Below are 132215 nucleotides of genomic sequence, written 5' to 3' on the forward strand. Positions count from 1 at the left end.
TCAGATAGTCGTTTATTTCCTTGACATCTTGTGGGAGGACGTTCCACAGGGCGGGCACCACTACCAAGAAGGCCCTCTGCCTGGTTTCCTGTAACCTCACTTCTCGCAGCGAGGGAACCACCAGAAGGCCCCCGGAGCTGGACCTGAATGTCCGGGCTGAATGATGGGGGTGGAGACGCTCCTTCAGGAAGACAGGTGCATGCAGCAGTTTGGCAGTGATGTGCTCTGGATTTTCCAGAATAAAAGAGACATGAGTCCTGTTCAGTTATTTGGTATGCATGAGTACTAAATGTGTCAAGGAGCTTCTGAGAATGCTCCTGGCTTGACCCAGCCCTAGATACGGACATGCATTCACTCACATTCCTGGATAGTACATGACTAGTGTTGGCCTGAAAAGTGAACATGAAGCTCCCTCCAAGGAGTTGCAAACAAGGGTTGACTACAGTTTGCATCCCTGCAAAGGGACCGTATCTAGCCCCCTACCCTACCCATGTCCTGAGAAAAATACTGTATGCCACTGAAAGGAAGGCGTTTTATGCTGCAGTTCTCCCAGATCACCACACGAGGCAGCTGAACATAACACTTGTTCATAAGCAACTCCTGGGCGGGATTCACTCACTTAATGCGACAGATGTTGGCTCACATGAGTACCAAAAAAGACCCTGAACACAGAGCGGAAAGGCTCTAATGTACTCTTCTCCCTGACTGGTAGGCTAGTTTTCTAAGTGTATGGATTTTATTTTACTCTTAATTCCATCATGCAAACTCCCACTTGCAGTCAAAAGAGAAGCAGCTCAGACACAAGTTTATCCCCTCACCTGCTGTTTAAGAGCAAGGCCTAATAGGTGAGAGGGGTTTCCAGTGAAATTAAGGGACTTGCATAGCTCTAGCTCAGGTGTCGGCAAAGTTTACCGGCCATGGGCCGGATCATTCTCACGGAGATCATCCGTGGGCCGTACTGGTGCAGCGCGATGCCGGAAATTGCATCTACACATGTCCGCAGCGCTGGAAATCGCTTCTGTGCATGCCCAGATGCTGAAAATCGTGCCTGCACAGAAACAATTTTTGGCATCTGGACACGCACAGATGTGATTTCTGGTATCTGCGCGTGCACAGATGCCATTTGTGGCGCCACTCGGTGAGTGCCCGCACCACGCTGGTTTAGTGCAGCATGCGGGCAGCTCAGTTTCGTGGGCCGGTACGATGGTCTTCGTGGGCTGCATCCGGCCCATGGGCTGCATGTAGCCGATCCCTGCTCTAGCTTAACAGTCTTGGAATTTGAATGGTCTTCCAGTGTGCACATCCTAGAATACAGGTGTTCAGGTGCTCTTTGCGACTCAACCCTCTGTAATGGATTTTTTTCAAAAATATTCTGTACTAGCTGCATGTTTCAGAGGTTCCAACCTGAAGGTGTTAAGAGAATATTAGGAAAGATACCTGTGCTTGTGTCACACCATAAGCAACATAGCTTTGTGGCACATTAAAGGCAGATTTATTAAGGCATAAGATTTCATGGTTTTGTTTCAGCTGGAAGAAGAGCATTCTAGTTCACAAAAGCTTATGTCATAGTAAGTCTGCTATTCTTTAAGGTGCCACAAGATTCTTGGTTGTTCTTATCAATCAAAGCTCTAAATTGGTCTGCTGCTTGTCAGAGCTTGCACAGCTGAAGTTTCTGAACTGTTTTCAGAGGCAGCCCCACATATAACCCATTGCAGTAATCTTACCCTAAGACTCAGCTATAGAGCTGCAAATATGTTTTAAGTGCATTATACAAGTGTGACACTAGATGGCGATGGTGAGCTCATGGCAAATTCAATATATATTTCAAAACGCTAAAAAATAAATTCGCAGCGTTTTTGTGTGTGTCTAGAATAGATCATGGGTAGGCAAACTAAGGCCCGGGGGCCGGATCTGGCTCAATTGCCTTCTAAATCTGGCCTGCAGATGGTCCGGAAATCAGCTTGTTTTTACATGAGTAGAATGTGTCCTTTTATTTAAAACGCATCTCTGGGGTATTTGTGGGGCATAGGAATTCGTTCACCCCCGCAGAAAAAAAAATATAGTCCGCCCCCCCGCCCCCCAAGGTCTGAGGGACAGTAGACCAGCCCCCTGCTGAAAAAAGTTTGCTGACCCCTGGTCTAGATTCTTTTTAAGGCTGGGAAAACATGCTTTAAATATTATAACTAAAACATTCAAGTTTGCTTAGCACAAAACACAAGAGACCAAAGGCTCGACTAGTCTAGCATCCTGTCCCGCACTTGCCAAGTCTTTGCTCCGTTTTGCAAGTTTTTTTGTTGCCTATAACTTTGGCCCAGTGCAGTCAAGAGGCAGAGATAACCCAAGTGCTGGCGGGATCTTTTTCGGCATTTTTTTCACATGCGTCCTCTTCCGCAGCTGCTATTCCGAGCCTTTCACGAGGCCTCTACGCAACCCAGACGCTTCGCCCCTCTGTTATAGATTGGCGTCCGGTGTCAACAACCCGAAGGCGGACACGTGAGGGGAAACCAAGTCGGGCGGTCGGAGAGGGCGGGTTGCAAGAGCTCGTATTACAGCCGAGGGGAGGAAAGGCTTCTTTCCCGCGAAGCCAGGGGCTTGGGGCGGAGCAGGTGGGCCCGTCGTGACAGGAACCCGGGAAGCGAGAGGAGCCGCAGCCCAGCCGGGAGAGGCGCCTTTCAGGCCCGAGGGGAGCTCGGCCGCGCCCCGGACCCGCCTGGCCATGGACCCCGAGCGCGGTGAGTCACGTCGAAACCCTCCGCGGCGAGCTGCCTTCCCCTCTCCCCGCCCGACGTGCGCGCACCCCAGGCCTGAGCTGCTTTCAGGCTGCAGTCCTAGCGAGGGCGCACCGCTGAAGACCGGGGAGCTTGCTTGGGAGAGGAAACGAGTTCCATCGCAAGGGTTACTGTCTGCATTGTCTCATGCTACATGGGAATCTGCCTCCGTGTTTCATCCTCACTGTTAAAATTAGGTGGCGCAGGTGTTGCTGGATTGCAGCGCCCAGCGCCCCTGAGCACTGGCTAGGTTGGAGGGGAGTTGCAGTCCAATTGGAACTGCAGAACCACAGGTTCCCCGCTTCCTAAAATGTGATCTCCCCACTGTCCTTTTCTCTTTCCCCAGTTCTCTTCCCCTTCCTTAACTCACCTGCATAAGAGCATCTTCATAAAATCATAGGATTATATGGTTGGAAGGGGCCAGCAGGGTCATCGAGTTCTTCTTCTTTGGTGATCACTCGTAGCCGAGTAAGATTGTCTTCCATGAACCCGGTCTTAACAGTTACAGATAGGTAGCCGTGTTGATCTGCCATAGTCAAAACAAAAAAAATTGCTTCCAGTAGCACCTTAAAGACCAACTAAGTTAGTTCTTGGTATGAGCTTTCGTGTGCATGCACACTTCTTCGGTCTTAACAGTGAGTCCATAAGTGACTGTGGAGGCCAGTTCTAGATCCACATTGTCTTCAACAGTGGGGACATAGGTTTCTGGGTGGGAGTTGGTCGTGGTGAGGGTTTGCCAAACGTGCCTTTCTCTTAGCATGTTTATCCCTTTCTTCCTGAGTTCGAGTGTCTTCAAAGCCCATGACACCTTTGGTAAAGGCTGTTCCCCAGTTGGAGCCCTCACAGGTTCCCCAGTTGTCTGTGTTTATACTACATTTTTTAAGATTTGCCTAGGGAGAGTCTTTAAACTTCATTTGTTGACCAGCAGCATTACTTTCCATTTTTAAGTTTGGAATAGAGTAGTTGCTCTGGTAGACAATAATCAGGCATCCGAACAACATGACCAGTCCAACGAAGTTGATGTTGAAGAGTCATTGCTTTGGCACTGGAGATCTTTGTTTTTTCAAGTACACTGGCATTAGTTCACCTATCTTCCCAAGTAATATGTAATTTTTTTGGAGACACCATTGATGGAATATTTTGAGGAGCTGGAGATGGTGTTTATAAGTGGTCCATGTTTCACAAGCATACAGTAAGGTTGGTAGTACAATAGCTTTGTAAACAAGCATTTTGGTGTCCCTGAGAATGTCCCGGTCCTCAAACACTCTGAACTTCAATTGGGAGAAAGCTGCACTCGCAGAACTCGTGCGATGCTGGATGTTGGCATCAGTGTCGGCCCTTGTGGAAAGATAACTTCCCAGGTAGGAGAAGTGATCGATATTTTCCAACATTACACCATTGAGTTGGATTTGTGGTGCTGCAGAGGGGTTGTTTTGTGCTTGTTAGTGCAGCACTTGTGTTTTTTGGATGTTGAACAATAGGCCAAGCTTTCTGTAAGCTTCTGTGAAGATATTTAGGATGGTTTGGTCATCCTCTGAGTGTGCACACACTACGTCGTCATCGGCAGACTGAAGCTTTGACGGAAGTTATGGTAACCTTGCTCGTTGCTTTCAGCCTACTCAAGTTAAAGAGCTTTCCATCTGTTTGATAATTATTTCTACTCCAGTGGGGAGTTTCCCTTCAACAAAGTGTAGGATCATGGTGATGAAAATAATAGATTTGGGGTGATAACAAAACCCTGTTTAACACCTGATGCCACTGTGAATGGTTCATCTTGAGAGCCACTGTTATTTGCAATTCTTGCTGCCATGTTATGGAGGAGCTGAAAGATGTTCACAAATTTATCTGGGCAGCCGATTTTCAGAAGGACAGTCCACAGGGCATTATGATTTAATGTCAAAGGCCTTAGTCAGGTCAATACAGGGGTTGGTTTTGCTCTCTGCATTTTTCTTGAAGCTGTCGAGCGGTGAAAATCATGTCCACTGTCCCCCTAGAAGGTCGAAAACCATTTTGGGAGTCAGGAACAATAGCCTCAGATATTGTTAGGAGATGGTTTGCTAAGATCCTTGCAAGAATTTTGACAGCCGCAGCTAATAGAGATGCCTTAAAAGTTTTTGCAATTCATTCTATCACCTTTTTTTTAAAGAGTGGTAATTTTGGCATCCCTAAAGTCTGCTGGGATCTCCACTCTCGCTGAGATTTTTTGATGAGCTTGTGAAGTTGTTGTGTAAGTTCAATTCTGCCTACTTTGAAGACCTCGGCAGGTATCCCATCAGGTCCACTGATGATATAGTTTATTGCAAATGATATAGTTTATTGTGTGTAACCTTTAAGATTTAAGCCATTAAAAAACACCCTGCACTAAAAGATGTAACATGTAAATATGAAATTGTCTTGGCAGTTACACAGATATCCTAACCCAGTGGTTCCCAGACCTTTCACCCACACAGCGACTTCTTGAAAATTGCATAACAAATTTTCTGCCTGCTGTTGCAACTGTATTGCTCTGTACTAGATGTTGTCTGGTTTCTGATTGTATTTTTATTGCTTCTTTTGTTTCAGTTATTTGTATTTTATCATATTACCATTTGGATTCAACAGAATACGATACAAAATACAACAATAATAAAGATGCAATGTAAGGAATAAAAGAAGCAATAAAAACAGTTAAAATCAATATGAACATCTAATGCTCTGTGCCCACTGTTCTTCACAGACCACCTGAATAAATGGTGGTCTGTGCACCATAGTTTGGAAACTCCTATCCTAACCCTTTTGGTGGTACTCTTTCAATTGATTGCAGCAGGACTGGGAAACATGCGCCTCTCTAGATATCACTGGACCACAATGCTCAGCATCCTTGGCCATTGACCATGCTGCCTGGGGATGAGGGAAGTCCAGCAACTGGAAAGGCCAGAGTCTTCCTACCCTGTGTTAAGTTACAGCCACACACATGAGGCATGGGGGCATATCAGAAGTGTGCATGGCATGGTTCTCCTGTTACAGCAGCCTAACCTGGGACCCTGCAGTTGCTTTGGGTTGCAATTCACAGCAGCAGCAATCGACCTGCAGTGTCACAGCAGTTGTTGTTTGTGGGTGCAATGAATCCATGTAGAAATATGGGGGTCATCCACACATGTGTGCCACAGCAGTGCATCAGGGGCTGCTACTGGAACCGAAAGGTCAACCTCTCCCAAAGTGCATGCAGGCGGATTTTGCATGCCTGCAGATGCCTCTCTTGACCCAGTTCCCAGCCTGTGCAGAGTAGTGAGATAATTTGGAACAAGCAGCTGACAGATGATGGTTGTTTGGAAGCCACCTTTGATATCAGCAGATGTGTGCGAAGCCTCAAGCAGGCACAAGTATTGGGATGTCAGATGCACATCCATAAAACAAGTACCTTTTTATGTGCCGAGGCTCTGAATGAGCCACTGGGCCTCCGGCTCCATTGGTTTCCTGCATTCCATTAGCTGTCCAAAGTCATTTTGCCCCACAGCAGGTTGAGGCGGAGACTAGTGGAAGTACATGATCTGCGTACACCCCATACATTCAAAGCACATGTAAAGCCCATGACTTCCCCCAAAGAATCTTGGGGACTATAGTTTGCCCTCCTTACAGAACTGCAATTCCCAGCACCCTTAACAAACTACCGTTCCTGGGATTCTTTGTGGAACTCGTGTGCTTTAAATGCATGGGGTGCATGCAGCCCTTATTTAAGTGGTGAAATATTTTGCTTCGGAATATAATACAGACATAGACTAGAGCATGACTTAGGCATTAATGTGTGTGCATTTATATTTGGTAGGTGGAACTGCTTGGTGCTGATAGACCATTCTGCTGAGGTCCTGGGAGAAGCACAGTTTTGAAAGAGGCTGTACATGGGGCTAACTCTTCAGGTAAGAGCATGCATCAGGCTACTTCAGGTGGTGGCTTGTGTGTCCTCCATTAAAGGGAGGCAGGCTTTGAAAAAACACTTCAATAGAATCTCGTAGAATTGTAGAGTTGGAAGGGACCCCCGGGGTCATCTAGTCCAACCCCCTGCAATGCAGGAATCTCCACTAAAGCCTCTATGACAGGTGGCCATGCTAGGTCTACAGAGCTTGCCTGGCCTGAGAGTCAGCCCTCGTCTGCCCCCTTCCGAGGCAGCCATGGAGGGTTTCAACACAAGAACAGACTCCTCAGGGGTGACTCCCCACTTGCGGAATGCTCTCCCCAGGGAGGCATGCCGGGCAAAAGCATTTTTATTCGCTCAAGCCTTTTGGACCTTAATTTTCTGCTTCTCTTTTAATGGGGTGGTGTTGAATTGGATCTGCTCTTTTATGCGTATAATTGGTGAGCATTTTAGGCTTGGCTTTTGCCGGGTAATCTCATTTATATTAGGTCTTATTTGATACAAATGAACTCTCATCTCCTCATCAACACAAAGAAGCCTTTCTCTTTCCTGATTTTTCCTCTTGGACACGGTTGAGAATCCTTGTTCACCACACCATGTTGTGGAGAGCTGTAGAAGAGTAGTTCATGCTCTTGAAGAGAGGCATGGATACTGTTTCTGCTTTTATATATAAAAACTATTTTGATACTATCTTTTACTACACTGAAATGTTTAAATGTTTCTTTAATTGTCCCTGAATCTTCCTGCCACACTTGCCATCCTCTCCTGCCACCCCAGTGTGGCTCACCACACCCTTTGAGAACCACTGGCTCAGAGGAACAATCTCATTTTTCTCCCTCTCTTCCCCCACCCTCAGGAAACCAGGCACACTCATTCAGACCAATCCTGTGTGAGCTTATTAGGAAGCAAGCCCCTCTGTGTTCAGGGGGGTGTGAAGGTAAAGGTAAAGGGACCCCTGACAGTTAAGTCCAGTCGCACATGACTCTGGGGCTGCAGTGCTCATCTTGCTTTACAGGCTGAGGGAGCCAGCGTTTGTCCACAGACAGTTTTTCCAGGTCATGTGGCTAACATGACTAAGCCGCTTCTGGCGCAATGGAACACCAAAACCAGAGCAGCGCACGGAAATGCCATTTACCTTCCCGCCGTAGCGGTACATATTTATCTGCTTGCACTTTTTGGCATGCTTTTGAACTGTTGGGTTGGCAGGAGCAGGGACTGAGCAACGGGAGCTCACCCTGTCGTGGGGATTCAAACTGCTGACCTTCTGATTGACAAGCCCAAGAGGCTCAGTGATTTAGACCACAGTGCCACCTCAGCAGGGCTTACTACCCAGTAAATGTGCATAGAATTCTAGCCTCAATATATTTGGGACAGGAGGGACAAAAACTTCCAAACAGACTTTAGCTCAGTTGTGGAATTTCCTTTTCTTAAAATCAGCTGTTTCAGGCGACAGATATGCAAATAAATTTGTTGGGCTACTGCTATGTTCTTTTTTTGTTCCCTCATGTAGTCCCCCCCCCCCCAGTTTTTGAGTGATTATTGGTGCTGGAGGAAGAAGAAATGGCTAAGGTGTTGCAGTTACTGTTCCTTCTCACCACCCACTAGCATCCGCTGCCTGAGGCAGATGCCTCATATTGCCTAACAGTAGAGCCAGTCCTGTGCGCAGAAGATGATAGCCTTTTTCTCCATGTTGTGAAAACCTTCACCCATTGACTTCTGCAGCTGAAGCCGCTGTGGAAGGCACAAAACTAGCCAATTATTTTTCTGGCCTACACTGCATTCCCATGAGGAACAATCCAAAGGCATTGCATCATTTCACCTCTGCCCCTTCTCATGTGTTTGCAGACAGAACGAGGCAGAAATGGAGTTGCACGCTCCTCTAAAAAACAACATTAAGTCTTGCGTCACCTTAAAGACAACAGATTTATTAGTTGTTATGGTGTCACGATACGCTTTGCCTCCTGCAACAGGCGGAAACACCTCTAGAAGTAGTTACACTGGGATTCCTGAATACTCTCTGTGAGGATGTCTGCCACTCCTTTGCTCCTCCTTCATATGAACTCTGCCAAAAATGAAGTGCGCCCAACCTTATTTTAGTATTAGCAAAACCAAACTGATTTGAGCATGAGTGCTGGCTTAAACAAATGGTGGGGTTCCACTGTCTGAAATTCCAACCTGTTCCCTGGCTTGGCCTGGCTCCTCATTTGTTCACCTCATGCCAGTATAGCTATTTGGAGTAGAAGCACCAGTGTACTCCATCAGCAAAAACACAGCAGAAATGGAGGGTTCTGTTCACAGGTCCACCTGGGAGCTGCTCCTGTCATTGCTTCAAAAGGTCTGGCTGCGAGGACAGGACATTCCCCCAGAACTGACCTGCTTAGGAAGCAAGCGAGCGAATCCGGTCGCGTGCGGTGGGAGCAAATCAAACCCTAGCCCAGCTGACTCGTGCGGGACTTGCATCCCGAGCAATGCCGCCTCCCCCTTCGCAATCCCTTTAAAGCAATTTCGACTATTTTCCCAACATCATTTAAGTTTCTAAAGTATTTTTGTTTTCTTTCTTAAGCAAACCATCTACCATATGTTCCACCCTGAAAGGAGTAATTGTTGACAGATAATTAAGACACTGCAGTTCGCACTCAGGGATTCCTTGCCTCAGCCAGGCACACATTATCCTGCCTTGCTTTCAATGTTGCTTTGAGGACTCTGCCACCCCCTCCCACTGAGAAGGAAGTTAGAAAAGCAATGAAAGAGCTTCTAAAATGACCTCTTCACAACTCTCCCTCTTTCTTTCCATTTATTCTCGCCAACACCCAACAACAATCGTGACTTGGTCCTGGCCTGCTGTTCTCTTCTGTTGCTTCAGATGGGGCGGCGGGGGGTGGGGGGAGAGAAGGGACAGGAAAGAGGAAGAGCAGGGACATTGCAGTTTTTCAGATGACTTGAATGGTAAGGGCCCATTCAGACATTACGTTTCAGAGGGTTTCACACGCCTAAAAAGCGTAATGTGACAACATCATGTTTGCAAACCTCTGCAATCATGTGGATATACTTGTCAGGGCGGAGGATTGGCCACAACTCTTTGATAAGTAAGCCCTTGCTGGCAAAGCTGGGTTTGCTTCTGTGTAATGTGTGAAAGAGTCGTAAGATGGGGTGAGGGCTAATTGGTGCTGATGTTGGGGAATGATGAGATGAGGACGTGCCCCACTAGAAGTTTGCTGAGCTGAAATGCAGCCCAATACCTGGACAATTTGTCTTGGGAAATTTAATAATTCTAAGGGGGCATTAGACACTGGGACACCTGGAAACTGGGACTCCAAGGTGCCAGATACTACACTACTTGTGATCCATTGCTTTCTAGCTTCATTAGAATCCCTAAATCATACTGGACTATTCTGGTGGTGGTGATGATGGACTTTTTTGGCTATATTTGATGTTTGGTAGGCAATACGAGTAAACTTTTCTAGGTTGCCCAAAGTCCAGAGACTGAAAATTAATATATGTATGCTGAAAAAGGGGAAGTTGAAACATTTGAAGGGAAACTGAGCACACCCATAAGAGATTCTGCATTTTTCTTAAATCATGATTAGAACATGCGTTGAAAATCAGAAGATGACAGACTATGGCTGCATACACGCTATCGTACGTTTAAAGCACCTAACTGCAACAAGAATCCTGCAAACTGTAGTTACCCCTTCACAGAGCTATGATTCCCAGCACCTATAAGAAACTACAGTTCCTGTAATTCGGGGGGGGGATGCATGCACTTTAAAGGCATGTTGTGTAAGCAGCTTATTTGACAGTGCAGTAGATGGCAGCAGTTTCCCAGGGTCTTGAGCAGAGTGTTTTTCACCCAACCTGCTGTTTGAGCCATCCCTGAGGACTGGAGAAGCCTGGGATTGAGCAGGGAACCTTTTGCAAGCAAATCATGCTCTCTGCCGCCGAGAAATGGCTCCTTTCTGATTTGCAAGGAGCTTCTATGAAGGCTCAATATACACATGTACATTTATTTATAGCATTTGTAAACCATTTAATTTTTATTTTAGATCTCAAAACAGATTTAAAACATGAAAACAGTCTTCGCTATTATTGAAACGAAAGGTAAAAGCAGTAAAGCCGTAGTATGCAAGCAGGAATTCAGGAAATCCATAAAATCAAAAGGTTAGGGCATTCCATCACATAGGGGCAATAAGAGAAGGTGCCCATTGCAGGATCACCCTTGTACGGTATTCTGTAGGGTGCAATACCATGAATAGTATTTCCCAAGATGATGTCAGCAACCCTGGCAACCTCCAGATGTTTAGAACCACAACTTTCATCATCCCTGACTATTGGCAGCGCTGGCTGATAGGAGACAGCAGGTTCTCAGAGGCTGATCCAAGTGATCTTAGAGTAGTGCAGGGGCAGGTGGTCTTTCAGGTAACATTTGCGAGCACTGAGCCATTCACGAGACAGCTTCTACACATTCAGAGCGCTGAATAAAGTCTGCCTTTGAAAGAAGTGGACATTTGTGGTCACTCTGCGAACTACGAGTTGTGCTAGTTAGGAAGCGGTTAAACCTCTGGGGAAAGCAGCTGCACAGAGTAATTGAAGAAGCAGGATCCGGGTGACAGCTGAAACTAATTAATGCGGGCTCAAAGAAAGGTGTCTTCCCTCCCCCCCCCCCAAAAAAAGTTGCACTAGAAGGCTTAATGAGAAAAAATAGTCAAAGGGAAAAGTAGCAACAGAGGCTTGAAAAGGCACCCAAGACTCTCTGCACCCACAGTCAAGTCAGCCTGCGGAAGAGACAGTCACTCCAGGCACACCTCTGTCCAAGTCAGAAACTGGTAGCCAGCAGAGTGTAGTGGCAAGAATGTTAGATTTGGGGCCCTGGAAAACCAGGGTTCAAATCCCCACTTGGCCATGACACTCGCTGGGAGATCTTGGGCAAGTTAGTCTCTCAGCCTAACTACAGGGTTGTGGTAAAGGTAAAGTGGAAGGGTGGGGTGGGGAATCCATTCATGCCACCTTAGAGGAGTGGGATGTACAGAAGAAAGAAAAAAGTAACCCTGCAGGGGAAATCGAGTGGGAGGACTCCTCCCTAATCTCCATCCCTGGTGGAATAAGACATTGTTCTGGGTCTGATCAGAACCCCTTAATGTAGCTCCCCACTCCCCATGTGCCACAGTTCCAATGAAAATGGGGGCCACTATTGATTTTTCTTTTTCAACTGAAGTAGAATAGAATGGAGTCTCCTGGACATGACTGGCTGGCTTGGAATTTGAGAATGTGGGAGCACTTAGTCACTGCAGCATTTTGCCGCAGCTCCCACTTAGGCCTTCCGTTACTCATCCCCTCAAGAGAAGGAGAATTGCTTTGCTAGAAAGTGGTAGGTGTAGATTTGTGCTGGTTTGCTGTCTTTTCTCCCCTGCCATGGTGGTAAGAAATGGCAACTTCTGCTGCTGCTTTTCACCTGTTGAATTTATACACGTGGGCGCCCACATCTCTGACGCCTGGCCTGGCCAGGTTTCTCAGACTTGTACACACAGGTGTTTAAACACTGCTTGCAGACTGGACAGATTTGCTGCAAAAGACACCAACGTCCCGTCCCCCATTGTTATGACTGCATGTGAGTTTCACGCCAGTTCACAGCTAAGTCAACTTAGGGCAAAGCAAGCCATGGTGTTCATGGTGCAGCGATGGGTAAACTGTGGTTCTCCAAGTGTTGCTGGAAACTCCAGCTTCCATTGGCCATGCTAGTAAGTGCTCCAACCCTGCTTTAGAGTTTTGTAAGTGTAAAGAAAAAAATGAATCTCTGCTTACTGTCCTGGAGGAGTGGGAAAGGCAAAAGCTAGAGGGGAAGAAGAGAACAGAGAAGTAAGGAACAAACATGAACAAACATGTTTGAGCTTGCCTCTAGCTGGGAATAATGATGGGAGAAGGTCCCTCCCTCTGTGGAGGGACACGGAGTTCCCTTCCTTCCATTCAGATACCTTGTTTTCCCACTGTGACACCTTTGTGCTAACCCTCCCTTCTCCTAGGCTGGAGGGGGAAGCACATGGCCTCCAAAATCACAAGTATTTTATTTGGATGGTAGAATACCAGCTTCCAAGCTTTGGTACCTTAGGGTTTGAAATTCAGAAAACTATTCATAAATGTATTCTCCTCCTGCTCCGACTATGTAAGATGCTTTTCTCCAAAGCTGACTGCTGATTTGAAAAGTTTCCTGTAGAATGGTAATTTTGAGCAAACACTGCCACCTGCTGTCCAAGTATAATAATGGCATACCTTCGTTTTCTTCCAGTGATTTAGGGCTAAGGTAAAGGTAAAGGTACCCCTGCCCGTACGGGCCAGTCTTGACAGACTCTGGGGTTGTGCGCCCATCTCACTTAAGAGGCCAGGGGCCAGCGCTGTCCGAGTCACGTGGCCGGGTCACGTGGCCAGCGTGACATCGCTGCTCTGGCGAGCCAGAGCCGCACACGGAAACGCCGTTTACCTTCCCGCTGGTAAGCGGTCCCTATTTATCTACTTGCACCCGGAGGTGCTTTCGAACTGCTAGGTTGGCAGGCGCTGGGACCGAGCAGCGGGGGCGCACCCCACCGCAGGGATTCGAACCGCCGACCTTTCAATCGGCAAGTCCTAGGCGCTGAGGCTTTAACCCACAGCGCCACCTGCGTCCCGATTTAGGGCTACTGACCCTTTTTTTTTTTTTAAAGGGGGGGTTTAGGGCTACTGACCCTTTAAAAAAAAAAAAACTTCCTGGGCAGTAAGCTGCATTGAACATGTTGAGAACTGAGTAAAATGCCTAATATTGTGTTGCAAGGCACCTTGGCTCAGGAAATGAAACATCCAAATTTGAACGGGAAGTTCAAATCCCAAGTCTAATTTTTTATTTATTCCCAACTGTTACCGGAAAAATCCGAGGGCTCCCTTGGACAAAAAGTAAAGACACCAACCAGAGTAAATTGGAGCAAATCAGCAGCCTGTAGGCTTGGCCTTTATTGAACTGTTGCAACAGGGTGCTCCCCTCACTTGCAGGAGAGAGGAAAGGACACAGAAAAATGGTGTGCAAGGCCTTATAAAAACTTTTGAAATTCCCACCCTGTAGATCAAGACCACCCCCAGAAACATCATACATACATCACAGAAAGGAGGGGTTGAGGGAGGAGTTGTGGTGGTAACCTGAGTGTCCTGTCACCTTCTTCCCCTCCCCATGAGTCATTTTCAGAAGACAAAAGGTAGTTGCAGTTTCCTGCCCCCTGAGGGGGAATCCAATCATTGTTCTTTTGTTATAGTCCATGTTGAATCCACTCGTGTATGCAGTCTGTTGTGTTGTTGATGGTCTTCTGTCTGAGACCATCAGGGTTGGCATAGCAACTGGGCAGGGCTCCTGTGTATGTACTGGTATGCTCAAGGATTATGGCTGCCCTGTATCAAACCTTCCCCATTTTGTAGTCCTTCCTTCATGGAGTAAAATAAAAGTGGAACAGTGCAAATCCGATGTATGGTTGATTTTCTATGAATTTATAACAGAAGCGTAGTGTATGTAGTGTGTGAGTGTGAGTGAAGTTTGTACAAACTGAATGATTGGGGGGGGGGGTTCCTGCTACACCACTGAAACCCAAAGTCTTAGTTGCTTCCTATTTCCTGAATCTGCTGTGATATTAAAGGCACTGTTTTGTAATTCTTATAGGATTTTTGATTTGAGTTTCTACTTATTGCTGTCATTTTAATGTACCGTTATTTTAACCCAATATTTTGTTTTTTATTAGTTGTTAGCTGCTTCGAGTATTTTATCAAGTTGCAACTTGAAAAAGTATTGGAAAAGAAAAATAAGGAATTAAAGTTCAACAATAGAGCATCTCATTGCAGATGGCCACTCAAAAATCTTTAATGCAGGAGTTGGGAACCTGCATAATAACTTTTTTAAAGACCCTTCATGAAAATCCACCAACACTTGAGTGCATTTTTTTCCTAATGCACACATTTCTGCAAAGTAATTTTTCATAACGATGCATTTTTATATGTTCACTAACACGTGTACTTTTAGGTCCGTTGCCCCCTAATATATGTGTTATTTGATCAGAGAAGTGCATTGTAAAATTTGAGGAAGTGTGAGCTCTAGGGGATAGCTGTGTTTGCATTCATATAGTGTTTGGGGAGGTGTGAATTACGTAGGTTTTCATTTGGACAGAGGCTGAAATGAATTTCTCCTAAACTCCTAATGTACACAGAGATCTTGGGCTCATCTTGCTGGCTGTCATTAGAGCCATACTCATGTTGAATGTTTCACATGAAAGGGAAAAGTGAGTTGGGAGTCACTCCACAGGTGATTTTTGCTCCAGGACCACATCTTCTGTGATACCTGCAGCGGAAAGATCCAGCATTCCATGTAGATTCCCCCATCGTTGCTGTTTTTTTAAAAAAACAGCAACATGTCAAAGAGTAAACGTTTCTGCATGACTCACTTCCTGATGTCATTTCACTATTTGCATAATGATAGCCACACTTCAGGAAAGCGACCTGCAGATGTCTAATAGCCATGAAATTCGAAAGTACACCTCTAGCGCTCAGGTATAGTGCAAATCTAGGTCCCAGATGCAAAGGACTCGGAACAGGAAGTGGATCTGCTGCCTTCATACCCTAGCCAAGAGGTAGACTGCTGAGTTGTATGGCTCATTGATCAGCTATGGCATGTTCTATTATTGTTCCTTTATGAATGTACGTTTCCTCAAGGGGCAACGGAGATCTATTTTATCCGGAGCTTTATTTCCAGCCGGAACTCAGTTCTGGCACCTCTCAGGTGGGTGCCAGCACCATTACGAGAGAACAAGGAAGACGTTCATGGTGAGTTCCAGCGCCTCCTTTTCTAGGAAAAATAGCACTGGATCATTATTCATAAAACTCTGCTTGCACAAGGCTTGACTGAGAAGGACTTTGTCTGAATTATGACTTTCGAGCCTGTGTAATAGATAAAAGTAAGATTGCTTTTGAGATAGCAAAGGTGGATGAGCTGAGGCAAAGCGAGACAGAGTGAAAAGAGTAAAGCATTGCATGTCCTGTTCCCTTCAGGTGACTGACTAAAAGGGAAGCCTTTGTGTCTTCTCCCACCATTCTGGCGCGAAGGGGCTGCCTGGAATGGAGCTTGCAAATATTCAGGATGCTGTTACTCAGCTGAATGTCCATGGCCCAACATTGGCTTTCCAGAACATTAGTTACCTGGTCACCACATGCTGGACTTTACCTTTCAAAGGAAAAGAAGAAAAGGAAGTTCTCAGGGATGTCAGGTAAGCCAGTTGCCATTTCAAACGGCAATTACATATGTACTTGGACACTGGGGTTAGATCTGGACTAAATTGGTTCCATTCAGTTCCTTCGGAAATCAATGGGAACTGCTTTGCCAGCCTCGGTGCCACATCTGCAATATGGGGATAGCACTGGCCTACCTTGAAGAGTTGTTTTAAGATGGACTGAGATAAGGGGGAGGGGGCTACCCGTGAGGCTGGTCTGGAAGCTGCAGCTGGTGTCTCCTGACTTGAGCAGCCTATCACCGGCATAGAGCCCTGTGGCTAGGGGGAAAAAATGCATTGGCTGCCAGCATGCTACAAGACCAGGTTTAAGGCCCTTGGGAATTGTAACTCTAATTAGAACGAGGTCGGCCTATTTGAAGAGCCACTGCCAGGTCCCTGAAGTCCACAGGAGAGGCGCTTTTGACCCTGCTCCAACGCTCACTCCATGACCACCCGGAGCGGAGCTTTTAGCATTGCTTCATGTATTTTGGACATCCAACAAGTGGAGCTACACAGGGGGAGAGAGCCTGTGACCCTCCAGACATTGCTGAATCGAAGTCTCATCCTCCTTGACCATTGGCCATGCTGTCTAGGGCTGATGGGAGATGGAGTCCAGAAACATTTGAAGGACCAGAGGTTCCCCATCATTGCTCTAAGCATAACACTGTACATATTTTTTGGGTGTCCTGTTCTGGGTCGTCATGGTGCTTAGATACTGAGTTAAAACTTTGTTATCCACACAGGCTTTCCCTGTAGTGTGACCCAGTCATGTTGTCGATACTACTGAAGATGCTTTACTGTTTATCCTTATATATTCTTTTCAAGTTTTAAAATGCACACCCCTCTGGTATTTTATATCTTGAGTTGTTTATAACTTCTTACAAGGAAGACATAAATGAATAAAGTTATGTGGGATGCTTTTAACACTCTAAAGCCCTACATAAATGCTGAATATTCATAGAATTGTAGAGGTAGAAGGGACCCTGAGAGGCATCTAGTCCAACCCCCTGCAATGCAGGAATCTCAATTAAAGCACCCATGACAGATGACCATCCAACCTCTGCTGAAAATCCCCCAAGAATGGAGACTCTACCACAAGCATCCCCAACCTGCGGCCCTCCAGATGTTTTGGCCTACAACTCCCATGATCCCTAGCTAACAGGACCAGTGGTCAGGGACGATGGGACTTGTAGTCCAAAACATCTGGAGGGCCGAAGGTTGGGGATGCCTGGTCTACCACCTTCCAAGGAAGACTGTTCCACTGTCAAACAGCTCTTACTTGTCAGAAAGTTCTTCCTGGTGTTTAGTCGGAATCTCCTTTCTTGTATCTTGAATCCATTGCTTCAGGTCCTAGTCTCCAGAGCAGGAGAAGACAAGCTGGCTCCATCCTCTATGGGATAGCTCTTTAGATATTTGAATAGGGTTATCATATCTCCTCTTAGTCTGCTCTTATCCATGCTAAACATCCACAGCTCCCTCGACTGTTCCTCATAGGCTTGGCTTATTGGGAATCTGAGTGAAATATAAAAGGGCACTTATCCACAATCAAAATATTGTGGGTGTACCACAGATTGGATGCTGCACCTTTCCCATGCAGGCGGGACTGGTTGTTGGGTTTCTGTTTATTTCTTTCCCCTCTTCACCACTGTTTCGTGAGCATGCAATAGCACAACTCTTGTCAGCAGTCTGATAAAATGATAGTAAAAGTTGTTTGCAGGATGGGGCCGGAGACCGGGCCTCAAGCCAGTCAAAGAAGTGAAGCAGGCAACTGGAGACAGAAATTCAATAAGCAAATTTGTACCAGCAAATTAATCTCGTACCACTTTGTTACAGTGCAATGTATCGACAAACGTTTTTGCACATACAATAAGCAAAATTGGCTTCTGGGATGTTTCTTTTTCGAATAACATTATGCACTTTTCTTAATAACAAAGACAAGAAAACGGACTGATGTTTTTCACTTGCTGCAGAAGATAATGTAGCCTCCTCAAGAGAGCACAAATCACATGCTGCTTTGCTGTGCTAGAAATCATGCAACTATGCAGACATAATTTGCCAACAGCAAACAAAGATGACCTTTGGTAGTGACAAACTGTCCGTTTCACAAATGATTAGGCTGCACATCCACCATACATTTAAAGCACACACACACCAAAGAATTTTGGAAGTTGTAGTTTAAGGTTGCTTGCAATTGTACGGGTTAAACTACATTCCCAGGATTCTTTGGAAGGAGGGATGAATTTTAAATATATGGGGTACACGCAGCCTCAGTGACATTGGGTGATATCCAGTATTAAAGAGCAGACTCATTAAAATCAGCGATCCATTAGTTTCAATGGGTTTACTCCATGGAATCATAGATCATAGAATCATAGATCTGTAGAGTTGGAAGGGACCCTGAGGATCATCTAGTCCAACCCCCTGCAAGGCAGGAATATGCAACTGTCCCATACAGAAATCGAACCTGGAACCTTGGTGTTATCAGCACCATGCTCTAATCAACTGAGCTGCCCGGCCATGTATGACTTTGTCGGATATCGCCCACTGTTTCTATCTAATTCAAGTTAAGATCCTTTCCACATTTACCTGGGAGTAAGTGCCATTGGACTCAGCGAGACGATGCATGTCTGCTCAGAAAGAATTGTGCTATTGCTGGCCTATTGCAAGGATGGGGAAAGTGTGGCCTGCCAGATGTTGTTGGACTGCAACCCCCACCCCAGTCCCTGGCCACTCTGATCAGGGCTGAAGGGAATTATAGTCCAGCGTCATCTGGCGTTCCACAGGTCTCCCAGCACTGGGCTATTAGATGCATTTGGTGGCGACTGGGAGTTAGTGGGAGCGGGCAAACTAGTGCCCAAATCATCCTTGCTGATTTATCTTTCCAGCCACTAATTGTAAGATGAAATCGGTTGTGTGTATATCACAAAAGCTGGAAGGATAGGTCTTCTGAGGAGAAAGGTAATATTGGCATGGCAGTAAAATAAAAACTGCCACACCAACATGGTATTTTTCACACTGTTGCTGACGCATGGCAGATCTTCAGCGCTTAAAAAAAATATCCCATGGCATTTTGTAACTTTAGAAAATAATAATAATAATAATAATAATAATAATAATAATAATAATAATATTTATTTATACCCCGTCCATCTGGCTGGGTTTCCCCAGCCACTCTGGGAGGCTTCCAACAAAGGATTAAAAATACATTAAAACATCAGTCATTAAAACTTCCCTAAACATGGCTGCCTTCAGATGTCTTCTAAACATCAAATTTATTCTCTTGACATCTGATGGGAGGGCGTTCCACAGGGTGGGCACCACTACTGAGAAGGCCCTCTCCCTGGTTCCCTGTAACTTTGCTTCTTGCAGTGAGGGAACCAGCAGAAGGACCTTGACGCTGGACCTCAGTGTATGGACTGAACAATGGGGGTGGAGACGCTCCTTCCATGCAAAATACAGTTCAGAAATGTCTGGTCTGGGAACTGGCACCAACCCATTTCTATTTCTGCAGTGGTATTATGAAGCCTGGGATGAATGCCATCTTGGGGCCAACCGGAAGTGGGAAAACTTCGTAAGTTTTGTCCTTCATACCTGTGTTTTGCATGTCCTGGGGGTGACTCATTCCCCAGTTGCACTTTTCCCTCTGTATGCAATAGTTTCCTGCCTCCAGCCCACCTACTCTTCTCTCTTGGCAGCTCTTCCACCCACAGACAATGGCGCTTGCACATTCCCAGTGGAAGGTGCTCAGACATCCACTTCTGCAACCAGCCACAGTTCTTGTTGGTCGCTGTTTGCATTTGGATGCAGCCGATGCGTTTTCTGCAGCTGGGTGGGACACTTATTAAAATGGAGGCTCCGCACTGCAGGATCATCTGTGTTGAGTGCAGTTCCCCATGGCCAAGATCCTTCTGTGCCCCCAGGGAAGTGGGTATAGGGTTGCAACCAGGCTGCAATTCTGTAGTCACTTCCTGAGAGTAAGGTCCATTGAACTCAGTGGGACTTACATCTCAGTATAGACATGGCACTAGACCACTGTAGTCTCTTAATTCCATTGTCTTTCTTTCCTTGGATGTTATAATAATGGGACGTTTGAATATTAATTCTGGGGAAGGGGTTGTAAGAGAAAGCAGCCAGATAAGCAGAACATGGATAAACAAGTCCTTCAAATTTTACTCTTCTCTGTGATTCGTCTTGTTTTTCCTTTGCTCTTTCTATATATATTTTTAAACATTTATTCACGTCATGCTCTGCTCTTCCTCCTTTTATTTCCATTTCAGTTCTTCAATCAGGATTGTAATACCTTTACTTGGCATCATTTTTCTACAGTATCTTTCCCCTTATCTCCTCTACAATTCTTTTTTTGGGGGGGGTCTTTTTATTTTTAGACCCAAACCCCTCTTTTTCCCTTGTCTTCCTTTATTCTTGGCTTTTTCCATTCAAAATCATCTTCCCTGTTTCTTCCTTCTCCTCCTTTATTTTGTAGGCTTTTCACATCCTCCCTTTCTTTTTTCTTCTCCTTCCTCTTTATTCCAAGAGCCCCTGGGAGCAGAGGGATGAGCTGCCCATGACTTGTTTCCTTCCCCTCCACCCCATCTCTAGGCTCCTCGATGTCCTAGCAGGATGGAAAGACCCCAAAGGGCTTACAGGTGGGCAGATATTTATGGATGGAAAGTTGGTAGACTCCAATTTTCATCAGTGTTCTGCCTATGTAGTCCAGGTAAGCCCTTCTTTATGTGCAACTTTTTTGGTATTTGTTCACATATTTTATAGTTAATTGAAGTTAACCAATAATCTGAACAAGTGTACCCTGGATATGGATATACTAACCCCTTGGATTTACTGGAACATAATTTCAGGAAACTGAAAAAGAAATGAGTTACAGCCTCATGAAATCACAGTGGTATTATTGCCCACCTCAGGCGTTCCCTTTATATACAGAAATGTCTTTAAGAAGTTTGCATGGAAACACCATGCAGAAGAAGCTAGACACTCACTTTCTTCTGACCAGCCACTTTTCCATTAGAAATCTCTGCTTTCAGAGTAGAGAAATAAAGGTCAAGGAAGAGTCCATTCCCTTGTTATTCCTTCCCTAGAGCAAGCCCCACCCCCACCCCGCTCCTTCTTTGGAGGGGGGAGAAGAAAGGGAGATGGTGTCAGGGCCATGTTATTTGTATGTAATGCCCAGTTAACATCTCAATGATGGTCAGGGACAGAATTTATATTCGAGATGCATCCTGATCTTGGTACAGTAAAAATGCCTCTAAGGATACTGGCCCAATTCACACTAAACCATATGGGGATAAGCCACAGGAAGATTCAGGCTCACGCACTTCTTCTCCCTTCCTAATGCATGTCTGCAAGGCAGATTTTAGAAGCTTTTATTGCATAGGCATAATGCTAAACCATGGATGAATGGAAATTGAATTTCCTGCGCAGCTGTATCAAAGGAAAGAGGGGGCAGAGGAAGCAGACAACATTGGTTATTGTAGCTCGTTGGTTATTTTATTTTCCAATTGGTTATTGTAATCGAATTACAGTGGTGCCCCGCAAGACGAATGCCCCGCAAGACGAAAAACCCGCAAGACGAAAGGGTTTTCCGTTTTTTAAGTCGTTCCGCAAGACGAATTTCCCTATGGACTTGCTTCGCAAGAAGAAAGCCCATAGGGAAATCTCCGGGGACCTCTTTTAAATGCTGGCGGTGGGGAGCAAAGCCTTTCCCCCCCTCCGGCCTTCAGAAGAGGTCCAGGAAGGCCGGCAGGGGCCGAAAGGCTTTGCTCCCCACCGCCAGCATTTTAAAAGCAGTCCGGGATAGCAGGGAAGTGCTTCCCACTATCCCAGACGGCTTTTGAAGGCAGGCGGGGGGCGAAAGTCTTTGCTCCCCCCCTGCCTGCCTTCCCGGGAGAGCGGAGAAACGCAGCGTGTTTCTCCGCTGTCCCGGACGACTTTTGAAGGCAGGCGGAGGGGAGCAAAGACTTTCGCCCCCCGCCGGCCTTCAGAAAACCTCTTCTGGACCTCTTCTGAAGGCCGGCGGGGGGCAAAAGTCTTTGTCCCCCCTGCCTGCCTTCCCGGGGGCTTTTAAATCGCCCCGGGACAGCGGAGAAGTCCTCCGCTGTCCCGGGGTTTTTTAAAATGTTGGGGGTGGGAAGAAAAGCCCTTGTTTCCCCCCCCCCCAGCCTTCAGAAGAGGTCGGGGGACAGACTGTCCCCGGACCTGGTCTGAAGACGGTTTCCATAGGAACGCATTGATTGATTTTCAATGCATTCCTATGGGAAACCGTGCTTCGCAAGACGAAAAACTCGCAAGAAGAAAAAACTTGCGGAACAAATTAATTTTGTCTTGCGAGGCACCACTGTAAATATTAATCAATTTGCATATATTATGTTGCATTTCAGTGTATAGTAATGTGAACACTGCTTACAGGTGTTATGGTTCAGAATTTATCTGGTTAAATTCCCCTGGTGTGTGTCACCTGCTAACGTCAGCTTACAGAAGCTGGGCGGAGACAGAAGCTTTTAGAAGCTAAGAAGGAGGAGTTTTTCCCTGTACTTTCACTTCTCTCTGTATCTGTGAGAGAAAGACGTGCCTTTGGACATGGCTGAAAGAAGCCCCGGACTTTGATGCTGTAATGTTTTAATAAAGAGCTGTAAATAGACGAACCTGTCTGTGTATGCTTGCATCGAAGCAAGACTGCTTTACACGCTGTTCAACTCTGCTAAGCCGTGACCTGAAGGAAGCAACAGTGGCGCAGCTGTGAAGAAGTGTGCCGGACCCGTTATAAACTGCTGATTGGGATCGTAAACCTGTCCCCGGTCGCGGCCCCATCGATCAAGGGAAGATCGATATCTCTCCACAGGTTATGGGGTCAGAAAACGCTCGTAAAGCAGTCGGTGTGAGCCTCAGGAATGCTTTGAAGTCAGCGGTCTGCGGCTGAGGAGCGCAACGGGAGCTGACTGGGTGCCGGAGAGCAGATGATTAATTGCCTGCTTCCGAGAGGCAGTGAGAGCCTCTGATACACAGAGAGCTGGAGCTGTAAAAGCAGCTAAAAGCTGGAAGCTGAGACGCAGCTGAAATATCGTTTCTCCATGGAAGGGAAGGCCGAAGGAAGCTGGTACGGAGTAAGTACAGCTTGGGGCACCTTGGGAGAACGGGAGAAGATGGCTGAAAGCCAGGATATACCGCTGGAAAAGCTCACTCTAAAGAGTTGGGCAACGTGGTCCAGACAAATAAGGGGATGGTTCTTGGTTGAAGGCGTCTGGGAAGCAAGCCAATGGGAGCCAAAATCACCACCCCTTGGCCGGCCAGCAGCTGGAGCAGGTGAAGCAAGCTGTGGGGCTGTGTTGGCTGAAGATAGCCAGAGGCTGCAAGAGCTAGAGATGCTCAGAGCATGCGTTGATGCATCACTGAGGCCTCATTTGGAGGGCGTAACGACAGCGTGGGCTGCCTGGAATGTGCTGAAGGGCTTGTGTGAGGCGTCAGCGAAAGGCCAGAGTCCTGGAGGAAGCCCTGGAGAGGCTGAAGGGTGCCCAGAAAGCCCAATGGGGGCTGAGACAGTGTTGGGGAGCTGTTGCAATGCTTCTACACGTCTGTGTGATGGACTGGGTCCTGGAGAGGCTGGACTGGCAGGCCCTGTTCCCGATGTCTTGGCCTCTAGGAGCGCTAGTGAGCAGATCGGGGGGGCAAAGAGTTCCAAAGGCAAGTTTAAACAACTTTCGCTTTGTGCTGAAGCAGAGAGGAGCTTCAGGGGGGGCCAGTCTGGTGGGAGGAGCCGTTCCAGAAGGAGGAAGGCCAGGCCAGCTGGCAGGAGCCCCGGGCAGTGTTTTTCCACTGGAGTTCAACGTCGGCGTGGCAGTTGCCCCCACCGGAGCAGAGAGCCGATGCAGGATGTTTTCAAGGACTTTTCCCATGGGAATCAGGCAGGTTTCCATGGCAACAGGCCTGGGAAGACAGGCAGGCGTGGAACTGAGCCAGGTGGTCGTGGTAAACAACAGGAAGAGTCTTCGCAAGTTTCTGCGAGTATGGCAGTGTTTGAAGACGGCGGAGTGGAAAATTCCCAGCTCAGCCTTGTAATTGACTCTGCAGCCAGGTGAGAGGGTGCAGTTACCCAAAGGTGGAACGTGTGGCCACTAAACCTTTTGAGGTGGTACACATAGATTCGGCCGGTCCTGTCAAGGAACCAAGTCTAGGGGGGGCCAGGTTTCTCCTAACTTTTTTGGATAATTTCTCGCAGAGTTCCTGGGCTCACGGTCTCAAATCCAGGGAGGATGCAGCACAGCTGATCAAGAGCTGGATTGAGGGGGTGGAACAGAGGTTCTCCACCAGGGTTCAAGCGATCATCAGTGACAGAAATGCTGAGTACACTGGTTTGGCGTTGCAGAAGTTCTTGCAGAAGAGAGGGATACGCCACACAGTTACTTCACCCCAGCAAGGGGGGGTGGCAGAGCTGAGGAGTGGAGCTCTGGTTAAGGCTGCACAGGTGATGCTGAAAGAAGCCAGGTTACCTCCTGAGTTTTGGGTGGAGGCTACTAGGGCTGTGTCATTCACCTGGAATCGTGTCTACAACTCACTGGTAGGTGACACACCGTTCTCTTTGTTAAATGGCCGCAAACCCCAGGTTCACTTTCTGCGGACTTTTGGGACTCCTGCGCTTGTCGCTTTGCCTAAGGCTTTGCAAGGGCCAGATGGAGCCAAAGTCCAGAAAATGATCTTCTGTGGGTATGAGCCGGATGCCCGTGCATGGCGTTTTGCTTACCCATCAGGTGATCAGAGTAAGGTGCTGATCAGTAAACACGCTGAGTTCTTAGAGGAGGAGGTAAAGTCAAAGACTCCTGTCAGGCGTGATGTTCTCTCAGATTGTCTCTCTGACCCAGAAGACAGTTCTGATGAGGCGGAAGAAGGGGCTGAGGCTGCTGATGACGACCAGGTCACTGACCAGGGTCAAGAGCAGGGTGTGGCATGTCCACAAGCTGTTAAGGGACTGCCCAAAAGTGAGCCTAGTTCTCCTGTGAGTGTGATGGAGAGGATTCGAAGACGCTTTAAGTCAGAGAGTGAATCCCATGATGCAGAGGATACACCTGCTGATCAAAGTGAGTCAGAGGAAACACCTGAGTTTGTGCCTAGGAGGTCCAGTCGCACAACTAAAGGTATCCCACCAGAAAGGTACCAGGCCACAGGTGCGTGGGTAAGTTTCGCACAGTGCGATTCTGAGAGTTGTGAGGTGGTTCCACAAATGCCAAATAGGTTTGCCAAGGGAGGGCACAAGGCATTGGGGAAGGGATCGATCTCACAAGGTGTTACTGAAGATGTTGCACAGGTATCACGCAGGGACACAAGGGGGGGTGTTATGGTTCAGAATTTATCTGGTTAAATTCCCCTGGTGTGTGTCACCTGCTAACGTCAGCTTACAGAAGCTGGGCGGAGACAGAAGCTTTTAGAAGCTAAGAAGGAGGAGTTTTTCCCTGTACTTTCACTTCTCTCTGTATCTGTGAGAGAAAGACGTGCCTTTGGACATGGCTGAAAGAAGCCCCGGACTTTGATGCTGTAATGTTTTAATAAAGAGCTGTAAATAGACGAACCTGTCTGTGTATGCTTGCATCGAAGCAAGACTGCTTTACACGCTGTTCAACTCTGCTAAGCCGTGACCTGAAGGAAGCAACAGTGGCGCAGCTGTGAAGAAGTGTGCCGGACCCGTTATAAACTGCTGATTGGGATCGTAAACCTGTCCCCGGTCGCGGCCCCATCGATCAAGGGAAGATCGATATCTCTCCACAACAGGTACCGTATATCCCAACTTATTGCACAGTATGGTTCACAGTCTTTGCTCCCTCATGTCAAAAAGCTGAAATGAAGAGGCTCTGCTTGAATCTATTGGCCAGTGGTTGTAAGCATGTTAGAACGGTGGGACTTTGGTGCCTTGGTTCTGTTACACTGAAGAGATCCAGCATGCAAACGAAGGCATTGGATGTGTAATCCTGCCTGATACCCAGCAAGTGCTTGCCCCAAGAAAAGCTGCTGTGGCTCAGCCTGGTGTCAGTGCTCTTATCCAATGTGTCCTCCTTCCCCTGTGGGAATCCTTTCGCTTCCTAAGGCATCTAAATTTCCCTGGCCTGCAGGAGGACATTCTGACAGGAACCCTCAGCGTCCGGGAGAACCTCCAGTTCTCCGCCAACCTGCGGCTGCCACAGAACAGGAACAGCAACACAGAGAAGAAGGTCAAGGTTGATGCTGTGATACAGGAGCTGGGCCTACAGGACTGCGCAGACACCAAGGTAAGCCACAGAGCAACGTGTGGCCCTCCAGATCTGGTAGGAGTTCAGTTTCCATCAGCCACAGCCATCATGGTCCTTGTTCGGGGATTACGGGACGTCTGGAGTTGTACATCTTAGAGAAGGCCCAGTTCTTACAAACATTCAGGAAAGCCTGTTTGGGGGCTCCAAGATGCAGGTGGGAATTTGCATGATAAAACACTCTCCTGTATATGGAAGACTGGCTCGTTGGAGAGAAGGGTCCCAGCCTATTCTTCTTGCTAACTTGCTAGATTTCTTTCTGCCGGAGTCTCCCTCTTTGGAGGCTATTCAGCCCCATGAGCCCCTGCTCCACACTTACCTTGTGAAGAGGAGACTCTACATATTCCCTGACACAGGTGGACTTCCTCCTCTGCTCTTGCATGAGGGCTGTGCTTGTATGAGGACCCTTTACATAGGAAGGTAATAGAAGAAGCCCATCCCCTTGTCTTGTCCCTCATTTCCATAGAGAACCAAGCTTCTTAGCATCTGCTTTAGAATGGTGAATGTTAATGAAACAGGAAATGGTAGAATAGCTGGGTTACGGTTTGTCTTTGGTGGAAGGTAAATTCAAAGGATTTTTTTAAAGCCTTTGTATCCTTTTATCTTCCCATGCTCCCTGCTTCTTTCCGTGGCGTCAGATTGGGACTGAATTCCTGCGTGGCGTTTCAGGGGGTGAGAAGAAACGCTGCAGCATTGGCATGGAACTGATCACTTCACCTTCCCTGATCTTTCTGGATGAGCCAACCACAGGGCTGGATGCCAACACAGCTAATGCCATTATGCAGCTCTTGCACCAGTGAGTTTCTGTGTGTTCTGTCTCTGCTAAAAATAAAAACGCCTTAACCCAAATAGGTCTTCAGAGAACTCTCACACACTCACTCAACCCCCCCCCAAAAAAAATGCTAATGAGGCAACGGAGTGATACGCATGAATGGGAAACTAGTGTTCATACAGCCAGAGCTTAACATGCAGCTTCTACTGCAGTAGTCCCCATTGCTAAAGAGACAAGCCACCATCCAGTTTAAGAAGCAGCTTGCCTCTATGGCAGAGAAATCTGCTGCAGGTGAAGCAACATCTGCATACGATTTTTTCTTATTTGCGTTTAATACACCACCAGAAATAATACCTATCTGCATAGTAGCAGTCGCACATCGTCCTTGGAACACACTGCCAGGGCTAGAACTCAGCAATTGCTGAGCGCTTTCTGGTGGCAGCCATGCGCTAAGGACCTCTTTCACTCCAACATCTAAGCATTATCTGCTTTGCAGACTTTCCAGGAAAGGGAGAACGGTGATCTTCTCAATTCATCAGCCGCGCTACTCCATCTTCAGGCTGTTTGACCATCTGACCTTGATGAGCAAGGGAGAAATAATATTTGCAGGAGCAGCAGATGAAGCCACAACTTATTTCAATAGCATTGGTAAGGAAGAAAAGAGTCTCTCCCAGAAAAGAAACAAAAAGCACCTATGACTTCTGGAGGAGCTCTAGAAAGACAGGATGGAACTTTTAAAGCCAGCATGTAAAAATATTCTGATTTCTTCTCAGAGTGTCCAGTAAATCATCATGAGCTGTGGCAGGAAATGCCCTGAACTGAATCTGTTAGGCCTGTCCTTGTGTGTGTGTGTCTCTCTCTCACACATGAATTTCAATTTCAGGCTATCAGTGTGAGCAGTTTAACAATCCCTTGGACTTCTTTCTGGATGTAATCAGTGGGGAGGTGATACAGTCCCAGCCTCAACAAGACTTGGGTGAGTGTTTTTCCCCCTCCAGTAATTGATTTAGTTTGAGAAACTGAGTCGGGGGGGTAATCTTCCCAAACTATAATGGTTGTAGTTGTGGTTATGGAAGCCTGACTTTCAGACAGCAGGGCCTGCCTTCCCAAGGACAGAGACCATCCATTAGATATGGCAACATTTAAATTCTCACAAGTACCTCTGCTGCTCTACCTTTGCTTCAAGGTAAGCCTGAGAACAACGGTAGGAGAGGGGCTGAAAGAGTAAGCTGTGAATCTGATTCAAATCAAATCTCCCCTCATTTTGAAAGGTACTTGTTGGCTGCAGACTAGTCACATGCTCTTGGCCTCAGGCCTCCATCTGCAATATGGATATATTAATACTGACCTGCCATACAGGAGTGGTGTAACAATTAATGAGATAAATGACACTATTTGAGCACCCTTGTTGAGAATTATAATTATCCCACCATTAACAGAATGGTGGGATTAGGAGACTCTACATATTATCAGGGACAAGAACAGAAAACGCCCATCGATGAGCCCAGGAACCAGCCACCCAACAGTGCCAAATTATCATCAGCTCCCATCCCTTCTGTGTACTCTGTCCTGTGCCTTTTATGCTCAGCCTTTAATAAATGGAGATGGAAGCAATGCAGCCCACAGTGAAACTAATGTGTCTGCATCAGGCTTGAAGTAGGAGATGGCATACAGCCATTCGGGAAATTTAATTTTCCACTAACACCATAATAGCACTGAGATCAGCCTTTGCTGGTCTCCCGCAAGCCGGAACTATACAGGCTCATGAAAACGAGCCATAATGAGAGCTTTGTACACTGAAATGATGGGTAATTTTGAAGATCGTTGGATACTCCTTCCCAGTGTATAATGAAGATTAGACTAGCCCTATACAATGTTATTTTTAGGGCACCCTGGTCAAATTGCCCTGAGTCTGGCTGCAGTCATGTCTTGTCAAAAGCAAAAAGCTTCGGGCAGAAGCAATTGTAATTTGCCACTGCCGCCGCTGAGGTTCTGAAGAGCAGTGGATTTTCTGCCACACCTGCAGTCCAGCTAGCCACAGTGGCACCCGTGAAAAGTGGTGGGTCAGAAGCAAATTTGGCCCAATCCCTGTGTCCGTTTCAGGCTGATGCAGCATTTGGGCCTGACTCAGACCCTTTGCCAGCCAGCGCTGACTTAAGAATAGCTTGGGATCCAGACCTGCTTTGCCCTTGGAACAATTGGAAGCCTTCTGCAAGGTTCCGCCAAGAGACGTCCTGCTGGTGAACCTGCCACCTGCATGCTTGGCGGGTGGGTGAGGGGGGGTCTGCACTGGCAGAGTGTTGCAAGTGTCGCTCTGTTGGTAGCTGGCAAGGGTGGCTGATGCGTCCAAACGGATTGCGACCTGATGCCAGGATAGCTAACAGAAATCACATTCATTTTTAGCTGGGATCGATCAGGGAAAGTGCCACCATTAGACAAATTGAGATGGCCACCTCAAACAGCAGATAACTGGGGCTGGGTGAGGAGGAAGCAGTCTGCTAGAAATGTCCCTTACTAAGCGAGCAGGCCGGAGGTGGGGGTTATCCCACCTGGCCACGCCCTCCAGCAGGCATTACACATGCGCTTATGTTGCTCAGCTCATGGGATGCATGCTGGCACCATGGCTGACTAGGTGCCAAGTAGGCTGGTGTGCAAGTGGTGGCAAGGTATCGAAGGGCAGAAAGATGTGGCCTGGTCTGCACTCCACCCCCAGGGCCTTGTACACATGGGTGCAGTGGGGTGCTGCCCCATCCCTGTTGTTGCAGGAAGATTCCACTGCCAGTCCAGTCTTTTTTTTGCATGTAGAATGTGGAGCTGCCATCTTGTCCTTCGCCTCAGGTAACATATAATGCCTTGGGCTGGTAGGAACTGGGTCATACCGCTTGTATCTTAAGATGAATCAATTGCCTATTTAAAAAAAAATCTATCTTTTGTTTGAAGCAGGCAACAAGAAGGATGGCCTTTTCTCCAGCAATTGTTCCCTTGACAAGAACGCGCTTTCCAGTTATTACCATCAGTCCTCCTACTATGAGCAGCTGCAAGAAGATCTGAAAAACCTACAGTCATTCCAGAACCAAGGCTGTGATGCTACCACATCAAAAGCCACTTATGCCACCTCATTCGCCCAACAGGTGAAGGGGGAAAGGGCTGGGAACAGGGGCAGGAACAGAGAAAGGGTGACGGATCCGCAAATAAGCACAACATTTGCCTTGATCCATTCAAATAAGCCTGTAATAAAACTGGGCTACAATCTGCATAGATCAGTTTTGTTTTCTCTACCTATTTAACCAAATGTGGGGACATTAAAAATCTTTCTTCTTCTTCTTAAGATGGCCATTTCTCTGTTGAGATTCCTGCACTGCAGGGGGTTGGACTGCAGGACCCTTCCCACTCCGCGATTCTGTACAATAATCTCCATACAACTACCAAGGAAGGGCTATCCTCCTTTTCCTAAATCATTGACCAAAACACCCCCAACTCTCATTAGCTGGAGCTCTGCGTCCAATATTGTATTTAGAACTCACATCGGCATCAACAGCTACTATAGTTTTGCCTTCTGCTGCTTGCAACCAACTCTGTGACTGTACGTATTGCCATATGGGCAGCGGCAGTGCTTCTGATTTGCGTTCTACTGCTAAGAGTGATGTCTGCCACTTTGAATGAAGAATGTGATACATCATTAAGCTCGTTGTAGATGGTGACACGCCTGCCCTGAGCAACGATGCTGTGTGTGCAGCACAATCACAGGATGGTACCTGACAAAGTCCTCCTTGGGGCAGACCCATAACAATTAATGGACTGAACTAACTAATGTCTGTCCATTTCAGTGGATCTAGTATGTTTATGACTTAAAAGGTTTCTTTTTGTTTTGGTTTGGTTTTTCCAGATAATTGTCCCAAACATGGGACACCACTTTGCTGGGAAGGTGGACATTTTCACAGATAGCAACATCTTTAGAGGGGGAATTGTCAAGAAGTAGGGAGAGAGATCCCTCATGTCAAGCTATTAATGCCACACTGTTCTCTAGTTGTATGTTGTGAGCTGCCGTAATGTGAAGCATCTGCTGAGGAATCCTCAGACCTCCATTGGCCAGATCCTTTTGGGCATGGTCTTCTCCTTGTTGGTGGGGCTCATTTACTACCAAATCCCAGACACTCTGCCGGAAGCCCTACAGAACAGGTAAGGTGCTCATTCCTACTCAGGTGGCCCTCGAGCACAGCATTTCACCATCTTTCTTTCTCCCATGTTCCCATGTTCTAGCATGTCCAATGGGAATGTTTTTGAGCATCCTGATGGGCCTCCTCAGCAATTGTAGCTTGGGTGAGTCCAGAAGCTATTTATGGTTCCAGACTGACTCCTGGCAGGTTCCTCTGGATGCAATCCTCTGAGAATAGTGTATCTCATCAGGATTAGAGATGGGGGCAAAATCAGGGTCAGTTTGCATTTTGATGTACAACTGCATAGTTTGCACTTCTCGGAACAATTTGCAAACCAAAACACAGCTATCCTTTGACATTCACACCTGCAGTGATGTGTACATAAATGTGTGTATATTGGGGGACAGTTGTACGTAAAAATGCAAATATTAGTGAAAATAACATGCAAGATGTATTATAATAAAGAAAATGCATGCAAAAATGTTGGAAGAATGTGAATTTAAATGCTGACAAATTCTTATGAGCATTTGAGTGAGGGGTGGGGAGGAATCACAAACTGATGTGGAAATGTGCAGGATTGCAGACTGGAAAAATGAGATACAGAGAGAACCCAAAGTAGACATCCCCTAATTGATATAAAATCCATACAGTATGTGAGTGCAGTAAATGAAGGGAGGGAATTGAAATAAAATGGCACAATTTTTCTTAATGAAGAATTATGCTGTTACTGCTAATTTGCACAGTTGCAGTTTTAACTTGACCTGTGGAAAGGGACCCTTCTAACCACTGGACGTCTTACTCAACTGCCTCTCTGACATTTCCAGTATCAGTAGGCATTTCTCATGCATTTTCAAGCTGTTACTTTCATACTGGCTAGAAACCTGCCCTTTTAAAAATAAAGTGGGTGGGTGGCTGGCAGTGGAATTCTGCACTAAATACCGCAGTCTGCACTCCTGCATAATTGCAGCATGCACAGAGTTATATGTAATTCCTCTTTCATACATCTGTTCTTTTTTTGCTGCAGGCTAGGAGCTTTCTTTTTCATGGTTCTCACTCAGATCTTTGGGAACTTGTCAGCTGTGGAGCTCTTCATCTACGACAGAAAGCTCTTCATGTGAGCAGCAGTCCTGCTTCCGAGAAAATCCATTCTGTAATAGACATGCCCAGTGCCATGGCCTTTCCAGAAAACTGTGCCTGCAGAGTCTCAAATTTAATTAGATGTGTAATGGTGTAATTATGGCATCAAGGAGCTAGCCAATGCAGGTTTTCCTCTCGAAATTTTGCTTGCAGGAATAGAAGGGGGAGCAAGGTTGAAATCATCAGCTGTAAAAACAACAACTCCCCCTCTTTGTTCCTTCCATGCCCCAGCCTTCCACCTTGAGATAGGATTGTAGAACGGGAAAGGCCATCGGTCCAACCACTGACCCCGAGAGTATTTTGACCCTGAATATGTATGTCTCCAAGAGAGATGATTCCACTCTCTTGCTTCAAGGGGAACTTTGGTTCCATTGTGACACTGTTCTTTATAGGCGGGAATGGAAATCCACCCAGTGGTGGATTTGGGGCTCTCAAATTTCAGCACCTCTCCCATTCCATTCTTCAGCAATGTTTTGGCACCCCCTGCAGCATGTCGCATTACCCTAAAATAGTCTCTGATCCACCTTCCTAAAAACCTTGTTCACCTGTTGAATCCCGTGTTGGTGGCAGTTTTTTAAATACATTAATGTAGAGTTGTTGCATCTTTGTGTCCCTCTGCTGATCGAAGGCTCTGATGGGTTCCAGGAAAGTGGATGGTATTGAAAAATATTATCCATTTTTTTTACCTCTTGCGGCCCTCCCTCCCTGCATTTCTCCTCCCATGCTGTCCTAGAGGGTTCTCTGCAGATTTTTCATGCAGCTGCATGAAAGAGGGAAGGGGGAATAGACTATAATAGCCTCTCCCTGCTTTCAATGTCAACTGGACCAAAGAGCTTTCTGTTGGTATGGAGACACAACCGGATCCAACCCTGAGTTTCCTCCTTTTCCTTTTCCTAGCCATGAGAGTGCCAGAGGTTACTATAGGACATCTGCATACTTTCTAGCCAAAGTGTTTGCTGATCTCGTTCCCAATCGAATCCTGCCTGTCCTGCTGTTCTCTTCCATTTCCTATTTCATGATGGGTGAGTAAAGTGTTATGTTGTTTGATCTGAACCATCAACTGGTGGGGGCAGTGGTGACATAAGGGGTGGGGAGTGTGACATTTCTTCCAGTCCAAATCTTTTTTTGGCGGGGGGAAATAAGACACAAATGAAGGATTTTTAAACGCACAATTCAAAAGGTCAGCAAAGACATCAAGGACAGTATGAGCAGAGAGTAGGCCATGTTTCACTGTTAGACCAATTTCCAACAGATCATCTAGGAGTGGACCGTGATCTGCTGGTTGCTGGGATTCTTGCAGAGAATGATGGACTGCATGAATCCAGCTGGCTACTGTTCTCTTTCTTCCTTTGTGAGCCTTTTGTTCTTTGCCAAACATGAACAAAGCTTGGAAATCTCTCTTCAGCAGGAGTCTTTGGACACAAATATGCCTCTGATCTGTTCCCCACCCCCTCACAACCTTGAATAGCCCATCATCAGCTATGCTTTTTTGTTCTCTTGGGAGTGTCAGCCCTGCAGTCAGTAACACATAAATATTTGCCCAAAGTAAGACACAAATCCATTTCCTCAAGCAGGAAACTCATGAAGGGAAACAACCAACCAAAGGCCACTTAGGAGAGCCCAAATGGATGCAGGGATAGAAGCACTAAATGAGCTAGGACAGTGATGGGGAACTTGTGGTCCACCCAATGCTCTTGGACTCCCAACTCCCATCAACCCTAGCCAAAGTGACCAGGAATGATGGGAGCTAGAGTCCCAGCAGTTTCTGGAGGACCAAAGGTTCCCCATCCCTAAACTAAGGGTTTGAAGGATGCCATGCAACTTTTTCTCTTTCTGCCCACCTCCAGGTCTCAAATATGATGCAGAATCTTTCTTCCTGCACGTTTTGTCTCTTAGCCTGACTAACCTTGCAGCAGTGAGCATGGCTTTCCTAGTGAGCGCCAGTGTCAATGCATTTGCCATTGCCAACCTCTTGATTGCCCTTCCATATGTCTTCATGATGGTAAGCTGTTCTGTTTTTCAGTTCTTCAAAACATTAATATGGATGGTGCACCCTTTTTTAATAACGTGCATGGCTACTTACAAAACAGTTTCTGCCGGAGTTTAAGCTCTGCGTATGAAATTTCTAGGGTATAGTTAGACGTTACAGCAAAAGACAAAACTAAGATACTGAAATCAGATACAAACAGTAGCCCCAAAAGCACCAAGTATTTGTCCCTCATTGCGTTGCTCGCTTCTGTGACTTCGAGCCAAACTATAGAATGGCTAGATCGAAATGTCACATCAAACTATGGTTAAGCGAGATGTGAATGAGCCCAGTCCCCTAAAGAGCTCTTTTGCTCCCCACTCCCTCCTAAGGAGGAGTTTGGAAGCCTTAGCTTACACTAATTGTAGCATACCTTACAGTCTGGAACTGTGGTTAATGTTGGTCATGGTTAGTCAAGCCAATTTCAGAAACCGTGGTTTGAAGTTCGGCTTGTTGAAAATTAATCCATTTGTTACTCCTAATGTCACCACAATTGGTGGTTAACCAAAAGCGAAAGCTAATGCTTCCAAACTTGGAGGATGACTCAAAGTGCCTGTCACTGTTTAATGAACCCCTTGGGACTTGTTAAGTTCTTACTGTGGTCTTTAATTATTTGCTTGTTTGTTTGGGCATCTTATATCCTGCAGGTCTTTGGTGGGTTTCTTGTAAACCTCAATTCCATGTTGAGCTGGCTGTCCTGGATCAAATGGATTAGTATCTACAGATATGGCATGAATGTGAGTCACAGGGACTGACTTTTTTCCAACTGCAGCTCCCTCCCCAAGATGTTTTTAAGGTTATTTCCCCAACTGCCCTACAGGTCTGGAAAGAAGTCTGCTGGGAAGGGGTTGGTGAGAGTCTCCCAGGAGGAGAATCAGTGGGTAGGTAAATGATTAAATCAGTGTTTAACAAACTTGGGTTTTCAGCTGTTGTTGAACCAAAGTATCATCATCACTACCTAGCAGGACCACTGGTCAGGGACGATGGAGTCCAACAACAGCTGGAGACCCAAGTTTGAGAAACACTGGGTTAAATGCTCAGACACTTCCCATCTGACAACACGGCTTTGTACACCTAGCTCCAGTTATCTTTTCTTTCCCTTTTGCAAACAATATCAATGACAAAAATGCACCTGGGGAGAAAAGTGTCACAAATGGGTGATTCTGGAACTGGTTCTGATGCTCATGCAAGTTTATTGTAACATCCACTCTAGCCTGAGCTGTGGCATCAGCATCAAAATGTCTAACCCACCCCAATTTAATCCAGATTTACTTTCTGCAGAAAAACCACCCAAGTTGTTTAAAAAAAAAAAAAACATAATGCAAACAAACAGATACCTGAACTGGTTTGCAATATGAAAGCACCCAGAAACTGGGTGACCTGACAGTCAGAAATGTCTCCCCGTTTCAATTTCAGGCTCTGACCATCAATGAACTTAAAGGAAGAGTCTTCTACTTGAACTCTACCAGGTAAAAACCATCCTGTTGGGGAGAGTAATCTAATGGGGGATGGGAAGCAGAGAAAAGCTGGCAAATCCAGAGCTCTGCTGGTCTCACACCAGCCAGGACCAAAAGTTGGGGCTGGGAGCAGCTGGATGGGAAAGTAAGTGTTTACCTCCAGGGCTTGCATTTTCCCTCCCTTGTCAGTGGTGTGTTGGAGAAACATGAGGCCATGGGATAATGTGGAGCCCAAGGGGCTTTCCACCCACCTCTGCATTCCCTCCTCTGTTCTGCCATTGGAAGGGTAGAGAAGGAGGGATAGCTCCAAGAGAAATCCAATGGCCCTGGCCACATCCATTGCACTCATGAAGAACCACAAGCACCCCATGGCTGAGAACAAGAAATGGTGAATCAAAACTGATACCAACCTCTCTTCCTGCGGTTGAGTGGGAAGGTGAATTCTGCCTCTGAAGTTGCACTTATCACAGCTGATAGGTCTCATTACAAGCTATTTTCCATGAATTTAATTTTTATAAAAAGACAATTCAGTGGGGGGGGTTTGGGGGGGGTTGAAAAATGAATGCAGGTTGGCAAAGTAAGAGTTATATTCTGGAATGTTTTCTCAAGAATGTTTGCCTGCTTGTTAGCTATGGGGGTACTGTGCAATTCCCAGAAGGTCTGGGTTCACTGGGCTTTTACCAGCAGCCTACTTCCCATATTCTTCCTTCAGGGTCCCTGGAGAGCATTACATGAAGGACCAAGAGATTGACTACAGCACCTGGGGTTTCTGGGAGAATGAGCTGGCCCTCTTCTGCTTGACATGCATCTTCCTCTTTTTTGCTTACATGCAGCTCTTGAGAGTAAACCGTTGGAAATAGACTACCGCATTAATGAGCCATTAAGAGAACAGCTACCCTGCTGGAGTCTCTCCTCTATCTTATGAAATTAGGACTTGTTTTTTTTTTTAAATTGGTGATAGCCTGCCAAATTAAGATGTTTTTACGCTCCTCTTGGAGTAAGAGAGCAGGAATGTACCTCCTCTTTGTACATTTTTTTTTAAATAAAATTTTTAAAGTGCCATGCTGCTGTCAATGTGACCTGTTGATTGAAAAACCATTCAGTGGTACTAAAAAATGCATGTCTTGGTTTGCATTTGGTTCCTCACCTTAGCAGCAATGATTATGAAAATAACTTACTTTGTTCAGTTATGAAAGGAAAGTTTTCCTTTTTCTTTTTCTACAAAATCATTAAATTTATTTTCTATATAAAGAATTGCATCTCTGTACACACCAGAATTCCAGTCAATAGGCAGGAAAAATACAGTACATCACAATACATACAGGATTCAAATTAATCAGGGATACCAAATATCATACAAAAATATATAAATTAGGAAATTAAAATGGCATCAAAGCAAGATGCCATTATCTGTCTTAATCCAGATAGTGGTTTATAGTAGAAAGGCACAAAAGATTAATCAAGGCCTCCAGAGTGCTTTCCCATACCCATAAGAAGCAGCATCAAAACATGATTGCACAGTATTTTAAAAGGACACAATTTGGACAGGTAAGTATTACTTACACAGGCTTCCACCCAAAACTGAACATGCCCACAAAAATAGTATGATCTGCAGTTGCCATGAATAAATCTGCCTAGTGGTAGGACCCAAGTCTTTAAAAGAACCTATACAAAACTTTCACGTTTTTAAAAAGCCTGAATTCAGTCAGCTAATAAAAAAACAAAGTAGCAAATATCCTTTGGAAAAAAATTAGGAAATGTCTACTTCAAGCTAACCATCGTTCTGAGGTGGGAAAGTCACCAAAAGATCCTTTTAGAGTGAACTTGAGATTGTGCCCCCTGCATTGGTAATCTTACCATGTTCTGAAAATGACTAGAAAAATAGAAAGAAGGAAAGATGATTTTATGTTGTTAGCGACATCCTTGCATAGGGAACGTGGACAGCCCTTGTACATAGTCAGTTTGGCTACAATAATTATTGTATTAATTTTCACAACCATTTCCCTCCCAGATTAGCTATACTGTTTACCGTAAAGCAGGAAACTGGCTAGATTTTTAGATGCCACAAGAGACAACACATTTCAAGCTCAAAGCCAGTGAAACTGTAAAGAACGCTCAGAGCAGAAAATTAATTAATCAAGGTCTGGAAAGAATTGGGAGGTTTGTTTCCTAAGGACTATTGTTTGCAAATCACATTAAGTTCTGACTACAGTCAAGGCACAATGCAAAGGGATGTTAGTCATTTGTCTTTCTTAAAGGAATACCTGGGGATCACTCAGGATAACACATACAGCACCCAGCGCTAGTAAATTCAATGTCCGCCTTCCGTCTCCCTCCATCAAGCAGAGTCTCGTTAAGCTTGTGTTCTGCAATTATATCTTCTACTCGGGTGATGTAAAGCAAAGACAGCAAAACCCCAAGGAACTGCAAAATAAAGTGACGAGGATGATCAGAATAGCACCATTCACTAACAGTTTACAATTCCTGCTCATTTGGGGGAAACAATTCTCATTTTAAAGTTTGTACTCCGATAGATATCAAAGGACACAAGTTGAGATTCCTGCACTGCAGGACTAGATGGCCCTCAAGGTCCCTTCCGATTCTATAACAACTATGCTTCTATAACGTGCACCTAGCAACAAGTGTGGATAACCTAGGCATACTAAAATTTGGCCCTTGTCCCCTTAAAAATCTTCAGAAAAGGCAGGTGTGGACCCATAACTCTAAATGTGCTGAAATTTGCACTTTGGTGCACTTCACACATGATTTGCACAGTGCCCAAAGTACTAAAAACATGAGAAATGGATCTCAGACCATTGCTGCTTGAGCTAAGGAATTTCACACAGAAAAACAAAGTGTTTTCGGAAAAGCAAGACTTGACAGCAATGAATCGCTACACCATCCAAAGGATGGATGCTTGAATATAATCCCCCAGGAAGTCAGTCACTGAGATTCTTGACAAAGGTTAGACAAGAGCAAGCCTTCCCCAAACCAAAATGGAACAACTTTGAAGGAAGCCAAGGCATTTCCCAAAAGGTGAAAAACAGCCTGACATTTTCCAAGCTACTTTGAGAAATCTCCCTCCCTCCTAGCCACTCCGATCCTCAAAACATTATTGGTGCCAGGATCACAATCCTCCTAAGCCCTCCTCCCCTCCTCTTTAATTTAGACTTCTTCGATGGCACAGAGGAAGTGGGAGTGGTACTCCAAATGCCACGAGAAGAGAAAGCAGAGAGATTGGGGTTGCTTCCAGAAGACATTATGCCAAAGCAAGCATTACTCTATACTTCCCAGTGCATCTTCTCATCACTTTAAAAGTCTGGTTCTGGGGGAAGCGAGTTTGTTGCACAAAACCTCCCAATCAACTGCAGTTGTACAACCCAAATTACTCGTTTGAGTATTTTCAGGTGGGATTCAATCGCAGTCTGGAATCACCCTAGATTTCTCCCTTCCCTCTCTGGTATGCTGCAAGCATGCTATGGGGAAAACCCCCGAAATCTCATGGGAGTTATACTTTCTCAGAGGACATATGCAATAGCATTTTAATAAGGAAGGAGAAGAAAACAGAAGGGCTTATAAACCCTTTCCTTCCCGATTTGTTAAATGAGGTAATGTTTGTGTAACATATATAGTTTGATGTGCAATGTTTGCCATTTCTACAAATATTTTATTCAGAAAAGCTAATTCAACATGACATGATCACCCTTGCCAACTGCACTCTTTCAACATATCGTACCATTTATATTAGTTATCCTTGCCAGGGCTACTTATTTCCAAGACCAGCAGCAACGGAATCATCCAGGCAGTCATCAGAATCATTAACACCAAGGCTGGTCAACAGATAGCCTGATTGCCCAATCTGGTTCATGAAGCAATTTAGTCAGTTGTAAAAATGTTTTCCATTGTATCATTCATAAAGGATTTTCAAAAGTTGTAATATATATATATTTCTTTTAAATAAATGCCCAAGCACTTAAGCTTTACAGGTCTTGCGGCCTGTCTTTACGGACCACACTGTAAAGGGGTCCAGCTCTAACGCAAACTGACCGATGAATAACAGAGAGGTTTGCCACCTTCTCTGACAGCCCAAAACACATATAGGAAACAAGTGACCCCATGCCACGCATCAAAGCTGCAAACTGTGGCTCACAAACCAACAAGGAAGGAAGGAGCCAAGGCCTTGTCCTGAATATTTCCTTTTAGAGTCTTGCCAGCCTTACCTGTGGCAGCAATATACCAAGCAGAATGCCAGCCATGATGGCATAGTTGTCCAAAAACCAAATCAGTACAGCGCTTGTGCATCCTCTCACATATATCACGTGTTGAACACTCAGGCGCTGTAAAGTAACAACAGAGACTTTTAAGTACACAGCCTGATTTGTCTTACTGAAACAATATGTGCCCTGTATTCAATGCTAACAGCCCCACTGAAATTCACACAAAGAGTTTACTGCTGGGATCTCAGTGGGTTTTACGTGGCAGGTTGAAAATGTCTACTCCATATACTGCGCCTCCCCAGATACTAGGACTGAGATCATCTGAGTGGGTGTTGCTTCCAATTCCCTCTTTGTCAAAGTCCAGACTAATGCCAAAGAGCAGGGGTTTTTCTGCAGCGCCTCCCAAAAGAGACTGACCCCCCCCCCCCCCAGCCAGGGCAGTTTACTGCCGATGATTTGTTTATAAGATGACACTGGTTGCGTTATGATTTAATTGGATTTTTAAAATGATTTTTTATATAACGTTAGGTGCCCTGAGAGATCCCTAGAGCCTTGTTTGAAAGAGTACATATTTTTTAATAAATTACTTTTGAGTTCAAGCTGCCATTTCCAGTTCCATTGGTTACATCTTATCCCAATCTTAAGCTGCAAAGGGATGGGAGAGATGGCAAGCAATTCATTCCTATTTTCAGGCCAACATTACCAGACCAACAACCTGAGACATAGGTCTGTATTTAAGTCAGTTGTTGGCACTAGTGGGAGCCAACACAACTAGTCTCCCTAGCCCAATGGCACCGTCCCCCGAGTGACCCCTACCTCAGATTTGCTTGGGTCAGGAGAACCCCCAAAACAGGGGAGGAAAGGGGGGGAATGGTTTCATCTGGCAAGCAGAAATGCACACTGCAAATGCAACAGCCGCCTTAGCAGAACATTTAATTCCGCCTAAAATGCTTTCTTGCATTGCAAGAAACTTCAACAACAGACTGGTATTTCTGTGCCAGCTGTTACTCACATGCTAGGTCTAAAGAACAGCCCATTCATCTTGCTCCCCGCATCCATGTTTTGCTCCATTGAAGTCAGCAGTAACCTCACTGCAGAATTACCCACAATCACAGAAAATGTGTTTAATAAAAAAAAAACACACAACCCTGTTGCTTGGGCATTTACTCAGAAGTAGATCTGTTTACCTCAGCCTTAAACAGCAGATTGTGGTGTGCCCACAAACAGATCTATTTGTGATGAAGATAACTGGTGCCTTACAAATCATACACATGCTCTTCTTGGCATGTGTGGGTTGCAAAGGCATAAAAAACAGCACAGGAACAAATGAGAAATGGAGAGTTTTCCTTTTCTGGGTCTGCAACAGAAATGCTTGATGGTGCAGACACAAGACTGCAAGTTGTACCCTCAAACAGTAGATCATTTCAAATGGCTTAAAGCTAACTGTATATGGGGGGGAAATATATGTTCCTACCTCTTCGTTCATAGTTTTATATCCACACATGGTATTGATAACTGCTGTCTGGGGGGAAAACATATTTCACAATATGAGTATAGTGCAACATGAATATAATTATATAGCTTATTTTCAATTTTTGGATAATGCAAACTATGAAATAATCAGTATATATTTGGATGTCTTCATTTTACCAGGCCAGAAACAGTACAGTGAGTAAACTGGAAAACAACAGTGAATGTAAGCATTAAAAGCCCCTGCTACGCTTCTTGTGGAAAGTATTTTCAATGCTATTTGGAAGGTACTTTCACATAAAAGTGTGAAGTTGGCACAAATGAGTTGCCTACCGCCACAATTACTACTACAATCTCCCAAATTTCAAAAGCTCAAAGACTTACAACAAGCTTCACAATTCAGTTTGCAGTTACACAGCCCTTGACAATATCCCAATTTATTCAGTGTTCACGTTTCACAAGGCCACAGTTTCTCTTGTGAACAAGAATGGCCAACCTTGAGGGCTGTTAAGGCACTTGAGCCTTGAATCTTGCCCATGAATGCCACTTATGAATCATAACTCTCCTTACTATGAAACCAGGCATGAACAAGGATATCCACACAATACTGCTGCTACTGTTGACCAAGTCCACTGGGAACATCTCTTGCACAAATGAAGAAATCACTTAAGAACAAATTTGTGCCGCTGCTGCTTTTTTTAAAAAAAATTATTGAGTTTTATAAACAAGGATCATTTGGGTATTTAATGATACAAATAAATAAGCCAAGTCTTCTCATGTCAAAAAAATAGCACAATAATTTTGCAGCAATATCTGCAATATATGCTTCAATATATCAGTTCTTGTTTTGTGAATTGGTTTAAACCAAAATACAAAGGGGAAACAGAATAGAACATAACAAATCTGTGCTTCTGTTCAATTAATTTCCAGTCATCTCTGCTGAACAACATCCTATATTCTCCTATAGAAGTTTTATGTGCACAGCAATTGTACTTTCCAAGTGCCTATACTTGCAACGAAACGTGTGTGCAGTTGTCAAGTTTAGCTCTCTAAACACAGTTTGCATGGAATTCACTTCTTCCATTGAAAAGGTGGTATCGGAATAGAAATTAGTGTGGCTTACAGAGAAGTTCCCAGCACCTTGTGCCCTTAGTTACTATTCACAATACGTAACACATAAATGCACTGACTACTTGTGAGGTGTGTCAAGGGATGCTCCAGAAACCTGCAAAGGGTCAATAAGCAAGATGAAGGACCTCCGATAAAGAGAGAAAGTCATCGGAAGCTATGACAGGAATTGTTAAATTGTTTTTCTATCATCTAAACCAACTGGCAATGCCAAAGTTGAAAACCTTTGAATAAAACTAGTCATGATTTAAGTTATAGGTAGTTTTATTTTTTTTAAAGATCTCCAGCTTTGCCAAGCCACTTCAGAGTGCAAACAGTTACATTTGCATGTTACTGAGCATAGTGGAAGAAAAAGCACCTTTTGTTTTATAGGTAGCAAATATGAGGTGCATTTTAAGGGCAACAAAATAGGCTGCCTCAGATGCTTCCTTGATGGCAGGAGTGGCAGTGGAGAAAGTGCTTTCTCAGCAACAAAGATGGCAGCTCAGTGATGGAGTTTGTGCTTTGTCCCAGAAGGTCCCAGCCTTAATCCCCAAGATCTTCAGGAAGTGCGAGGAAAGACTCCTGTCAGAAACCCTGAAAACATTGCCAGGCAGCATTTAGCTAGATGAAGATATATATATGGCCTGACTCAGTAGAAGGTGGCTTCCTAGGTACTATGTCCTAACACTGGGAATGATGCCGCATACAGGCTTCCTTCAGCAGTGACTCTTGGTGGCTGTCATCTTTCTGAAGATGGTGCTGCCCTAGGGACACTGCTCTAAAGCATCCTCCAGGCGTGAGACTGAGCGTCGTGACAGATGTTCCACGCAAACAGAAGTGTCTGTTCTTCAACTGCAGCTGAGCCCAGCTCATGCCCAGCCAGTACAATTTCCACAAGTACTGCAAATGTACACAGAACACAGCTGAATACTGTGTACCACCAATTCTTGTCTTTCCCATCATGAGTCAAGTGGGTTGCCACCCATTTGGGGTTTGTTCAAAGTGGCAACACACAAACACACACACACGTATAAAGTATATTTAACTTGCCTCCTAAAGCAAAAATACTAATAATCACAAATTTCAAAGGAAGCCATAAAACTGCTCTAGAGTTTGGACATCAAAGCTGCCAGCCAGCTAGGATCTTCCACAGGCAGATCTCCTCCTTTCAGGATCTACCACACTGAACACCTGCAGAACTAGGCAAGAGGGTTGGAGGGAAAGTTATGCCTGTTCATTTGCAGGGCAGCAAAACAGCCTCCGCCATTCTGGCAATGGTAAGACCGTGTGCTCTTTAATCAGGATCAGTCCGTCTGCAGAATCACTCTAAGCAATTACAGGATATGGGAGTAGCACATAGGGCTGCCAACTTTTCATTTTAAGATCCTTGGCTCTGTTCTGCTAAGATGTGGGAGGAGGCCACTGGACTGAGTCAGGTCATTCCTAATCCTGCCTTCCCATCAGGTGGGAGTTAGTCCTGTCAAGCTCTGATAGCCTGTGGAAGGAGAAATTGAGCAGACTGTGCCCAGGCATCCCCTCCTAGGCTCTATGAGCAGTGCCATGCCAGAAATGGCAGAACATAAACACGCTTGGACCCAAAAAAGTTCCTTGGCAAGCAAATTTGTGGGCTGCCCCTAAGCTTGGCTGTGATAGGAAGCTGCTTACACCTAGGTATCAGTATCTGAATCTTATGTACTGCATGAAATTTGTCCAAAGATAGAGACGCTGCCCTCACATATTAACAGTACTTTTCCATGACCAGAGAGTAAATGACTAATTACTGCTCACATCTGTACGTTTCCAGTGCAAAAGCCAAGTTGGTTTTGGAAACATGTCAAGCGGCTAAGATTTATTCATCTTGATTTATTTTTTAAAGACTGCCGGTGTGGCATCCTCCAGACAAATGAGTGTTAACAAGACAGTGCTGCAAGATTTCAAGGACTGTTCTGTGATATATGTGGTAACATGTTCTCTTATAACCTAAAAAGGGCAATACTATTTATAGCAACATTACTGGTTTCATTTGGTAATAACGACAAAAGAGATGCAAAAATATTTTGCTAAACAACGTTCTATTATCACCCTCTCTGTCACAAAATCTCAATGGAGCGTCCATTTTTAATTCATCCAAATGTGGTTGAGCTTTTTATTCTATCATACTGATATGATGTTATTACTAGGCTTTCTTTGGAAACATTTCTTAATGGTTATTTTTAATTGGTCAGGAAAAGGTGACATGGTATAATTAATCTTTAATTCCACGAACAGCCTAGAAGAAAACGGATATAATTCTTCATTTGCTTCAAAAAATATTAGGGGGGGAGGGGAATCCAGTACTTAAAATATCTGTAGAAAACCAACACAAATAAACCAATTTATTTTAAAAAAGGGTTCCTAGAACTTTTCCTTTTGGGAAATTGTACTGAAAGAGCCTGTTATCCTTACCAAGGTTGTTTCTGGGTGATCTGCTTTTGTGTGGAAAATGTACACTTGCTTACCATTTGTTACACATAGTCTAAGTGTGCACAGATCATATCAAGCAAGATGAATCACATAACGGACCCTTCCGTGTACAGATCTCCATTCTTGGTGGCAATCTTAGCTTGCCAGACTGATTTTCTTTCATGGGGGAAAAAATCATTTGGTGAGATGTGAGGAACCAACAGGTAACTGCAAAATTAATCCAGAATAATAAATAACTTTTACCTTGTTTGTGACACAACAAGAGTAAGGAACTCCACAAGCTAGTGGTCCTGGGGCACTGCAGTCATGGTACTGGTTTTCTGACCAGTCTTTAAAATCTTCACCACCACAGCACTTGAACTTGGAAGAGGGGAGGGGAAAGGTGTTACACAAAGACAAATCCTTGCTGCAGAAATTTAGAACCTTATTATCAGTAAGAAAAAAAAACCTCGTGATTATTATAGAGGCTTCATGTCCTAATTTTTTCTTCTTCTTCTTCTTCTTCTTCTTCTTATTATTATTATTATTATTATTATTATTATTATTATTATTATTATTATTGGCATGTGTGGAGGTGCCTAACATTATTTACAAATCACCAATTTAAACATATGGAACACAAAACCACCAAAATGTATATTGTTTGCAGCTCTATTCTGGGGTAGGAAGAGCCTGTAAAGAACTCTGTGAGGAAGTCTCAAGGCCTGATCCTACCAGATTCCAAAGCAATCCCAGATTCCAAAGCAATCCCTATTCACTTTAGAACCCCAAATTATAGGTATAAGGGAGCCTTCCCCAACCTGGTGTCCTGGCTGGACCTGATGTAAGTTACGTCCAAAACATCCAGATGTAAGTCCAAAACATCCAGAAGACACCAAGTTGGGAAAGGCTGACCAATATGTTGCTTTAAATTTATGCTATATGATGTCTAGTCTGACTGCAAAAAAGGAAAGAAAAACACTAAAGCAAGGAATGTGTAGGGTTGAAATAGGAACAAAAAGGGCAGGAGCTATCTAGCCAAAGTTCTGAATACTGTGTACTTTATTTGTGTGTGTGTGTTTAATTTAATGGCTAAAATATCATGAAATCCCCATACATTTTGAACGTAGCATCTTCCTTCAGGCAAAACAGCCACAGCCAAAAGTGGAGATCTGCTGATGACTACACTCCTGAAGGTCAAACTCAAAAAACATTTGGATTGTGATGCGCTATTTACAATAAGCATCATAAAATGATTGATTAAACTTTCCTTTGCATCATTTGTGACCTTCAGCTTCTATTTGCCGCATCAAAATTTCCTCAGCTTTGACTACGCACCACAGAATCATCCCAGATTTTATGAGTATCATTACAGAGTAAAAGAGAATAGCTAATGTAATTTCATTTATAAAACAAGAACTAGAAAACTAAACACTGTTAATCAATCATTAACGCATTAACTAAACATCTCATTGGCAGGGACCTAAACAAGGATAAACCAGATACTTACGAGAACTCTAAAACTTTGTGTATACATTTAACGAAAGGGCGACTTGGAAAGCTATGAATTAGTACACGCCTAAAACAATTTGTTCCTGACCTTTTTTTAAAAGAAGGCTGTCCCCTTTAAAAAATATCTTATAAGGAACACAATTCACCACGATGGTCTTCTGAGCAAGCCTCATTGAAATGAGCATTTATGTTTATGCACACCTCCCTTCATTTCAATTTAGTTTGCCCAAAAGAACCTCTCTTCTGGCTTGAGTCCAAAATCTTCACCATAAAGTCAAAGTTGTCTTTTAAATGTTGGGAGTTTTCATCTATATATCTATACACATGCTCTTCTTTTCCGTTTCATTTAACATCTCTGTAGCTCAAGGCAAAAGCAACCCAGTAAGTATTTCAACACAAACCAATGAGTCAATTAAGCATGCTATGGCATAAGACACAGTCGTGGTTTCAAAACAATTTCTAACTCTCAATGGCCTATTTCCATCAGCAAGGGTTTCAAGTTCCGACAAACACCTTAGTGCCTGGCAATGTATGTATGGAAACTAAATCATAAAAATTGTAAGCAATTAACAGAGCCATCCAAACCCCCAGCTCACCATGCTGGAGGGTCTGAATGGAGGAGAGATGCCCCTGCCCAGCTCTGCCAGCCTCTACCAGTGGGGGGGGGGGGGTCCACTGTCAGCAAGGAAGCCACCCCAGCGCTGAGCATCCCAACACATCCACCTGAACAGTAATAGCTGGAAGCTACTGCTATATTGCAGCACATGGGATCAATGAATAGCCTACTACTGTTTGATTAATTTGACATCCAAAAACCAACCTCCTTTTGAACAAAATCCATTATGTTTTTGAAGTCCAAGTCATCGTAGTAATTCACAATCCCTCTTCGGATGTTCTCATTTACAAAGTCAATTGTCTAAAGGGGGAAAAAAAACTAAGTAAGATCAAGCACACATAATTTGAAAAGAAAAAAGTATAAGCATGTGCTCATACCATCCATAACGGACAACACGTTTTAACCAGTCTATTCAGCGGTGGGGCTGAGAATGATTGTAATGTTTTTTAGACTCTTAGTTCTGATAAGCTGCTACAAAATGAAATGAAAGAGAAAAATTTAACATGCTGTAAGTTCTCACACTTCCTTTGGTATCTTAGAAAGATGATGATGATATCTACAATTTAATGTAAGAATCAAAGGCAGATTATGGGTCAAGAATGTGGAACTGATTGACAGCCCTAAAAATAAGCAATATGCAAGAACTAGTCTGGTATTAGGCCCTGTCAATATATAAAATTGTAGGAAAACAAGAACCTACTCCTGCAAATGTTTGCTTATGGTTTAATAGTTGTTTTCATGCAATAAATGTGAAACATCTTACTTAGACCACTATGTAGGATCCACAGAATTAACTTAATGAAAAAGTGGCTTTGTTACAATATTTTTGCATTTTCCCAGCATACCAACTGGAGTGTTTTGCCAATGGGAAAATGTGATTTTCCCTCTCATTCACATTGCTGCGTGGAATATGGTTAACTGTTGAACAATGCCTGCGATGTATCATAAGTGACAAATAATACATCCTTCCAATGTCCATTTTGTAGCATTTGGGTTTTTTTCTTTATTTTTACTGCTTTAGAAGATAAAAACTCTCCCACTATACCATTCCAATCTGGAGATTGTAATCTCTCCCTTCAACAAATGGTGGGTACCAGCAAGCTCTCCTCTCCTCCAATTTGTCCACACACAGAAAATTATTTGAAGATTGAATACGCCCCTACCATAGGCACTATCTCCCCGGGGCCCTGCGTGCCCAAGCACCCAGATAATTTCCCATATAGGGGCTGGGCACCAGCAAAATGCAGGAGCTGGAACGCAGGCTCCACACCGCATGGAAAGAGCACCGAGTTCAGGCGGGGAGGTGGGAGAGAGAGTGTGGAGTTAGGGGGTGAAAGAGTGTAGAGTTGGGGTGGAAGAGAGCACAGAGTGTGGGCGGGGTGGGAGAAAGAGCAAGGAGATCAAGCATGGGGTGGAAGAGAGAGCGTGGAACTGGAGAGAGAGAGAGAGAGAGAGAGAGAGAGAGAGAGAGAGAGAGAGAGCGCGCTGGAGGGAGGAGTCCTGTCACTGTGCTGCTGGAGCTTGTGTCCCGCCCCACGCTATGACATCATAACAGCACAGCATGCATCATGTCATGGCATGTGCATGATAATGTCACAGTGTGGGCAGGGGGCAAGTCGTGCTGGGCACCCACAGTGTGGGGTCCAAATCAGCACCGTTGTCCCCAACATCAAATGCTGGAGTATAAAATGGTTCTTTAAAACAAACAAACCAACCAGAAATTACCTATCTCCCACATGAGTATCATTCTAATAGCAGGATACACCCCGTAATGGCTAAGTTCTTCAAAAAAAAAATCAACTTGCGAGGCCCAAGATCTCTATCTGCTCAGGCCGAATCCTGTCTCCATTGGTGCACCATTCCTTTTCACATAGATACAATATTCAGTTTGAATGGTGGGAAAATGCAACATTCACACTACAGAAATACTACTTTGAGGAAAGGCATCTGAAGGTACAACATCATAACTGAAAATTTATTATGTGTGTGAAGGGGTCCCTATTATCTCAAACTTTTATTCACTTCACTATTATTAGCAAGCAATCAGTTTCCCCGAGTTAGACATTCAAGGTAGACAAGCGTTTGCAAATCAGAGGACTTGTACGTCAACTTTTAGAGACAAAACAGGCTTGTCAGGCCAGCTCGTGCTGCAAGAGGAAACACCAAGCTCCAAGCTTCTCCAAAACACTAATGGCTCAGAATTGCTTACTAGCTCTTGGAACAGGCTGACCGAAACCTACCTGTAAAATGAGAAGCTTGGGGGAAGGAAGTAATTTACATCTCCACCCTTTGGGCCTAGCCAGAATGAGTGTATGCCTCATTATTACAAGTTAAGAAGGGACATTACAGTGCTGCAGGTAGGAATTTCTATGCCTGGGCAGGCTCTCAAGTCTTTATCCATGCCTTGTGGAACTGATGCTCAGGCAAGTTAAAAATAGTTGTGGACTTTTAAGGATGCTGCTGCTGAAATTCCAAGTTCTCACTACGCAGAATGAATCGCTCTTGCTCTTTGCAAAAAACCTGCTGTCCAATTAACAAGTTTGCTCTATCCCTCTCACTTTGGAAGAGACTCGAGTTGGGTTCTCCTGCGTGGTCAAGCAGTTTCTCTTGATTTGGGGGGGGGAGCTATATTCCACACCCCAGAATCAGTTATGATATTCCTGCCCCTCACTGGGTCAATGGGGTCCATCTGCCAGTGCTGAGAGCTATTTTCAAGCTGTTGTGTGCGAGTGGGTGGATGCAAACAAGCAAGAAAACGATCGCCTCTGAAGCATTCTGTGCAGGCTGATGAAGGAAATTAAAACAACAGTTGACTGGTACCATGAGGCATTTTTAGGCAGGGAACAACCACAAGTTATCATCCAAATCAAGAAGCTTTAGGGGTGCTGCTGAGTGTTCCCTGGACTAGAGCTGCATGCCTGGATGAAAGCTTCTGAACACTGGGGCTTGAGGCACATCTACAGCTCATGATTCACCTAGCAAGGAGGGATGTTTATTCCAATCTTTAGCTGGGGGGGCACAGAATGTGAGAAGGGAGGTTGCCCTCCAACACCTGAGCTAACTTCCTCTGCTCACATTTGTTTGATTTGGCTATTATTCCACAGTTCTTCTGATTGTTATATTTTAACATATACAACCTTTTCACCAACTTACTGTGTTTCAAGTCTTTTCCCAAGGCATGGGAACAATGTGATACATGTCTTCTAAGAAGAAAAAAGGCCCTCTTGACTTCAATGGGACTTACTCCCAGGTGAGTGTGTGCAGGATTACAGCCTAAATGTCCTGTATCGTGTTAGGCCACAGGCAGAGAGCCAGTGTGAAGCTGCAGTGGTACCACGATGCCTGATTTGAAAATCTCCGAACAAGGTAATCTGACATCTTGAAAATGTTAATGCATTTCTCCATACTGAAAAGAAACTTCACATAACATAATCTAAGCAATAATGTATTGAGTGATATTTGATGCCTATATATTGTGCTCGTATCCAGGCTGCACAGAGGCAAGTTGTCTTGTTCTATCGTATTTATGCTACTGCACACATGCAAGGCCAGCAGGCAGGTTGGAAGCTTCAGAGGGGTAGCGGACTGCCAAAGACAACTTGCCGATCCTTATCTTCCTAAAGCACTATGAAGTTATATTCTGGCAACACTCAAAGCTATTCCCAGTTTATGACAAAATGTTAGAACAGTTACAACCAACCAGTTACAGAATCTTTAGTTTATTAGCTACCAGGCTTTTAGCCTCAGTTAATGTTCATTTTGCCAATACTCAATTATGGGTGTCTTTTGAAAATACTGAAGGAAGTGCAAGGCATCATATACGTATTTCCTTCTTTTTGGAAATAAAGACCATCTTTCTTTCTTTCTCTCTTTCTTTCATTTCCTACTGCAGTAACACACAAGATTCTTTAAAGCCTGAAAAATCCAACAAATTGGCCCTTAACAGGAACTTCCCTTTTGCTGCTGTCAAAGTCTCCTCTGGAAGACAGAAAGGGGAGCCCATTGTGAACCATCTAGCCTGGTGATGAGCAGCCCCCAACCCCCTCTGAAATGTATTTAGACTAGTGTGGGCTCTTGGAGTGCTGTAAGAGCAGCACTTGAAGTGTGTTATTAGCTTCATTCATACATATTGTTTAAGTCTAACTGTTGAAGTCTAATTGTTTCTTTGTAATACTGAATTTATCCTATTCTGGTTGAAAAGTTTTTGCCTTACTTGAATTCACTGACATTGATATTTGGTTACAAACTGAATTTTCCCCAAATGTTGTATTTTTGATAACTTAATGAGTTGCTTTGGGCACAGCTGACTACGGAAAAACAACATACATACAAATAAACTAAACTCACAGCCTACTGAACATATAGTGTGGTATTAGGCACTGAATCTAACTTCCTAAGAATCTCATATTTCATTTTTTAAAATGGTAATAGTTTTAGCCTTTAAGGTAAAAACATACACTTTGAACTGCTGAAAAGCCAGAAGGATAAAAAGAGTTTCTATGAACATTGCAGAATAAATTACACAAAGTAAGAAATTATGAAAATTTGCTTGATTTCTGTAAGTTACGTAGTTGTTTAGGGCACAGAATCAGGAGTGCCAGAATGCAATTTTATTTTTACAGTAGTGTTTGCAAGCCCTAATTTTCTTGCAATCTTGCTACTCAAATACATGATCTTCTGTGACTCTTCCATAATAATCAGTAATTTTGCTTTGAGATAAGTGAGTACTGGTTCCATTTTTCCATAACAGATAGGGAGAAGTTTTTTTAAAGGTACCTTTTCTTGAATATTTCAGTTTTCTTACCTGATTCCTGAACATTAAGGCCATAACTCCACCAATTAATTCAATGAGCAAACAAATTCCCAAGATGTACATGAACTGCAAAAGAATTTCAAAAATATTACGTAAACATACAAAATCTAAAATCTTCAGCGCTGAAATCATGACTCACGACGTCCAGAGAAATTAAGCAACTTTTAGAACTGCTATGATTAGGCAGTGCCACTGGAGCACTTGCCACTGCTACTCTGCAAAGACCCATGTGCCTCGGGGGGTGATCTTGCCTCTCAACTACTGCGGATGAGCAGCAGGCGGCAGCAGCAGCACAGCACAGGAGATGAAGGCAGACCTGTGGCACCACAGTCAGGCCCCCAAGCCGCCTTCATCCTCCTCTCTTGAGTTCTGTGCAGCGTTCATGTTTTAGACTCTATTACGCAATGGACCGAAGACCTTAATGCCCTTGCTACATTCGAACATGCTTTTTACAAACAAAATCCATTTTGTTTGGATCCCTGTTCAGACATTTGAATATAGTGAAGTTTACTGAGTGGTTAATGTGAGAGGTGTTCTTTTTCTTCCTTCCCCCTTTTTTCTTTATAAATTTACAAGGCTTTGAAATCGAAACATGCAGCACTGGCTGGTGAGGGCAACTCACTAGAAGGGAAACACAAATCATCGCAATCTGGCAAACGGAAAGGGGAGGGGCCTTCTCCCTGTTACATTTGGTCATCAAGGAGACACTTGTGGCATGGGGGCGCTGCAGCCAGCACGATGCAAGCACATATAGTGGTACCTCGGGTTACATATGCTTCAGGTTACAGACTCCACTAACCAAGAAATATTACCTTGGGTTAAGAACTTTGCTTCAGGATGAAAACAGAAAGGTTAAGAACAGTTTCAGGTTAAGAACAGACCTCCAGAACGAATTAAGTATGTAACCAGAGATACCACTGTAGTTGCTAGGTGCCAAAGTACAGAACAGCTATTTGATTTGCCCATCTTAATGTTTCACTTCAAAACTTAGTTCCCTTTAGTTAGGCAGATGCTTTCTGTATGACCTCTCAGAGGTCAAAAGGGTCTCTCATCAGTTCTTTTTCTGTCATTTTAGCAGAAGATTGCACACAATATATTCACTTACAAAACAGTTTCCCAACTGATCTTCAGAGAACTTTCCGAGTTTCTTCCTTGAGGGGATCAATACGTTTATTATTAAGCAGGTGGCAAGACTTCCGAATGTTGTAATGTCTCATAGGCCTACTATGATTCTTAGTTCTGAGCTTGTCATTTTAAAATCATTGGCTTCATGGAGGCTGTGGTTTTGTATTTTATACTTTGCATTTCGTCTCCTTAGTCAGCTTACTCTAATAAACATCTGAGTGCTGCAGAGCGAGTGGGCTGCTCTAATATTGTAATCATCAATTCACGTATATACATGAGATTGGCAGTGGAACACCCCACCTCCACTACTGACTCCTGGTTCTTAAAGGGAACAGTAAGAAGGCTTCCCTCCCCTTTCCTCACATCCAGCAGTTTTGCCTAGCTAATCACCAAAGAGACCAAACCAAAGGGGAATAAGTCCTCAGCAACTTTTCCTCCTGTGGAATTATTTGTACTACTAAGGATCTTCTCGTTTACTGTTTTCTTTAATGCATTCCGCAGGTCTTTATAAATGCCCTGCTTTGCATGGCACTAAATTTCTTTGTTACTAAAATTAATCTGGCTCCTTGATATATGCCAAACACCATTGTGTTCACCACACCACTCTCCTTTTCTCTCACTTGCTTGCTCAGTCTCTCATTTCACAAGCAGCACAGCTCAGGATAGAATGCTAATGAGTATCTACAGGAACCCCTAAAGAATATCATGGTTTTGCGTATCCTGAAGGTGGGGTGGGAGCTCATTTGTTGTAGGTTATTATATTGGCAATGAGATGGCAGTATTTTTAAGCAATTAAGAAAAAAACAGGCCCCTCTGGACACATCAACACCATTCATTCAAAGTAAGCCTATTTGGGAATGTCACAATTTGGCAAATACACACAGGTTAAGAACAAACCTCCAGAACGAATTAAGTTCTTAACCCGAGGTACCACTGTAGTGTTAATTAATTATTGTTGTTTACTTTTCATTCTCAACATTTCTCTATATTTAATTTGCATATTGATTGTTTTATGCATATTGATTGTTTTACTGTTGATGTGAAAGTGTCAATCACTGGTTCTACCCCAAAAGGAATCATGGTGCTACTTTAGATCAAAGGGCTCTTTTCATTAATAAATACGTTATATAAAAATATGACACTTTTTTTAAAAAAACATATAGATGGATAAAGTTCAATCATACATGCTGTGAAAGAAACCTGCTCTGCTAACCTGGAGGCAGTAAATCAATGGATTTCAGTTTAAATAATAAGTAAATACATTTTGTGAATGAAAATATTTTATCCTGACCGCTTTTAACATCAAGTTATGTAAACACATGTTAAATATTTGTTAAATTTAAAAACATTTTGTATGCCTGAATTTACATTGCATTTTTCTTACATAAATCTTACTTTTGTTTAAGAAGGCTCTTTCAGCTGTACCCACATTTTCTCTAAAACCATGATTAAGTGCCACTAAAGTAAAGCATTTGCCTTTGACAACTTCGTTTACACTGGTTAAATTAGAATCCATCTTGCACTTTCCTTTCTCTCTGCTATTTATCCAAAGAAGGAAGTTATTAGCTAAGCTGGCTTAAAGCTGTTTACAGAATAGAGATCAAAATAAGTTTTATAAACATCAAGTTCAGGTTACAAGTAGACTCCTACTTATATAAAAGTACTTACAGCTTGAAGAAGGCATAAGTTGTCCCTTAAGGAAGCCAACACACCCACGAAGGAAACGAGGAACATTATAATACCTAGGAGTATTAGAAGAATGGCTGGAGCTAAAAAGGCACTTTCAAGGGTTTTATATTTCTGTCTTTCAACTTCTGCATAAATGCCAACGGCTAAGACAAACGCTCCTAGCAACTGTAACAGAAAGAAAGAGAAAGTGTTTGTTATTGTTGTTTTCCAAACAAAACCAATGGCTGTATTTTAAACTGACTTATTAAAAAGAGAAAATCAAATTACTGCTTATTTCACAAAAGTACAAACCAGCAGGAATCTTGAAGGTGGAACTTAAAAAAAACAAAACAAAAAACCCTTAAACCAGGTTCAGCAAACTGGAAGCATCAAGCACACAGCATTATTTTGTCTGGTCCCTAAATCAGGGGCAGATTGTATTTCCAACAGGCCATGTCACAACCAAAACATTATTGAACTGTTCTGTAGCCGAACTGGAAATGTATCGGTGGCAAGTCCACTTCAGCCAAGAGTCTTGTGCCACTTTCATAAAAGGTTCATACTAATAAAACAATATCATTTTGTTAAAAGGATAATTGTGTTAATCTTTAAAGTGCCACAATACTCAATGTTTGTTTTTATTGATAATAGTGGTGCACGAGGTAGCCTTACACTCTGGTCTTAATGGCCTTATAGGGACACCCAAGCATACAGTAAGGTTGGTAGGACAATAGCTTTGTAAACAAGCATTTTGGTTTCCCTGTGAATGTCCCAGTCCTCAAGAACTCTGCGCTCCAATCGGGACAGGTGAACTAATGCCAGTGTCCTGGAAGAAGCAAAGATTCTAAGCCAGTGTCTAAGCAATGATTCTTCAACATCAACTTCGTTGGACTGGTCATGGATGATTATTGTCTTCCAAAGCAACTACTCTATTCTGAACTTAAAAATGGAAAGTGTAATGCTGCTGGTCAACAAAAGAGGTTTAAAGACTATTTAGATGCAGTGGTTTGGTCCAGGGTGATATTTCTTCTGTTCTTGTTCTACCTGAATCAAACTAATGAAAATAATGTTTAAAACTGTTTGTCTACTTATTTTCAGCAGCCTTCTTATCCAACATTTTAGAAGAGAGAAAATCAGTTTATCCTGCTACATGATCATCTAATGCAAATTGAATATGATTTAATAAATATTAATACAGTATCTAAATTTGTCAGGACTGCAGCACATGGGGATGTTTAAGCTTTCCCTCCCCTCAACCATGATCCTGGTGGAAATATTCCCCACAGTGCTATTAGCTCTGGGGTGAAAGGTCCTGTCTCCATATGGCCCGAGTGACCAATCCTGAATTGTATTTTTAGAGCTCCCATACCTCAACACACTCACAGCTTCAAAATTTCTCCCATCAATAACCAAGAGAGCCGGGGAACTAAGGGGAAATCCTTTTTTTATATATATATAAAAGCAGTGCCAAAATACACTTCTAAGAAATATAAACCATTGCATTTATCAAAGTTAAAAATAAGCATAGCTTTAAAAAGGTCTCTTTTCCCTCAATAAAAATTCCTCTGAGGAAGAAAAACTGCCAAAGAAGGCAGTTTAAAATAAACTGAGAAAGGAGTGATCCTCTCACCAATCTTTTATGACAAAAGTGTATTGGCTGGGAGGGGCCTCTCCATTTGAGGTTCTTAAGTGGCTCCATTCTAGAAAAGTCTGACTTTTGGTTGAAGCCTTCATCCATAAATAGGAATGTGTGCATCATTATACAAAGAAGTGCCAGCCTTCCTAGGCATATTGGTGCTGGTTAGAACATAAGACTTGACACTGTGACACTGAATGACCAGGGTGGAATCGTGTGTTGGGCAAAAGCAAAGCTTTTGACCAGAGAGAATAAGGAGGCACGTTTGTGCATTTCTCAGAATATGCAAACGCTGTATCTGTGTATGGGAGGCGGGGTACACAAACAAGCCCCGCTTCAAAAGCCTCATGCATGTCATCCTGAGAAGCATCAAGGGTTCAAACATTTGTCCCTGCCCCCATCCACACTTAGGTATTTGCACGTTCAGGGAAATGCCCCTACATGTCTCTGCTGTATCTTGAAGGAAACAGCCTCCCAGTCATGGAGATGTAAGGTATGTAAAGGTAAAGGTAAAGGTACCCCTGCCCGTACAGGCCAGTCGTGACCGACTCTAGGGTTGCGCGCTCATCTCACTCAAGAGGCCGGGAGCCGGCGCCGTCCGAAGACACTTCCGGGTCACGTGGCCAGCGTGACGAAGCTGCAACTGGCGAGCCAGCACCAGTGCCGCACACTGAAACACCGTTTACCTTCCCGCTATAAAGCGGTACCTATTTATCTACTTGCACTTAGGGGTGCTTTTGAACTGCTAGGTGGGCAGGAACTGGGACCGGACAACGGGAGCTCACCCCGCAGCAGGGATTCGAACCGCCGGCCTTGCGATCAGCAAGTCCTAGGCACTGAGGTTTTACCCACAGCACCACCCACATCCCGTAAGGTATGAGGTAGCCCCAAATCTCATTTTGGGGTGCCAAGATATTATGAAATTCAGTTCCTTGTTTAGGCTGCTAATGCAGCTCTCTGTTGAACTGGGAACTAATAATAAGGAACTGGGAACTGGGAACCTACATCCTAGCCGCCTGGAATACAGATAACTTTAACTGTAAATAGGAAATTTAGCTAGCGTCACACAAAAGTAAGGAATTTCCCCATAAGGATAAAGAACAGCATGAACCTTCAGTGGTATTTTAGTCGAGGATCTATTAGCTGTGATGCCTAAATAGAGTGAAGAAAGTGAGTAATCCTTCAGATGATATCAGCCCGGGATCTGAAGATCCAAACAGTTCCAGCTAAACTTGAGCCATAAAAAAAATAGCCAAAATATTTCTAAAATGATTTTTGGCATTATTAATAAAACAGATTGGCAAGTTCCGTTCCCCAATGTAGGTAGAATTATGCTAATGAAAACTGAATTATCTGGCAGTACCGTAATTTCTAGAACTAATACACAGAAAGCTACAATGCAAGCACAAACACAATTATAAGACCTCTATATTCACACTTTTAACTGGATCTTAAGTTTAGTTCCATGACCCCAATGACCTTCAACTCACTTCAGTGAAACAAAACAATATTTTGACACAGCAACTGCTACCTAACCTTTCATCTCATTCAACTTACTCACTGTTGAGGCAGCCATTATTGCCATTATTGCCCAATGAAAGCCTCTAACTATACCCACAAGACAAGTCTTGTTTTACTTTTCTTAAGAAGCCCAGGGGTCCAGCAAAATATTTCATATTTACAAAGCAGAAGTTCATATCCAGAATGCAAGTCTTCTAAACAATGAAAGCACAACGAAGGGTGTTAACCGATTCAAAATGTGCACTCTTTTCTTAAGAGATCAAAATGCATTTAGTCAAGCATTTTTTGCAAGAAACCCAACACAACTTAAAGGGGTAAGATCAGGGGTTGCTAACCTCTGAGCCACCACAAGTGGTTGAACTCCAAGGGCAAGCATGATGGGAGTTGGAGTGCAGCAACACCTGCAGGGACAAATGTTACCCACACCTGAACTAGGTTGTTCACCCAAAATTGGCGAATAGTTCACCAACAGACCACAATCTACCCTCTTCCATCTACTTCCTGATGTTTACTAACCATAGTTTGCCATGATGTTAAACAGAATTTGAAACGTTGGTTTGAAGATTGTTTGCAAACCATGATTCAGAGGTTAGCACAAATCATAAGGTGCAAATTGGACATCACAGCAATGTGAGCTGTGGAGGAAGTGGAGAACGGAATAAGAGCACGTGCAAACTCGCAAAGGTACTCCCAGCCACAAAATCATGGTTGGGCATTGTGTTTTAACTGAGCTACATGTTAGTTAAGTGGTGTTGTGTATTGATTGAGTGATACTCACAGATCTGAAGATACAATAATGAACAAAGTAAGGGTCAGTTCAGACTTAATTATTCCTAGCTTCATAAACCATGAAGCCAAGAACGAGTGTCAAAACCTTACGCTCCTCTTTTGCCTCTCCCATTGCAAGTCCTCTTCAGTGCAGATATCTTGGTTTGTTTAAACTAAAGCCCCTCTTTTCATCTTTAGCTTTAGGTTAATTCCTGGCCCTGGAATAATGTACTGATTAGTAAGCAAACATTAAGCCATAGTCTCTTATTTCATCTAAACAGGGAACTCTAGTTTAAACAAACCAGGCTCTCCAGACCAAAACCAGTGCAGAAGAGAAAAGTGTGTGTGTATCTAACACTCCGCATAAACTATTATTCATAGTAACAGGGAACATTATGTCCAGTCCAGATCCTCATGTGTTAATGGTTAATTAATCCAGTATAAGTATGACTACAATCCAAAGTGACAGCTGAACTGTCTTTCAAATAGTATGAAAGCTTGGGGCTTTTACTGGAATAAGTCTTATTAGGAGCAATATCATTCAATCAGTCGGTCATATTACACTGTCACTGTGTAATAAGTGTTTTACAAGAACAAGCACACATAGATAGATCCCTGTCCCAAGGTGCTTAGTCTATATTCAACACAGCAGAGAAAGAAAAGGGAAGGGAAGGAAATGGTGGCGATTGTAAACAAAACAGGCTGTTTGAATTAGATCTGCAAGCTCTTATCAATTCATCCATGTGACTAATTCATTAAATATTTCCTTATAGGTTAAAATTTGCCTCCCTACTAATGTGGGTGTGCCACAAGCAAAAATTGAGACTTTGAACTCAGAACTATGCAGGCCACATAAATGCATGGTTTTTATCTTCTGCACTTCTTAAGAAACCTGTGTGTTTGCAATGTTGGTTGCAGAATGATGGGTGCATGACAACACAAAAAAATTAAGCATATGTACAATTTTCAGGGGACGCAGGTGGCGCTGTGGGTTAAACCACAGAGCCTAGGACTTGCCAATCAGAAGGTCAGCAGTTCGAATCCCAAGGACGAGGCAAGCTCCTGTTGCTGGGTCCCTGCTCCTGCCAACCTAGCCGTTCAAAAGAATGTCAAAGTGCAAGTAGATAAATAGGTACCGCTCCGGCGGGAAGGCAAATGGCGTTTCCGTGTGCTGCTCTGGTTCGCCAGAAGCGGCTTAGTCATGCTGGCCACATGACCCAGAAGCTGTGTGCCGGCGCCCTCGGCCAATAAAGCCAGATGAGCGCTGCAACCCCAGAGTCAGTCATGACTGGACCTAATGGTCAGGGGTCCCTTTACCTTTACAATTTTCAGAGACTATTTCTGTTTAAACAATTTTTACTGAAAATTGAATTATTTTATTATTAATGGTTCAACAGAACCAGAAGAAAATTTCAGGGCAGGAGGAGATGACAAGGAAATATGACCCTGCCTTTTCTAATAGTCACTGCTAGCATATGATCGCTTTAGAGAAAGGCAGCAGGTGTCACAACCACTTTAATGCCTCTTTTTTTTCCTTCCTTGACTGAGTCAGGGCACTAGTTTGCCAGGTTAAAAGCCTACAGCTAAATTCACCGCACAAGTCAAGCTACAACTATTCTGACCGCACCCCTGAAGGGTCTCCTCCGTTACATACTTTGAAATCGGCGTTATTTTAGCCTCCCACTGACAAAAAAATAAATAAATAAAAGCACGTGCTTATCGAGCGAGCTGTTTGCTTTCCCGTCACTGGGTAGGATTGGAAACCATTGCAAGTGGACGGACCGCCCCGGCGTGTTCGGAGGAGGAAGAGGCGTGTGTGTGTGTGTTTGTGTGTGTGTGGTTTCTGTGCGCAACTCCCTGAACAACAACAACAAAACCCCCCTCAGATTCCCACACGCTGCGGCCGGCCGGCGCGTTTCCTGGTGCTTCTTTCCAGCAGCCTTACCCACATCGCACCACACCTGTTGCTAACAGGTCGCCCCGGTTCTGTGAGAAAAAACACAAAAGGCAGCAGGAGGGCATCCCTGGGGCAACCCCGCGCGAGCACGGAGGTGCATTTCTCCCCCTCTCCCCACCCCCCATGGCAGCTCCTCGCTCGTCGCCCCGCTTTCCTTCTGTCTTGCCTGCCCCAGCTCGGCGGCTCCACCCTACTACAGGGGAGCTGCTGTCGCCGCCGGACGGAGGTGCGGCCCGCGCGGCCCTCGCACTCACCCAAAACACCGTGGAGTAAGTGATGAGCGTGAACTTGAGGCACAGGTAGTTGAAGCGCGCGCAGTAGCGGACCTGCTCCGAGTCTCCCCTGGACCGCGCCATCCTCCTCCCTCGGCCTGCTTCTGCCGCGGCCCGGGCGCCTCCCCTCCGCCAATACTGTAATCCCTCCGCCGCCGCCGCCGCGCTTCCTGCTCCTCCCGCCCGCCAGCCAGCCACCTGCGGAGCCCCAGGCCGCGAGCGACGGCGACGGCGGCGGCGCCTGCTCTGCTCTTCCCTGGAAGCGGCTCGCCTGCGCCAGACGGCGGGAGGAGCCTGCCTGTGTCCCCGAGGGCAGCCGGGAAGGGAGAGGCGAGAAAGCGACGGCGCCCCGGCTTCCTGGAGCGGCAGCTAGTCGGAGACTGCGCCGCTTTCGCACCTCAAAACGAGCCGCAGCCCCGGGGATTTTTCGCGCCCTCGGAGGGGCTCCCGCTGCGCTTGTTTAAGCTCTGATTGAATCGCCGCAGGCTGCGCGTTCTCCTCGAGCTCCAGCGTCTACACGTGTGTGTGTGTTTCTGACACTTGATTACTATGCTCCATTGCATCGGATGAAGCAGGCGTTTAATTCACAAGCGCTGATGTCATAATAAATTTGTCTTTCACGTGCGGTGGCAGCCTTAACACAAGTACCCTTCTAGATATCGTTAGATATCCTACTTACTTGGGAATAAGCCTCATTTGGCAGCCCTGTTTAGGGAAGTTTTAAACGTTTGATGTTTTACCGTGCTATTAATATTCTGTTGGGAGCTGCCCAGAGTGACTGGGGAAATCCAGCCAGATGGGTGGGATATAAATTATTATTATTATTATTATTATTATTATTATTATTATTATTATTTCTGAATAAGCATGTGTGGAAATGTGCTGTAAAAGCCCCACCCCACTTGTCTTCTTGTTGTTTTTTAAATAATATTTTATTAAAGTTTTCTTGGTTTACAAAGGTATGTGCAATGTCTCTTTTTTCAAGTTACATTTTCCATAGGTCAGTTTCATTTGTTGAGACATTAGGGTTACATTAGGAAGAAAAAAGAGGAGAAGAGGTGGAGGACCTCCCCCCCCCCCTTGTCTTGTTTACTGGAGAATTGGTGCAACTGTGATCAGTGGGCGTTCCTTCAAAGGTGCCACTCTTTCTCTTGACAAGCGCAATGGGCGTTTGTCAAGAGTCAAATAAGGTGAAAACCATTCACAACAACAACAGAAAAAATGTTCCATTGTAGTACAGTGGTACCTCGGTTTAAGAACAGCCCTGTTTACAAATGATTCAGTTTACAAATGTCCCGGTTTGCAAACTTTACCTCGGTCTAAGAATGGAAGCCAAACGGTGGAAGGGCACCGGCCGCGGGAGGCCTCACTAGGGAAAGCGTGCCTCAGTTTAAGAACTGTTTCAGTTTAAGAACAGACTTCCGGAATGGATTAAGTTCGTAAACCGAGGTACCACTGTATACAGATGTCCAGGTTTTGTTCCTAGCATTGTGAATCTAACGGCATACTAGATTAAGATGCTATAGGACTCACAAAGTGAGTTCAAGCACTCTCCCAATGGCAACTAGCAAGAAAAAAAATGTGAATTGTTTTGCTGTATTATTGAGCAAACATGAAGAGAATATGTGATTGATATTAAGCTAGCTGAGAAAAAGAAAGAAATGCCTCACTCTAAGCCCTACACAAGAAAGCTATTTTCTTGAGGAAGAATAGCTCATTGACACTGCTAACAACTGCTGAATTTGTTCTTGCCCACTTGCCAACAAGCAAGCGAATGAATGAAGGAATTGAGGAGAAATGATTTGCATTATAGAAGCTGTGAAATCTGAAAGTGTCTGATATGAAAACATTTCAATGGTTTTTCAGGTTTTCTTGCTTTCTGCAACAAGCATTCAGTGTAATCTTACACTTTGTCTTTGATAAAGCCCTGTGTTTTCTAATAAAAAAAATAGATTTTGCTCTTCGTTATATCTCTCTTATGAAGAATATCTTAAAACTGTTAAGATCACTAGCTAAATTATGCTGTGTTTTCCACTGTGTAAAGTCATAGTGATTTCCCTGGAAGTCTATTGGGCTTTCTACAAGTGACCTTTCAGCATGTTTTCCTTTTGGAACAGAACAGAACCTTTCTGCTAGCCAGAGAGAAGTATATCCCCTTATAAGGATCTAACAGTAAAATGGAACAGATCTCTTTCATATATATACTCGGTGTAAATATTTATTCATCTTCTAGAGAATCAAACTCCCATTGTGAAACTAACACAGAAAGAATGTAATTGCACATATTCAGCTTGTCAGGGTACTCTTGGAAATGCTATATGGTTGTTTTATACAAAACAATAATTTAAATAAAGTACAGTGAGTATAACATTAAATTGACTGGTCACTGGTAATGTTGGGTCTAATGAAATACTGTCCTTGTCCACATAGACAATGTCCAATAGTTTCAGCCTTCTCCTTTTTCATGTGCTGGAATTTTAATGCAATATGCAGGAATATGTGAGGATACATTAAAAAGATGGCTTACATGATTATTTTCCACATGAATATTCCAGGCATTAACATTTAAATATTGCATTCTTAAAATGGTTTATCCGTTAAGGACTTGTTTACACAAGTCAGTTCTGAGTTGATGCTCTCTTAAACCTCTTCAATTTAAATGTGTTTTGGAAGCTATCCAAGGTTTAAAGCGCATCTTCAATAAGGCTGGGACATCTCAAATAGTCCGGTACTTTTTTCACCTCATCCTAGGGTAACGGTATATAATGTCCCTGTTAAGAATTGCACATTTGGCAGACAGGAGATTTTGCAGAGAGCACTAACTAAATTGCCTCTGTTCTACAGTATACAGAGTGGCCCTTTTTCTTTAAGTAGCGTCTAGAGAGATGTTCAAGTGTCTCTAGCAGAAAGTATTTGATGATAAGAAACATGAGAGCAGAACTTGAATCAAATCCAGCCTTGTATTTAACCATTTGCCTGGTCGCCATAGGCCACCAGGAATTCCATGCAGCTATGAACAGACTATTAGAACAAACTATTCTGTACCTACGCGAGACCCCTTGGTAGAAGGCAATTGACTGTTCTGGTTGGTTGGTTGATGCTAGCCTACATGGCTTAGTAGTAGCCTACATTTCCATACTGGTTGAAGAAGAACTTTCCTTTCTTCTGTGGCCAGCATAGAAACTAAGGCTACATAACTTCTTCATGTGCTAGTAAAATGTTTGCAGGCCAGGAATTTTTATAGGTACACTTGCACAGGTGAACTGATATATGGAAAAGTACTGATATGAATAAGCAGCTGGGGAAGTTGGGGTGAAACAATGTTGACTCAAGGCTGGACACTGTTTGGTTTAAAACAAAGTATTGTGCTACAGGTTACATTAGATGTAGTCTTCTGGCAATGGTGCACACTAGTCAGCGCTTAGATTAATAACTGAACAAAACATTCTTAAAATAGTGCTTATACACCTATGGCATGCTAGCTATTTCATTACCGGAGGTTTTCCCTGTGTTGCTTTTTTAAAAAATGGGATAAGCTACTGTTCTGCAGAAATTTCTCAACAGACTTGAATAATCCAGTTTAAATATAGTGGAAATCTAACTACATTTTAAGGGTAGTCTCAGAGCAATGGGATAATCTCAGAATTTCCACTGAAGATTTAAATACACAGTAAAAGAGATGGTTATCTGTGTGATGCAATTACTTAAAAGTTTGAAAAAAACGAATAGGCACATCTCAGGAAACTGTTTTAGACTATACAGGCCTAGTAATAAGAATAAATAGTAGTCATAGATAAGTTAGGCATATTTTAAAACACTTTGAAGGCAACTCACTGCATCAATAAAATACCATTTTATTAGGATATAATAATGTATGGGATCCAAGCAAACAACTCCTGGGCATAGGCAGAAAGCCCTTATGCTTACATGGGTGGGGGGGGACAGTATTTCCTTCTTGTGACATTCCCTTGTGCTTCACAGAGCCTTCTCAGGAAGGCTGTTCTTGAGATCGGGATCTTTTCATAGGATGAAAATGACTATCTCTGAACAGAATATGGTTCACAGCAGTTGAGCTCCCAGCCACTGTTCACAGTCCAATGTGTAAGCTTCTGTGAAGCTCTCACAGCAGTCAGGAGGAGATGGATTTCACAATCCTGAATGCATTTTTACTGTCTTCTGTATAGTTGCTTTGGAACTGTTCTCGCAAACCCTCCTAATAATATTTATGGCACACTGCAGGCCAAGTTCTTAGTGAAACTCTCACCAAATTAAACATGAGTTGTGGATATGCAAAGGATAAATGTATTGGCCCTAATAGGGTAAAATCTCTGACGCTCTTCGCTTTAAACCTGAGAGGAACAGAGCTATGAAGATTACTACAAAAACGTGGGGCAAGGGGTGGAACTCCAGCGTCACGAAATTGGATTTCGTTAGCTATTGTATATTCTAGCCTCTCCGCCTATTTTCAATTCTCGTTAAGCCTGTAGATTTTTTTTTTTTGCCTGTTTGACTGCTTCCAAAATGTTTCAGTGTTACAAAGGAAGGGAGAATTAAAGTCCAGCAACTCCATGCTGTGATATCTTTTGATCTCTTCTTTTTTAAAAATACAACACATTTTAATAGTGTTACCATAACCTGACACTTCGATTCTTCAGAAGATTCTTCTTATCACAGATCTTCTGCATATTTCTGTTGGTCATTAACACCAGCAGATATTCAAATGGATTTGTGGTGGATATGAGCATAGAAGAGCTGTAATCGCTTCCTGTGGAAAACCATTGTGTGGTGCATGGAAGATCTCTAAACTGAATGTGGGATGCACATCAAAGTCAGTGTGTCATGTTCTGAAGATCTCCAAACTGGGAGTTCACAGCAACAATGCTAGGACTGCTGTAAGAAAGTAATCCCATTTCACAGTTTTCGACAGTGAGCTGAAGAAAGTTATGAAGACAATTTCCTCCTCAAACATAAGCAACATTTCAGTGGATGATATTTCCATAGACCATGTCAACCAGACCGCGTTTTCTCAGCCTGGCTGGCAAATAGCACTTTGGGCTATCACCTATTTATTCATAGTCATTGTATCGGTTGTGGGCAATAGCACTGTCATTTGGATTATCTTGTCTCACCAACGGATGAGGACTGTTACCAACTATTTTATTGTTAACTTGGCTTTTTCTGACCTGCTAATGACTGCCTTGAACACAGTGTTCAATTTTATTTATGCCAGCCACAACGTCTGGTTTTTTGGTGAGGGATTCTGTCGGTTTCTTAACTTTATTCCTGTTACGGCAATGTTTGTGAGCATTTATTCTATGACTGCTCTTGCTGCTGAGAGGTAAGAGTTTTGAAGTTGAACTAAATTTTGTTATCCTATTTTATTTGTTTTTAAAGGGTTAACTTGTAAAAGCTGGGTTGAAAGAAGTTATACTAACCAAACTGGAAAAGCAGCTGAATTTTTACAAATCTAGGCATATTTACTTAAAAGTAGATCTCACTGAGTTCTACAGCACAATTCTATGCATGTTTACTCAAAAGTAGGCCCCTTTGTGTTCACGGTGGCTTACTCCCAAGTAAGCGTGCATAGAATTGCATCCTTACTCTCTAGTAAGTATGTTTAAGATTGTAGTCAAGGGGAACAGTCCTATACCTGGGAACGAACACACACACACACACACACACACACACACACACACACAGCACTTCTAAATAAGCCAGAATCAAGTTGCCGTATTATGACTTGGAACTTGCATTTGGAACATGGGATAATGAACAAAGGAGACATTATATTCTGATCCTGAATTATTATTTTGCACTGAAAGATGTAATATTTAAAGGGTTCACTGGTAAAACACTTCCCTTTCCTTGCTCATATGCATACCACCAGCTCCCAAACAGCTCCATCTGGTTCCTTTAAGATGCCTACACCAAGGGGTACACTCTGAAGCTGCTGAAATCTGCACAGTTTGGTACCCAGTAGACCCAGGTACCACCCCTTCATGCTATCAAAGAGTTTATATAACAGAGTAAAAGCAGATCCCTAAGTCAAAGGTTAAATGTGGTTTTCAACCAGAGCAGAGTCTGGCTGACTCTTATAATTCAGCAGGGAAGCACTCCACAGGACACAAAAAGGCCGTCCATTCCTATTATGGTAATTTAAACTTTATGGAAATTGTTTATCACTACCAAATCAAAAAGGCGATATTACAGAAGTTTCAGTGGGCTGCTACATAGCTTCTACTATCTTGATCATTTTCTGAAAGTCCCATTCTGTTCCCTAGGGGGTTTTTTTAGTCTCCAGGAAGACTTACAAATATACCAGTACTGTACTTGATCTTCTTATTTATCTGTTTTTGTTTAGTGTTACACCGAGTCCTTGTTCACACATCATTTACAGACAGTGACTCATAACCTACAATACAGGAAATATCTGAATGCCTTATTTCTGAGGAGGACAATGCAAATTAGGTTCCGTTTCCTCTTGTCAAAAAAAGGACAAGTTAGCAAGATCCTGCCAGTTCAGAAACTTCTTTCACTTAGAGTCAACAGAACAAAAGTCACCTCTGGGAAACACCCAATATACTAGTCATCAAATATTTATTTAATAATAAAATACAAATAATTCAAAATTATGTCAGTGTAGCTCCTGCGTTCAAATTAATTTATAATTCACAAACTCCCAAGTTTTAACCAGATGTAAAACATTGTATTTCCCCATTATGTTCAGTGTCTGTGTGGTTCCTATATTCCCATTAACAATAAAGTCCAAGGGTGTGATACAATTGTCATATTGTCAATATGGCATATAGTGGTACCTTGGGTTACAGACGCTTCAGGTTACAGACTCCGCTAACCCAGAAATAGTACCTCGGGTTAAGAACTTTGCTTCAGGATGAGAACAGAAATTGTGCAGCAGCAGCGTGGCGGCAGCAGGAGGCCCCATTAGCTAAAGTGGTACCTCAGGTTAAGAATAGTTTCAGGTTAAGAACAGACCTCCAGAACAAATTAAGTTCTTAACCCGAGGTACCACTGTATAAGGAGGTCTCTGTGTGCTTTGGTGAACCCTTGGATTTGCACAAGTGGAAAGAAATGGAGGGGAGGAGCAATATGAGGCTCCCAGCCTATATAGACTTACTTGGGAGTAGCGTAAGTCCCACTAAACTCAACTGGGGCTTACTTCAGAGTGGGTATATATTAATAGGGCTGCACTGTCAGCCACAGAAAGAAAAACCCAAACAGGAAGAAAAGAGAACTGTGCAGACATTTCCTTTCAGGAGGCAGAGGTGAGTGAGGAATAAGCAAATATCAAATGTGGAATCAGCCAGGCATAGCATTGAAAACAGAAATAAATCAGTTTCTGGGAAAGATTAATGACTTTAATAGAAGTAGCTTTTTCCGGCTCGAAGTCAAGGGCTGCTGGTAACAGATACATTGTGTAATCTGGAGCTTACCACAAATTTATTTTAAAAAACAGTCCTCCAGATCAGTTTATTTTCTCAACATCTCCCACTTTGGGATTCTTGGGGAAGAACTTATAAAACTAATGCCTTTTTTATTTTTATTAGTTACGTAGGAAAAGTTGAACTTCCATTTTTATAAAGCACAAGGTTTGTGCCATAACCATAACTGCACCACTCTTTAGGGAGCTACCCTAAGTGCAAGAAGCTGGTGTAAAGAAAGCCAGTGGAAATAAAGCTGGCATGAAGTTACACCTGATCCAAATCCCATTCAGCAGCTAGGCAGATGCTGCTGCCCTGCCTAAGTCTGGCAGAGGAAAAACAAGTCTTTAAAACAGTGTTCTGTGCTGGCTTGCCAAGTCACATAACTAGGCTGAATCTACATAGGATCCAGCCTAAGGCCCACCCTCCTAGTCCTGCCCCCACCATGCCCCAGAATGCTCCCTTTCAGAAACTTACACCAGCCTCGGCTCAGCCTTTTTGGACTGCCACCTTTTCCTGCCTGGGGGGCTGCCTCTTCTGTTTTTCTTCCCTTCACACTACTGCTAGTCATCAAAGATTTCTCAGGAAAACAGGTAGGCTGCATTTATCTTCCTAGGAAAAGTTTACAAAAACAAGCCATCATTTCTTGCTGTTTGGATTAGGGGTGCCAGATTTTCCTGCGCCATGTGTGACAAATGGATGAAGTTATCTTCCCACACGGCTAAGATGTGGGGAAGCTTTGCCTACTAAACTTCTGCTTGTCATGTGGCTTTTAAGACACAGGAGCCATGCCAGAAAAAGTTGGCACCCCTAAAATTAATTTTATACATTCTGCAAAAGCTCCGGACAGATCTTCCAAGCAAAGAGGCTGTCGTAACTTGGCAGTAAGTAATTGGAAGCGAATATTTTTTGTTTGGGTTTTGATTCACTCAAAGGTGCAAAAGTTAAAAAGCGACAAGACAATATATCAATTGAACAGAACAAGTACTGTTGCACAAGTTGTATTCGGAACATAGGAAGCTGCATTGTACCAAATCAGATTGTTGGTCTATCTCACACACTACTGACCCAGTACGATAGTGGGACAGAAAGAAGAAAGTACATAAATGTACCGTATTTTTCGCTCTATAACACGCACCCGACCATAACACACACAAAGTTTTTAGAGGAGGAAAATCCGTAGGCATGCCACCTGTAGGCATTCCCTCCATAACACGCACAGACATTTCCCCTTACTTTCTAGGAGGAAAAAAGTGAGTGTTATGGTGCAAAAAATACGGTAATGATGGTCACCAGCTTAGATGGCCCCAAAGGAGCGTTAGGAAAATGGAGGCAAGCGATGGCTACTAACCACAGCAGCCATGTTCTCCCTCAGCTGTTGGAGGCAGTATGTCTCTGAATACCAATTGCCAGGAAAAGCTCTGTTGCACTCATGCCCTGCTTGCAGGCTTCCCATAGACATCTGAGAGCCAGTGTGGTGTAGTGGTTAAGAGCGGTAGTCTCGTAATCTGGGGAACCGGGTTTGCTTCCCCGCTCCTCCACATGCAGCTGCTGGGTGACCTTGGGCCAGTCACACTTCTTTGAAGTCTCTCAGCCCCACTCACCTCACAGAGTGTTTGTTGTGGGGGAGGAAGGGAAAGGAGAATGTTAGCCGCTTTGAGACTCCTAAAGGGGAGTGAAAGGCGGGATATCAAATCCAAAATCCAAACTCTGGTTGGCCATTGTGAGAACAGGATCCTGGATTAGATGGGCCTGGGGCCTCATCCAGCAGGACTGCTCTTGTGTTCTATTGTCTATACGTACTGACTAGCACTTGCTCTCTTCCCTTGCACTGTCTGAAGTTGTCAGGCATTAAACCTGGAACCTGGAACCATCAACTGAGTGGCTGGGGCAATCCAGTCAGATGGGTGGGGTACAAATAATTAAATTCTTATTAACATTCAAAGCAGGTGCCCTATCACTAAGCTATGGGGGAGAAATTTTATTTTGTTTGCTTTTTAATGAGAAACATTATTGAACCAATACGTGAACTGAAACACTTCAAAAGTAGCACTTCACTGAATTTTGCAATGCTATTCTCTAACCAGCATGTTCAAAAATGGGTATATTATGGGGAAAGTGTGCATTTAAAATGTTTGTTAGTGAAAATAACATACAAAACACATTATATTGGGGAGGTATATTTTAAAAATGTAGATATTGGTTAAGACTACATGGACAAAGGTGTATATTAGGAGAAATTTGCACCAAAGTTGCTGACAAATTTGCATGAGGCATTAAAAAGATTAAATCACAAATTGCTGTGGAAATATGAAGAGATGAATTTAAGAATGGGGAAAAATAGAAACCTGGAGAAACCAAAACTGAGACATTCATTCATCCATAGCTATGGCACTTCCATGGAATAACTTGCCCTGAATTACTGTACTTCCTGCAATCTCAGAGTAAACAAACTACAAGGAGGCAGGAATTAATCATTGTACAAATAACTCTTCTCAGCAGAGCCATTTACTTAGGTATACAAAACCCTGGGATCATAAATCCTATCCTTGGCGTTAGAAAAAGCTACCAATTTTTGAAAAACTCAGCCACACTGGCCATGCAACATCAATTATTGTCGAAAATGTCATTTTCTGTGTGTCCTACAGTACGTGTGTGCTATGATCACAGAGCACATTTATCAAGCAAGCCACGCTGACTTCCTGGTCATGTGTCAGTCAGCAACCCGAGATGATTGTTCAGAACAGGTGTGAGATAAAATGCACAACATGTCATTTAAACTGGAAGGCGCAAGGGTTGGAGAGAGCTGAGGGGAAAACATTTCCACTGCTCAGTGAACAAATCAGGCCTGTGGGAGCAGCATGACTTTTTCTTAAAAAAATAAATGATTGCCCCTCACAAAGCTCATACAAATCACTATATAGTCTGGCTTTATTTACACCAATCTATACATATTTGTATGCATACTTTAACTAGAGAACTCCATTATAAAATTTGGAGGCATGCAAATATTGAAGTAGAGCTCTATATTCCCCTCGCCACAGCTTTTTATTAGAGGTCCCTCCAGAACTTCCCCAAGTTTCAGAATTGGCTTGGGAGTGAATGCTCAGAAGACTCATTTGTACACACCAAGCATTTCCCACAGTCCTTTGGATCTGTAGATTTATTTCCACATAAATGTACACAGTAGAGTAGGGTGGGTGGGATAATGCTTTGCCTCTTCTACAATGTTTGACTTGTTTACTGTGAATATGGCTGTGTACACACTATACCTTCAAAGCACAGAGCACAGTCTTCCCCTCAAAGAATTATGGGTGCTGCTGTTTGCAAATGGTTGCTAGGAATTGCAATTTTGTGCAGGGTGAACTGCGGCCTAATTCTCTCTCTCTCCCTTTCAGGTATATGGCTATAGTTTACCCTTTCAGGCAAAAGCTCTCTGCTGGGTACACCAAAGTGGTCATAGGAATAATCTGGTTGGTGGCTTTTGGACTTGCTTTCCCACAGTTCTTTTATGCACAAATTCGTGTTGACTATGGAATGACCAAATGTGTTGTCGCCTGGCCAGATGACGTTCATCGTAAACATCTCATCACGTAAGAACATCCCAAATCCTGAACCCCAAAATACATGTTGGCAGCTGAGAACTCTTGATTTAAGGGGGAAAGAAAGAATGTGAATGATGTTGCTGAAAATCTTGCCTTAACCATCTGTTTTCAGCCAGAATCTATGTTACTACTATGTTTTCTTTACACTTGATGGAGGAGAGTGGAGGCAAACAGGTGACCACGTTAATATTCATGCAGTAATCAGGGATACTGCCAATTTAGGGTGTTTGATGCACAGATTTCAATGAAGTTGCAGTTTTCTAAATTGAAAGAAGGCTGTGACATTCTGTGATGGGGGAACGAGGGTTGGAACCAGGAACTCTAGACCAAGGTGATCAAATTTAATTCAAACAGGGTTTCATATATCAATTAAAAATCCTTCAGACTTATCCGAGTTAAATGAATGGCAGGACCATCCCAAGACTTTTAAATCCTTGGGGGAAAAGGGATGCCAGTATTCCTTCCATACTAGTAATTTAGTCTGGGATCCCATCTATCGGTTTAGATGCCTTTGCTGGACAGTTCTGGCAATGTCATAGCATTGAAGTGCTATGGGATGGCTGTGTTACCCTCTCATCTTGTCTTTAAAAGTCAATTGCAACATTAGCTTCCTTGTAATTTCTAGCAAAATATTCCTGAGGCTATTCAGAGCTACTGTATCTTTACCTAAAAGCTTCTTCTTCGCAGCTGCCAACTTTAATTGCTTTAGCCTATACTGTAATTGTCCTTTAATTAGTCCTTCCTGCTCTTCACTTTCATTACAAGATTTCTTTTTTCTTTTAACTGAAAAATAGCATAGTGTCACAAATATGGGGCAATTCATTCCTAATGAAACATCATATTGAACAGAAAATGCTTAGCGGAAGGCATCACAGGGAGCAAGCTTCTAATTAAAGTTGCAGGTGGGTTGCCTTTGTCCCAGCACAAAAAGTGAAGAACTTACCTCAGCAGCAGCACTCTCCCTGTTGCAAGAAATTGACGAGAAAGGCACAAGTATGTAATCTTATGGCCCAATTGAGATTCACACAGAAACAAGGATCAACAAGAAACGTCTCTTTGAACAATTGCCATGCTTCCTGTTTGAGAAATATCAAAACAAAATCTGGCAGTGAATGGGATGCCCTCACTGTGATACAAAGCAAGACTTCTATAGAGTAAAAGTCCCATTAAATCTGTAAGAGAAATTTTGACAGTTGATTATTGGCAGCGAAAAAAATGTTTAGTCAAAACATTGCAATGTGGTGGACGCAAAAAGAAGGGGGAAGCGGTGTGACCTCAAAAAGCAGGCCTTGGGTCCAGTAGATAAAAGGAGTGAGGGGAAAATGGCGAGGTATCTTGAGACCTTGCAGTGATCAGCCTTGCAGTGATTAGCCTTGCTATTTGTGGCAAAGGGAAGGATTTCCCCCATGTGTTCTTATCTCTTCCTCTGTCTGGCTCACCTCTTCCCCTTTTAGTCCGGGGAAAACCACACTCAAGGCTAAAACATAGAGTCCTTTGTTCTGTTTATGAGGTTCTGGAATTCAAGAGGCCAAACATTTATGGAGCTTTGGGCACAATTCTCATCTCCCTCCAGAAAGGAGGCACGGTTATTTAAGCATTGCGTTAACATCACTCCTTGAACATTTATCATCAACCATCTTCTACAAATAGTAGCCTTCTGACAAGCTGTCTTCATGCCACTGGTTTACTGTGGCCACTGTCACATCACCAAAAAAGTGGGGGGGCACACAAAATTTTACACAAATTCACACTGTATACATGATATGCTAATTTATACGTATGGTTGCAAATTTAGAAACAATCACTATAATTCAAATATAAATTAACTATCATTTTGTCATAGTGGAGAAGACTGTGACCAGTTGATCTGTAGGTTTGCTCGGTCTGTTGTCCCCATGTTAACTGTTGATGGGCAACTTCAAGGCTTTTACTCTCCCTTCATAAGTATCTGGTCAGGCCTTCTGACAGAGGTCACTTTCAAAACAGCGGAAATTATAGAACCTTAAGAGTTAGAAGGGACCCCAAGGGTCATCTAGTCCAACCCCATGCAAGTACTTGGTAAAGTAGGGCAGATGGTCACCCTAAACAGTTTATAATTTTGAGAGTATCACTTTTGAAAGACCATTAATGGTACATTGTGTTTTGATAGCTTCCCCTCACCGGCCTTGCTTCACATCCTCCTTGAGTGTTTTTGCCTGATTGGAACATGACATTGAACTCTGAAAATGACTTGTTGCTTGCCTGGATGGAGAATAGAGTGTGTGTGTGTGTGTGTGTGTGTGTGGAAACTACCCCAGTGTACAAAGATACCATTTACATTCACTGCTCTGGCCACTCTTGCCCTGGAAACCACTGGCCCCAGAAAGTTTTGGAAACTCAGGCAGAAAAGCATTTATTGATCTTCCCAATACACAGAGGTTCTTTTTGGACTGAAGGAAGGGAAACAAGCTCTATCCATGCTCAGCTCTTTCTCTCTTTTTTTCAGGTACCACATTACAGTCATTGTTTTGGTGTACCTGCTGCCTCTCCTAGTGATGTTTGTCACATACAGTGCAATAGGAAAGGCTCTGTGGAATAATGCTGTTCCTGGAGTTCACACTAATGTGGTCAGCTACCAGCATATGATTACAGCCAAAAAAAAGGTTAGTTGTCATGAGCTAATAATTGCTGCTTATAGCGCAATGGTAACATGAACCCAGGGGTAAATCTCACTGCTGCATAGTTTCGTTATCAGCAAGAACAACAGACCAGACACACCTCCGGCTAAGACTCGGACTCTGTATGCAATATTTCTTTAAAAAACAACAGGATAGGTACAGATCATGACAAATACCTGTTCCCAAACCAATGGTAGGAGCGCATTAGGTGCAGAGTTTGTGGGAATGTGTACAGTCTCGATTTTTCAAATTACCACCTAAGTTTCAGCAAATGCCCTCTGCTGTCCTGGATAGGTACTACAGCATGATGCCTCTAACCAGCATTATAAAAGGTAAAGGTAAAGGACCCCTGAACAGTTAAGTCCAGTCAAAAGTGACTATGGGCCGCAGTGCTCATCTCGCTTCAGGTCAAGGGACCTGATGTTTATTCCCAGACAGCTTTCTGTGTCATGCAGCCAACATGACTAAACCGCTTCTGGTGCAACAGAGCACCATGACGAAAGCCAGAGCACACAGAAATGCCATTTACCTTCCCACCATGGCGGTACCTATTTATCTACTTGCAGGGGCGTGCTTTCAAACTGCTAGGTTGGCAGAAGCTGGGACAGAGCAATGGAAGCTCACCACAGTCACACGGATTCAAACAGCTGACCTTCTGATCAGCAAGCCCAAGAGGCTCAGTGGTTTAGACCGCAGTGCCACCTGCGTTCCAGTAACCAACATTATATACATTGGCAGCAAACAAGTAGGGCAAGATACTGCTAGCTAAGGGGGTTCAACTTGAATAGTCACCACCTGTCACTTCCCAATCCTAATAAGTGCATGTTTCTGGGATTTGCAGCAACATTATCACAGCAGCATTCTGCACAGCCACAGTTGCCTTTATAAACAAGTTACTACTACATATTGCAGGGATGAGGAAACTGTCATTAATACAACTATGCATTTATCATATTGTTTGGTTTGGTTCATAAGAAACTCCAGGCACAAATTGCTGCACAGCCATGCATCACAGACTTTCTGAGTACCCACCCTAAGCCTGTATTTCACGAGAAATGGGTAGCAGCCTCTTTCACATCACAGGCACAAATATAGGACCAGAAGAATGACAAAGCATTCAAAGATTTCTCTTACCTTTTTCTAGTTCGTCAGGACAATGGTTGCAGTCGTGATCACATTTGCCATCTGCTGGTTCCCGTATCATCTCTACTTCGTCTTGGGGAACATCCGGAAAGACATTTACAGGCAGAAGTACATTCAACAAGTATACCTGGCGGTATTTTTGCTTGCCATGAGCTCTGCGATGTATAGTCCAATTATTTATTGCTGCCTTAATCAAAAGTGAGTAGTGCATGCATTAAGTGGATGCAAGCAACTTGGGAGTATCACTGAAGTGTAGGATAAAAACGCTCATATATAAATATAGGAACCTAGGAAGCTGTCTTATATCAGTTCAGATCATTAGCTCATTTTGCTCAGTGTGGCCTACGCTCAGGGCTTATCCTTATATCATATTTAGCTTGACCTCTAACATTTACAATGCAATCATTTACATTCCCGCTCTGAAGCAAATACCACCGAGTTCAATGGTGCTTACTCTCAGGCACATTATTAACAAATTCCACAAAAAAACAGCGCTTTTCTCTAAATGTGCATCACATTCCTTTGACAGCCTCTGTATTCCATCGGGGAAACAGTCCATTTTTCTTTAGAGAGAAAATTTCCTTTGGGGGTTCAATACGGAGGCTCACACAAAATTCCTCATTCATCAGACTTTATTCAATAATGTGTTACGGGACAGAGTCCAAAAGCGTCTGTCAGAGCACACACCCTATATAAGGAAATATACGTCATCTTGACCATTCATTCTCTAGCCAACCACCTTCTGCCACCTCAGCACCTCACCTTCTTTCATCCAACCATAGTCCTTGGAAACACTTACTGAACCCAAGTTATTTGCTGTACATGAGGAGATTACCTTGTGCCTTTGTCAAGCAATCGGCCATTAGGTTCCTCTTAAACTGATTCTTACCAGTTTGGGGGCGAGGCTGCACTCTTGAATACATGATGCAAGATCCTCATGAATAATGGGTTTTGCAGAATTTCTACCTTCTCAGTCTGTACAAGGGATGGGGAGCTTTTTCTGACTACATTCTGGGGGGGGGGGTCACATGCTAGTGCTTGCTGGGTCAGAGGCAAAAGTAGACAGAACAGCCAATGTGACTTACCGGTATGCTTTGGTATCGGTCACACACAAGTCAGGTTTTTCTATACAGATTTATCCCTCCACCCTGTCAGGAAAGAGGTGTCACCCTACAAAGACACAGTCCACCCAGACAAAACACTTAAGGAATCCCTCAAGTCGGAGGTTCTCCATCCCTCATCTATACCATGTAACCCTTGGCTTGTGTTTGCACCCATTTACAGGTTCCGCTCTGGTTTCAAGATAGCTTTCCAGTGCTGCCCTTGCATCAAAGCAACAGAAAGAGACAGACTTAACCTTACTCCCCGATTGCCTTTAAAGAAGACCTGGAGAGATCACGCATCTAACAACCTGACAAGCACAGGAACACAGACAACCAATACGGACAATGTACCATTAAGTACTATGTATTTGGTCGTTTGACTGTTATGCCAATAGCTTGATTAATGGCTTCTTGTCGTGTTTCTTCATTGCAGATTAAAAATATTACCACAGAGGCTTGTGACAGATTTGGGAGTATTCTTTGCAGTGCTTCACACCAGCAACACAACCAATCAATTCCTCCATCAGTGTTATTGCTTGAATGTCTTAGTGTCTGAAAATAATCTCAACACCATACGCTCATACTATTATGGAAAGCCACAGGGCTGACCCAAGACATTTTACTGCCTGAGGCAAAGGACAAGGTGGCTCACCTCCCTATTCCATGTACAGAAGCCAACTGGACTAGCTGTTGAATCTTATTTCAATGCTGGCAATGGGACAGCACCTGATAGCAGCAGACTAGTTTAGGGGTCCAGGATGGACTGTGGCACACACAGAGCAGATTGCATACTTCAGAACAAATAGAAAAAAAGGCATTTTTTTCCCCAGTCCATCAGCTGGCATTAAAAATTCAAATACAGTGGTACTTGGGTTCACAAATGTAATCCGTTCCAGAAGTCCGTTCCAAAACCAAGACACACTTTTCCATAGAAATACAAAATGGATTAATCCGTTCCAGACTTTAAAAAAACAATCCCTAAAACAGCAATTTAACATGAATTTTACTATCTAATGAGACCATTGACCCATAAAATGAAAGCAAAATCAATGTACTGTACTATAAAATAAACAAGACAGTATTGTAGATGATAAAAATTAAAATTATTATTTTTCCCTTACCTGCACTGATATTGTTTGGATGGGGGGCTTTTATCCATTTCCCCAGTCACACCATCAATCAATCAATCAATCAGCGGCTGAACTGGGTTCCAGTGTTACAAAAACAAATAAACCGAAAAAGCCTCAAAAACAAAAAGGCAAAATAAATAGCAAAAAAGAAGTACCAAACAATCTGCTCCTGAAGTCTGCTTGACTTCTGTAATGTTCAAAAACCAAGGCACAGTTTCTGATTGGTGCAGGCGCCTTGGAAACAATAGCTGACAGCTGCATCGGATGATCTGCTTCTGAAAAACGATCGAAAACCGGAACACTTACTTCCAGGTTTTCAGCATTTGGGAACCAAAGCGTTTCAAGAACCAAGGTACCACTGTACCAAAATCTGTAGTGTATACTTTAACAGTAGTAGCAGTTTTTAGAGAATCACTTGGATTGCCCTTTAGAACAGAGGAAACTACATTCTCCCATTAAGCTCTACATTGTCTATATAATTACTGACAGCTGCCCTCCAGGATTTGAGTGGAGTCTTTGAAACCTAGAACTCTTCCATGCAACACATGTGCTCTACCTATTCAATGCTGAAGGGAAAAGCTACACAAACACCATCAGATTATACATTATGCTATAACTGGTGAACCTGCAAGGGGGTGGGGTGGAAGTAAAGCCTGGTCCTAGAATATTAACCATCAGCCAGCACTGATTCAACTCAAGGACACAACACGTAGCAGTTCTTGTGTCAAAGAGGTGTGCAAGTGTGTTCAACCCAAGGCTGAAATCTGGTGCTGTTTTGTAAAGATACATTTGCTAGAGGCGCACATTTCTCAGGAAATATCTGGAATCTAGAATTGAATCAAGGAGTTTTTATTTTAAACATTCCCAGTTTCCATTGCTTTTAAAACACACAGGGATCTTCCCCACCCTTCTCCAAAGCACCAATCATTCCTTTGCCAGAAAGAATCACCAAACACCAACACACGTCAAAAAAAGTTTAATATTGTCACAAATATTCACTTTGCACTAGTAAGTACTGCTGCTACTAGTGGTGCAATGTAAAAAGACTTTCTAGCATTGCAAATCCAGGGAATCATGCAGATCTTCAGGAAGACACACACGCACACACGCACACATAAAGCTGAGCTTACTGCTTGTGACTCGTGTTACCACACAACATTCGATCACAGTGCACCAAAATGCATACTGAAATGTTTATTAGCATGGGGAATCCAAATCTTGAGGAGCAGAGAAGAAAAATAAGTCTGCAAATCTCTTTTCTTCTGGCCAATGGTGGTATTTAGTTGAACAAACAACAATTCATACTTCGGAGAACAAAAAGATCTAAAATGGTAGTGGGTCGCTTCTGCAGCAGCTGTTCAGAAAACTAACTGCAGGCTAACCAAACTTAAAAGACAAGCTAGCTAATTTTGTATTTGTGCAATTCCAAATAGGAATTGAAAGGTGATGTGGGTGGTCTGTGTGCGACGGCGAATTTTTTCTGTGCAAATTAGGCAAGTTTGCATAAATTAATTTGCACCAGAAAGCTTCACGTTATAATCTGGCATGCTTATTTTACTTGCTTTTTTTTTTTTTTTTTAAAGGTAAAAGATTTGAATCTGCTAAGCTTGGCTGATTTGCAAAGGGCAAATGCATTGTTACTAAGAATCTTAACAAACCAGGGGGGTGGGGATCCATGGAAAGGTAAATAACCGGGGACTGGGGGGGGGGCAGGATGCATCCCACATCACTATTTGCCAGCCCTTTCTATTTGCTGAGTGGCAGGCTGGTTTGACTTGCAAGTCTAGCTGAATCTAGTCCCAATGCTGGAAATTTCCTTGCTTTAGGCACCTTTGGAGCAGGCTGGTTTGGTGTTACTTGCCTGCAATGCTCTCCCAAGCACCCTGGAATTCCTTGCCCCACACCCTATGTGGATTGACACAAGGACAGTTCCTTGAAACCTTACTCATCTAATTGTTAGATGCTGCTGCTATCTATATATCTAAAAGCAGGGCTTTTGGGGCGCCATTGCTATTCCAAGAGAACAAGGGACACATTCATGGTGAGTTCCAGCACCTCTTTTTCTAGAAAAACAACACTGTTTAAAAGCCTGGTTCTGAAGTTAATGTCACTTTTAAAACCACATGGAAATGTATATACTTCCAAACATCAGGGGGCATTATTCAGCTCCATTAAAAATCAGTGTGATTTTGGCCTCCATAGGACCCACTGTTAATGGCGATTAGGATGCATTTCATTCCACCCCTTCCCCTATTATTTATCTAGACTCAGAGTGTAATTTTTTTAAGCACTCGTGTGAGTGCTGCCATGTGGGAACCAGCTGTTAATGCAGATTAGAGGGCTCCCTAGCAAAGTACCCAAACACCACTTTGCTCACACAGGTCTGGTCATCCATTCGCTCCCATACATATGGACATACCAGGAGGCAGCGGCTGTGTCTGGGAAGCTGCCTGCTATTTTAATTTGTCCACCACTTTCCGGGGCAATGTTACATTGGGTGCACAAGGGCATTGTGGGAAAATTAAAATGGCAGCTTCCCAGTGACAGCTGCCAAAGGCTCACAGCCAAAGCCCTGGGCAGGCCAAAAAGCCAGGTTAACTCCAGCTTTGGCAGGTGGACAAAGATGTTGGGAATGGTGTTGGCCTTGCAGTGCGGCACAACGTTTCCAGAAGCAAATACATGCCGTGGACTTGCCAGAACTCCCCTAGATAACCTGCAGCCATGTCACTCCCACATTGCAAGCACTCGTGCAATTGCTACACAAAGGCAGTCCGTGAACTTGGCTCATTACACTGGCTCTCAGAGCAGCAAGGGAGACCAGGATGCCCCTTTTAAAAATTAGCATCCTCAACTCACCAGAATCTAGCCAAACCAAGGGAAGGGCACATGGAAAGCTACGGGCAGAGGTTTGGATTATCTCTGGGGTCAATCCTTCTCTTGGTTTTGGTTTGTTTGTTTTTTACTAGCACAAATCTTACTTGGAAACATGACATCATTCACCAAAGGTGCGGAAAAAGCCAGTGATATTAAGACATGTCAGGAGAGCCCCTTATTTCTTTCCTAGTGACTGAATTCAGTGAGCAGAAGACAATTCTGGCTCCTAAAGGAGACCTTGCTACAGGAGCACGGAGTGCAGCTCAGCAGATGTGAAAACTTCAAAGTTGTCTGAAAGGAAAAGGGTGCGGGGAATCAAACATTTGGCTAGAAATTCGGAAAAGAACTGCTAAGCCCTCTTAGCATAAGCATTCGTGTCCTACTCAGCACTGTTGGTGGTATATGTATTTAACATGGAAGTAGTAGCAGCTGGAAATAATACACTTGACACACAGAACCACCTGCTCTTGTCCTTGGACATCATTTGGCTGTAATTTTAGACCTCGAATAATAAACCTATTTTTGACATTTGTTTAAATTATAGATTCTCCTTTTTTCCTCCTTTGAATGATTTACACACGGGGAATGTACCAAATAGGACAGAAAAAGACACATGCAGACAAGGGGTTCAGAGGAGGGAGATATTATCAGCAACAGCAGCACACTCTATTCAGTATCCTATTTTTATTTTTTAACTCCAACGCTTCCATAGAGCAGCAGTGGGACTCTGGGCTTCCCCTCTTGCCAGTTCAGACTACGGAACTGCTGCTTTTCGCAAGGAAGTGCTCGGAAGGCAGAATGAGCCAGTGGTGCAGAGTTCAGTTATGCTCAGCTTCACGCAGTCTACATCCCACGGCAGTGATGAGGGCGGCCCCTTTGCCACTGCCATCTTCGGAGAGAAGGAATGTCACATCGCACTTGGGGGCCAGGTCCTTTACCGTTTGGTGCATGACCCTTGAAAAACTGTGGGGGAGAAAATAAAAAGAGGGAAATGTGAGGGAGGGCTTCTCTCTGCCAGTCCATAATCACGATAAGGTCTCAAGATTACCAAGGAGGTTTCATTCTCTTTTCAGCAGCAATGCTTCTGAATACCAGTTGCTGGAAATGGATACCTCAGTTGGTAGGAAAGTGGTGCTGATAACGCCAAGGTTACAGGTTCGATCCCCATGCATCTTCCTGCATTACAGGGGGTTGGACTAGATGACTCTCAGGGTCCCTTCCAACTCTATGATTCTATGAAATTGCAGGAAAGGAGAGAGCTTGTGTGCTCACATCCTGCCTGCAGGCTTCCCACAGGCATCTGGTTGGACACTGTGAGAATAGGATGCTGGACCAAATAGGCCACTGGCCTGATCCAGCAGGCTCTTCTTATGCTCCTCCATGTTAAACCTTATGTGAGTGAATGGAGCCAGACACTCAACATGCAGACTTTACAGAAGAAAATGGCAGGAGATCGCAGAAGGAAGCAGGGAGCAGCTGTGATATAAAAGGAATTCCTTCTCACTGTTTTCACACACCCGTCCGCAGTCATTTCTATAAGGCATGCACCTGAAATATGCCTCTGAGTCCATTCATTTTTATGGAAATGAGAATTAGAAACCCCTTATCCTTAACCTATGCCTATGGAGTCTGCAATGAAACATAAGCTCAAGCCCAAAAGAGTGGTGGAGTACACAGTGACTACTCATTAAGCGAGCACACAATAAGCCACAAAACATGCAGGCAAGGAGAAAAAGGTTCCTTGGCTATTTCATCAGAGAATCCCCAATCTCTCACAAGCCAAGCACTGCTTTTCACAAAGCTTTAAGACACTTCCCGGACCACAGACAGCAAAAGCACATAATTTCCCAGTACTTACTGTGGGTGAAGCTTATACAGCGTACCATCGACGCCCACCGTTACATCCAGGTGGTCCAAGCCTCTGTTCTCCCTTATTTTGTCTACAACGGCAGCCATCCCGGCTCCGCACAGCTGAGCCGCCCTCCTTGATACTGCGCCACACACCGTCTTGACGATGATACTGTCATCACAGGTGCTGTTCAGACCAAGCTGCTGGAGGATTGTACGGACCTGAAGCAGCGCTAACCTGTCACTGTTGAGAAGACCCAAGGGGAGAAGGGGGAAGAGAGAGAAAACAGAGGCTTGAATTCGTTTCCAAAATCCTCTGCTTCGGTGGACACCAGGGATAAGGGCACCAGATGCTGCTGGACTCCAACTCCCATCAGCCCAGCAAACATGGCCAATGGAATGTGGCCAACAACATCTGGAGGGCTACAGGTGTATGCAGTCAAAGACTCCGTTGGCCTGGGTACCATGTGCATCACTTCACTGAGTGTAAAACTGAAGCCCTATTCTGGCATTCAGGCTAAAGATTGGCTGTAAATGGAGAAGCAGGCACCCAACATCCCCCTCCCTGCTGGAATGCCAGCTCAACCTCAAACCAGTCCACATTAAGTGCAAAGGTCCTCCCCACAGAAAAAGCCTCTTTGATGCTGAATGCAGGAAAGTCTCAAATGGAGCCAGGGAAACTTTTGTGTGCACTCCTGCCCTTTCCCTATTTAAGACCACTTATGTCATCTCCAGACACCTAAATCCAACACTGGTATTGAAATCCACATGGCTAAAAATGCCTCCCATTACACTCTGAGCAGCCCCTTTTCACTGCATTCAAACTATCCTCACTTTCTCAGGGTCTGGAATAGGTATTGGTCCCATAGAACACGAGAGCATTGCCCTGCTGTACTTCCAGCTGTTCTGGAAGCCATTCTTTCCCCAGTTGATCTGTCTCTGTTCTTCACAGTGGTCTGCCGCTCTAGAGCCGCTTCTGTCTCCATCTATACTGATGCAAAAAAAAGCACTACAGCGCGAGCTGGTGTCAGACTGCGGTATTACAGCACTGTTGCAGTATTACAGCAACGTTAGGAGGCAGACCCTAACATTTGCTACTCAAGCGGCAAGTATATTGTAATATAAGGTTGTTTGAAGTTAACTGGGGAATATGATGCAGCACCAAGGAGAACCATCCACACATCCAGGAGTCAGATTTGAAAAAATGTTAAATTTGTTCAGATTTGGGAAAATGTTGATTTGTTTTAATTTAACTTAATTTGTTTTAATTAGTGACCAATTTGGGGAAAACAAATGAAAATCAATAAAAAAAAGATTTGCCGAAGTTTGCTACTCAAAAAACGCAAAAGTAAAAAGCAAACCAAACCATGAAAGAGAATGACAAATATGGACTGTGTAAAAACTCACAGTAGATTGTGAAGTATTATTATAATGCTGATATCATTACCTAAGATTTCCGAGAAAAAGTACATCTAAGCTCACTTACCTCTCTATCTGTGAAAGGAACTTTGTTTCAAAAATGCCCCTCGTTTTCAGTGTCTCTGAAATTTGACCTCTGAAGAGGAATCCTCTTTTCGTGAAGTCAATTAAAATGTTCCGGACGATTTCCCCCAAGTACATTCCACTGATCATCTTCTCATACCTGCAAATCACAGAGAGAAGAGGGGTTCAGAATGAAGGGTGTGTGTGTTAAGGACAACTGAGAAAAGTTTTGCTGGTGATTAATCCTTAATCTAGAAAAGCCTGATTATGTTATTCCACCCCATTCATTTCAATGCAAAGGGAACACAATGCATATTTGGGGGGGCACGGATACAAATACATTTTGTTTGCAGGCTGAAAGCAACAGCAGGCACTAATACGCAGCTATGTTTGCTGAATTGATTTCTGTTCTGGACACAGCAGAAACATGCAATTTCCTGTCTTGTTTATGTTGGGAGTTTTCAGACACCCACCAGCCTTGCTGCCTCTGTACACCCAGGCTGTGTGTTTATCTTGAAGTCCAATCAGGTGATCACAGTAGTGCATGTGACGAAAACCATCTCTGCTGCAGCACCTCAGCACAAGCCTTCACCCATTTCCAACAACATTTCACCCGCAAATACCTTTGCTTGCCGCTGTTTAATGAGTAGTCATCAACAGCTTTGTCATAGATTGTCCTGATGTCATCTAGGCATCCGTTGTCTCCAAACGCGCCCCATTCCATGTTCACACACATTCTTCCTTGCTCTCCTTCTACCATCTCTATGTTTCTTGTTTCTTCCATGTAACATGCATTGCTGCCAGTTCCTGGAACAGTGAAAGAATCAGATTCAATACCAGAATAGACCAAAAAAGAGACACAAAAAATCATCTGGTAGTTATAGGACCTACTGCAATGGGTCTTAGAATAATGAGGCACCCAATGAACCAAACTAAATAGCAAGTCCCATTCTTACCCACAATGAGTCCAATTTCACAATTGGGATCTTCATAGGCACAAGTCATCATAGTCCCGACTGTATCATTCACCACGGCCACAACATCCAAGTCAAATTCCTTGGAAGAAGTAACAAAATTATATACTACAATTGCTTCTCTTGAAACACGGCGGAGTAGTATTCACCAGTGGTTACAAGTTCAGGGAAACAAGCCCATGCCTGTCATTTGCAAATATCGTAATAATCAGGAAAACACAGATCTGTTTTAAATAATAGCAATTTAATTTTCATTCCAATGTCCAGAGGGCTGGATTCAACTAAGTTGTTGCACTGGCAGAAGCCAGAGCAACGAGTTCTGCCAGCAGAACGTGAAAACCACCCTTTTCTTCCCCAACACCACACCCTCCACAGATCTGCTCAGGAAGGTTAGGAGAACCCCCAGAACAGGGGATCTTAAGCAATGCAGAGGAAGAATAAAAACACACAACAGTGACTCATAAAACAAACAATACATGATCAACACCATCCACTAATTTTAAGAAATCACAGAGGGGGAAACTCACTTCTCTTCTTTTTATTCCTTCCCGTAGCAAATTAACAACATCCTCCCCTTCGCAGTCAGTAGCCTTAAAGCCCTTGGTCCAGTTCAGAAGGATGCCCTAAGAAAAGGAACAAGAAACTCAGTTCATTGCAATATCATTGCAAACCAGAAATAATCACCACCTGCGCATCCAGGTGTAGTAGCAGACCCAACCAGCTAATGAACCCACAATGGCATCAAGAGCTCCTCATATGAATACATATGCAGCTGTTGTTCTTGGAGATCCAAACCGTGGGGTGGTATTTACCACTAGCCCACATTATCCAAGTAACATCTTCTGAAAGATGATAAATGGTGTGATGTCATTGTGTTCAGCTTCCAGCCGAGCACAAATGGCAGCCAATGAAGTGGAGCAGGGGGGATATCCAAACTACAAGTGAGATGACATCATGCATCTCCTTTCATTAGTTGTTACCATGGGAACATGAGTTAACAACAAAGATTGATAGCAACCAGCTATGCCCCTGCAATAGCTTGTTTCGGCATCACTTTTAAAGGCATGCTGCAGTTAAGTCTAGAATCTGCAGGTACGGTGGGGCTTAACTCAGTGATAACAGCCCATGCCTTGCAGGCAAGAACTCCCAGGTTCAATCCTCAACATCTCCATTAAGGCCTTGGAAAGACTGGAGAGGTGGCTCCCATTCTGTGTAGATTATTCTGAGCCAGATGGACCACTGGTCTTAACTCAGTATAAGGAATACTGACTGTGTCAATATTCTTTGCATGTGCAAAGCTCACACTCACGCTTGTCTGCCTGCATACCTCTTCTCAACCGCTAAACTGCAGCTGAAAATCCACTCTTAAAAAACACATATGGAAAAGTTTCATTACGGAAATAAGAACAATAACTTACAGCATCTAAGCTTGTCTGTTTGCAAGGGAAAGAAAACGTAAAGCCCAGGGGGAGTCGTGCACCTTTTATTCCCATGTAGTCCAGGAAATCCGAGATGCAGGAAACAATGTGATCAAACAGCTGGAAAAAGCAAAATAAATTAGTGTGTATCACAAGCACTGTGCAGTCTCTGAAAGATAGCAACAACACAACATCCTCTGCACTACATGCTCACCTCCTCTCCGGTACCTTGCATGACTTCTACAGGAATGGCATAGATTTTATTGTGCATCTCCACCATTCGCCTTTTACCACTTCGGATCTTCACAAGCAAAACTCGGAAGTTTGTTCCTCCAAGATCCAGGGCCAGGAAGTCTCCGTTCTCTGCAATGAAATAATTTTGACCAAGCAGGAAGTGAGGAACAACGCATCTAAATTTTCCGAACTTTTAGTCCCCAGCGCTTTTACAGGAGGAAAAGGCTCTGTCATCTACTGTGAACTCATTGTGTTTCCAGTGCTGGGTTCTTAATCAAGAGTTTACACAACTTTATCCAAAATGCATATGCATCCTGTAGAAATGTGTGCATATATACATATCCATGTGGTACATTGTTCCTCACCCCAGCTTCACATCAATAGGAGTCCCCAAGCGAGAGCTTTCCCAACTTTTTATGTTGGTGACACACATTTATACAGTGGTACCTCTGGTTAAAGGGACGTGGGTGGCGCTGTGGGTTAAACCACAGAGCCTAGGACTTGCCGATAAGAAGGTTGGCGGTTCGAATCCCCACAACGGGGTGAGCTCCCGTTGCTCGGTCCCTGCTCCTGCCAACCTAGCAGTTCGAAAGCAAGCCCAAAAGTGCGAGTAGATAAATAAGTACCGCTCCAGCAGGAAGGTAAACGGCGTTTCCGTGCGCTGCTCTGGTTCGCCAGAAGCGGCTTAGTCACTCTTGCCACATGACCCGGAAGCTGTACGCCGGCTCCCTCGGCCAATAAAGCGAGATGAGCGCTGCAACCCCAGAGTTGGCCACGACTGGACCTAATGGTCAGGGGTCCCTTTACCTCGGGTTAAGTACTTAATTCGTTCCGGAGGTCCATTCTTAACCTGAAACTGTTCTTAACCTGAAGCACCACTTTAGCTAATGGGGCCTCCTGCTGCTGCCGCGCCGCCGGAGCACAATTTCTGTTCTCATCCTAAAGCAAAGTTCTTAACCTGAAGCACTGTTTTTGGGTTAGTGGAGTCTGTAACTTGAGGCGTATGTAACCTGTATGTAAGCCAAGGTACCACTGTACATGCATCATTTTGCAACACAGTAATTCAAGGTTTGCATCATTTTGAACACAGTAATTCAGTTTTACTAGCAAACAGGAAGTTAAACCTTTCCAGCCCCGGGAGGAGCGCGGGCGGAGCGTTCGTGTGATACGCCAACACACTAACGTGCGCCTTTGCATGGTGTAAACACATCCCTGCCTCGTAAATGCCATCTGGTGTGTACACAAACAGAAACCCACCTGACGCTAATGAAGCCATGCCGAAGGCAATGTGAAACTGGGGTGTGGGGCTTCACGGCACTCTGAGGCGGTAACAAGAACGCATCCTTACACTGAGCTCAACGCATCCTTACACTGAGCTCAAGTTATTCATGCATTTAAACAAACACGCTTAACCTGGCTACTTTTATTTTGGTGAAAAAAAGGCCTAATGCAATGTAATGCCCAATGCTGGTTTACTGCTGAAAACCGCCCCATATTCTACTTACCCCTAAAGGGGCGCTTTCAGAATCAAGCAACAAAAAACAGGACGGGACCCTAATCTGGACACACAAACATGAATGTTTTTACTACAAAATAGAAGCAGCCAGGTGAGAACATACTTCTTCAAAATACATGACTTACAGCACATGTAGTTAACTGAAGGAGAGCAGAAAGGAGGACTGAAAGATAAGTATTCCCCTTTTTTGGCTCATTTTTAAATGGCTTGCCGCTCAGGATTCTGAGAACCGTCTTACTGAGGGGAGAAGTCGCGTTCAATTAGTCCATCTTGCCTGATGCAAGATCACATCAAGGTCGCAATGACTGTGCAAAAATCCTCTTGAGTCTTTCAGCATATACACCCCCTGGTGCTGGGCAAAGATGCCCCTAGGCCCTGACAGGTTAATGGAAAAAGCAACCCTTCTGCCTTTCTGATAAAAACTGGTCTTTGGCCTGGGTCTAATGGCCCCCATTCAGATGTTGATTGTGAATCACAACAACCACATATTCCTGGGTTCAGCTTGTTAGTGAGGTCTGTGACCCTAATAGAGGATGAGACAAGCTAGCTTTGTTATTTTTTTATCTGTACTTGAATTCCCAATGGTATCTTTACATTCTAAGCCTTTTATTAACCACCTTCTGTGGTATTGGGTTCTCATGTTTATTTTTACAAACATTTGTGCATTTAACCTTGGGTGGCTTCTTAGAGTAAGTTCGGCTCGGCATCTTGTACCTGGCTGAGTAACTTGTAGGTTGGAGGCTCAAAAGACAGTGAATAAACTGTTTGGCTCTTATATGTGTGAATCCCAAGGACACCCAGAAAAAAACTGAATTTTCCTAGGCTAAGGATGGGGGGTGGGGACCAACAGGGGTGGCGGCAGTACTAGTGGTCAGGCTTGGTTTTTTCACTAGTCTCTCTCTCACGCTGACAACTTGGAATAACAAAGCATTACATGCTGGCAGTGTGGGAAAGGAAAGCCCTATACATAGGAAACTTATTTACATGGTGACAGTGTTGGGGGAAACCCTTGGTTGAACAAGTAGGATTTCTCTACAGGGTGGAGGGTGGGGACACACTGCAATGCATTTATTCTCTTCAAAAAAAGCAAGAGAAGTTGGCTCGCTGGGAATGGATGAATTACTATACATACATGGAACATTAGCCAGCAGATGGCGATGTTTCTCCATCTTCATTTAAAAGGTGTGCTCTTTCAAAGAAAGGCAAGCTTTTGTTTTACAGAGCCATCAGGAAGAGAGACAAGGAAATGCAAGAACCAATTGAGTGCAACATCAAAAACCCACTGGAAGTCTAAAGGACCACTCAGTTAATGAGTAAGTGACAAAGCAAGGACTCCTGTCCGTTGCCAGGGGCATTTTTTCATGTGGTGAAATGAGGCTGAACTGATTTTATCTCCACTTGATTCTGGAATACCGAACCTGACCAGAACCTGTACAGTGGTTACATATGTTTCAGGTTACAGACTCTGCTAATCCAGAAATTGTGCTCTGGCGGCGCGGCGGCAGCAGGAGGGCCCATTAGCTAAAGTGGTGTTTCAGGTTAAGAATGGACCTCCAGAACGAATTATGTACTTAACCCGAGGTACCACTGTATGTGATGTGATGGGTTTCAAACTGGAATTCTCCACATCCTAAGAAACCTTCCAAAAGCACATCTACAATCTAAGCAAAGATGGGTCTTGAATGTTCACTGGACTCATTTGACATAGCAAAAATCAAATCAGGCAGGTGTCGGCAAACTAAGAAAAAGTGGTCCCTAGGAATTGTGAATCTTAGCTCATCATGGAGCAGTGATATGTTTTTATTGCCATCCTCACAGAAGAAAGGCACGGGAAATTTTAGTTGGACCACAATTGTGATTTTCTGTTTCTGATGAATTGGGATGACTAGAGCATATGAAAACCTCATCAGCTGAAAAGTGGTATATTAAGGCTAAAATCCTAAATACACTTACTGGGGAGTAAGCCCAATTGAGCATAGTAGGTGTTACTTCCAAGTAAACATGCATAACTGCACTGTAAACGTACTAAATAAATCTGTAGGACTGATATTAAGGATCAATATGGCATGGCACATATTTATTAGAGCTAATGAATTCAAAATCTGTTCAACTTTTAGATACAGGCCAAGATTTAAACAGGCATCTACACCCTCTGCACCCCACTGACTCCTCAGAAAATGCTTCCACCAGGTTCTCCAACCTGCTCTTCAACATCAACTGGTTCTACAAAGCAGTTTGGAGCTTTCCAAAGTGGGGAGGGCGACATCAGTCTAAGGACATAATCTATTTTATTTCCATTTCCCCAATGAAAAGTGATAGCAACCTGAAACTGCATTTTGAGTTCAGTTTCCTGAACACAAAATTCTACAAGAACTAAGGGGGGGAGGCAGTTATGGAGAAATGTCTCCTTGGCTGCATTCGGGGGTGGGGCTGTAAAACGTTCCTTTTTTCATTTGAAATGTCCCCCTAAGCGCAACTTTTCTCACTGGTCCATATGCTTTTAAGTTATTGCATTCCACTCTTTAATTCTGTGAACTTGATATGGTTGTAACTCTATTTTTCTCTCTGTGTTCTTAAGTCACTTTGAACTGATGCTGGGAAAGCAGCACCTCAGTATTTTAAAAACAAGCAAACCAGAAATGCATGGAAAGAATGCCCCCCCTCTATCTGGGGGCTCCCAGCCTTAGATTATGAGCTGCCTCCCTCTGCAATGAGGAAACTAGGCTGCCTCTTCCAAAGCTCCCTTCCCAAGGACTAAAGACCTACCTGTCCCATCAGGTGTGCTGCGGACGAAGGTGGGCAGCATTTTGACTTTGGCGTGATCGTGCGATTTCTTCTTGAGGCCTGCTTCTATTTCCATCCTCATCCTCTTCTTCACCTGCAGCAGCTGCTCGTGAGTGAGCTTGAATTCAGCCAGAGTCTCGTCTATCAGGCGGTGCTGCTCTGACAGCCGGTATGCTACCGCTGTCACCATCGCAGCGCCCTTGCCGCTGCCGCTCTCTGACAGCAAAAAGCGCACGTCTGAGTCGGGCACTAAGCGGCGCACGGTTTTGTGCAGCCGTCGGGAATACCTGCAAGGGGAGGGGGGACAGTAGGTTCAGCAATAGGAATTTTTCCTTAATTAAAGGTGTGGGGGGGAAATCACTGGGTCAGGCCAAGGAGCTGTCTAGACAGTGGATAAATAGGAAACATGCATCCCAGCTAATTTTGTTGGACTACAACTCCCATCAGACCCATCTGATGGGCTGGACTACAACTCCCATCAGTGGTCAGGATGATGGGAGTTGTAGTCCAGCAACATCAGGAAGGCTACAGGTTCCCCATCCTGATCTAGTGTAATAGCAGTTTGCTTTATAGATACAAGGCAGAGCTCCTAATGATGCAAAAACAGCACATATAACTGCAATCCAGACATTAACTGAGAGTCGATGCCATCTGAGAGATGCAAGGAACTTTCCTGTGTCATAGTCCCACACCTGACCAGAAATATCCATACAGGAGAATGCTGTGGGAAGACTAAAGGACATGGTTCTTTCTAAAACTGGTAATGCCACCACCAGGAGAGTGACAAAGCCAGCGTGGGAAGGAGCCACATTGTCCAGCTCTTGCATATGGTTCCTCTCTGCAGACATCACAGGAGCAGAGTAAGAAATAATCGCAGGAAGTAGCTCCCACGCTGCTCCAGCATTGCAGGCCTAATGGACGGGGCACTGGGAATGGGGTGCCTGCCTAGCACACAGATACTGATCCACACCCACTCTGCTTATATGCACGCACACACAGCCAACACCAGAGGTGGGTGGGAGAACGGCCATTGGGGTCTACTGGCTGGGTGATTTTGTAGAATCATGGAACTGTAGAGCTGGAAGGGTCCACAAGGGTCATCTAGTCCTACCCCCTGCAATGCAGGGGGTCTTATATTCCACCAACTGAGCTAGGCAACAATAAAATGCTTAAATCAGCCTGCTGAAGTAAAGCTGGCTATGAGCGACTTTTGTGAAAAAGAGATGGTGAGCTCAGCTCAGTTCTGCTACTGAAAACAAACTCCTAGGCTCAGAATGTGCTTTGAAACATATAGAGAGGCTTGGAGGGCCACATTTTGCCCCTGGGAGCCACAGCTTCCCCAGCCCCAGCAGTATAAACCTTTGTTGCTCTGTTTCTCCAAGACAAGTTATCTTCCACATACAGGCAGATATGTTAAGAGTAATATCCAGGCAACACCAAAACAAAACAAAACAAAACAACGAGCCTCCACAGCTGCTTTTCCAATGGTGTGGCATCACTTGTTTATTTTCTTTATTAAATTTCTATACCACCCAAGAATCACAGGGTGGTTTGGAGTGTGTAACTGCAAAGTACCCCCTTGCATCTGTATGGTACAAATTAACGGGGGGGGGGGGAGATAAACTACAGGCTATTGCATGTTATGGGCACATCACTGCAATGTGCAGGAAACTAGTTGTAAAGATTGCCTGCTGCAAGCAGCTACCTGGTATCCTGAGGGACAGCTCGGCTGGAAGAGCCTGAGACTCTCAATCTCAGCGCCGTGGGTTCAAGCCCACATTGGGTGAAAGATTCCTGCATTGCAGGGGGTTGGACTACATGATCCTTGTGGTCCCTTCCAACTTCTATTATTCCATGTGCATTGCAAGCACTGCCTCCTGCCTATCTTACTGAGCTGCCTTTGGACTGTGATATTTACAGCCCACTTTCACCTCCTTTGAGAGCTCTGTTTACTTAGCCCAAGTCCAGAGCACACAGCCAAATGTCAGCTGGATGTGCTACATCTCTGACCTTTTGCAAGAGACAGTCCCTAACAGGTGCCAAGATGTAATTATGGAAACCTGGCAGGCTCTTACTGCGGATGCATCTTGTAAAGGGAGCCATCAACCCCCACGGTGGTGCGCAGGCGGCCCACTCCCTTGTTGTCCCGCAGCTGGTTAAGGATGGCCCCCAGAGTGGCAGCCACCAGGTTGGCAGAGCGGAAGGAGACGATTGTGCACACGTGGTGGACGGCGACGCAGTCTTCGTGGGAGGGCTCAACCCCAAGACGGGTAAGTATCTCCTTGGCCTTTTGCAAACCTTCCTTGCTCCTAAAAACAGAAACCGCAAAAAAAAGTTACGATAAGGTAACACAATCCTGACGGATGGGCAGGTTGCTCACCGAGGGAGTGTGTTGCGAGAGTCTGAGAATGGGTGCAGCAGAGTCCCGTGGAAATCTTGCAAGGAAAGGAAGGGGAAGGGAGAATCTGCGATATTAAGAGCCTACGGAGCACAAAGAGGTTTTCAGTTCCACTGTGCTGGATTTGGGTGGTGGGTTCTCTGTACTGTGCACCATTTGTAATCAGCGAGACCAGTTAAGGGTAAAATTCTGGAAGCCATTGTTTTAAAATAGGCCACATGGCGCAAAGCCAGAAAATGTCAGGTCAAAAGGCTGCAGCTTCAGAGGACGTACATACACTGAATGTCATTTGAAAGCTGGAAAGTGCTGCCTATTAAGATAATGACAAAGCTCTATATTTTCAAAAGCCCATCCAGGAGTTGCTCTTGCATATATTCCACTACATTTCATTACACAAGTACTGTATTCTAGGTTGGAAATGCAGGAGGAAAGCTTCAAAGCTACTTACTTCTCCATGGCAGAAACGTGCTTTGTTTCTAGCTTCCCTTTGGTTAAAAGTTCAGGAGTGATTCTCCCCTCGAAAAGAAGACCTTCTTTGGCCATTTTGACAAGGATCAGCCTGACGAGCTCGCCCATGTACATGCCACTGACCATCTTCTCAAACCTGGAAAGATATTACGGCAGAAACACAAATCAGACATACTCACGAGTAGTTTATAGGCGTGTGGCCTGCTCCTGCATATAGTTACCCAAGATCAATTCCCAGTAGGTGCCGATGGGAGGCATCCTTAGGGTTCAACTCCTTCTTTAGCCATCATGCTTACACAGTGTGGAAATCCTGAGCAAATCACTCCCCCTCGCAGTTGAACTCAACCAAGACCACCCACCTTAACACACACACACACACACACACACACTTGCCAACAGTATAGAAAGAATGATGGGTAGCAAAAATGAAGGGAACTTCCACTCACTCAAGGGCGGGTCCCCCAATTTCTGACAAATTTTCCCCCAGCTGCAAGAATCCCTCTGCCTTGCTAGTTCCCCAGGTCATTCTAGAAAGTCCTGAAACCATCCACAAGTCTTCTTGGGGAGTGGTGAGCAAAAGGGAAGGAGGCAAGAATGGAAGGAGGCTCTGCTCGTGGATCTAAGGTTCCAAGCCTTAAGGTGTAACTCCCAACCACAAACCTTTGGGACAGGCATGAAAGTCTAAAACAAGAGGGAGCCACTAGGGGGCGCATTGGAAGATGGCCGACAATACCATCTCTCCGACCCACACAGGGTAATTAAGAAGCTGTTATGGGAGTAGGCAGCCTCCCTTGTTGCCCCAAGGAAATGGGGAACACTGCCCTTGCCTGCTGTGCCCATAAATCACCCCCTAATTCGAAAGAAGGGGGTGAGGGCCCTAGGCAGAATGCCCCCGTGTGGACCTCGGCTCTCCTGGACACTGTTTCTGATCGCGCACTAGAATAATTAAGTACAAAAGAAGCAAATGCACATATTTCAAGCGAAGAAGGGGAGTGAAGTCTGCTAATTTAAGTGACCTCTGCGAAAGAAGACGATGGGTTGGAGAAACAGGAATATTTTACGATGAAGATACACCAAAGGCTGGGTATGTTGACAACGGGACTGAATGGGGGGGGGAACCTTTTTTACTTTCCTTCTATGTGATTTACAAGAACCCCTCCTCATTAGAATCGCCGGTTGAACTGACCCAAGCAGGATGATTAAGGTCTGTGTGGAGATTAACTTTAACCAAAAGTATGCTTTATGAAGATCGAGAAGCAATAAGAGCTTTTGGGAATGGCGCAGCAATTAATTCGGAGTCGCCATCTTGCCAAAGGATTTATAGCCGGGAGGAAGAATGGACTTGTTTTCAGACTGCATTCCTAGTGAATCTCCTCAGAGGTTTTGAGAAAGGAGGCAGATTGGTGAAGATTAATGACGCTAAGACTGTTTTGATGTATGGAAGTGATGTTATATGGAAAACGTCTGGATATGGCTACTGGATAAAAAAAATAATATCCACGCAGGATTACAAACTGTTCTAACCAGCTTGCGGAGATTATCAGAGGTCACAAAGAGAAAGGAAAAATATATGAAAATAACAAGAAGAGATGTGGAAAAACAATAAGAAAGGACTGGATAGTACTGTGAACATCATAAGGTTAGATTTGTGGACATTAAAACAGCAGTAAGAAGCAAGAAGTTGATTGGATCCCCTCCGGAACTTGAAATATGGGTACCCCCAACAAAAATTTAAAATTCGGCTGCGTAATTTGGAATTTATGTAATTTGGTTTGATTTGATGTGATTGGTCGGTTAATAAAAAATTATTCTTAAAAGAAAGTGTAAAACAAGAACAGTAGAAGAAAGGAAGCTCAATTACAATTGCTTCCCAGGGTTAACAGAACCCCGATCGATCTCCCTGTCAAATTCAGTCCGGATGTCTTCTAACAAGCCATCGTCTCCAAACGCTCCCCATTCGGTATTGATGCACATCCGCCCTTCGTCGCCTTCCACCAGATCAATGTGTCTCATTTCTTCCATGTAGCAGGCATTAGTGCCGGTACCTTAAAAGAAGGCAATGGGATTCGTCAACAGGCTTTATATATATAGAGAGCGAGCGCGCACGCGCAAACCAAAAATGTCAACATGCATTATGCTTGGCAAAGGAATCAAATGTCAATACCAATGATCAAGCCAACTTCGCAACGCTGGTCATCAAATCCACAGGTCATCATGGTCCCTACGGTGTCATTGACAACTGCCATGATGTCTGCATCGTAGTCCTTCAAAATGAAAGGGAATATTTCTAATATGCAATTTTAACAAACACCTTTGGATAGGCATATTCTACTTGCTACTGTGACTGAGAATCTCAGTAAATGTTATTTACTGGACACATTGTTTAGGTCTGCTGGCTGTTCGTGGTTTCATATTTTGTCCCCTTATTACTACTAACCCAGGGTCTCAAGTTCCTTTTCTTCTCAAAAACTCCATCAGCCCAAAAAAAAAAAGACTCATTGACTTCTGGACCACTGAAAGACCTATCCTATCCATGTCAAATGCAGCTACATACACAGAACTTTCCAATACTTGAAACTATCTTAGGTTTCTCTTCTAGGTCCATTGACTTGGCTGCAAGTCCCATTCAATGGGGAATTCAGCTGGATGAACTTCCAAGTTAACATGCATAAAACTTCACTGTGATATTAAGAGAGGATTGTTTGAATCTAAGGCTGTTGAGTCTATGGAAGTTTGTTTGGTATATAATATTATTTAGAACAAGAAATGCTATATAGCCCCCTCCCCAAGAAATTGGTTTCTTAGTCTGAACATCTTCTTGGCTCAATACTTTTACTAGGAGTTAAAAGCAATGTGAAATTAGCGACCATCTAATCATTCTACAATGACACTGAAAAAGACTGACACAATTCCGGACATCTGCAAGTAACAAAAGATGTTCCATTATCAACCAAGTTCATGTATCAATGCTAGCTATACATGTATATAAAAAGATAATCTTACCCCACGCTTCTTGATGGCTTTGTTTAGCAACTTCACTACATCTGCTCCCTCGACACCACTTGCTTTGAAACGTTTTGTCCAGGTTATTAGAACACCCTAATGAAATGAAAAATAAAATAAAATAAAATAATGGCCTAAAGATATTAGGCCCAGTGTTTCTCTGAGTCAAGACTCACTTTTTCAGTGTCATGGGGGGAAAATGAGTTGATGATCAGTTTTCATATGTGGTGACACTGCTGAATTTCCTACGCATCAATTTGCTCACGTTCTCATGGAGGACATAATACAGGTGAACAAATCTACTCACATACTCCATTACCCACCCTTGCTACCATTATACATCTCCATTTTGGAGGTACCATAATCAGGGAATCATGCTTAACAGTATGCATATACAGTTCACATGCTAAATTCTTCCATACGATGGATTTATATGGGGCTCTCAGTGGTCTTCTTTGTAACATTAAACAGGTCCATACTTCCAAAATCCAAAAACACTGCATGCTTCCTGGCCACGTGCTGGGAGAGATGAAGTTCTAATTCAAGTGTCTTCCGATGGTTTCCACACACAATATTGCAACAAGAACAATATTCCAAGCACGTTCATTCGAACCAAGTCATATCAGCTAAAGGGCACTTTAGTACCATCTAGTTGGGGAAGATTCACAGCACATGTTCTTTCTGCCTGCCAGAAGTCCCTGGTTCAATCTCTGCCACCTCCAGGTGGGGCAGGGGAAGTTGAATCCGTGGAGCACTGCTTCCAGTCAGCATAGACAGAGTACTGGGCTAAATGGTCTAGCAGTCTGCTTTTGGGTAAGGCAGGTTCCTATGTTTCTTCTGCACAGTAATAAAGTTGTGCAGTGTTATTTGTGTATTTATGGATCACTTCCCATGAAGCATCCCAAAGCCATTCCACAATACCGTAAAAACATATACAGTGGTGCCTCGCAAGACGAAATTAATCCGTTCCGTGAGGCTCTTCATATAGCGGTTTTTTCGTCTTGCGAAGCAAGCCCATTGACAGCTTAGCGGATTAGTGCTACAGCTGTCAAGCGGCTTCCAGCGATCAGCTGTTAAGCGGCTTATCAGCGGAACAGCTGATAAGCGGCTTAGCGGCTTAAGAAAAGGGCGGAAAAAGCGGAAAAAACCCGCGGGGGGATGCAAGATTTTTTTCGTCTTGCGAAGCAACCCCATAGGGGAATTCGTTTTACGAAGCGCCTCCAAAACGGAAAACCCTTTCGTCTAGCGGGTTTTTCGTCTTGCAAGGCGTTCGTCTTGCGGGGCACCACTGTATATAAAACAAGTGTATATATGAAAACAATTTAAAACCGTTACGTATATAAAAACAGATTCAGACAATTACATATCTAAAAGCAACTTCAGATGCAACACAGATGCCGCCTGCATTCTTACCTCATCTAACTTGGTTTGCCTACATGGAAAAGAAAATGTGAACCCAACAGGCAACTTCTTGTTCTTGATTTCCTGCTTCTCCATGAAATCGCCTAAACATTCAGCAACGTGGTCAAAAAGCTGAGGAGAAAGGAAGGACAATAAGACATTTTAAAAGCCTGATAAAAATAATAATTGCAGCTTCATACCCATAGCCACTACTGGAAAAATTATTAGGTGATCCCATACCAATAAATACTATTTTGGTGGCAGTCCTATAAAACTGGAACATTTGAAAAGTAAGGCTTTCGGGTGGAATTCAATGTGGTGTTAAGCAGATCACTCAGTCAGGGCAAGCGTTTTTTGCTTGCCTGAAGGAATGATCTGCTCTCTCCTCCCACTTGGGGAGGTTCTGGGGTTTCCTGAACCTCCCCAGGCCAATTTTAGGGTGTGCAAAGGGAGCGGAGAGAAGCCCTGCTGCACCGGCAGAACACCTTGTGCGAGCATCCTCTGGCAGGACTACACTGTTGAATCCGGTCCTTTGGTATGCATTTCATACATGGGGCAGAATCCTCCATTGAAGCCATAATGCTCAGCAGACTTCTCTGCGAACAACTCTCACTGGTTGTCACTGCAACCGTAAACACATTTCCTTAGAAGCAGGTCAGAGTGAAATCCATGGTACGGAAAATGTTGTCACACTAGGAAGGCATACATTTTCCTGATCTTCTAGTCACTGCTAGGTTATTGTCAGGGCCTGGGCAGATGAAGAGGAGTGGTGGAGACCACCTCCCCAGGAGCATCCCAGAGGAGGAAAGGGCAGATAGCATAGATCTACAGGACTGGTTTGACACAGGGCACACCCCAGAGGAAGAAGAGGGAAGAAGTTGAGAAATAATGGGAGATGAAGAGCTAAGTAGTACTGAGCAGACAGGGCCCGAGCAGCAGCTGACTGATATGCTGTCGCTGGAGAGTCTCCCAGAACCCGTCCTGTGCCCTAAAACCAGGTGTTCACTGAGAATAGCAGAGCAAAGGGCTCAAAGGCGGGGGACCCTTAACAGCCACTGTAGAAGAGGGCAGGAGCCTGATGAATAGGGAAGTACGGAGGAGGGAGAGATGTGGAGTTTCACTTGGAGCAATGTTAGAAACTGAAAGGTGCTTGGCTGACTTGCCTTGGCATCTGGAATCATAATAAAAAGGACTATAAAGCCTGTGTTTTCTCTGTCTCTCTGCTTTCCTGAGCAATCAGCCAGAAGCTGTCGAAAGCACCCTGTCAGTTATGGCTTATGCCATAATAATAATAAAAACCCCAATAGCCTGTTCCATAAAGCTCTCTTTCACCAATTCTTTGTCATTTTAACTCTGTGAAACACCCTGATAGCTACGATGTGCATGTTCTGCCTCCACTGTCAGTATTCCTCTCAATGGCAGTTACTGGGGAAAACAAGCGGGAAGAGCACAGTTGGGTTCAAGTCTCTTGCGGGTTCCCCATAGGCTTCTGGTTGGCCACTGTGAAGACAGGATACTGGACCAGATGGGCCACTGACCTGATCCAGAAGTGCTCTTTTGATGGCCTTAGTGTTGACTTCAGTTGTGGTTATAACACAATCTGGTTTGAATTAACCATGGTTTGCTACACATTATACTAACCATGGTCAACTCTGAAAAGGGAAGGCAGGGAGGAACTCATGCAGGGAGAGGGAAGGACGAAACATGAGCCTACAGCACATTTCTGATCTCCTAGCCAGTTACAAAATTAGAAATATTACCTCTGCACTGGGTAATAAAGTTTAGACTGGCACTCTCGACAGACATTATCCAATGCATTTCATGTCACAGGTAAGCAACTGGGTTTAGAGTAGGAATGCCCATTTGGCAGGTTAAAAACCTCTACGAGCAAGTATATTATTATTTACAAGGCTAAACAACACTCATACATCACAAATAAAAATAATGATCTAAATCAAATATTCCTGATTTAAATCTGGGGTGATTTTGTAATGCTAGAAGAATCTTCCTCCTTAATTCCCCACCCCCCAAGGAGCCCAACACCCAACTGCCCCTTTTTAAACAATTGCTTTTAAAAGTTACAGAACTGCGGGTGTCACAGACCTACTGAGTTGTATTCAATGGTGTCATTCAGCTAACTTTAAAGAAAAATCACCTTCCCCATTCCACTGATGGACATTTTACCATCAGTTGAGTGGCAAATCTGAATATAGCCCATTGCTTTCTGGAACGAAATGTTTGCAACACTGGAAAATAACTTTCAGTTTGGGGCTAGTCACGATTTGCCTCTTCCACTCAGTCCTCCTTCCCCAGCTGAACTATCCCAAGCAAGCATTTTCAATTGGCAGCTCCTAAATGCATTGATGAATCATAACCAGAATGCCGATTCCATGCAGAGTGAAAATGTCTTCTCCCATTCTTTAAAAGCATATGCCTGGAACTGGTTTCATATTTAATTTATGTAGAGCTTTTTATTTTTATTTTTCAACGTAGCACTATGCAGGCAAACGATGCAGAACTCTTGAGCTCCAATTACAGTTTCAGTGCTGCAGCTCTTTCCATGCCATAGAACAGGTGTGACAAGTGCTGCAATGGGGAAACTGGAAATGGTGGCACAGCACAAATACGACTAGATACAGAACAAGAGAATTGGCTCCTCTGATGCTTGAGCCTTTACTTCAAGTAAAATCCCAAAATCTTCCTTTTTTTTTTTTAACATAAAGCCATTTGCTTTTACATTATACCCTCCCCATTTATCTTCCTTGCAAAGTCACAGAAAATGCCCTATCATTTATCTCCAAAATCTTTTGGGGGCAAGCCTAAAGCTTGGTGAGCCTTAAAGCTGTTGTTGGCATCCATTTGACTTTTACAGCCTGGCAACAACATGCGTGTTCCAAAACTGAACAGGCCAATGCATCCCTTCCTGCACTGCAGAGGGGTGGGCCAGATGACCCTTGGGATCCCTTCTAGGAAGAGGCGTAGGGCTCAAATCACCAAGCTGCCAGTAAATAGTGACAAGAGCAGTGCAGCTTTAGGGCCCAACCTCTACCCTTTATTTTACTTGTTGCAGTGGAAACAGCAGCTTGTGTTATCTTTTTAGGCCAGAGGAAGTTCCTAAGCTCTTCAGATGCTGCTGGACTACAACTCCCAGCATCCCTAGCCATTTGATATGCTGGCTGGGGCTCATGGGAGTTGGAGTCCAATAACAAGTTACTTAACATGCCATCAGAAATCCAAATACCTGACAAAATTATGTAAGGTTTGCCCCCATCCCTGGCACCTTAGCATTTTGATACTGGTTCATTAAAAAAAACTGATTCTAGCGCCCAAGAAACTGAAATGTCATGGAGCTGGGATATTGGAAGGATCCTGAAAAACAGACAAATACATTTTAAATAACTATGAAAGAGTATTTGCACTGTCATCTTTATTGAACCACAGGCAGAATAAGGTGTCGGCCGCAGGAACGCAACAGACTTTCCCCAAAACATAAAACAGAAGAAATTTGGTTCTTTGACTACTGTATGACTGATGCTGACCTCTCTCATTCAGTAATGACCAACAAGACCATTTGGGACATTTAGGAGAGCCACTTTCACATGCTGAAGTGACTGCGCAGATGTTTTCAAGAGCCAAATAGCAAGAACAGCACAGGCGAGCCTGGAATCTACTGGCTCAAAGTGGGAATTTCTGCAACAGCAAGAAGATTCCCAGAGTGCCTCTGCCTAACCGGCCAAATTACTGACATTCAGGCTTAATGGCCATGCTGCCAGCATACAGGAAACCAGGCATTAGGGCTCATCCTAGGGGAAGCAAGATAAATAAATGGCAATGGATTGGGTAAAGTAGGCTTTTTAAAAAATGGCAGCATTGGTGACAGCAGATTCCAATACTTGTAACTTAACACAGGAGCTTTTGCTGGGGGAAATAGGAGAAACTCCTCCAGCCTTTCTTGGTCTCACCAACCATCCATGTAGCTTCTACAGCCTGAGTTGCTGGCTGCAAAATGTATACTTGGACCAATTTGCATATGCAAGGGCAAGAGAAAGAAAGATAACAGCAAGTTGTTTGTGACTGTAGCTGAACTGCTGTATTGTGAATCTTGGGTCACAAAGTTAGAGGGGCATAATAAGTGTACAAATAAACAAAAAAACAGCAGTACATATTTTAGCTCACAACTGGGTCATCATTTTCATACCTATGGATCAGGATTCTAAGCTGCCTTCCAATTCAACAAGCCATCATTGTATAGGAAACATTGGTTTGCAATGAATAAACTAGAAGAAATTATCACAAAAATCCAGTTTCCTAATATTAAAAAAATCTAGCATTCTGCATTATTCTCAACAGAGACGTTGGCCTCAAAAATATGCATCCTAACTTTCCACCAAATGATTTTGAAGGTAAGTCTTTTACTTCCTTTAAAAATTCAAATTACAAGGTAGTAGTTTTTATTTTATCCTTCAAGACTATCAGAAAATCCAAACAATACCATGTGGAAGCTTTTTCAAAAAATGTTTTACAACCCTCATATATTGCAAGAACATTCCTAGGAAGCAATCTTACCCGTGTTCCACTGCCATGCATAATATCCTCGGGAGTGTTATAAATCTCCGTTTCCATTTGCACCGTCTGCTTTTTCTCATGAGACACTTTCACTCGCAGAATACGAAAGAAAGATCCACCAAGATCCAGGGCAATGAAATCTCCTTTCTCTGTTTTGGATGAAACAGAACATCAACACCTAAGCATCAAATCACTCTGGGTGCACAATGAATCTTTGCCATCTACTACATAAAGTAATGCATTGGGTACTGAAAGTTAAACTATCAGCATTCACCTTTTAACACTGCAAATATATCTGATCAACCCAAGTGATTAGCCTCTTCCTATCTAATCAGACAAGCAAAGACCACAATCCTTTATTTGTTTGGAGACTAAGATTACCAATTAAAACAACCTATGGAACGAGATTAAAGAAAAACCCAGTGTGTGTAAACAGAGCACAGGCAAACACTGAAGTTCAGGTACATGGATGCAGATGCAAATCCACACACTCACACACACCCTCTACTCTATTTTAAAAGGATGTTCAAACCCTCAAAACAGGCTCTGCATCAGCCTACAAGAGACTCGGAGTTGCCCTCAGAATAGCAAACTGATTTACTTCCTGGCCTAATTTCAATTCTTCATTGATTTCTGAATTTTCATTAAGCTTTAAAAGTGGCAAAAAGCAGGAAGGGTAATAAGCAAAATACAATGTTGGATCATTTATGACACTGGCTGGCTTACCATTCACTTTCAGTTTCACATCATTCTTACTTTATCACCACCAACGCATTCTTGGCCACCTGGACACAATCAATTTCGCCCATACAAATAAGCCTTGGACATCATACCCACCCAACAATCTTGCAACACAGCTGTAACTTCCCACTAAAGCAGCCTTGTTTCTGTCTTCAGCACTAACATCACACCCACATAAAATGTCAAGCATGGATTTTCCCTTTTTAGGTGTTCTATTACTCTTTCCAAAGAAGGTTTCCTTCCAAAAATGTTCTCATCTCAGCAAAAATGACAACAAATTCCTTACTCTCACCTGCCTCTCTTTGGGCCTGTCCACTCATGTGGGTAAGAAATCAATGAAGAATTGAAATTAGGCCAGGAGGTAAATCAGTTTGCTATTCTTAGGGCAACCCTGAGTCTCTTGCAAGCTGATGTTACAGCAGTGTTTTTGCCCGAAGTTATGCAAATTGTATCGGGTATACAAATTGACTCGTCTTGTTTGCCAGCAAAATAGGGAGACCCAAATCTGTCAGTTTGGGAAAACACATTTCTAAATAGCAGAACAAACTACACAAGCATCCAAGAGGCAATACTTTCAGGGCTGCTGACAAAGAAGCATGAGATCTGGGAGCTGCATCCCAGAATCCGTGCACCGCCATGGCTCTTTGATTATGCTCCATTGTGCAGCAAAGCTCTCCAAATTGTGTATTATAATTTTATTTATTTAGCAAGCAAGCAGCTCTGCACTCCATTTTTCATTAAATATATATATAATCTCAGTGACTTAGGGCAACATAATATCCAGGACCGGCATCATTTTGAAGCTAATGTAATTTTTAAACCATTCTGTCGATAAAACCAATTAAATATCACTGTTCTGTACAAGTACTGAGCATTAAGCAAAATGTGCAAACAGACTTTTATCACTGTAGTCCATCGCTAGTTTAGACTGAGCACCATTAGCTTTTTTTAAAAAAAGGAAAAACACACACTAAAACAGATGGCCTTTTTCCCCTAGAGTAATTGAACGATGGAATACACTTCATACAAATGCAGCACTTCAGAAACATCCACCCTGGGATATGTTGCAAATTAACACCCTGTCTGCACACTCACATCCAAGTCAACAAGACACTTAAAAACTGTAACTTGTATAATCAGTTTTACACTATTATGCAAACCTGCTTAATATTTGACTGAATACTTTATACTGCATATGTATGGAATCTTTTGGCAGCTGGGGGCATACATGTCCTACGCTTTTCAGAAACTGAATTTAAGATTAACCACAGTTTAGGGTTTGGATAGCTAACTAAACTGTGTTTAGTCAAAGGCAGAAGCAGAAGCTTCTTACCTCCTCACGGCAGCACCAAAGAAGGAAGGGCCTGTGTTATATCTGAATGCAGCCACTGTGTCTAGGTATTGAGCATAGACTGCAACTTGTTGTTTGATTTGGGTTTCAAACACACTGTCTTCTTCTTAAGTTTGTACAAGCAACACACCCTGACCCCAAGACAACAGGAGCCAAAGCTACTGGCCACAGGGAAACAGGCTGAGGTTTGTTTCTTTTTAAAAACACTGTTTCTCTTTGGTACAAACATTGCTGAGAGTTTCTTTTAGTTTTACATACTTGGACCACTTTATGCATACATGTGTAGCTAATGGCTCTCATTGTGCACGTAATAGTAACAAGAGATTGTTCTGGTTTTGTTTCAGAAAACTGTTTGTTAAAGAAGCACAACTGCACATGATCCCTACCTGTGCCATCAGGAATAGACCTTACAAATGTAGGAAGCATCTTTACAGAGGCTGTTGGGTTAAAGTCCCTGGAAAGTCCATTCTGCATCTCTCTCCTGAAGCGTCCCATAATATCCAGCAGAGTCTCATCAGAGAGCCGCATGGCGTACAGATATTTATCAATCTGGAGGGGACATAAGCGAAAAGCACACAACATTCAGACCTTGCACCGTTTTGTGTTAACTTAACTACATTCTTCATTTGTGTCGTTTGATTTCCAGCTGGCTCCATCCCAAGTGCTTAGGGCAGGTAACAATATTTTAGCTGCAAAGCTCCCAATTACAAAATAATTAACCACCATCTTTCCCTGCCCCCAACCCTATCCCTGGCACCAAAAGCCAATTAAAAGGTCTTACACTGCTTCCAAAAGACCCCTAGGCTTCGGCCTCCGTGGAAGACAATTCTCGAGTCGAGAGGCAGCAACCAAAAAGTATTTGTGGTCCTGGTGGTGCATAAATGGCAAGGTTAAGAGGTGTTTCCAGCTGATCTTAAAGGTCATGATGAAACACAGGGATGGAAGCCATTACTGAGATAGAATGACTCCAAGTCTCTTAGGGTTCGGTGAACCAGCACCTTGAATGGAGCCCAGAAAGCAATAGGCAGAAATTGTGCACAAAGAAATTATTTTGTCATCAACGTTATCATCATCCTCTTGTCCTTCTCTATTTAAAAGCCCACTTAGCATTTGATTCAGTTAGCATTAAAAGGTGAACCTATCTAGTCTACACTTTCCAACACAACAGGTGAACCAAAATATAGCCATATTCTGAAATTCATGCTTCTCCAAATTTTGAAATCATGTTCTCCAGCCAAGTTATGTGTACAAAAATGCATACACATGGCTAAGGTTTGCATAAAATGCATGCATTTGTGAAAACAACATAGAAAAATGCATTAGATTAGGGAAAATATAACACAGGAAAAAATGCATAGGGAAAATACACTGTCCTCGGGGTTCTGCTGACCCTCCAGAGTGGATCTGGGAAAGGCACAGGGGGCATGCAGGGGAGGGAGGAGAAAACCCCATTGTGCTAGCTAGAGTCTTTGTGCTGGCTTCTGCTAACGCAACAATGGGTTGATTTCTGGTGGGTCACAGTTGGGGATATACTCTAGTAACTACCAATAGAGCAGTAGATTGTGACATTTGTGCAGCTCAGCTGCTGAAGGCGATGAGAGACAAAGCTCTCCAAGTGGGTATTACTAAATGCTATTTGCGATGAGCAGCAGAGCTGCAAATGGAGAAGTCATGGGTTCCGTTTCAAGTTTTGGAAAAGAATGTTCTCTGACAGGCACAGGCTCTCCTGCCAGAAGCACAGACAGCTTGTTCAGATTGCTTTCTGCTATGCCCAGCCTCTTCACTACAGCGGTACCTCGGGTTACATACTATTCAGGTTACAGGCGCTTCAGGTTACAGACTCTGCTAACCCAGAAAGAGTACCTCGGGTTAGGAACTTTGCTTCAGGATGAGAACAGAAATTGTGCTCTGGCGGCGCGGCGGCAGCAGGAGGCCCCATTAGCTAAAGTGGTGCTTCAGGTTAAGAACAGTTTCAGGTTATGAGCGGACCTCCGGAACGAATTACCGTATTTTTCGCACCATAGGACGCACTTTTTCCCCTCCAAAAATGAAGGGGAAATGTGTGTGCGTCCTATGGTGCGAATGCAGGCTTTCGCTGAAGCTGGAGAGCGAGAGGGGTCGGTGCGCACCGACCCCTCGCTCTCCAGGCTTCAGGAGAGCCCCACCTCTAGCCCCACAAGCCCGGGCGACAGCGGGGAGGCGGAACGCCGCCATCCCGCTGTCCCCCGACTTGGTTAGAAGGCTGGCGGGGGGAGAAGCCTGCTCCTCCCCGTCGCCAGCTCCGCAAACTCGGGAGACAGCGGGAGAGGCGCAGCGCGCCATTCCCGCTGTCTCCCGACTTGGCTAGAAGGCTGGCGGGGGGGGGAAGCCTGCTCCTCCCCGTCGCCAGCCCTGCAAACTCGGGAGACAGCGGGAGAGGCGCAGCGCGCCCTCCCGCTGTCTCCCGACATGGTTTGGAGGCTGGCGGAGGGCTTCCTCCTCCCCCAGCCCCGCAAGCTCCCAGAGCGAGAGGGTCGCGGGGGGCTGCTTTAGCCCCGCGCGCGCCGTCCCGGCTGGAGAAGTGACGCGCGCCTATGGCAGTAGCCTCCATAGGCGCGCGTCACCTCTCCAGCCGGGAGAGCGCGCACGGGGCTAAAGCAGCCCCCCGCGACCCTCTCCCGGTAGGAGAGGTGACGCGCGCCTATGGCAGGAGCCTCCATAGGCGCGCGTCACCTCTCCAGCCGGGAGAGCACGCACGGGGCTAAAGCAGCCCCCCGCGACCCTCTCCCGGTAGGAGAGGTGACGCGCGCCTATGGCAGGAGCCTCCATAGGCGCGCGTCACCTCTCCAGCCGGGAGAGCACGCACGGGGCTAAAGCAGCCCCCCGCGACCCTCTCCCGGCTGGAGAGGTGACACGCGCCTATGGCAGGAGCCTCCATAGGCGCGCGTCACCTCTCCAGCCGGGAGAGCAGCCCCCCCGCGACCCTCTCCCGGCTGGAGAGGTGATGCGCGCCTATGGCCGCTGCTCCCTGACCTGCTCTTTGGGGCTGGTGGTGGGCTTCCCCACCAGCCCCAAAGAGCAGGTCGAAAGGAACCTGAAGCCTGGAGAGTGAGAAGGGTCGGTGCGCACCGACCCCTCTCGCTCTCCAGGCTTCCAAGGTAGCCGCCTGAATGCACCTTAAATGGCACCTTGTTTTAGAGCGGGAAAACAAAAGGGGGAAAATTCTCCCACTCTCTGCGCAGCGCTTCCTGCCGCTTCGCTGAAGGGGCGCTGGGCAGAGAGCAGAAGAATTTTTTTTCCTTGTTCTCCCCCCTCTAAAACAAGGTGCGTCCTATTGTCCGGTGCGTCCTATGGTGCGAAAAATACGGTAAGTACTCAACCTGCGGTACCACTGTATTCTGCTCTAGCAAAAGCTATCCATGCCCTTGATCCAAAGGAGCGCAAGTGGTCCTCAAATGGTGTGACCAACACAGCATCCCCCAAAGCTTCATCCCAACCCACTCTGGGAACTGCCCTATATGTGTGTGGACAGACATGCTCACAACCACAAAACTACAAACATAGATCCCAAAATCCCCTATTGCCTAGTCCCCCCGCCCCACCTATCATTCATCCAATGGAGGAGGGAAGGGCTTCCAAGAATAGCTCTGGAAATGGATCTTTCCTTTTTTTCCTTTTTGACAAAGTAATAATAATAAATAAATAAAAATGTGCATTCCATTTGTATTGTATTGCACCATTCCATTGTATCTATCCAACCTCCCAAAATTTCAACACCTCTTGTGATGGTTTGGCCCCTTTCTGTTTTAACAAATTCTGCAAGTACCTTCCATATCTCCTCAAAATCATTTCTCCTGCATATTCCCCGGCTTACCTTAATAGCGCTTTGGAAATGGATCTAAATGCATAGGCGGGCTTATATGAGAGAAGCCGGTCCTTGATATATTTGAGTCCTAAGTTATTTAGGGCTTTAAAAGATTAACGGCAGCCCCTTGAATTGTGCTCGGAAGTAGACAAGGAGCCAATGAAACCATTTAAAAAATGAGGATATGCATTCCATTTGAGAAGTAAAGAGGAGAAACATTCTCAATCTTAAAACCTGAAGAGTTGCTAGATGGACCAATGGTTTGATCTAGGATGTGGCAGCTTCCTATGGTCCTCAAAAAGGGAAACACTTTTTACATTTTAAATTTTGCAGCATCTTTAGAAAGTTCAGAAACTGTTATGGCTGTTTAATCTGCATTGCAAGCAACTTCTAGTCTCCCCATGTCATTAATTCAACTCCTTCTAGTCTCTCCATGTCAATAAACATTTTTGGAGATGGAAAACCACTCTGCCTAAAGCATAACTTTCCACAACTGTCCCTTTTGATGTGATATGAGGTACAGCTTAATCTTCTGATATGATAAAACACAGCATAATCCTAATAAACCAAGGCTCATGGCCTCCTATTGCTTTCTGCAGTACACATGACCATCAGTCCCAGACTCTGTAGCTGTATATCAGGGGTCACCAACACAGTGCCCATGAGTGTCTATGCACCCACATGGCCTTTCCTGGCACCCACAGGGTCACCTCTACTTGTTGGAATTAAGAGTTGAAAGAAGCATTCTATTGTGGTGTATATATACTACCAACAACAGTTTATCTGATATGCAAATGTGCCCATTGGCGGCCCCTGCAAAATTCATGTCCCCAATCCTCAACATTTGCCATCATGAAACACTCCAACAAACTCGAAAGGATGTGGTTTGTTATTGCCTTGCATGCAATACACACATTATGATCTTACTAAATATTACATTCAGCAAGAGTTGTAAAGCAAACAAATAGAAGTTGCCGTGGGGGGGGGGGCAATATTCTACTAAAAGTGCAGTCATGTTTTATTACCAAAGGCCTGACATGGTCACAATGACATCCTTCCAACATGATAAAAGATAATCTTTCTTTCCTCCTTCTAACCACCTACTCCTAGTGCTATAAAACTTTATAGAAGAAAATTGGAAAGCTACTCAAGAACAGATTAGAAGAGTTTTCAGGCAAATTACTGATCATTACAAGAAACCACTCCGTACATTAGCACTCTAAGGACTTTTACAATGCACTGATTGCAGTGTCCTAATATCACATAAAAGCAGGTAACCTCCCAAGGATAATATATAGCAGCTGGAATTCAAATGTGCACCTCAATCATATCCACGGGTTTAGCCAAGGCTTGTGCCACAATACTCAAATCAAATCAAATCAGGCACGTCCTGCAAAAGACATACAAGGACTATTTGCAACCTGACATAAAGAGAGAAATATCCTTGCTACTGTTTCAGACTCACCCAGGCATTAGGAGATGGGGGTCTGGCCTTTTAGAATGGGACACAGAAGACAGGTTGTTGCCCTAGCTCTCTCCAGCACAAACACACACAAAAGCTGCACAGGCTTTTCATCTTTGCTCTGGCTTCTAGTCATTAAGGCCCAAGCACATGGATGTAAGGCAAAAGTAAAGGACCCCTGGACAATTAAATCCAGTCAAAGGCGACTATGGGGTGCGACGCTCATCTCGCTTCAGGTCAAGGGAGCTGGCGTTTGTCCACAGACAGCTTTCTGGGTCATGTGGAAAGCATGATTAAACTGCTGCTGGCACACAGAGGACCGTGACGAGTGCCAGAATGCATGGAAACGCCATGTACCTTCCCACTACAGTGGTACCTATTTGTCTACTTGCACTGGTGTGCTTTCGAACTGCTAAGTTGGCAGGAGCAACACATGGATGTACACAAGCTACAGCAAAACTTGGGCTCGTGTGCTCCTTCCACACCCTGCATGACTAGGAAAACAACTCCAGAAGGTTTTATGTCCACTTTCACTAACTGAACCAGAAGTCATAACTTAGCACTAACTCTGCTTAGTTGAAACAAGCCAGCATCATAACCCATAGTTTGGAGTTGGCTTATTTTGAAGCTGACCATCGCTAGCATGAACCACAACCCCCAATTCAGACTGACTGAGAAGCCGCAGTTAACTAAATGTTTTGAGGATAAAATTACAGAAGCTAACTCTCTATTTTCCTTCCTTATTTTGACAAAACAACATCCCTGGGCTTGTCCCTAGACTCAGATACCACAGGCCAGATAAAGCAATACTTTGGCAGCTTCTATGCGTGAGGATTGCTGACAGCTTGAAGGGTATAATGTTACCAACTGTGTCTCTGTCATGTGATGCTAAGCAGCCTGAATGCAAGGAGAAATCTAACACTAGGCAAGCTGCATCTGGGTGGATACAGCAGAGCAAGTATGAGCAGCCAACTACAACTTTTGGCATCATAAATTCACATGGAATCAAGCTTTTTCAGTTCCCAAAAAGGGACAAGTCCCCCAATTTGAAAAGGTTCACCCACAAGGCAGAAATTGCACAAAAGCACTAGGGGAAAGGGGACGCGGGTGGCGCTGTGGGTTAAACCACAGAGCCTAGGACTTGCTGATCAGGTCGGCGGTTCGAATCCCTGTGACAAGGTGAGCTCCCGTTGCTCGGTCCCTGCTCCTGCCAACCTAGCAGTTCAAAAGCACATCAAAGTGCAAGCAGATAAATAGGCACAGCTCTGGCGGGAAGGTAAACGGCATTTCCGTGCGCTGCTCTGGTCCGCCAGAAGCGGCTTAGACATGCTGGCCACATGACCTGGAAGCTGTACGCCGGCTCCCTCGGCCAATAAAGCGAGATGAGCGCCGCAACCCAGAGTCGGCCACGACTGGACCTAATGGTCAGGGGTCCCTTTACCTTTACTAGGGGAAAGGAGAAGTAGTGCTGGAATTCTGCGCTTGCAATCTCAAGCATATGTCTCCTGGAGTAAGTCCACTGAACACCTTGAAATTTACTTCTGAGTAAACACACATATAGCTGTTCTACACAGCAACCACCCTGAATGGACTAGGCTGCCTAAGTATGAACTGAGAAGTTCTCTAGTTTTAAGAACTCACATTCACCAAGCAGTTCCAGGCAAGCTACCATCTGCTTGCAATAAGGACAACAACACTGGCCTACCGCACGGGTCTGTTGTGAAAAATCTATGAGATAATGCAAAACACTCAGAAGTGCTGTGTATTCTTGAAGTTCCAAATGAACAGGATGCTGCTCTGTATCAAGGTGTTTTTAAACCAAAGCTCAGACTCAGCTTCCTTGCTCAAGTCCTCTAGAACCATTTTGTCCTGTGTCATCTCATTTCTGCTTTGGTCTGGGATGTCTATACAGTAATCACCTCTAGGAGCTATGGGAAATGGGTGAGCTCAGAAGGGGATTAATTAGATGGCCTTCCCGTGCTGTGATTCTATTATTATCTACAGCCATTTCTGAAACACGCCCTGCAACATTCTTCCCTAGCATTCCCCTGACAAATAATCCAAAAATGATAAACTTTGCCTTTGACAAATTCAAATAATTTAGAAATCAAACAGGCTTTAAAAATGTAGTTTAACAAGCATTGAAGGATACAACATCCTTGAGCTTGTAACATCCTCCTTGTGTGATGTTAGGTCAAATTTCTAAATATAAGAACAAGTTTGTAGAAGAAGCAGCCATTTTGCATGGACACCCACCTTTCCCACAGTCTGAGACAGCGCATCAACAAAACGAAAATGAAGATATTACACAGACAAATGGTGTGGGAAGAGCTTAATGCCTTAAATGCCTACGAGCCAGCTTCACCCCTGAACTACAACACTTCATCCAATCCCTACTCAGCCATGAAACTCCTTGAGAGAGTCGCAGTCTCTCAGCCTAACCTACCTCACAGAGTTGTTCTGAGGATAAAAGGAAGACAGGGTGGGGGTGGGAAGCTATGTATCCCACTTTCAGTTCTTTAGAGCAGGCTTACTCAACCTTGGCCCTCCAAGTGTTTTTGGCCTACAGCTCCCATGATCCCTAGCTAGCAGGACCAGTGGTCAGGGATGATGGCAATTGTACTCTCAAAACATCTGGAGGGCCGAGGTTGAGGAAGCCTGCTTTAGAGGAAAGGTGGAATATAAATGTAATAATTTTATAATCTCACAGATCAACATGTGGAGGGCTAATACCACCAGACCTGCTCTCCCCAGCAGCAACCCATGCACTAGGAATGGCTCGTCAGTCACAATCAAACTGTTTCCCACAGCAGAGCTGGTAACGCCAAGGTTGCAAATTCAACCCCCGTACGGGACAGCTGCATATTCCTGCATCACAGAGGGCTGGACTAGATGATCCTCAGGGTCCCTTCCATAGAGTTGTACTCTATGATTCTATGACGTTGGCACACATGCTCCTTGTGGGCTGGCCGGGACCATTGGCCTATCAAAATTTAAAACTTTCAGCAGGCAAGCTAACACAATTGTTTCTCTTTCTGGAGAAATCTAAAGGTTTTACACAAAAAGGTGCCTTATAAATGGGTTGCGTCTTTCAGTTTCTTAGTTAAATATGTCCTTATCGTGCTCGGTTGGTACAGCAAGAGACTCTTAATCTCAGAGTTGTAGGTTCGAGTCCCATGCTGGGCAAAAGATTCCTGCATTGCAGGGCGTAATAATAAATAATAATAATAATAATAATAATAATAATAATAATAATAATAATAATAATAAATTTATAATTTATACCCCGCCCATCTGGCTGAGTTTCCGAAGCCACTCTGGGCAGCTCCCAATCGAGTGTTAAAAACAATACAGCATTAAATATTAAAAACTCCCCTAAACAGGGATGCCTTCAGATGTCTTTTAAAAATAGGATAGCTGCTTATTTCCTTGACATCTGATGGGAGGGCGTTCCACAGGGCAGGTGCCACTACTGAGAAGGCCCTCTGTCTACTTCCCTGTAACCTCACTTCTCGCTATGAGGGAACCGCCAAAAGGCCCTCAGAGGTGGATCTCAGTGTCTGGACTGAATGATGGGGGTGGAGAATAGATGAGTCTTCGTGGTCCCTTCCAACTCTACAATTCTAACATTCTAAGATACTATAAGGAGTTTGTGGGTGCCAGACTCCCGTGTGTTACGAGTTTCTGGAGAAGACCACCTTGGCTACAACTGAGCTACACCATGCTGGATCTGTGAGACCACACCCCCGTGCCTAGAATAATACCACATGAGATATTCACAAGGTGAGTGATCACATCATATCACATACCAAGATGCAAAACATGCATTGCAGGGTTTTATTTTACCCAAGGGAATCACAAAGCCATTCTAGATGTAGCACCTTGAAATCTGTACCAGTTAGATGAACATACCACTAGCTGCTACAAGAACTGAGGAATAAAGCCAGACCTTGATAATATGTATTGGTCTTGACATTGTTTGTAATTTCCATTATTTCCCAGCAGCACTCATTTGGCCCACACATGTCAATCATTTTATTTTAGTTTCCTTCTCTAAATCTTGTAAGAATTCCTAAACCTTAAGTACCTAAGCGGTGCACAAAAAAACATAAGCAACAACAGACAACTTAAAACAAAATATTACAAAAAGACAAGCTACATATAAAAATGATACATCCATACAAAGTTTCTGAGAGAAAGAAAGAAAAGTTTTCAGGCTAATCAAAAACAAAAATGTATGGTTTTAAAGAGGCAGGTAACATGTTTTTCAAGTTAGCATTTACTTATTGGCAGGGGTGGGAAAATTCCAAACCCCCAAAACTAAGCCATAGCTAACAGTTCTTGTGCCTTACCCAAACTTTTTCCTATAAACTTTTTCCTATAATCATTTGAAGTGGGCAGTGCCCTAGTCCCATCTTGCCTGGCACTCTGCATGGCTGTAAGAGTCCATACTGGCACACCCTAATTGTGCTACTGACCCCAAGTGGCTTATCTAAGAAGCTAGGAGTCATTTGTTTGCTGAACACACCAGAGTACATATTTTTATGTTTCTGTAAGGCGGATGAATGTAGATGCCTATCCGTAAGATTCTGAATACAAGGAGAAACATATAAGGATGGCTTGAACAGCAACTCTCACCAAGACTGCTGGAGCATTAAAGGCAGTGCTTCAGCATCACCTTCTAAGATAAGCAAGAGGCCTCCAGGGCTATCCTTTCTCCACTAAATTGGCTTCCTTCTCTCTCTCTCTCTCTCTCTCTCTCTCTCTCTCTCTCTCTCTCTCTCTCTCTCTCTCTTTATACACACCACACCCAAAACAATGAGTGAGCCACTTCCTTCAGGTATGCAAGTCTACACTATTGGGGAATATGTGTATCACAATCAAGAGATTAGGGCTAATCACACGGCCCTTCCCCATCTGCTAGTATTCTCCTTTCCAGTACAGGGTGGCAAAAGATCACTGGGATCTAATGAATGAACATCCTACCCAGAAAACCCCAATAGCCTTTTCTGCACAATAAGCTTGATACTAGTAGATATGTTCGTTTTTGCACAAAATAAAATCCAGAATAACTCAGTGAAACAAAGATTTGTCCGCATACTACTTCCTATTTTGAATGGTTAGTTTTAGCCCCTTTGGACTGTTTTGCAAAATGTTCGTTTTTAACAGGTTGTAAGTGATTGCAGGTGCAAAAGAGAAGAGGAATAGAGACCATGAAGCAGATTCATACAGGCCATAGTGGCTCCACAGTCTGGCTATAATATATCTTAGCTATTATTATTATTTTACTGCTTTTGCAAAAAATGGCCAGCACATTTTCAAGTGTGCCTTCAGTACTATGAGCTTGATGATGATATCTGCATTATTTTTAAAACCTCATCAATCTAAACAGGCCAAATATCAGTTTCCCAGAAAAATTCCACATGCTGCAAAAGTGATAAAATACCAACACATGGAAAGGTGATGGTAAGTAATGAAGCTTGTTTAGAGTTCACAGTTTTGTTTAACATGCAAGCAACAATAGAGTCATCATGACAGGCCTCCATAGGAAAACACCAATGATAGGGTAGAAAACTACATTTCTGAAGCAAAGTAGAAAATGTCTATGATAATTTCTTTCTTGTAATTTTATATTGGATTATTTATTATTTCCTCTCCATGATAATCAGATCCCTCCCTTATCAGCAACGCATTTCTGAAACACAGAAACACTAACACCTGCCTAATAAAATATTATTGCTGCAAAACATGCTCATTAGCTCAACTTGCAGCACTGGGCAAGTTAACATGTTAAAATATTGGCCCAGTGCCCAGGTAGAGGCCTACTATACATCTCTCCTGGAAAGGAGATATTTCCCCCATATTTCTGGGATGGTGTCCTTAAGAGACCTCCTGGGCAATATGGGACCAAAGTGAATATAATAAATCCAGCTCAGCAAAATGCCCAATTTTACTTTTTTACCTATCAAACCATTTACATCTTTGGAATCTAATTAAGAAGCTTAGCCTTATCAGTCCCTTTTGTGGGGTCCTGCTATCTCCTTACGATTGCTACCAATCCCAGAAGAGCAACCTACAGGTAAATCCAGCGCCTGTCTTGGTAACAAATTCCAGAGCGAAGATTCAAGACGCAGATTATGCTCTAGTCCACAAAAAAAACCGTGCCACAAAAGAAACCTGTTAGTCATTCAGGTAACCCAAGGCTCTCTTTTGTGTCTAGAGGCTTATCATTGGGAGTTACAAAGAATGCACCTGTTTTTACCCGGCCCTAAACACGCATCTGCTTACACGATTTCAGTAGGCCCTGAATGCTCACATTCATAAAAGACCTAGTCCACAATTCCCACAGTCACTTAGCGGATGACCAGCCGTTTATAGTAATAAACACATGACAGACGAATCCAACTCAGACGGGGGGGGGGAGAGAAGGGGAGTAAACCATGATTGTTGCGTTACTCATCGCTGCTCTGACATCTACATCCTGCTTCAAGGACACTGCAGCCCGTTCGGAAACCTTGCAATGGGCCGGATCTTTCAAGCTTTTTTTTAAAAAAAAAACCAAAAAACCTATATGATCCAGGCAGAGGTTAAAAGATAAAATAAATGATGCCAGTTTAATATTCTGGATGCTAATAAATGCATGTACATACGTATATATAAACACAAATTATGCACCCCATAGGTTTTTTAATAGATAAATAAATATCCCTCCCACCCCCATCAAGACTGAAGAACTTGAACCTGCAGGTTTTTAAGGACGTTCGCTTTGTACCTTACCTTTTTGACCTGATCATCCTTTAATTCTGTGAAGTAATAGGCCAGAAGCTGAGCAGCTATCATTCTGTCTGGTTAAATAAGAGCTTTTTCCCAGGGTGGTTTTGCTAACCAGCACAATTGGGGCGGGGGAGGGCAGCTGAAATTTGCAAGGATGCAAAGCGATCCGTTTCTCTCCTCCCCTTTCTTCTTACAAGCGAAAGATTCTAGAGGTCCTTGGTTCAGCCTCACAGGGTAAAATATATAAATATAAAATGCAACGCTCTCTCTCTCTTTTTCCCTCCTCCTTTCCCTCCACGCGATAGCGACCGACTCTAAACCTGCCCACTTCCTGACTTGCGATTGGCTGTTCAAGGAGCGGTCGCGAAAGAAGCGATTTCCACACCCTCCTCCTCCCGCCGCTGCCGGTTTGATGGACAACCTCCGCTGCCTTCTATGTGCAGGAAGGGGAGGATGCATGGCCATGGTCACCCCGGACGGGCATGCATCCGTGCACGTTCCTCACGTCCCTACACATCCTCAAGACGTGTTTTAATGGCCTATACCCGCTCTCAACACCTTCCGGGAGAAAGAGAGCCAGACCACCGCCAGGCTCGGGTCAGCTCCCTACAGATGGGCCAATGCATTTTCATTGCTTTCCTAAGGCAGAACATCTCTGCGCCGAAAAGCGCAACTCCTTGAGCACGCAAGGGCGGAACTGTGAAAGCACGCAACAAACAGGCTTTAAATAAATTATACCCCCCCAAAAAAGACAGCGGAACTGCTGTGTCACTGCAAAAGAAATGCATGCCTTTTGAAAGCAGCGCGCAATATTTGACCCAAGCGCTTGCTAAGGGTCTGGCTGGTGCATTTTGCCTTCTGCTATTATTAGCGAAAGGAAAACAGGCAGCGGAACGGATAAGACAGACACGCGCACGCTACTTCTAGACACTCGACCGTCTGTTGAGCAATGTGGGCGTTGCCCAAGTCGCTGTCATGTGACCTGCTGACGAGGACGCCGATGATGCAGCATCCTCTCGGCTTTTTCTTTCTCGGCTCTCTCCCACCCTTCGGAATAGTATTTGCAACAAGGGCTGTTCGACCTGCTTTGTTTGAAAGCTGGTAAATCAAAGAGCGTTATGTGTCCTGACGTTGCTGCATTAGGGAAGCATAATGTGCCTGAGATATAATAAGCACCTTTAAAACAAACAAAAAGAAGACATTTTACGGTAATATATTACCGTAAGCGTACGATTAACCCTACCAGCAGATTTTACAGCGGTACCCAAAGGTTTAGAACTATATGCATTTTTTAAAGTCACGTATAGGATCCGGCTGTAAGAGGGGGATACGTAATTGGGAGCCGTACATTTCTATATACTCTCGTTATAAAATCCTGACTCCAAATCTGTAAGATCGTGGAAGCAAGTCCCAAGAATATGCCAGATTTTCCAAGGAGCAGCAGGTCTTGGCAGGTTTGTAGGACATTTTTACTAGTTAATGCTAAATAGTTGCCTGGCCACATTCCTTTGCTGTCCCTCATATATCAAGGGCACGCTAGCTGCCAGTTCCTCCATAGCCTCAGCATCAGAGAACAGGATAGTTGTCATATTTGTCCTGTAAAGCAAGGCATAAAGCCTAGGAACTATAGTTTACCTCTCACAGAGCTACCATCTCCAGTGCTCTCAACAAACTACAGTTCCCAGGAGGATTTGAGGGGAATCATGTGCTTTACATGTGCATTGGATGTACAGTACTTTAAACATGGGTTTGTGGTTCTGCCGGTACCCCTTCATATTACAAGACAAAGCTCAAGGGATGGAATGTTACTCCATCCCAAAATAGAAAAACATCATTCCACCTCAAAGACTTGATGTCAGAGGGCATGCTAAAAGGCTTTTCCTGGACCTCTGGTTTTATGTGTGTACAAGCCAGGATTCTTCTCCATCTCTCCATTCATTCTTTCATGTGATCCCTCATCTGAAGTTTGACAGGGTACATCCCAGACACAGGATTATGACCTTAGGAAGGGCCCATGGCATCAGAAATCTTCTGAGCCAACGATAATATGACATGGAAAGATGGAGGGAAAAATCAACTCAAGACCATAGTATTGGAGGATGGAGAGATCAATCCTTCCCCCTGCACTATTTTCCGGATACAGTAGAACCTCACTTTTCGAACATAATCTATTCCAGAAGACCGTTCAACTTTCGAAGCATTTGAAAACTCAGGATCAACGGGCTGGCTGCAAAATCACCTTCAAAAGGCACCTTCGAAAACGGAAGCAATTACTTCCAGGTTTTCAGCATTTCGGTTCCAAATTGTTCGGCTTCCGAGGTTCCACTGTAATTTTAAATCCCACCTCCCAATCTGTTTCTTGCCTTATGGAAAGAAACATACAGGTATATATAACATATTACTGGTTACTTTTTAACTAATATTACGAGGAACTTTAATTGGCAAGAGCCCAATTCACCAGGTACATTAAATAAACAGAGAAGATGGTCATTTTAATGTTGATTATATTTAAATGTCTTTCTTGCTCTGTCCTGTCCTGGTTCATTTCCCAAATGTTAAAGGAACCAGGCTACACTTGGCATGGCCAAACCCATGAAATTAACAGGATTTCCTGAGCAGATAAACAAGGGGCTGGGAAAAATGCATGCCTGTATTTGCAGCTGCAGTTTTCAGTGTAGTTGAGATAAGTGTACACTGTGTAGAAGTGAGGACACTACAGAGCAATTAGGTCCCGTATTTTTCGCGCTATAGGGCGCACCGGCCCATAGGGCGCACTTATTTGGGGGGGAATAAAGGGGGGGAATTCCCCCCCCCCCGAGCCCCACAGAGCAAAGAAGCCACGACAGCGTGCGGGATGGATCCTGCTAGCTGTCCTGACTTCGTTTTTAGCCTGGGGCTGGGGGTCCGGGAGCGATTATGAGGTTGCGCAACCTCGCCATCGCTCCCGGAGCTTGCGGGGCTGGGGGCGGGGGAAGCCCAAGCTTCCCCCGACCCCAGCCCCCAGAACAGGCTGCTATCCGCAAGCCTTGGGAGCCCGGCGGAAACTCCTGCCGGGCTCTCCAGGCTTGTGGATATCTGCTCGAAGCCCGGGGTGCGCCCTGCTGCGCTCCCCGGGTTTCAGGCTGCAGGCTGCTGTCTTGCGGATAGCTTCCTGAAGCCTGTATTCGCCTCATAGGACGCACACACATTTCCCCTTCATTTTTGGAGGGGAAAAAGTGCGTCCTATGGGGCGAAAAATATGGTATTCTTGAGAATTCGCCTTGAACAGTTCTAAAAGGGGCAACAGAATTTTGTGTTGGGGAAAATATGTTCTTGCTCTTTCATTTGCCCTCTAATACTGCAAATAAAACATTTTTTCTCCATAAAATAGAGAACATCAGGTCCTTCATCTGGGCAACAATACAATGTTCTTTCCTTGACTTGTGCAGGGAGAGGAGTGCAAGGCAGGAATTGAAAGAATTCCCAGCTCATACTTTGCAGTCCTGTGCCAAACAAAGCTCTTTGATGCTTCATCAGTGTTCACATCGAAATTTCCACTAAAGTGCTCACCTTGAATTGCTCCTCTTTGCCTGCAGGCCATACCCTGCATCCTGAGTACAGTGTGCAGAAACCAATGCGCACACATATACAATTTATGATCAACATAGCTTTGTCTTAGCACTGTTCTTCAGGTATATCTGCCAAAAAGGTTATCTGGTCAATCTATAATAAATTCTGAAAAACTATAGGTGGTATGCAGAAAGTTTTGTACTCTCTTCTCATCCAAATTCACTGGAAATTTAAGAATTCCTCTTTTCTATCTATAGCTCTTTATGTGGCTCTTTTAGATCCCAGTCTTGGTTGGGAAGGCCGAGACATACAGTACATTTTGAGTACAAACTACATGTGACATCAAAGATCCATGATCAGATCAAACTCAACTGTTGTTGTTGTTGCTTAAAAGTAGCTGCAGAGTGCTCTCAGTTGAATTGGGAGCAGTGGCACAGGGCAAGGGTTTTTTTTTAATTTTATTGCCTTTTTGGTCCATTTCCTTCCCATGTTGGCTTCACAATCTAAATCCACCTGCCTGAAACTTCTATTGGCCTCACATAGACTTATTCCACTGCCACTCTGGGGTTAATGAGCTTTGTGGAGCAATTTATATCAGAGAAAGGGTTAAAAGAAATCCTCTCCCAGTGCTAATGCTTCAACCCTTTAAAAATATCCCCATTATATTGCTTATTAAAAAATAAAATGGTTGTGAGAAAGGGGGTTGGGACTGAAGCTCAAAAAATCTGAGAAACCATTAAGCCATTCTCAATTTCTTGGTTCACCAGACCTCACAAGCTACGTGCACATTCACACATATACACTTAAGTGGATGACAAAAGGTCTTACTAAATATGGGAATACAGTACACTGCAAGCTTAAATATAGCTTGGGCAGTGATGTTGATATCTTACTTGAAGTACAGTATCTTGCTAAGCGTGAGGGGGTGGGGGAATCTACAACCAACACCTCAGCTAACTTCCCTTTACATTAGACAAACTGATACACCTAGGCTGTGATACAGTACCCACTTACTTGGAAGTAAGTTCCTTTGACCTCAGTAGGAATTACTTCTGAGTAGACCTGCACAGGATTGCACTGCCCACATTATTTTCCAGAAAATCTTGAGACAGGAATACAAGGCCATAACCACACCATACATTTAACACACTTTAACAGTCATGGCTACCCCCAAAGAATTCTGGGAACTGTCGTTTGTTAAGGGTGATGAGAGTTATTAAGGAACTCCTATTCCTCTCAGAGAGTTACAATTCCCAAAGTGCTTTAACAACCAATCCCTCTTCCTAGAGAATCCAGTCCAAATTTTATTTGGGACCACCTAGACCCATGTGAACCTGACAGGCAATAGAAACAGGCCTTTTTCAGTAGCGGCCCTAAAATTTGGAGCTCCCTCTCATGAAATATCTCCTGCCAACCTATCAGTTCAAAAGCATGTCAAAGTGCAAGTAGATAAATAGGTACCGCTCCGGCAGGAAGGTAAACGGCGTTTCCGTGCGCTGCTCTGGTTCGCCAGAAGCGGCTTAGTCACGCTGGCCACATGACCTGGAAGCTGTATGCCAGCTCCCTCGGCCAATAAAGCGAGATGAGCGCCGCAACCCCAGAGTCGGTCACAACTCGACCTAATGGTCAGGGGTCCCTTTACCTTAACCTCATGAAATATACACATGGCCCATTCTTATTATCCTTTAAACTGGCTTGGAATCTTTTCTATTGCAATCCACTTTTAATTAACGTGCTCAGCTGGGTTTTTACTCGCTTACAGTACTGCTGGTTTTATCTTAATTTAGTTTTGCTTTTTTAATTAAAGTGTTGCTAAGTTTTATTTTTAACTGCTGCTGCTTGGCTTCTGTAATTATAGTTAGACTACTTTTACCAAATTGTTTTTTAATGGTTGATATTTTTAAAACAGTATTCATTACAGTACTGTAAGCCATTTTGTGAACCTTAAAAAGCTGGGTACAAATGTGTAAATAGCCTGCAGTTCCAAATGTGGAAAGCTACTGAAATAAAACACGATTATATAATAAAGCACATCACCATAGTGTGTGGTGTTAAAAAATATTAACGTTCCATTGTAATGAAGAAGGAGAAGCTTAAGTTTAGGAAAAGCTCATTCTTCTAATTATAGTAGTGAGTTAAAAAAAAATAATATTGGAAAGGATGAAGAGGCCTATTGAGAGAACCTTTCATTTTGTCAAAGGCTAACTCTGCCTTGAGTCATGTGTGCCTTGCTCCCATTGAATCAGAAGACAGAATGATGACAGGTTGCAATTATGGCAGCCCAAAGCCAGCAATGAACAGAAGCAGCAGTAGGGAAATCCTTATAATAATTGATGCTACAGGACAGATTAGTTTTAAAATATGAGACTCAAGTTATAACTCACTGCAACATCATTTTTTAAATAGGTTACAGTGGTACCTTGGGTTACAGACGCTTCAGGTTACGCGATTTCAGGTTGCGCACCGTGCTGAACCTAGAAGTACCGGAATGGGTTACTTCCGGGTTAACGGCGCTTGCGCATGCACGGAAGCAACGAATCACAACCCACGCGTGCACACAGGCAGCACTGCAGGTTGTGAACGTGCCTCCCGCACGGATCACGTTTGCAACCCGAGGTTCCACTGTATTTCATGTCTCTTAAGTGCTATTTTTCTAAACAAAGTGGTGCTGGAACTCACCATGAATGCCTTCCTTGTTCTCTTAGAGTGGCAATGGTGCCCACCTGAGAGGTCCTGCCAGAACAGAGTTCTAGAAAGTTCCGGCTGGAAAAAAGCCCTGGCTGCAACATATGTATTCCCCTTGATTCCATTCTACACATCTTGAATTCCAGAATAAGAAAACTATCCTCTGCACCATACACACAGCCATATTCTTTACTCAGTTCTGGCCTAAATATGTCAGAAGCAGAGAAAATATGGGTATATAGTATCAGTGAAACGTTTGAATAAATAGCTTCAGATGATGACCCAAATCGCAACAATATGATGAATGGTCCTAGACTTTAGATAATGCCAAATGTAAGGGTAAAATAGGGTTGCTACATTACCAGAGAGACTATACAGCTACAAAAGAGGCAGATCTCAACAGATTTTCTTATTACTTGTTCACTATGCCATCAATAAAACACGGGTGGCGCAGGGACGCGGGTGGCGCTGTGGTCTAAACTTGCCAGTCAGAAGGTCGGCAGTTTGAATCCCCGTGACAGGATGAGCGCCCGTTGTTAGGCCCCAGCTCCTGCCCACCTAGCAATTTGAAAGCACGTCAAGTGCAAGTAGATAAATAGGTACTGCTCCAGCGGGAAAGTAAACAGCGTCGCCAGAAGCCGCTTAGTCATGCTGGCCACATGACCCAGAAGTGGTCTGCAGACAAACGCCGTCTCCCTAGGCCTATAGAGTAAGATGAGCGTGCAACCCCAAAGTCGTCCAAGACTGGACCTAACAATGGTCAGGGGTACCTTTACCTTTATGCCATCAAAAGCTCTACTACCCAAGAGCTACTAAGATACTATCATTGAGGATTAGTGCAAATTAGGTAGTTCCTCAGTAGCCTGCAAACAATATAACATTTATTCTCCCCCCACCCTACACTCTGTTTACCATAACATTAATCTTTGAGCAACAAAGTGAGTGATTTCTTATTTTCCACCATCAAATTACAGAAAGGTCTATGTGAGCTACCCACAAAAGGCTCCAAAGGGTCAACAGGTTTAAAGCTTATCAGTACATAATTATACAGTCATAATATTGGTAGGATTCCTTTTCGGAGTCACTGTGTATTCTTTGCTTGGTGTGTTTAATCATTCCCTCTGCCATGAAGCTCACTGGTTGACTTAACTCTCAGCCGAACCTACCTCAGAGGGTTGTTCTGAGGATAACATGGGGAGGAGGAAAGCTATGTACGCCACCTTGGGCTCCTTGAAGGAAAGGTGGGATATATGCCAAATAAACAAACAAATAAAAATAAAAACTAAATTGTTGGTTAATCCTTTCTTTGGGGGGGGGGTTCTGTCTTTGCTTTTCACCCTGCTTCGGTATCTTTAGCAGTGGCATGGCCAGCAGAAAGATTACACTGATGAATTTTCTCCTAGTGTGAAGGAAAGCTGTGGTAAATTTATTTGCATCGGGCTACTAGTAAAGCCCAAGGACTGAGGCAGTAAGATGCTAAGAGCCAGATTTATGACTCTCTCTTGCCTTTACCTCTTTGTAATATATGTCAGTGAACTGAGAACAACTCAGGAAATGGCAGGAAAATACTGGTTTGAATTTAGACACAATTTTCACCTTACTGAAGGGCAGAGGGGAGAAAAAACAGACACCACTGTGCGGCAAGACCTTGGTGCCTATACTCATGTTCCCTACTAGGAGATTTTATCAGGGGTAAATGCCCTGAGGGGATTCTCTGAACACATACAAAGGTCACACACTAGCCAGTTTAAAACAGCGCTCGCTGGAGGAACTATTTTTGTGGCATAGAACACACCAGGAGTGTGCATTTGTGAAGGGCAAGTAGGTCTCCTGAGAAACGTGACACCAGCAAAGATGGAGAGGATCCTGCCAGCTGGTGGTCATGCAAGAGCTTTTAAGGTAAAAGCGAACAGCAAACTGAGGAAATATAACATTAAGGAGAGGCCAACAGGCAGGTCGCTAAAACATCAAGCTGATCTAAAAATAAATAAAGCTTAATTTTCAAAAACAAACTAGGGGCTAAGATGGGTTAGTTGGATGATGTAGACGCAGAGAGATTGCACTCGGGTTTTACTCTAGAAGCAGACTGGATTTATGAAGGCAACACACAGTCGACATCAGACATCGCAGTGTCAGCTGCAGAACCCACTGCTGCCTAATGTTGAAGCAGCACCTTCATCACCACTTGAGGGAATGAGGCTGATGCATGTCAGGATGAAAAAAATGACTGCACTAAAATGGCCTAGATACCACGATTATCGCTAAAGCAGACTGCAGTGTATTCTGCTCAGTCTCCCCAAATATACAACCATTTTACTGCTGTGCTTGAAAACTAGAAGTGAATAAATGTTAACCGTTCGCACCATACTTTCTGCTATGAATCACTTTCTTATTATTTACTTTACCTCAGAAACTTAACAGAAAGTTTAAGAGCGTGTCTATACAGTAATGAAGCAGTGCATATTTACCGCCCACCCCCAACTCTAGTAACTCCTCCCCAGTGGCGTGGCATGGGTTCCCAGCACCCAGGACCGCATGGAGGGGTAGGTGGGAGGGAAAGAAGGAAATAGATGGAATACGCAAGTGCATTCAACTGCCTAATGGTGACCGAGTCACCCAGGAGACTGCAGCTGCAAAAGAAAGAAAGTAAGAGTCATTCAATTGTCTGGAGAGGTCACGTCCTGGTTTACATGGAGAAACTGTTTTCAACAGAGTCCAGTGACAGAAGCACGCAGCTGTATTGAGGCCGCACCAGGTGTTGAAATTTTGCGCCCTTAACAATTTTGTACCCAGGGCAACTGCCCCTTTGCCCCCCCCCCATGCTACACCACTGCTTCTCCCCCAAAAAACTGTACAACTCCCTGATAGGAAAAAAAACATTGAAAAACCCTCCAGAAAACAATTCCTAAAATTCTGTGAAAGGAAGGTGTGACCATTAAAAGTTCATAGCAAAGACAAACACTGAGAGCCTTTTGCACACATTACATTTAAAACAACTTTGAGTGTTCTGTGCATGGTTACCTAGAGGCAAGCCTCATTCAATATAATATATCTCTGAATTTGCATGGTATTTACCTGGGATGTGTTTGCATTTATGTATGCATGTGAGAGATAGCGCAGTATAATCACACAGAATGTTGTGCTTGGATTGGGAACACTTGATTTCAAATTTTGACTCAGCTAGAAAGGGTGCCAGGTAATTCTGGGTCATTCATTATATTTCAACAATCCTGTGAGGTACCATATTGTATTCCTGGCCTCCTTGGAAGAACGAATACATGTGTAATAAAATTCACATTCTTCCATATGTTTGCATTACAGATTAAGGAAACCATTTAAAATTCAAATTAGCAGCACCCTGAATTTTAAACGCAGGTGACCCCTTCTTAGAAGGTGACCCCTGCTGGTGAAATTTAGTATAAATAAAAAAAAATAGCTTTAGCCTTAGCTTGTTAATTACATGAATTTTAATTGATTGATTGATCAATGAATTTATTCCATCTGAATAAATCTGCATGTAAGAATTATAGTTCTGAAGCTAAAAGTATAACTTTATTTGTGCCTGATGCACAGATGTTTCGTGGTTGGCTCCATCTTAAAAGAGGCATTTGTTCCTGTGCTACAAAGTGAGAGGAAGCTGGATAGCTTTTCTGTGGGGATTTTAAAGTACATACTCTTTTTTATTTTTTTAATGCTTCCCAATTAATCGAGGGCACATTTTAATCAATTAAAAGTGTCTTAACTGGTTACTTTATTCATCAGTGAAATGTTGCATCCATAAAAAATAGCCTTTGAACTTGGTGTCAGCACATCTGTCATTAGTAAAATACAATTAAAAGTGCCCCACAGTGTAATCCTATGGGTGCCTACTCAGAAGAAAGGAGATCAAGTTCATGGATCGTGCTCCCACACATGTATGGGAAGGATTGTAGGCAGGTCTGTATTGGCTTTGTTCTGTGGTTAGGAGTTTCTCTGGTTACCATAAGTAAATAAGAGGACTTCTGTGTTGGTTACTGTAACCGCAGGAAAGGAAAAGCAGAAGAACTATCAGTGTGAAATGCAGGTAAAATGGTCAGAACTCTTTGCTTTGTCTGACCTTGGCCAAGCCAGTTTCTCATTCTAGCATAATCAATCAGTAAGACACTCCCTTCTTATCTTTCAGGGTGTGAAGCTTGCATTTGTATATAGGCCACAGTTTAAACCCTTCATATGAAAGTATTTCATTACTAAGTAAGCCATGGTAAAGAGGCAGGAGACTGAGAGAAGAAGAAGAAAGTATATTCATGAAAGCTTAAAGAAAAGTACTATACAGTGGAACTGCCAAGCTATTTTTTGCCCTTGTAGTGAAGAATCCAACAGCTGTATTTATGCACTAGCACCCTCTAGTGATCACGGGGGGGATATCATTAGGTCACACTTCACAATTTTAAGCCAGAATACATTGGAGGAAAACTTGAAGGAAACACAAATTTGTTTTGCAGAAAAAGGGACCATGAAGTGTACATTCCCCCCCCCCATCCCAATAGCTTCTGCATCCAATTTTCTTAAAAGCCGATCTTAAAACTTTCACTTGTTGTTGTTGTTGTTGTTTAGTCGTTTAGTCGTGTCCGACTCTTCGTGACCCCATGAACCAGAGAAGGCCAGGCACCTCTGTCCTCCACTGCCTCCCGCAGTTTGGTCAAACTCATGCTGGTAACCTCGAAAACACTATCCAACCATCTCATCCTCTGCCGTCCCCTTCTCCTTGTGCCCTCCATCTTTCCCAACATCAGGGTCTTCTCCAGGGAGTCTTCCAAAGTACTGGAGCCTCAGCTTTACAATCTGTCCTTCCAGTGAGCACTCAGGGTTGATTTCCTTCAGTATGGAGAGGTTTGATCTTCTTGCAGTCCATGGGACTCTCAAGAGTCTCCTCCAGCACCATAATTCAAAAGCATCAATTCTTCGGCGATCAGCCTTCTTGATGGTCCAGCTCTCACTTCCATACATCACGACTGGGAAAACCATAGCTTTAACTATACGAACCTTTGTTGGCAAGGTGATGTCTCTACTTCTCAAGATGCTGTCTAGGCCTGTCATTGCCCTTCTCCCAAGAAGCAGGCGTCTTTTAATTTTGTGGCTGCTGTCACCATCTGCAGTGATCATTGAGTCCAAGAAGGTAAAATCTCTCACTACCTCCATTTCTTCCCCTTCTATTTGCCAGGAGGTGATGGGACCAGTGGCCATGATCTTCGTTTTTTTGATGTTGAGCTTCAGACCATATTTTGCGCTCACCTCTTTCACCCTCATTAAAAGGTTCTTTAATTCCTCCTCACTTTCTGCCATCAAGGTTGTGTCATCTGCATATCTGAGGTTGTTGATATTTCTTCCGGCAATCTTAATTCCGGCTAGGGATTCATCCAGCCCAGCCTTTCGCATGATGAATTCTGCATATAAGTTAAATAAGCAGGGAGACAAAATACAGCCTTGTCGTACTCCTTTCCCAATTTTGAACCAATCAGTTGTTCCATATCCAGTTCTAACTGTAGCTTCTTGTCCCGCATAGAGATTTCTCAGGAGACAGGAAACTTTCACTGGTTTGAGCCAATTGTTCTTCCAAATAAGCGAATTCTGAATTACCGTCTGTCCCGGCCTCCTGTGACGCAGCGCGAGGCCCCACCTCTTCCGTACCAGCACAGCGCATGTTCATTGGCCGCCGCATGCATTCTGGGCAGAGCATCCCCACAGGTGAGGGTGGCGGAGGCAGAGGCAGCCGCTTAGGGCCTTTTCCCAGGGGGAGGGAGGGAGGGAGCTGGGCCCGGCCTCCCTCCCTCTGGATGGTAGGTTTTGGTTTCATTCCCCCCACCAAATGCTGATTCTGCCGCAGCTTCAAAGACTTTTAAATGACCACAGTCCTTGCATACGATGTGTCCCACACTTGAAACCAAACTGAAAAATATCCCCTTGGGAAGTCAGCTGGGCCACCCGCAGCTGGGGCACCCTGCAGCCAGAACTACCAGCCGGTGAGCGCAGCCCGCCACTTTGCTGGACGGCTGATCGGGTCTCGCTCACCTCGTCTCGGGCTGCTGTGGCAGCGGCGGCGGCAGAGGGGTGCACACTCTGCCCCTGGCAGCGCTTGCTGCAGGCGGGGGTAGTCTTATACGGCCAGTATATCCCAAACTCTATATTTTAACAGGAAAAGTTGGAGGTCGTCTTATACGCCCAGTCGTCTTATACGCCGGAAAATACGGTATATGCTGTTCTGTGGGTTCATATAAATTATGTGTGTGAATTACCACACACTTCCTGAGAAAGCTAATCTCTTAAGGAGAAAGCCAAGCACATGCCACAGAAATCCTCCAAAGAGGGAGAGTCTTTTCTCCATTTGCACTTTCATACAAGCCTACCTAATTTGCAGTTCCCAAGTGTTTTGTCAAACACTTCCTCAACCAAAAATGCATACAAAAAAAGAAGGATAAATTAGGGCAGCCTTCCCTTGTATTATATAAACATGGTTCCAAACACGGTTGGCAAGCCCTAATAAAGCAGAAGCACCATGGTCAACTTGTGCATCTGGCAACGTAGTAAATCAATTGGTGCTTATTATATGTTAATTCTTTATTACACATAAGGCTTTAAAAATATCTCTCATTCCTCTTAATTCAACCCTTGTCCTTTCATTTTAAAGTTAAGCCTCTCTAACCCTGACAGACTGGAAACTTGGCATAAATGAAGCTTTGCATTGTTCTAGCAGTGATCTTGATACCAAGCCAGAATGTCTTTAGCAACTGCTTAGCGACCACATAGCAGAAAGGTTACATTTGTGTGAACGGTTTTATTCTTACAGAGGCTGAGAACAAAGGGGCAGGGTGGGTCTAGCGGATGTGAAGTGTGAAGGTCAAGCTGAACCTGGGACCGGACTTTGCTACTCTGGGCCTGCCTAATGGATGTTCCCAAGTACGAGAAGAGGAGAAATGGAGACATTTCTTGATTCCTAGAATATAGCTTTTGGCAGAGTTTTGCAACTCTAGCATTCTGGAGCACAGGACTTTGCTCCCCATTCCATGTCTCTATAAAAGCAGTGCTGGTACATAGCAAACCCCACTAAGAGGCAACATGAGTCTGCATGATGCACCTCTTTAGCTCATGTGTCACCATGCTCCTATTTTTTGCTTAATACAAAGGATCCCTGGCCAGGATCCTTTGTATGTATGAGTATCGTCCCATTGTTGGCATGGGTGTGGATTAGGGTTGGTCTGTTTAGGTGGGATAATTCCTTCTACAGTGGTACCTCGGGTTACATACGCTTCAGGTTACACACTCCGCTAACCCAGAAATAGTGCTTCAGGTTAAGAACTTTGCTTCAGGATAAGAACAGAAATCATGCTCTGGGGCGCGGTGGCACCAGGAGGCCCCATTAGCTAAAGTGGTGCTTCAGGTTAAGAACAGTTTCAGGTTAAGAACAGATCTCCAGAACGAATTAAGTACTTAACCCGAGGTACCACTGTATCTGATTTCTATTTCCCTTCTTCCAAGGTAACTTCGCATAAGGAAGAGGGTGCCCTAGGTGTAAAGGTTTGATAAGGAAATAAGGAGTTATCAAAACATTTCTGAAAGTCCAAATATATGATGTCTTCTAGGCCTTCACAACTTCGAACCACTGACTCCACCACAATATTGTTTGCTAAGGAAAATGCTATCCTGCTCCCACCCAAATCACTCTGTTTATGTGGTTACTTTGTGGAGTATGGTTGAACAAGTGTCACAAGCAGCTATTGGATATATATTTTTTAAAATGTGACTAGTGACATGTAGGACAACTCTCCCATTGTCCAAGACTTTTAAAAGTTATTATTTGCAAAATTTTGTTGTATTCCCAAATTCTCAAACTGTAATGTGGGAGCACATATTGAGACAGATTACTTTTAAGCCAATAAACACAGCAATCTCTCTCATGTCCTCCAGTAATGTCTACAACATAAACATTTTGTTTTAGTTTGCAATCATTTTTATTATCTGAACTCATCACACCTATATTACTCTTACACATGAATGCAAATATATTCGGTTTTTTAAAAAGGTGGTAAAGAGTAGCATAGATGTCGTGTTCCCTTCCTTTGTGCACAAGCTACATGGATAAGGGGCATTTAAAAAGACACACACTAGATTCTTACACAGTAACCAAAAGAGTCTTTGACATGCTTTTAGTGACCGTGGAGAAAAGCCCCAACACAAAATGACATGTCTCCTTCCGGTTTCCAGTGGGTGAGGTTTATGCTTTTATTTATCTAAATTAAGTCACCTACTTTGTATTCTGAAGAACCATAGTCTGATCCGTCAGGCTCCTCATCTGTGGCCATCACTGGAGCATCTCTTCCTGGTTCACATTATAATTCCAAAGGTCTGTAAAAGTAAAGAATGGATAAAGTCAAATTTCATTTAAAAACTTTCCACTCAGTAAAGCATATTAATTGGTAAGACCATTGGCCATGTCTATAATACTACTAGCACATACACATAAAATAAGCAAATCAGCAATTATGCATTTAATTAATCTGTTTTAATTTAATTTAATCAACAGGCCACATAGCAACAGTTATCAGCTTCTCGTCTATTGCAGATTTTGCCAACCTGGTACCTTCCAGATGTTTTAGACTACAATTCCCATCAGCCTCTGGCCAGGTTGGTGAAGGCTGGGCTAATGCAACTTCCTGTCGATGAAGCAAAACCAATTGTGTAAAATGAAGTAACAACAATGAAGTACCTACTTTACTGTACGACAACGTGTCAACCTCAAGCATCCTTGACAAAGGCATTGCCACACAAACCTAGGATTTAGTTGTATCTGCAAGAGAGACAGCTGAGACAGTGTGGAGCAAGAACGTGCCTTCTTGAAGAATGCTAG

General features: G+C 43.9%; 4 protein-coding genes across 10 annotated transcripts; 2 read left to right on the forward strand and 2 right to left on the reverse strand.

The window, feature by feature from the left end:
• The first annotated feature begins 2401 nt into the window (after positions 1–2401).
• LOC309370902 (broad substrate specificity ATP-binding cassette transporter ABCG2-like) lies at positions 2402–37422 on the forward strand. Of its 3 annotated transcripts, XM_081913099.1 has the most exons (18): positions 2402–2732; positions 6574–6664; positions 15373–15483; positions 15709–15923; positions 19438–19497; positions 20526–20643; positions 26036–26191; positions 26848–27005; positions 27478–27629; positions 27865–27957; positions 29922–30112; positions 31009–31160; positions 32163–32252; positions 33173–33297; positions 34123–34277; positions 34949–35038; positions 35718–35770; positions 36471–37422. In XM_081913099.1, the coding sequence occupies exons 4-18, from the start codon at positions 15775–15777 to the stop codon at positions 36616–36618; spliced, it is 1890 nt and encodes a 629-aa protein (XP_081769225.1). In that variant the 5' UTR covers positions 2402–2732; positions 6574–6664; positions 15373–15483; positions 15709–15774; the 3' UTR covers positions 36619–37422. The 3 variants fall into 3 exon arrangements, with proteins under 3 accessions (XP_081769225.1, XP_081769224.1, XP_081769226.1); XM_081913098.1 differs by lacking the exon at positions 15373–15483 and having other exon boundaries at positions 2403–2732; XM_081913100.1 differs by lacking the exon at positions 15373–15483 and having other exon boundaries at positions 2403–2732; positions 29925–30112.
• A 569-nt stretch (positions 37423–37991) lies between these two features.
• TSPAN15 (tetraspanin 15) lies at positions 37992–61666 on the reverse strand. Of its 3 annotated transcripts, XM_081913205.1 has the most exons (8): positions 60868–61651; positions 54732–54917; positions 51930–52004; positions 47330–47425; positions 45262–45378; positions 41450–41497; positions 39979–40095; positions 37992–38182 (listed from the first exon to the last, which is right to left on the reverse strand). In XM_081913205.1, exons 1-8 carry the CDS (start codon positions 60967–60969, stop codon positions 38030–38032), a joined length of 894 nt encoding a protein of 297 aa, XP_081769331.1. In that variant the 5' UTR covers positions 60970–61651; the 3' UTR covers positions 37992–38029. The 3 variants fall into 3 exon arrangements, with proteins under 3 accessions (XP_081769331.1, XP_081769332.1, XP_081769333.1); XM_081913206.1 differs by lacking the exon at positions 41450–41497 and having other exon boundaries at positions 60868–61655; XM_081913207.1 differs by lacking the exons at positions 39979–40095; positions 41450–41497 and having other exon boundaries at positions 60868–61666.
• A 3592-nt stretch (positions 61667–65258) lies between these two features.
• TACR2 (tachykinin receptor 2) lies at positions 65259–77592 on the forward strand. Its single transcript, XM_081913170.1, has 5 exons — positions 65259–66223; positions 71723–71917; positions 74415–74571; positions 75731–75927; positions 77014–77592. Exons 1-5 carry the CDS (start codon positions 65829–65831, stop codon positions 77210–77212), a joined length of 1143 nt encoding a protein of 380 aa, XP_081769296.1. The 5' UTR covers positions 65259–65828; the 3' UTR covers positions 77213–77592.
• A 3909-nt stretch (positions 77593–81501) lies between these two features.
• On the reverse strand, positions 81502–131690 carry LOC309370896 (hexokinase-1). 3 transcript variants are annotated; one of them, XM_081913085.1, is made up of 18 exons: positions 131617–131690; positions 105407–105569; positions 102929–103077; positions 98375–98494; positions 96962–97057; positions 96123–96222; positions 95820–96003; positions 93939–94094; positions 93168–93401; positions 91075–91379; positions 86773–86921; positions 86559–86678; positions 85668–85763; positions 85123–85222; positions 84790–84973; positions 84171–84326; positions 82695–82928; positions 81502–81799 (listed from the first exon to the last, which is right to left on the reverse strand). In XM_081913085.1, the coding sequence occupies exons 1-18, from the start codon at positions 131668–131670 to the stop codon at positions 81655–81657; spliced, it is 2745 nt and encodes a 914-aa protein (XP_081769211.1). In that variant the 5' UTR covers positions 131671–131690; the 3' UTR covers positions 81502–81654. The 3 variants fall into 3 exon arrangements, with proteins under 3 accessions (XP_081769211.1, XP_081769210.1, XP_081769212.1); XM_081913084.1 differs by lacking the exon at positions 131617–131690 and adding an exon at positions 117104–117642; XM_081913086.1 differs by lacking the exon at positions 131617–131690 and adding an exon at positions 105802–105825.
• Positions 131691–132215: the final 525 nt, after the last annotated feature.

The sequence above is a fragment of the Podarcis melisellensis genome (genome assembly GCF_964234715.1).
Source record: "Podarcis melisellensis genome assembly, chromosome: 5".
Lineage (NCBI taxonomy): Eukaryota > Metazoa > Chordata > Lepidosauria > Squamata > Lacertidae > Podarcis > Podarcis melisellensis.

Bases quoted from the DNA above. Each gene is read 5' to 3' on its own strand.
- TACR2 (XM_081913170.1), top strand. From the start codon at position 65,829: ATGAAGACAATTTCCTCCTCAAACATAAGCAACATTTCAGTGGATGAT. The intron at 66,224-71,722 runs GTAAGAGTTTTG...TCTCCCTTTCAG, and splicing joins ACTGCTCTTGCTGCTGAGAG to GTATATGGCTATAGTTTACC. The intron at 75,928-77,013 runs GTGAGTAGTGCA...ACCCATTTACAG, and splicing joins TATTGCTGCCTTAATCAAAA to GTTCCGCTCTGGTTTCAAGA.
- TSPAN15 (XM_081913205.1), bottom strand. From the start codon at position 60,969: ATGGCGCGGTCCAGGGGAGACTCGGAGCAGGTCCGCTACTGCGCGCGC. The intron at 45,379-47,329 runs GTTGGTTTTTGG...CCCTCTTCCAAG, and splicing joins TGGATTTTGTTCAAAAGGAG to TTCAAGTGCTGTGGTGGTGA. The intron at 40,096-41,449 runs GTAGGAACATAT...GTTACTTTACAG, and splicing joins ATAAAACTATGAACGAAGAG to CGCCTGAGTGTTCAACACGT.
- LOC309370896 (XM_081913084.1), bottom strand. From the start codon at position 117,166: ATGATAGCTGCTCAGCTTCTGGCCTATTACTTCACAGAATTAAAGGAT. The intron at 98,495-102,928 runs GTAAGATTGCTT...CTTTCTCCTCAG, and splicing joins TGCATGGCAGTGGAACACGG to CTTTTTGACCACGTTGCTGA. The intron at 91,380-93,167 runs GTAAGAGCCTGC...CTCCCCTTGCAG, and splicing joins CTTTACAAGATGCATCCGCA to GTATTCCCGACGGCTGCACA.
- LOC309370902 (XM_081913099.1), top strand. From the start codon at position 15,775: ATGGAGCTTGCAAATATTCAGGATGCTGTTACTCAGCTGAATGTCCAT. The intron at 33,298-34,122 runs GTGAGTAAAGTG...GCCCACCTCCAG, and splicing joins CATTTCCTATTTCATGATGG to GTCTCAAATATGATGCAGAA. The intron at 34,278-34,948 runs GTAAGCTGTTCT...TATATCCTGCAG, and splicing joins TTCCATATGTCTTCATGATG to GTCTTTGGTGGGTTTCTTGT.